A 130,960-nucleotide genomic window follows, 5' to 3' on the forward strand; every position below is an offset into this window, starting at 1 on the left:
CCCTGACTGCCAGAGCTGAAGGGGGGTAAAAGCAAGGACAGAACAGAGAGGCTCACATTGGGCACAGCAAAGCAGACTTGTCTGGAAAGCAGTGGCTTTCCTCCCTGTCTCTCCCTTGCTGCAGGCTGTGTCTCCTTTTCCCTCCGCATTTAGGTGAGGCTGCCAAGTGCAAGAGTGTGAGCCTGGGGCTGGCCTGGCTTGCCAGGGAGCCCAGCTGAGATGGTATGTGGTCCTTGGGGAAAACACATCTGATTTTCTTCTTGCAGAGCGTGGCTGCAGTGTGGCTCTCAGTGTTACCATTGCACCCATCCTGTTCCATTAGATCCTGTTTATATTTTTAATACTGTATCTGTTGCTAATTACAGCCCAACAATACTAACTCAGTGTGCAAACAAGACCATCATCCAAATATTGTTTTGCATAACCAGAATGCTGGGGTTGCAAACATTTGCATAATGTTTAATTATTTAGGCAGAACATAAAATTTGTCTTCCTCTCAAAAGCATTTTGGTGAAATGTCTCAATGATTAAACACCACTATGTTTATTAAGAGCAGGGAACATTCATGAAATGTATTAGTCAGAAAAAAGCAAGTAGCTGCATCTACAGTAATCAAAATATGCCATTCCAAAGTGGCTCCCCAAGCAAGGCAACCACCAGCATGAAGACAATTGGGTGCAACCAAGCAGAAGACAATTAAAAGCGTAACAGTTCAGCAGCTGTAACTTGGAGGGGTCAGGGAGCCAGAATTCAATGGCTTAATTCACTCTTTAATCAATACATAACATTTTAAGAAGACTGGATCAATTCTATTGAGCCAGCTGAAGTGAGCCTTTTGTCCATGAAAGGTAAAATTTGGGGTCAGCTGGGGGCCTACACGTGGTGCTGCAGCCTTGGAGAGGCATCTGCAGGCTCCTGCTCCCACACACTGCCCATTGGAAGGTGCCTGGGCCCACCCACCAGGTGACAGGCACACATTTGTCCCACCCCAGTGGCACCTGGGATTTCTTCGGGGGGGTTCTTCGTAGGGTTCCTCTAGGCAGTTGCCTAACAGGCTGGAAGAAAGCAAAACAGGATCTAGTAAAGTAGCCAGAGGCACATAATAAAAAACATCTGCCTTGATGGCATAAGAAACGCTTCTGCAGCCTTTCTGCACCATTGCTTGCTGGTAGGGAAGAGTGACCAGTTTGGATCTCAGTCATTTTGGTGTGTAAGTTCAAACATTCCCCTGAAATGAATGGCCAGAGTAGACACTGAAGCTGACAAATGTGGCACAAGGCAAGATCCAGAGGTTCTTTCAAGCAAGTAAAATTTGCAGGCTGCAGAGTATTGGAATATGAATCCCAATATTACCAGTTAGATTGTGCCTGGGCCAGTCTGACCCTTGCTGCTGGGCCAAAGGCAGCAACTGTGGTGTAATCACCCCAGAGATACCTTGGCTTGCTGGAGATTGCAGCTGGGCACTGAACAAGTCCAGGTTTGTTAGGAACTCATTTTACCTCAGGAGGAGAGCTTCAGGCGATGGTGAAGAGAAAAAGAGATGGATTCTGCTGGAGGGTTTAAATCCAGAGGTTTATTCCATGGTTACAGAGGTCTCAACAGGAGCAACTGCTCCAACAGAATCCCGACCCATGGCCGGATCACCTTTTTAAGCTCAGGGACAGGGGAAGGGGAGGGAACAGGTGAGCCACCCAACCAGGTGAGAGGGGCAGGGTCTCAGGGGGGGATGACACCCAGACAGGCCAATGACCCCCAGGCCTGAGGGGCATCCTTTGAACTTGACCAACCACAGGACGCCTTGCTGGAATGTTAAACCTGATTGCCAGCCCTGCAGGGGGTGAGGGGGGAAGGGGAAGAGAGGTATTGGCACACCTGGGGAAGGAAGTTTACAACGCACTGCAACAGCAGAGGAAGAGACAGACCCTGGTTGTCACCTACTGGACTCTAATTTGATCAAAATAGTTTATTTTGCCCAAGTTTGAAAGCTCCAAATTGTATTAGGTTGCTTGAAAGGAAGGCCGAATTCAGAACCAGAGATTGTTTCTCAATTAAAGGAACAATTGCACACTGAATTAAGAGGAAGTATGTCTTATGTCCTGGAAACAAGTGCTCACCTCTAAAGTAAAAGATTTTAATAATTTGAAATTTGAAATTATGAGCTTGCACATAAGAGAAGCATAAAATTAAAAGGTTCTTTTGTTTCATTTTATTTGGGTAAGATTGAGGTTTTTATCCTCTCTTTTAAATTTAACTTTATACTTCTGTTGTATTTCAATAACATTATGCAAGAAATTAAGCTTGTGTCCTTCTGCCCTCTCTGAAACTCATCTGCTACTTGCTAACAGGAACTCTGCATTACTCAAACCAATTTCTGCAACATGCATATAGTTCAGAGGCTCCCTTTTTGTCCATCAATTACATAAAAGCAGCCAAGGAAACCACTTCTCCTGCTCCAATACTGTTTGTGTAACTTGCAGGGCTCAGTCTGAGCATTACTGTTTTGTGGCACGGTCCTGTCACCCAGGATGTGGTGAAGGGATGGCTGACTTTGGTAGGTGAATTTGGGGAATCTGGGAGGTGTTTGTGCAAAAGGATAAAGCAAGCAGGGAAACCAGCATATATCTATCTGCTGGAATAACCACCCTCTGCTTTCACCACGTGAAAACCTGGGCCCACATAAACCGGCTCTGACAGCAAACGCTGCATTCTTCCTCAGCCAAAGCAAAACCATCCTGCTTTAGGGCACTAGGTCACAGATCAAAATCTGCCTTCCCAATCTCTTCTCCATGACCCCAAGGTAAAATAAAATATATTCTCACTTTAACTGGGAAAGTTAGGGCATGAAAAGGCCATTCAAAGGCTCTCTGGTGAGCAGCTGACAGCACCATCCACCACTAAAAGTGCCCTGCACTCTGCTGCTAGACCAAGCTCAGTAGCTGGGTCTGATGCTGCAGAAGCACGAGGCACCCTTGGGTGGCAGGCAGCTCACTCTGGGCTGCTTCAGCACACGTGGAAAACAAACAGAAAATCCTAGAGGAGGAAGCAGCAAGGAATCCGGGCAGTTGGAATTCCCAGCTGAGGTAGGAATCTGTTATCTCTTGCTCAAACTTATTACTTTGTACGGCTTTTTTCCCTTCCAAGACTGTAGCAGCACCATAGCCAGGCTGTGCCCAACACGCTGCTGTGCTGCCCAAAAGCACAGGCAGCATATCAGGTGTTGGAGCACATCCTGTGAGCACTGCAGCTGCATTTACTGAAGCAGCTTTGCAGTGCCACAAAGTTGGGGGCCAGGGAGTGACTGGTGCCATGACTTGTCTTACTTGGGACTCTCATTGCTGTGGTTCAACAAAAAGGCATAAGCCAACCTGCAGGCTTCATTAAGCAAAAACAATCCCTTCTGTGTACTTGAGGTGAGTGCTGCAGGAAGAGGCAGAGTTAAAAGAAGGCAAGTCTTGTTTCAAGGAGTGGCTAGATGGGGAAGACAATGTCTGTTTTGCCTGGACAGGCTCAGGACCTTATTCTACTGCCTTGTCTGCAGGCAGCCTGCCCATCAAAATTATCTCCAGTGCTGAGTGCAGAGAGGATGAGCCAACAGCTTATTAAATAGGAGTCTCTGTTATTTCTGCTGAGAAAGGTGGCTTTTATTTTCCTGAAGGGTTATTAACTGAATTCTTCTCTTGTCATAACTCTGGTTGTTTTCCTCTGCTTTTTCCAGACAGTTCTCCTTGGTTCTTCAGTGGAGGCAAGGACTTGGAGGGATTTACTGGTAGTCTTGTTAAATTTGGGGCAGGGGGAATAAAAAGAATATGGAAATAGGATTTCTTTGGGAGACACAATGACCAGAGTCTCTGACTTTGGGACAAACTTGGCTCTGCAGTTCAGCAATTGCTTATTTCTGATGGAGTGTTGAAATCTTCGCAGCACCTTGGGCTGCCACCTGCACAAGCAGTCCCATGACTGGAGAGGGACCCCAGAGGTGTGTAAATGTTGGCATTGCCTCAGCATGTTCTGGTACCAGCTGCTGGCTGGGGAGGGCAGCACAGATCGTGGTGGGCAAGAGGAGGGTCTTGCCAGATTCCTCTGCCTCCTCCCCGTCTCTGATGGGGCCATGGTTTGCTGCTGCTTGGCCCAAGAGCAGCATGGATGGCCCATTTGCCATGTCCCAGAGGTGCCAGCATGGGTGACAAGTGCCAGTGTAAAAGCCATGTGCTGGTAATTCTTGCAGACCCATTGGTGCAAAGTGTCATTTTTTAGTAGACAGTGAACAGAGAATTCTTTCTTTTTCCTTTTTTTTAATTAGAGGTTTCTCAGGAAGAACTGACTTTCAAAGGCAGGGTAATAATTTACATGTCAATTCTAAACTTGAGAAATCAAGCCATATTTGGGAAAAAGTGGAGACTACTGGTTACAATGAGTTAAGATATCACAGTACTTTGCTCAGCAACCTTGAATCCAATTCAATGGAATTATGAACCTGCAAAATACATAATTTTATACTTATTTGCATAGGTAAATGAACAAAGCAAAAAGAAATCAACAGTGAAAGTATTCAGTGTGATGGTGAGTGAGATGGAAGGAAGGAAAATTGTCCTCAATCACTTTGCTTCAGTAATATTTATATGCTCTTACCTGCATTCCTAACAATTCTTAAAAGAGAGATTTGGAATCCTGGAGAGGGAGATAGTTCAGCATTTCCCAGAATGATCTCCATTTAAGTTGCCTTAAGTAAGCTAGAGTGGTTTTCTTCTGGGAATACAGCCAGTGTACACAGAGAGTTAGAATCTGCAGCAAAGGTGCTGCAAGATACTGCAAAGGAAGAAGATCTGAATCCTCTGTGAGTACATGTCCCATCAGTCCCCAGCTTCAAAGTGAAACATGATGCAGAGCATTATCTGGGAGTAATAATCAATTAAAAAAATCAATATGTGGTTTTTATTTTGTGAAGTCAGACAATAAAAGATCCCATGCTACAAAAACTCAGTGTTTTCTGTCACTTGTTGAGCATCTTGTCAAACATTGGGAGTATGTGAGCCTGAGTGAGACGTGTGCCCCGCTGGAGCTGAAATGCCTTCTCCTGCAAGAGTTAATCCAGGCAGCCCCATGGTGCAGGATCACACAGGGTTACCTTCCCCCGTGGGGTTTTTGCAGACACACAGCACTGCCCAGTGCTCTCATTGGGGTTGGTTTTTTTTGGACTTTATAACAGTACAAAAGTTATCTTCTAACCACAAACACAAAATCCTATAATTAAACCTTTGTTACCCACAGCAAAGGGCTCATCATGTATACAAAGCAAACATTTTGGCAAGTTTATTGTGCTCCTTGAGACTAAGACAGAATTAATGGCATTGCAAAATTACAGCAAGCTGCTTGCTACATTGCTGCTGGATTTTTTCACTGGAACAGGATTTTATGTTCCTCTTCATCTTGAAAACAAATGCAACAGTTTTTATTGTCAAAGGCAGCACAGTGCAAAACACCATATCAAAATAAAGACTGAGGGGATATTTTGACCTTAAAACATTGCACTTCACAGTCCATTTAAAATCATTTAGGTGCATTTTTTAATATAAAATTACTAAACACTGGGAGGTAGCTGATTAGCGTAATCCAACTAGTAAACTGCATAAATCATCAAATTTAGGGCTTTTGTGCTGAAAGACGCCTGATAGATGATTTCATCTGCATTATGTGAAGCCTTTCACTGCTGGGAAGGCACCTTGCTCATTAAACAGAAAGCCAAAGATGGCTCATGCAGCACTTCTGGAAGAGGAAATTTCTATTGTTCAAGTCCATTTTGTTGTTGTTCTTTGACTGTAATTCCGACTCTGTTAGCTTATGCGTGTGAGTTGTGAACAAAAGGTGAATTTTTATATTTAATTTCTCTGTTAGATGTTATATTCCAGCAATATATATTGCAGCTGCCTGAGCAAAATGGATCAGCCTTAGTCAGTCATATTGCCTCTCAGCTGGAAAAGTATAATGATGTCCTCATGAAAACTGATCAGATCTGAATGGCTTTTCTGGTGGCATCAAGCATGAAACATAACTCACTGTTCATACAGGGGAGTGAACTATATTTTTATTTGCATCTTTCTATTTCCAGAAATGAGCCATTTCACTAAAGAAAAATACATAAGTTTGACAACTATTTTCTGCCTACCGGCTGCAGGACACCTGTAGCAAGTCCTACTTGCATGACCCTTTGTCTTAGAGATCTGGAGACAGAACAACACTATGAGAAAATAAAAATTCCCCTGGCTGTCATATCAGAGGTTCAAGTAGCCAAGTGGCTTCTCTTGCAAAAAGGCCAAGGCCATTGCAGTGGTGGGAGAATATGAAGAAGACCACTGATTGCAAAAGTTCTTGCAGTTTTAATTGTTTCAAAAGAGAAGGAATTGTAAGAAGACAGAACGTACCTTTAACTGTATTTCCTGGGAACCTTTTCATGGGGTGGCAATAATTAGAGGGTACAAATTTGGCCTTTTTTTTATATGTTATATTCCTTAAATAGAGAAACTGCGGGTTTTTTTTCAAGATTGCTGCAAAAGGTAATACCATTACACTTTTTGCTAATTAGTTATTTATTTCAGAAAGAGTGTTTGAAAATAGAGGGTGTTAAGATGGTTTTAATGTATCTCAAAAATGTGTATATTTCTAGTGTAGGTCCTAGAATATTAATACCAAAACAAAAAAATATCACTTGAGATTAAGGACTGTGCATGCTTGCTCATGGGGGAGATGTGTGGAAGTTTTTTGCACAGCCAACCTTTGGGCAATTGAGCCCAAGGCTGCATGTCCTGTAATTAAGTTACCATTTCTGCTGTGGATCTGTTTGACAGAGAGCTGTCTTGCCACTGGTGATTTCAGCAGGTATCTCACACTGCCTCTTGCCATCTGCAGGAAGGAGAAAACGCTGGGACAGCAGCAGAACCCTGTTTGGGTCAGGGCTGCTGACAGCTCTGTGATGGGCTGCAGCAGGTCTGGGCCCATCCAGGACCCCAGCAGCCATGCAGGCTGACAGCAGTGCAGGCTCACTGGCTCTGTCCTAAGCTCTGCAAATATAAAACTAGCTCTTCCTCCTCCTGTTTTCAATGATGGAAGACACCTGACTGAAAGCCTTTAGCAGCATCTTGGATATTCATGTGCTCAACTTTCTATTTCTTTATTCATTACTAAATGCAGTTGTCATTACCAAGAGGGCTCAGGTTTTCCTTCCTGTCTCTGTAGAGAAGACAAGATTTCAAAACTGCAAACACAGGTGCTAGAAAATGCTATGTTTCCTAAAGTCTCCCCACATTTTTCCAAAGAGAATGTAATGTGATAATAAAAACAAAACCATTAATATAAACATAAATAAACCTAGGGATTGCAGTGCTAAGGTAGTACTTCACCCATGCATACACAAAATGAAATGCTTGTCTTAGCAGTTGGGCATCACAGGGTTTGTCCTTTGCTTCTGTAACTCATAGGGAAGTCTTAAAATATGTTCAGAGTAGTCTCAGTCAATCAGCAGTAAATGATTTATCTTGTCAATCTTGTTAAACAAGCGAAGGTGAAGAGCTGAGACTTCATGAGTGGGAGTCACAAACTGGTGGGGGAGGCTCAGGCCAATGAGCACGAGGATATTACATAAAGGTAGTCAAGTACAGACATGCCATCTGTATGTTACTGGTTTTTAATGAGAGGAATTAAGATTATGTGGGGGGTGATATATGAAGCTGGCACTGTGATGAAATTCACAGTTTTCCCCAGCATTCAGTTTGAACTTTAGCTCCAGTATTTTCTGTTCTTAATTTTTAATTAAATTCATATTGACCATTGTTGCTAATACCATCCTCCTGACTGGGCATGAGGTTCCACAGGAAGGAAAGCCAGTTGCAGCCAGATGAACCCAGGTAGGAAAGTAACTGTGAATATATTGATGAGCTTCCAACTGCAGTTCCATTTCCTTACTGTTTGCCTGCTTGAAAACACTGTGCAACCCAGGCTACTCACAGAAAGAAAGGAGAATTTTTTTCATGGTCACACATAAATGTGCATATTTGTGCCTCCCAAAATGCAACCTAACCCCAGAAACTGTACCAGTGGCTTAGCTAGGCAAACCTGAAGTTCAAGCAACACATTTTAATGGAGCACTCACTAGCAGCTATTCAGGAGTATCTCCATGGGCCTAACAGCTTTGGTAGAAAGTGTGTCCCGTGATTCCAGTGAAACACATCAAGAGAATCAGGATGTAAGGGCACAATTTATATCTGTAAACAGAGAAAACCGTAACAAATAGAATTTTCCAGCAACAACAGAAGTTCAGCAAAGTTTAGCAAAGATCCTGTTTGGATACAAACATCAGTAAAAGCAGAAAATGCAGGAAATATATAAGGCAAAAGTTTTATTTTCTGAAGTGTAAGTACATCCTTAGCATAATTTAAGTAATCCATTGCTATTGCAATTCTGATTGCTACAAAATTGAAGGTAAACTTTTTGACTGCACCTATTGCACACTTTCTCCACAGCTGCATAATAAAACCCTTCTGTATCAAGAGATTCTTTACTGTGATTTGCTGGTCTGTAGGAGTTCAGTCAAGTAGTTGTGAAAGATGCTCCTTGTTTGTGTGGTTCTATTTTATAATCCGCGGCATATCACTCCAAGCTTGAGACTTCTTTTTGGCCAGCTCCATCCAGGATGGCTGACTGGGAGCAGCATTACTGGCTTTCTTCAAGTGGCTCATTTCCTCCTTATCCACCAGTGCAGGTGATGGAGCTACTGGGAGCAAAGCACATGGGCATTTTACACTTACCTGCTGTGCAACTAAGCACTCTCTTTTATTAAATACTTCCCATGCCTTGCCCTGTAGTAGAAAATCTTTACATTTCACATGGAAACTTCTTGTGCAATAAGTTATTGAGAAAATTACCCATACTGTGCTCTAAATAATACAATGGTTTTCTCATCACTATTATATTTTGATCCCTAAATTTACCAAAACTCAACATGATGACCTGGATTCCTTGTCGTGCCCTATGTTAACACCCAGGCCAAAGAAGAGAGTCTTTTCATTAGCTAAAGTATTCACATGTGAATTCCTCCTTTACTCAGCCCCCAATTCACAGGAATTTTATTACTTCAAAACTTCTGCCCTTCTTTCAAATTTGAATTTACCAAAGAGATTTATAACAAACTCACTGTGGGAGGACTGATGGCCAGACAGTTTGTGATTGCACCACTCCTCAGCTTGCTGAGGCAGCCACATTTAAATTGAGTGCTATTGTAAATATTTTTGTTTACATTTTACACTGGGATAGTGCATTTGGGCCTCTGTCCTGTGAAAGGAACTGGAGCTCTTGATTCACATTTCTTTCAACACAAGCTTTTGGCTACCCCTTTTTACTCTTTTGCTTGTAGTCAAACTGGTCAGAAGAATATAAATAAATAAAACCTCAAATAAAATAATAAATAAATAAAACACCAAATAAAATCCCAGACATAAGTGCTGAGAAAACTCTTTGTCCTGGCTGATGTGGGGCTGAGGAAGAGATTAGGATCTAGCCCCTACTCCTTTTGCAGCACACTCAAGTAGGATTTCTTCTGACAAGGGTGAGAGGTAACAGCCTACATTTTAAGAATTTTGTTTCTTACCAGGGACACAATGTGACAATGAATTGGTTCTCAGCAGGGACTTTGTTTCAGACTTGGTGTCTTTCCTCTGCTCTTCAGAAGTGGTTTTAGGTGCCACGTGTGAAGGTTTACTCCATTGTTGTTTCACTGTCCCCTAGGCACAGAGAGGGATAAAATCCAAGTAATTCAGGGAGAATGAGTTCAGTTTGGAAGAACACAAGCAAAGCAGTGGATGGGGAGCCTGCCACAGTTCAGCAGACATTGGTCCCACTCCTCTCACTTGAGCCAACACCTGTTCAGAAAGTTAAAGTGTTTTCAGGTAATATCCATGGAACTCAATTTTACTAACTGAAACTATCCCTCAGTATCTCTTACCCATAATGGTATGAGTAGATAGTTATAGTCTTCACTGCAAAATGTATTCCTTTGCACATCTCTACAAGCATACACAGGATTTGGAAACAGCCTCATTCTCTCATGTTCTCCTTCCATCTCCCAAATTTTGAGGGCTATGGCACTGTATTTTTGGACAGTTGGTGGTAAATGGATTTTTCATAAAAAAGAAGTCAAACATATCCTCCAACAGATTTTCTTGCCCGTATCAAAAACTACCCTGAAGTGATAGTGCCTGGTGCCATGTGGGAGAAAGAGAAAGTGGGAGTAGTACAGTGGCACCAAGCTTCACATGCTGCAGTCAGAAGAATCTTGGCATGTTTCTCTGCTAGCTGCTACAGGGAAATAAAATGCATGGCATGAATTTCAAGGATCATTGCCAGCTAAAATCTGGAGTTTCCTGTTCTGACATAGAAACTGTATTTTGGGATTGTGTTGGGCATTACTGCAGTTCAGAAGTTGGCCTAGACATCTTATTAGGTATTATTTCTTGTTAATCTAACCACTGCTATTTTTCATCACCTAGAAAGCATCTCTTATTCCAGGATATAATACACCTGTCTGGGGTGCTAGCAGTGCCACCTGAAGCAAGAAAGTAGGTCATTTGCACTGGGTATGCCATACTGGTGTAGGGGACGCATGCTGCTGCATCAGAGCAGGGTTCTTATTTGTGCAGGATGCAAAAAAGGCAGCAGGTGAGTGTTCTGGATGCCAAGCACTTCCACTGGCACAGCTGTGTCATCTGGGAAGATCATTAGCTACAGGAATCACCCTGTTTTCCATGGCATCTCTGAAGAGGCAGTGTCAGCCCAGATTCCATGGCACCACATGGGCTTCTGAATTATCCACATACAGGGAACCAGAATTTGTATATCGGCAATCTCTGCAAATGCAAAAGTTATTTTTATCCTATTTCACTTCTCAGGGCTCTAAAAATTGTTACCTAGGAGCTTCTGGGACCAAGCTGCTCATTCAGAGTTAACTCAGTCAGGAGGTATAAGAGGTTCAATGAAAGGCTGTGCTTAGAAGGGTAGTTAAAAGAGAACACATTTCCTCTGCATTGAGGAGGATCAAAGACTACAATTTAGCACTTCCTTTTGGATATTTCAGCATGCAATACATGTGTTAGATCTGGTGGTATGCCAAGAAATTTTACACACTTCACATAGTTCCAGGATTTTGATTTCTTTGAGACACAAAATTACATATCTGAACAATCAGAAAACTTTGAATCTGTAACACATTTATGAGAACAGTGTCTTTTTCAGTTACAGTTACACTCATTAAGTATCTGTAATCATTATGGCATGACTGGTAACATAGCAGTAGATCCAAAGAATACCAAAGAATAGCAGGTGATACAAAAGCATCACAAATTTGTACTGCAAGTACCTCTGTTTGTTCCTTTCCTTTACTCTGTTTCTCTGTATTTGACTCATCATCTGGAGCCACGAGCTTTCCTCTGTCGAGTTCCTTCTCCTGGTGCATGCCCCTCTGTTTTTGCCTTGCAATGGAAATCCAGGCTGGCTCTGTAGGAGTGTCAGGATCTTTTCCAGGGTCTCCTGCAGCCATGGGGGAAGACACGCTTTTCTCTGTTGACAGATTATTTATGTACATGGTTAGAGGAAAAAGAGTTGTAATCAGCTTCAGTTCATACTTTCTCAATGTACTGATTGGCCCCAGAATATGAAACCAGCCTGGATAAATAGGAGCTCTGTTTAGTTTGGTCTCCAGAGAGCAATTTTCCTGTGCTCACAGGTTTAAGTTATCATTCTACTGGTGAGAAACGCTTTGCATCTTTGTTCAGCTGGAGTGGCAGTGTCACTGCCCTCATGTGAGGGAGACGCAGAAACATGAATGAAACTTCTCTAATCTACCCCTTTCCCAAGGTCTGCCCCTTCTGCTCCCTCTCCCACAGTACCTTTGAGACAAGCAGCAGACCATGCAAAGGTGGACACAGAGGGACTGGGGTGTTTCAAAGGCAAACTTCTCCCCACTGTGGCTGCTCTCAGCTCCCGCTCCTCTGATGCCCCTGCAGCAGCAGCCCATGCCTGAGTCTGCTTCCTGCTTTCCTTCCAAGCTGCTCCCCTTCAGGAGCACCTTCCCCACATGCAGCGGCAGTCCATGCCCTAACTGTTTCCTGCCTCCCTTCCACCCCTTTAGGAGCAGCCTCCTCCCCAGCTCTGTGGAGCTCACAGGTGCAGATTCAGTCATGGGTGCCTGTGCACAGCCGTCTGTGGTGACTGAGCACACAGAAGCACTGCTAAAACCACAGAGGGACTTTCTGGTCTTTTGATGTAAGGTCTACATTGACTTATCCCTGCTGATGCTGACCATGGTCATCATCTTCTGGTGCTCTACCAGAAATGAGACTTGAGTAACACAAAAAGAAAAAGGACAATTTCTGGAGAAGAAAGTCAAAACTACTACCCTGCTGACCTCACAACTGCTACCCAAGGGCATGCAGAAAGAGAAATACCCTGTATTCAAATATTCTGAGAAAGGAAACCCTGTCTAGTCACTGAACAGAACTTGGTCAAGAGAAGAGCCTCAGCAGCTCCATTGGCTCCATCCCCCTGGTTCTCCATTTTTTGACTCACACTGAACACAAAACTGAGTTTCCCAATGAATGGTAGAACTTCTGTGTAGTTTAAATGAGGAACAAGAATAACAACCTCAGACCCAAGGAGGCTGATTTCACCTTTCCCAGCCAGTTCTGGTCACTGATGTATCAAAATTTACAGAAGGCTCTTGCAGAGCAGAAGTTAAGCTTCTGATCCTCAAATGACGTGTGGTCTTGCTCTTTGGAAAAGTTTATTACTTAGCCAGCATCCTGTTCAGGGGCCTGGGAGGAGGCAGACCCAGCTAGAAAGGATTACTGCCCTAGGGTCTCTTGGGGGCTCAGCTGCTCTGCTGACAGTAGAGGCAGCCACAGGACCCTGTGGAGCTGTCAGACACGTTTCTGGAGCACTATGGTCTAGTTTGGTGGAGTTTGGCCCTGCTCAGGAAAGCAGGCAAATGTCTCTGAAGGCACATTTGAGATGCCTCATGAAGGCATGGAAGATAAAAGGGATGATGCACTCCCAAGAGCTGGAGTCTGCCAACACAGGCATATTATGAAAGCCCACAAACTTGCTTTGCTCAGGGATTTTCTCAAGTCATTTTTATACCTCACCAGAGAGAGAGTAGTTATTTGAACAAGAAAACATTGTAAAGCCTATGTCAGCTAAAAACTGAAAAAGAGAAAAACCCCCATGCTTTAATGCCAAAGCAAGATGTTTTGCCAGCTGATGCCTGCATCTCCCTTCACATTCACCTCATGTAATCTTGCAGGAAAACCTCTGGAAGAAACAACTCAGAAGTCCAGCTGTGCAAATGCAGCACAGATAAAGCAGGGTCCCTGAACACTGAGGGAGCTGCTCTCCCTCTTGCACAGCATGTTACTCTAGTTCTCTGCATCCCACCTAACCCCCATCTTTGCATGACAGCAGCTCTTCCTCCCATAATCTTTTTCCAATCTTTTTTTTTTTCCCAATCAGCCTTCTACTGGCTCTCCTTCCTTCCTTTAACAGGATGCTAAAGAATAAGGCTGGAAGAGATCTCAATATGTCATGTAGTCTATCTTTCAACTGCAAGGCAAGACCAGCTGAAAGATCAGTTTCATAGAAACTGTTTCCTCACAAATATATATCTAAGTCTCCTGAAACAGGACAGGTCTCAGAGTCCCAGAGTCTCCCTAAGCAACCTTTCCTATGGCATAGCTCTTTTTTTCTACTTTTTTTTTTTTGTGTGTGTGTGTGCCTGTTGGGTGAGTTAAATCTTCCTTGCTCTAATTTAAATCTGTAACTACTTCTCCTACACACTATGGACACGAGCAGATTACTCATAGTCTCCTTGCAACAGCCTGTTATGCATTTGAAGACTTAGACCACATTTTCCCTACTTTTTTAACTTTTCTGATTAATCTAATTCTCTAGATCACTCTTTCCTTTGCAGGAATTGTCCTAGAAATCTCCTTCAAATATGATGGTCAGAAGTGGCACTTGAGATGAAACAGTGTTAGCATCAGCTGACATGGAAGGACTACACCACTTCACCTGGAATGGTTTTCTGTACATGTCAGTCAGCGCCCCCTAACTCCCACAGCTCTCCAAGAGAACCACTAGCAAGTCAAATTCTGTGAGCCATCTTCTCCCAGTGTCTTAGGACAAACCCCACTGGGATCTTAAGTAAAGCCACACAGTTGAAATGATGTGATGTCTGCTAATGCATCTGCCATCACATTCCCTCCTTTGCTTGTAGCCGTGTCCTTAAGCCCATCTGCAGCCATCTGCACCTTTTCAGGTGGTGGGCACTTTGGGCATTGCCCAGTAAAACCAGGTGCATTGCCCAGTAAAACAGGTGCTGTGCTTCCTCAGCTCCCAAAGCTCTCCTGCGGCACTCCTGAGCCCTGACTGTAGGTGATGTCCCGTGCTCCTCAGAGCTGAGGAGCAGCTCTCTGGCTGTACAGCTCCAGACACACCACCACATGCAACCTCTTCCACCACCTCTTTACCTTCCTTCAATATCTGTAATGTCTTGGTGCTCAAAAACTCCAATGTCTTTGTACTGAAGGTCCTTTTCAAGCCACCCACACTATTTGATGAAACTGGGAACCTGGCTTCTGCCTTGATGCTGCTAGTGATATACATCTTATCTGCTGTGACTCCAAATCCCCCTTTGTGTTTTGTCCCATTTTCCCTGTCACACCTCAGGAGCTTTATGTAAACATGAAGGTTGTTCCTTCTTTGCTTCCACCACACAATCCACACTGACAAAATGAATGTTATGCCCAGGCTCTATTTACTGCACTACATGTAATGGTCTTATTGGTACCTGTGCTTCCATTTCTCTGTCCTCCTCATGAGCTTAGGATTCATCCTGCTGTTATTTCACTGTGCATTGCCTGAGATAACAGGTTCCCAGTTCCCTGGGTTCCCAGTCCTGCAGTGATATGTCTGGAGGCTGCTATTATAGCAATGTTTTTCATAAGGCAGACGCTCTAATGAGGGCATCAAGCACCCTTACTCTTCAGGCAGTTCTCCCTGATGAGATGCTAGGCATTCTAGTCATGCCAATTAGAAGGCAGCCAAATTAGAGCTAGGTATTATTCCATAGGAGATCCAAATGTCCCTTTGATAGTAGACAACAAAAGCTCTTCATTATAATCTTGAAGATTTTATATATATATATGTACAGGCCAACTTAGGACAGCAGAGTAGTATCATCTACAGAGGATCAAGAGCTGATCTGCTGCTGGGAGAGGCTTTCTTGTACCTTTAAGCAATTACATTCTGCCCTTGTCCTTTTGAGAGTCTTTGCTGCAGAAAGCCAGACAGGCAGACAAGGCAGGGGAAGTGCCTTATCTTCAGAAAAAACCCATCAGATGCAACCCACTGAGGATTTTCTACCTCATCCGTCAGCCAGAATTACTGTAAGAGGTAGAAGAGCATATTCACTATTTATTACCTATCCCATTGCCCAGAGGTCCTTTACATCCTCCCACCTCAAATTAGATAAGGTTTCTTGGCAGTATATATACACCATTGTTCCAGGCAGAAGGATGAAAGGTGGTGAAGTAATCCAGGAGATAGTGTGGTGAAGAGAGCTGGCAGTTTAAGGTGACCTGAGACTGTCCTATGAAGCTCTTGGTACCCCAAGGGACACAAAGAAGCAAAAAGCTTTCTCAGGAAGTGACTGTTCCCAAGGGAAGAGCTGCTCACACATCTTTCTGGGTTCATGACTGGATGATTGCCTTGAACAAGCTCTGTCTTATCTAGTCATGGGATAGTCCGTGTGCTTTTATGGTTCACCCCCTGGCAAGGCACAGCATTTAAGGAACTGGGTAGCCAGAGTGGAACCAAAAGTACTCAAAAGGATGATTTTAACTCCTGCTTCTGCTGCGTGTCACATGCACAATAACTGACACAGAAACTACCAGCTGGTAAATGCCACTCTTATGGAGATAACAAAGAAGTACAAAATGCAAGCAGTGGTATGCTCCATCCAAAGCTGAGTCAGTTTTGACAGGTCAGAGCCTCCACAAATGCCCTGTGTTTCATTTCTTTGTTGAAGCAGGGCTGAGCCTCTTCTTTCTGTGTTGCACTTGAGAGATTTTCAGAACAAAACAAAAATCTAAATAATATTCTTCATTTCATATTACAACATGTTGTTTTAAACAATGTGCTATTCAACTCATTCCTTAATAACTTCATAAGCTAATAAAGGATATTGCTGGCAGCAATTTGTCTCTCATTCATTCACAGCTTTAACCTCGTGATTGCCTCTCTCCCTGGTTTCCTTGGAGCTGGCTTGGCCTCAGGCTTTTTTGAAAGAGAGGAGCCCCTTTTTCCCCTTGGGATAAACCACCAACAATGGAAAGATACCAGGTCAGAACTTGTCAAGCCAGTCTGTGCATAATGTCACCATGTATTAAAGCCAGCAATTACTGTAAGCTGAGATCTGCTGCCTCTTGAAACCACACCCAGAGGCTGCTGAAGCCTTCCCTTCATGTCCTCCCCACAGCCAACAAACACACATGGGACAGTCACAAGGTCAGCTGTTCTTGCTGCATTCTTCACCACTTCCACAGCTTCCAGACCAACCACTGAGGATAGCTCTGAAGCCAAGTGAACAATAGCCACCTTCTCAATTCCCTCCTGCAGATCAGAATCCCCTGAGCTCTCCTCCACTGAGTCTGAAAGCATCAGGACTGGCTGCCTCAGTGGTCCTCTAGAGGGGGGATACTCCCCTTCTGCAACCCCATTTAATACAGGTATCTGTTTCTCTTAGTATCTTACTAAAACAACTTCCTTTTTTTCCTCAGACTAAAGCTCTGATCTTATAGATGAAATGTCTTCTGCCTAAATATTGTGGAAATAAATGTGTACACTTCTCACTGATATTTGGATATCATCCTGTAACATGTGTCAGACTGGTTGTATGAACAATAAGAGGAAGATAATACATTAATGTACAAAAGGAACTATGATTGACTTGTTATTGTGCATGGGTTTATACACACATAGGAAGTGAAAGAAAAATACCTACTTCTGTCTATTGACAGACAGACATACTTCATGTATTCAAATGCACCTCCCTGTGTGTGCTGCTTATATGGATAAACACAGCAAAGACATATTTAATCATTACCCTGAGATTTAGGGATTAACTTTGTCTTTTATAGAGATGGCCTCAGATTTCTTTAAATCTGAGACCTGCTTTCTTTACATCTAAAAGCCTCTGTGCACACAAATTGTAGAAGAGGTTCTTTATGACATATAATTCTTATACTTGGAAAAGAACATCTTATGCCTGCAAGGACTGCAAAGTGGTTATTCTTACCCTACATTTGTGCAGGTGAAAGGTCAGAGTCAGAATTTAGAGTCTTTTGAAAGTCAAACCACTAACAGCCAGCAAAGATAGCTTGTGGATTCCCTGAGTGTTTTAAAAGCAAACATACTCCAAACTAATCTAAACAACTTTACACAGGGAGATAACACTCTCTGTATGTAAGTGTCATTGTTTTATAACACTGCTTATGCATGCATATTTAATTCCACACTGTTGTATCTTTGCTCATTTATAAAACTCCAGTTATTTTAAGAAGGGCTGTACAAATGCATATAGCATTTAGAATATCCTGGCCTACATACTTCCCTTTGTTTATTAAAGTACTACATGCATTCATGTCAGTGTTCACACCCAATTCCTTAATTTCAGACAAAGCTGTTCTAAAGATTTGGTTAAGAATTTCTGACATTTCTTTCTTCCCTAAGCTGCTCTGAGAGGTATTTGACTTTTGGTAGGATCTATACCACCGATGCCAGAAGAGTCTTTTTTACAAAAGAAACTGCTGTTTGCATCAAAGTCTATTTCACTGCTGGAAAACAGCCATGTTGCAAAATAGCCTGACACAACAGAGAAAGCAACTTCTTTTGGGGGAAAAAAGCCAGACAGCTTGTTTTTCAGCTGTAGCCTGGACAGCATTAAAGCAATGTCTTTTTGATGTAGAGAAAAACACTTCTCTTGTCATTTCAGAGCCTCTATTTTCCAGGCAATGCACACCAATTTCATTCACCATAACATCCATCGTTCTTCCCTGAGCTCTTTTGCTCTTTTCAGAGGATGTCTGCCCACTACAGCTCCTCAGCTGCTGATTTTTGTTTATCCTAATATGCAGATTCAGACAAGTATTGCCTATGGTTTCGCTGTTGTAATAACCTGTTAACATATGGTAATTGTTTCTGCCCTTTACAGGATTTATAGCAAAGTATCAACTCCAAACAACACAGCTTAACCTTTTAAATCTTGCAAGGACTTGTGCCTTTAGCTCCAGACACTTAAAAAAGACTCCTCCTGGGGTGACTAATTTCACACAGACATTAAAGGGTTTCCTTGCAGCCTGAGAGAGGTAAAGCAATCCCTCAGAAGTTCCCCAGAAAGCCCTGGGGAGCAGGTGTGATGCTTTCACCTGGAGTGGTAAGCCAGCATCCATCAGCTCTCCTGTTTCTTTGGTACCAAAAGTGCTGAAAAGCTTAAATGTGAACTGAATGAACCACATTGCTCCTGCTGACCTCAATGACACAGCAAAATGACTTTTTTGAAATGAGTGTGCATGAGAAGGGAACTGCATCCCCTTGTATCACCATTTTACAGCTTGTCTTGTTCAGCACACAGATTTCCTAACATGCAGAGGAAACTCCCTGACAGCTTAAATAAACAGCATCTCTTGATGGTGACCACAGCTCTTTGAAAAGGCTGATGAACTCCAGGGCCAGGATACAGCTGGGTGGGTGTAAAGTAAAAAAAAGAAGTGAGTGTCCAAGCAGATCCAGAGCCCAGAGATGCCTGATAAGACACATGTGATCCATGAGGGGCTGTGTTGATTGTGTTTGTCGGATTTCTCCTGTTTGCAGTTGCAAAGACACACTCCTGACTCACTGAGCTGAGGGAAACTTTTCAAGGAGCTTAAAATTATGTTTGAGCTGGGCTATTTCCCTGCCAAGGCCTCATTGCATCCCATGACTCTCCTATGCCTCACAGAGGGACATAATTTTGGGAGTTACTGTGCAACTTTTCCAGGGCACTCAGAGGAGGTGGGCACACCTCACTCAGCCATGACTTCAGGTGGCCAGGTCAGGCTGAAGTGGCAACAGCACAGGGAGATGCTTGGTCAGGTGTCTAAAGAAGGCAGTAGATAAGGAAGAAAACTAATTGCCATCACAGACCAATCTGAAGCATCAATTTAAACAACATCAGATCATACAGATTTGGTGTAATACTCTCAGGGGGAGGGGAACACAGCAGGACTTCTCAACCCTGTTTCAAACTCCAGGTGCATGCATCTCTATCAGGGAGACCAAGGCACAACTCCCACCTACAGATCTGTTTTGCAGCGGGCAGTTCTGCATCTCAGGGCAGAGGCTCCTTCATCCTAGGGCTGAGGAGCCACAGGAGAAGCCTGGAGGAGAAATGTGCTCCCTGGCTTCATTTCTTCCCCTTCTTCTTTCTCCAGCACTCATTGTCTTTCACTGCAGGAAGACATTCCAGTCCACCTTCAGGCACTCTGGGACTCAGCAAGAGAGATGTGATACAGGGCTGTGAGAGGGAGCACTGGCACTCCTACTGCTCTCCTCCATACCCTGCCACAACAATCCTGCTATGCTAGGTCTCCTCCTCTCTTTTCCCAGTATGACCCTCCCCAAAATCTCACTCCATCAGAGATGTGGGCATCACAACAAATAATCAACTGCTCAGGGCAGCACAGAAGGGAAAATGCCTTTAAAGGGAGTATTGGGATTATATGAACATGGCCAAAGTCCTGCAAAAATGTCTGTAATGCTGCAGCAGAAGACAACTGAAATCAGGTGTCAGTCAGGTAAGTTGCCTCTGGGACCAGCAAGAGACTTTTGTCACCCTAGAGGACAAGGGGCATCCTGTGCTCTGAGATCTTCTTCTGTTTTGGTGTTTGCCTTCTCCAAAGCTCAGAGACAGACCCCAATCAGGGAAGAGCAACCAGATGGGGGGCAGCTCTGCAATGGCACAGAGACAGCCTATTATTTACTTGGCCAGCATCTTTTCACATTCATAACATCAAACCCATGCCCATACAGGTCCAGGACAAGGAAGACTTTTCTTCCACATATCAGAAGACCTAAAGATTTACTTTTTCCCCTCTCAGCTGTTCTCTGAAGTGAAGAGCAGAGGTCTCCTGCTAGAACTGCTTGAGTGTGCTTCACCTAACGTGTTTATTGTCATTGCAAAGACCCCAGACAGTAGTGCCTCTTCCAGTCTTTTCTGTTCTCTGCCTGCAGTCCACAGTGTATAATTAGTCTCCAGAGGTCTGATTTTTTTTAATCTCTAACCCAATTATATAATACAGACAACAGGGTAAAATATAACAATCTGCAGTACACACGATCTTATGGTCTCTCCTGCCTTTGAACTCCAGGAAGCTGCAGGGTTGTTAATTTTGGTTTTAAACAAGGAATGAGTAATGAAAAGATAGATAAATGAATAAGAAAACCTCACAGGAGGCAACAAGTAAGTGGTGTGTTTACCATGGCAGGCAGTGGTGGAACCTCATTGCATTTCTGCCTCAATGCTATGGTGAAAAGGAGGTCTAGAGGTCTGAGTCACTTGCCCCACAAAGGGCACTACACTTAATTTGGGCTCTTGGATTTTGAATTGCCATGCAGCACCTCTAAATGGGGACACTTAGTAGCTTGCTATTCCTGTTCTCCAATATGTGCTAGCGTACTTTATTTTTTAAGTGACACTTTGAACATCCTTTAAAGAATAACCTGAAATTCAAAATTCAGAGGTAAAAACATCTCATTCTGTCTGTTGTTTCTTCCCTGCTGTCTTTTTTATAATCTTTTCAGCAAGGGAAGATAAGGGAGCAACATCACTGAAGGCAGAGCCATCAGCTCGTGCTCACCAGGCAGACACAACAGTGCTGCCTCGTGCTCTCCACAGGTAAGATCATTCTTTGCAAGTGAAGGTAACTTCATAAAGTTTTGGGAGTCTTACCAGGCACTTTACAAGCAGTTGGCTGTTTCTCCAGGTCTCTGTCTTCATTTCTGGATTCAGGAGAGTGAATAGCTTTGTCCTGTTTCTCCTTGCTTGCAGCAGTGTTTGGAATGGTTATGCTTTGCAACACTGGCTTTTTAGGCAATGGTGGTTTGCAACTAAGCTGCTCAGAGGACTTTGCTTTGGGTTTGATCTTCTCATTTAAAGAATCACCAGTATTTATATTGGCTGTTTTTCTGATCTCTAGCTTATCACCTCTTAGAAAAGAAGGTAATCCCTCATTTTCTAAATTAAATTCTGCACTGTATCTTTTAATCCCTTTTGATTCTGGTGGTGAGTTGTCTTCATATTTCAAGGACAGTGAGGTGGATCTAAGTTTAACTTGAAAAGGACTTTTATCTTTAAAACTTGGCTGATTCTGAGATACTGCTGAAGAATTGTTTGGCATTGGTACTTCATCAACAGCTGGGGAAATATAACCAGCCAAACTTTCTGTAGATTGGCCTGTGTTCTCAGAGTAGGATTCTGGCAGCAAAGTCTCCTTTTTGCTGCTACTTTTTTCCTTGTCCAGATCTGATCCCTTCTGGAAGTCATCTTGCCACTTCTCATTTCTTGAGGAGACCTTTGCTTTGGACAGGAAGAATCCAGTATTTAATGAGCTTTCCAACTCTGATCTTTCTGGGAAATACAGGCTTCTGGTGCTTGGTCTCTCCCGTGCAGAGGAAACAGAAAACTTTTTGAAGGCATTGAGTTCATTAACTGCTTTTTCAGCTTTCTTCCCCAGCTGTTCCTCCTTGTTCTCCTTCTCAGAAGCAGCTGCCTCCTGTGCAGTCTTTATTTTCTCTAGAGAGCAGAAAGTAGGTGATCCCATCTGCATTGAGGAAGCAGGATGGGAAACATGCAATGAGTCTGCAGGCTGGGAAGAACCCATGAAACACTCCTTGCTGGATTCTGACAATAGAGTAATGTCTTTGTCTGTCCCTTTATTACAGGGCATTTCCACATGTACCTGATCATCCTTCTGCTTATTTTCTTCTGACCTTCCCAAGCATACAATACTATTCTTACTAATTGAAATATTTTCTTCAGACGGTAATTTGTTTAATGGAAACACAGTAGGAAGCTCCTTATTTTCTTGATTTACAATATTGATTGACCCATCCCCAGACAACAGAACCAGTGTTTCTGAGGAATCTTCTTGCTTTTGTACTCCTCTGTCTGAACTGGAATAGGAAGAGCTTGCAAAGTCTTTGCCTTCTGATGGCAGTGAGGACTCAGGCTCCTCACACGTCATTTCCAGGGCTGGTGGGCAGTCCTCTGGCTGATTCTCTGCTAGCAGGGTTTCCTGTCCATCAGCAGGCTCGGAAGCAGGCTGAGTCACCACTCGTCTCAGAGCAGGGGGGTGGTCCTCAGGCATTTTGGGCTTTGGCCAGAAAGCCACACCCTGTGTTGCAGCTGTGCAGGGCAGTTCTTGATTGCTGGGCTTGAATACAGCATCATCCTCTTCGTCTTCCTCTGGGGTACAGCTCAAATCAGTCAGAGATTCAGACTGGGTCCTCTGTAAAAAAGAAATACAAAAAGCCCTGTAACCATGTACAGCTTCACCTTTTTTCTTATTCATCATTACATTTACAGCTGAGATCTTAGAGGAAGGCAATACTTGCCTCCAGTGCTGAGCTTGCAGTTTTCTTAACCTACAGACTGGATGCTTTTTTAATTAAGCAGATTCTGGAATAATGCATTTAACCAATATAAAAGCAACGTGTGACATTTCCTTCTGCACAACTAGTGCTTTCATGCCCTTGTAGATGGGAAGTCCATCAGAACAATGGCCATTGGACTGTCCTTGGCAATTGATTCTCCAGAGCATACTGCCTATGGTTGTGCTGCCCTTGGGCAAAAAGCAACACTTGAAAGAGAAAAATCTGTCTCTGTATTTAGCTACTCCATACTAGCATTAAAAATAAAACAACCCATTCTTCCTTAAACATGGCTCTGAAGAGGAAAGGGTACATAGAAGCAAGAGCAAAAGCCTAAAAAAACCATCCTGTTATGACACTCCATTCCAGCTGAGTATCTGCCCCATATGGCAGTCTTGTTTCTAATCCCACTGTCATACAGCATTACAGCCTTGCTTCCTTTGTGTAAAAGTTTTCTTTTTTTTTCAAGAGTTAAATATTTGATAAAAGTTTATAAATTCATATTTAGTTTAAAAGTTAACAAATTCATATGTAGTTATCTGTGAAGTCTTGTGATTAAACTTGATGTGAGGACTGGCTAAGTACACAGGATTATTTGAAAGCACAGTAGTGAGCTGCTGAATATGCCTTTTCATATGGTGCCTGTATTAGCTCACTGTTTCCCCATAGTTTGTTGGGTAAATATATACTTTGGATGTAGGCCCTAACACTAAGAACACAAAACCTACACTTTGAAGATATTTTAGGGTGCATATGACTTCTCGTTCTGCAAATGCAATAGCAAAAAATCTCCAGTTGCAAAGCCACCTGCATCCACAATCCATATACACAAGAACATAAATGCACAAGGTATCAGCCAGAAGCAAGGAGCACAGGCAGAGTTGGGCAAGAAAATATGAAAAATTGTTTTATCAAAACACGTGAACACTCTCTGTGGGAATCCAGAAGGGCTCAGTCAGCTGGCAGTTATGGGCAGTCTGGACAAAGCAATCATATTTTAGTAACAATGTTAGAATGGAAAAGAAGGATTGATTGCTGAATTATTGCTTTATGTGTTTTTCTAAATAACTGGCCTCATCATTGTGCTGCTCACAGCGGTGCTCTACCAAGCTGGAAGGTCACTCACAGATTTGGGGAATACAGACTATCAGCTAGTAATATTTTGAGACAGGGAGAATAATATTTCTGGTAGTAAGCAAGCCAAATTAATGGTTTTACTGTATTTAAAACATTGGAAAAAACCTATGAACAATAAAGTCTAAGTACTATAGTAAAAGTTGAAAGCTTCAGTGCTAAAAGAGAGGAAGGAAAGAAAGCAAGAAGAAAAACTAAGCTATGCCCTTCACAAAATATGACAAGGGACCAGATAAATTGTATTTAGGATGGTTTAGAAAAAAATATGTGGTTTTAAAAAAATATTATACACTTTTTAATAGCCTTTTTAAAAATAGTATGCACTTTCATTTATCATATCTGAGTTTGAAGTAAAAAGTCCAGTAAGAACTTTCTGGGTTTTTGTCAAAAGTTACACTGTTTATTTTCACGTGTACCTGAGAAAATTTTCTCATTCTGCTGGATCTCTGGTTCCGGGGTTTTATTAAAAGCTTATGCTTAGCAGCAGAATTATCCAAGAAAGCAGAAAGCTCAGGTGGAGTGTCAAAATTGGCTGTAGGGGAGATGGTGCTGTCAGATGTCCGGGGAGAGCCAGCTTTGCTACTTCCGTGCCTAAGGAACAGCTGGCCGTCTGTGGAGCGAGATCTAGAAGAACCCAATGCAACCTGAAAAAAGAAAAAAATCTCCAAATGGAGAATCAAACAAAGAAACAAAGACACAAAAATAACAATTCTACAAATAAGTAGCCATATTTATTACCATTTTAAGTTTGTCTCTTTTTCTTTTTGACTTTTCTTTAAAATGCATTGCATTTCCTAAAGTTGCATGTGATGTACTGGTGTTAGCAATTCTGCATTTTTAGCTGCTAGAGTATTATGATATACTGTCCAGGGGAAAGGAGCAAATCCCATCTAACTGGAAGATCTAAAGCACACAAATACATGGCCAGCATGTTTTAGAAGACAGATTTATGAAGAGTACTCAGTTACAGAACCTAAAGGGCCATTTTCCTTTCTGGGTCTGTCCTCTAGCATCTTTATCTATGCTCCTATCCACAGCTGTTTTGTGCTGAGCATCTTTAGCTTCTTATATGTCAACAGGTCCTTTTCAACTCTACAATACCCTCCCACAGAAAAAAAAATTAAGAATTCGTGGCATTGACACTTAACTCAGCTTGTGTTTTTACCTCATGTATTTATATCTGCATTTACTGGAAATGTAAAGTTTCATTAGTAAACTATTCTGGGGAAGGAAGCAATGGATAATTCCTACTAGAGGCCAATAGCCCATCCAGAAACAGCTCCTGAATGCTGCTGTCACACTTTCACAAAGCTGGAATTCAGCTTGCCTGTGATCTTCGCCAAAAACTACCCTAGTTCCAGGGATGATGCAAGAAGAACACTGGAAATTTTATTTAAAATAAACTCTAAAAAGAGTTCCTCCTTCCTCTCAGATTCAGTTTGGCAAATAGGCAAAATGGTATTTCCAAACTATCTGTCACAGCATTAATATCACCTCTGGCAACTCATTAAAGCACTCCCTTTGTAGGCTTGAAATTCTGGTTCACTCCTTTGGAGATTTCTTTCTTTGTCACACTTTCTTTTGTGGGCATTCTTCTTTCTTCTTTCTTTTTTTCTGGAAGTGGTATTTTACTAAGGACGTTGGATGGGAGAAGGGCAGGGCAGGTTGTGTTCATCTTATTTTGGAAGAGAAAAAGCATCAGCAATATCTGCAAGTAGAATTTGGCAATATGCACTGCAGCCCAAAGAAGCTCTGTAGTGTAGTGAGGGCCTGCTACAGCTTGCTCAATGGCCAGGGGAAAACTCCCATTGATTTTAGCAGAGGCTGGATCCACACCTTCTAATCATACTTTCTACTTAACAAAAAGAAGGTAGCTCAGACATGCTGAATAATGGATAATGGATGCTCTCATTAATTTTAACTCTACGATATCTGCAGTCTAGTAGTCAGACATGACTAATGTACAACAAACGATAGGTGGCTGCATTATACATTAGTAGCTAACAGTGAATACATTGACATTTCAGCTCCATGATAAAAACACAGCACATGTTCTCTTTCAAAGCACGTCATTATTTGCCTGCCTTTCTTCTGGCTCCTGCTTTTCCTCGAGAACTTTGCATGTCTTCTCCTTGGCAGTGCTCAGTGTTGGCCATTACACCGGAAAATCCAAAATCTGCTTTCTTGCTTAAATTTCAGCAGCCTTAGTGAATGCCAGCTCTGAGCCGGCTGCAGAAGTTGTTTGTCCCATGAAGTTTGGCTTTGACAAACCCTGCTGGAGAAGGAAAGAGCTGGCAGACCCTTTCTCCAAATGTCATGTGCACATGGCTCAGTCATCCTTCAGCTGGTAGTGCTGGGTGGCACAAGGTGGGGGGCCAGGAGGAAACCCCATCCCCAAAACCAGACAGGAGAGCTCTGATTCCTTTCTTCAATCCAGAAAAGCTGCCAAGACACAGCAAGGTGTCACTGCTGCCCAAAACCTCAGGACTGGGTTGTGCAAAATTCCTCAGCCATGTGAACTGTTCTCCTCTGGCTCCCAGAAGCAGGGATAATTTCTCTGAAGTGTCAGGTAGTAGATCCTGTGGTTTGGGAGGAAAGCCTTTAGATGGAGCTGCATTCTGGCTGCACTCTCAAACTGGCATGGGTTGAAGAGAACTCTGAGCTAAATGATAGGGCATGTGGAAAAAGCTAAACAGCTGTGTAGTCATCGCCACGACTCAGGAGTCAGCAAGTGAGTCAGAAAGTAATGTTAATGGATCAACAGGGAGACATAAATCCTCTTTCAGCAAACATGCACCTGGACTGGGCAAAATTGCAGTGAGCCCATAACAGCTTTCAAGAAATACTTCCTTCATGAGTTCTGTTGTTTTTATTTTAAGAATAATAATTTTGCACTGCATATAAGCAGTTTTTTCAAACAGCTTCATGTGGAATCTAAGAAGTAAGGCCAGAAATCTTTGCTGAGCCCTGCTGCAGCTGGTCCTGAAATACATTTTGCATAATTACCAAGAAATGGTCAGCTCAGGACTATTTCTCTATTTCATTTCTGCAATTTCCTTCTACTCCTCCTCCTATTCCTAGAAAATGCTCTTCCCTTTACCCCCTGTGTTGTTTCCACCAGGACTCCAGCTGCGGGCAGCTAAAAGGGACTCTTCAGAGCTTTGCAAAACAGCTCTTTAATCAGCCAGAAGGGCTGGCTTCTGATTGAAGAAAGCCAAGCATGCGCCTATACTTGAGCTCTGAAAAACACCACTTCAGCAAAATTCACAGCCAGAATCTGACTGAAGGCTGAACTCAGACTCCTGAGCAACAATGTCAGCCACTGTCATCAGGCAAACACTTTCTGTGTCAGTGTGAGGTAACTTTGTACTTAAAGCAGGGTCTGGGCAGATTTCAGAGGATCCAGAGCTGCTCCTGTCTCTTCAATAAGCTTTCTCCCTTATCCAGTGCATGTAACTCAAACAGCCTTTACTGCAATTGCCATCTTTGAAAAAATGGACACTCTTCAGTGTCTAAATCTGGTTGGTTGTGCTTGGAGATTAAAGTTTGCTAAAGGATATGAGCTTTTCTAGAGACATTAATTGTCATCAATGGGATAATAATGGGATGACTTTGCATCAGAATTATGTTGATAAATAATCATAGTTTTTTATGTTAGACAGACAGACATTAAAACAGCAAACAGACAGGCAGGCAATTACATGCATACAAAGATGTTTCTTGTAGCAGACAGGCAACAAAATAATATTTTTTTTATATTTCTTTTAAAAACCACTATGGGTAATTACTTGTCCCTTAATACATTTGGCAGAAGTTACCTGTTCTTCTTCTTCACTGCCTGTTCCAGCTAAACTCAAAGAGCTAAGGTGCCTGTGAGAGTCAGAGAACTGTGGGATGGAATGAGGAAGAGATTCAGTAAAAGATGACAAACAAGGTGGATATAATCACAGAAATCATCTACACAAAGTGCACAAAGGTACTGACAATGTAAGTTGTTTTTTTCTACAGTCTTAAGGATTAGCAAGGACACTGCAAACATAAAGTGTAAGACATGCAGATAAAGAATGAAATAATGTCTAACAAAACTATAATTTAAAAAAAATCAGATTATTTTATGTTTCTTTTTCCAATGACAACCTAAAAGAACATTAGAGAGTTCTCTTATCAACACACTCAAGGGGGAATACAGATTTTTAAGCCTTATTTTTTTATGCCTAGAAGCTCTTTGTAGTCTCTATAAAAAACACAACATTCCCATGCGTGTACACAATCACATACTCTTCTTCCTAGTTCTGCATTTTCTGGTGTGATATTTATGTTTTAATAGGAATACAGATTCTAAGTAGCTGTTTACAGAGAGTGTTTTCCCAATTTGAGTAAGGTATTTCTGAATTGCTCAGAGGTAAAAGAGGGTTATGTAAAACCAAATACTTTATTCTACCATCCGCATATAGGTAAAACAAGTCATTAAACACCTATTTGCCAACACTGGAACTACTCACTCTCGGTCTCATGCCTGAGCTTAGGCTTTCATGAAGCAAAGACATTTCTGGAGGGCTCCTGGGTAATCCATCATCTTCAGAACTGGTCCCAGCATCCTCTGTTCTCTTTGCATGAAGTCCAAATGGAGGCGGAGGTCCCAATTTCATGGTAGGCTGGAGTTTCACCTTCAGTGTGGCATAAAATACATTAGCTTATGATAGTGATGGAGGTTTCCCCAGAACATTTGTTAGCTGAGGTCAATGAGTTACCATTATTTTAACTTCACAGCTGAATGATCCAGGGCACAGGACATCTGACTTGACACATTATCTTAGGGAGCCAAATAAACTACCCATATTTCAGCTATAATTTATGTAGAACTAAGATGGGATACTGCTGTCTAATTAGCATATGCATAATTTGATGTAAACTGCAGCCAGATATTACTTACTAATCAAACATTCAACTACAAATACTATCCAAAAAAAAAAAAAAAATCAAGCCCGGAAAGACATTCCATCTCTTGCATTTGAAAAAAAATTATATTGTCTAAGTTACCTGTAAAGCTCTAATCCGATCAGAAATGTTTTCTTGAGAAAACACTCTTACTGGCCTTGCAGGCTCTTGCCCAGTCTCCAGGATGAAAATGCTATCATGTGACAAAGCTCTGCTTCCCATAATGCCTTTATGTGTCCTACAATAATATAAAAAATGAGTGAAAACATGCAAACTTTTTTGCCATTTCTCTTAACTCAAGGGGTCTATTGAAGGTGGAATGGAATACAGGGATGTGCAACATCACAAACAAGATTCCATATTCCCCCATGAATATAGCCATTCAGGGTAATCTAAGTAACATCTTTAAAAACAACAAAAGAATGGAAATGCTGTTATCTTCCATGTTAACAAAATGAATCAAGGTTAAAGACAGTTTAAGCCCAGAAGATGAGTTATGTCTTATGAAAAAAGCTACTGGCCCTTGGGTGGAAGCCAGCAGCTGGGTGGTGGCACAGTGCCACAGGCAAGCCCAGGTGCAAAATGGACTTCACATAAATGAGTCTGTACTGAGACTTCTAGCTAATGCAAGACCGTGTCTTGCAAATGACTGACCATAGAAAGAACAAGTACCTTTTACTATCTAAATGTGGTACAGCATTTAATATATCTCTGCCATACAGATCATAAATAAAAGCATTTCAGGCAATATAGTCCTACATGGAATCCTTTGCATAAATCCTTAAAAGGTGCTGTGCTCTATATCAAGGTCCCTCAGATTTTCTCTTATGAGCCTGTGGGACTTATTTTTTCACTGACAATGTTTGTGGCCTAGCTGGGGGAAGTAGGAGATGCTCTGTGGGCAGTTTCTCTCATATTCTGTTTCCTACTTCTGATGCATGTGTTACGTAACTTCTTTTGCAAAATGGTGCATGTGGGGTATGAGCACCATGCTCCTTTATGGGAATGGTAGAGGAGGCCCACAGACAGACAGTAGCTGCTAGGAGGTTCCTTATGCTCATTTTCCTCAGCTTAGCTCATACCCTGACTGAGAAGGGACAAGAAATGTGCGCACACAGCATTTTTTAAGAGTACCTTTTTCTAATTTTTTAAATCAGGGAGCCATGAAATGGTAAATGAGTGCAGAATAGAAAATTGTTTGGGTTTATGTAACTATCAAGTGAATTGAGCAGAAAAGAAAAAAGAGCTGTATTTCTGGATCCTAGATACTGTCATAGGAACCTTGAAGACAAACATAAACAATCATGGCAGACAGTAACATTTTCCCCATAGTGGCTGTTATAAATATGTTTGATAAAACAATGGCAGGAAAGGGTTGATCTACATTCTTGCTGCAGAAGGAAGGAAAGCCTGCTACGTCTGCTTAATGCATTAGAGACATTAGAAGAACAATTTATCTGAGTGCAAATGTGATCTGTGCAAAGCATCCAAGGTCAGACAGATCTATAGCAATTTGCAGAGTAGGTGCCAGCCAGGGCTGCAGTGGTGCCCCCTGCACCAGCACTCAACAAGGGTGAGTGTCACTCACAGGCAGTGTCACTGCGTGGGCACATTTATCCCACCATTCCATCCTCATTTCCTCTTTCCAGCAGGTGCATCCCTCCCCGATACATTATGGAAGTACCCTTCATGTCTCCTCAGATTAAGAGTGTTCAAATTAATTTTCCTTCCTTTCAAATAATTTCCTGGTCTTTGTCTGTCTACATAAATATTAAGAAACAATCATGTACCAACGCTTCAGGTTACAGCACAGGAATATGGCCAGAACAGCCAGAGATGGCACCCACCCAGACATGACCTTGTTAAGGCACACATGGGGGAAAGAAAATCTCACCATCCACGTCTTACAGGACTTAGTAAGTTGACAAACAACAGAACTTCACACCACCTGGTCTGCCAGCCCAGAACTCTGAGGGCTTCAAGCTGTACTAACTAACATTACTACTGCCAATGCCATGAAAGCAAAAAGAAAAAAACAAAACCAAACCATCAAAGAGAGAGAGAGAGAGAAAAAAAAAAAAAAAAAAAAAAAAAAAAAAAAAAAAAAAAAAAGATTGTTAATAATTTCTTTTGGTTGTTTGGCGCTGCCTGGTGGCCACATCGAATAATGTCGTTTTAAATGGCCGGGATGGTTTCCTTTCCCATTTCCCATTCCTGGGCACAGCAGCACCCCTTGCTTGAGGACCAGGAGAATTGTTCTGAGGGGCACAACATCCACCAAGGCAAAGACTTGCTCTTTGGTTATCGAAGGGGCTCTTCAGTCCACCTGTCTGTCCAGAGACATATCTGAATGTTTGGATTGGGCTTCTCATGGTCGCTTTCCATAGTGGGTAACATGAAGACAGGGTTTTCAGAGGCAGAGGTACACAGGATGGGACTCATCTGGTCTAACTTCAGACATCAAATTGCAGCTATTTACATTGGAGGTGGCTATCCCAGGCTCCTGTTTACATTCAGTGGGAAGATGTAGGCACTTCCAGAGCCTATTTCATGCATAAGGATGAATAATATTTGTTATATTATGATAATCTTTGTTAGTAATGCTGACTTCTCTCTGATTAGAAAAGGCAGCTAGTAACTAACTATGCCTGTCCATGGCAGAGAGGCTGGAACTGGATAATCTCTAAAGACCCTTCCAACTCATACCATTCTGTGGATCTGTGGTAGAACTCAAATGCAGACATTTTTACTTTGGTCAGATGAATCCCATGTACACAGAGGAAAAGAAGGCTTCAGAGCCTCTGGATCCTGCTGATTTCAGTTGCATTACTCCCATTACTCCTTCCTTGCTTTCAAACCCTGGCATAAATGGTTAGTCAACCTTCTCTAACAATCCTTAGTAGCTACATTTTAGGGGACTAAGGTTTATATCCTGGTAGGATATAAACCGATTATCTAATTCATTTTTGAAGATGGGAATTACATTCTTTTAAAATTATAACCCAAGGCTTATTTATGATTAAATGAAAGCTTTTTACATTAATATTTCTTGCTACACCCCACTCAATTCCCTTCTGATTTGCCTTGCATCAACCATTTTAATTTGTATTTTCCTGGGAAAAGCAACTATTTCAAAATACAGCACTATGAACAAGGGGAGGAGGCAATTTTGGGGTGTCTTTAATCTACAGACATTGTAGCAATTTTGTGTTTGTTTACCAAACAGAGCCCAAAGACTTACTCAAGCTCATCTTCAGAATCATAACTAGTGCGCGTGTCATGAGAGGCCGCGACATCATTTGTTGACTGGCACAGCTTCAGACTGCTGCTCACAGAAGATGACGACTCTTTCCTTTTCTTTTTACCAAAAAACTTTTTGAAAGATTTGAACTTTGATTTTTTCTTTCCTAAGTGAAGAAACATAAAGAAGATGCAACCAGCAGCATGTGCAAATTTTTGAACAATAACATTTCTTTATAATTTTTTGCATAAGTGGATTTTTCCTGGAAAATGTAACACAGTCCACTGTTGCATTAATGTCTTTCAAGACTGTACTGATAGTATGAAATTACTGTTATCTTGGAGAATGGATTACAATGTTTATGAGACATAAGAAATAACCAATGGTGTAGAATCATTCCTAATAGAGTTTCTACTTGCCTCTTGAGGTAATTAAACTGTGAAGGAGAAATTTTGTCTAAACTGCCTGGGATATGAAAAAGAAATTATTACTTGGAAACCCAATGCCTTTGTTCAGCAAGCTAAATAGTGATGATAAGAGCAAGGCTACCAAAACCAATTTAAATGTAGAAAAGGCAAACATAGGTGAATGCACAGTGTTGGGAGGCTAATGCTGTTAAAATGTTGGGTTTACAATATATCAAGAGTATTTTTAATGCTGATTACAAGATTCAGTGGATCACAAAGTATTAATCTAGGAATTAAGCAATAACCTTGAAAAGCAATTTTAGTCTGCTCAGTGAGGAAAGACCTAAATTAGGATCAGTTGCAGCTCTGTGAATGAAACTATTTCAAATTAAATCAGTGTTTTCCACAAGAATTCCAACAACTTGTGCCTGGCCTGTTTAAGTTGACATGACAGTACTGTGAGGCATCCCTGTCAGCATTTCATTCCCTCCTGGATCTTGTTGCGTAAAAAAGTTAGCTTGGTCACAAGATGCTATAAAAATCTTATTTCAAGCCTCTGAAAATGCTGAAAACATGTAACAGCTCTTGGAAAAAGGTGAAGAGAAAGGCAGAAAGCGTTCTCTAAACAAACAAATTCACTTTGAGAGAGCTAAGGCATAGAAGCTCCAGAAGCCACAGCACTTTTCCTTCACCAGGGAAGAGTGAAATTATACCTGAACTGTCCTCTCCATCTCCTTCAGCCTCTCTCATCTTAGGGTCCATTGTCCTTGAGGAACTCATGTGGCAATCACTAAAGGAGGAACAAAAACTGTTAGTTGTATCAACAAAGTAACAGTACTTCACTATATATGTGTACACATACATAAGGCAAGTTGCTAAAATATAAAGAATAGAACAGAATATTATGTGTATGCTTACATAATACATCTCTATACATGTCTAAATATATGTGTGTGTATATTATATATAAATATACATAATATATAAAAATATCCCATATGGTACTTATTAGGCTATAGAGAGGTATAAGAGATTACACAGACTGTTTCCACTTTAAGAAGACAATAGTACATGACAGTTTAGTCCACCAGCCCCTCCTGTCTCACGACTGACTTTGGTGAATTCTTGAATGCTTCTGAAAAGATGTGTTAGGGGAGATGGGCTTCTTTGATTCTCCCTTTCTCAGCCCATTCAGGTCCAGAGACAAAATGACAGCATTGGAGCAAGTATACAAGTAACAATAGTAGAGAACCCCACATATTTTTCCTTTATTTATGTCCAATTTTAAGTATTCTGTAGATTATGGTTTTTATTCTTTCTAAAGAAACTTGAGGAAAGGTAGTGATTCTTTCTATTCCTTTCTTTTTGGATAGATAACAGATTTAGGGAGAATTAGTAACAGAGAAATACAAGAGAAAATAAAAAAACCTGATTGTCTTATTTTCTTCTCTCTGTTTTTCAGAGTGAAATATTACTTTGCTTATGAAGGTTCCTAAACTAAAAAATAATTGCAAAACTGCACATATCCAAACTCTGAAGACAATTTATTTGTAATTTAAATTATATTTCTGGTGCAGTAGTCTGTTTGTGCTCTCTTTTCTTCATCTGGAGAGCCATAATTTCATGGTCAAGAGATAAGAAAATCATGGATGCCATTGACTGGATAGTGAATTAAATGCTGTACAGTCACTCTTTGGGCTGGAACAGAGGCAGAAGTTCATGCCACAACCTGCAGGGGAGGGTGAGTAGACCGTGGCTGTTTTGATCCTCTGAAGTACCAGGAGACTTAAGAAATAAGGCTTGTGAATCCAACAAGGTAGTGAAATGGAAATGAAACCTTTATTACTCAAATCTAAAACACAACAACACTTCACCTGAGCCATCTGCAGCCACCTGGGCTGGGCCACAGTGCAGGGCTGCAGGACAGTGACAGCCACAGCAAAGGCATCTCTGCTGGCTGGCAGCTCCAGGGCTGCTGCACCACAGACCCACAGCTTGGGTGTGAAACATCCCCTGCCACCACACACCAGGTACCAAATCAGAATTAACACAAACATGAGGGTGAGCAACTTTCAGTCAAGGGCACCTGCCCAAAGTATGGAGAATTAATAAGGAACTTACCCTAGAAAAAAACCAAATGGAGGAGGGTGGTGAGGCACTGGAACAGGTTGCCCAGAGAAGCTGTGGATGCCCCACCCCTGGAAGTATTCAAGGTCAGGCTGGATGGGGCTTTGAGCAACCCATTCTAGTAGAAGATGTCCCTGCCCCTGGCAGGGAGGTTGGAACGAGATGTTCTTTAAGGTCCATTTCAACACAAACAATTCTGTGATCTAGGATACCTTTATTTTTAAAGTAAATGTCCACTGGGAGGTGGCAGATAAATATGTATTGTGGGCTGTGGCATACCCAGTCAATTGTTAAACAGGGTGTCTCAGATTCCTGCTGTCACGTTGCAGTAGCAATGGCAGGAATGTGAATCACTATCTTTAAAGCTTCAGCTTTATATGCGTGCCCTGTAGCATCTATAAGCTGCACACATCCAGAAGTGGGATTCTACAGTCTCTGTATAAATTGTGGATGACATAACTCACATCCCCATCTGTGGTTCATTGGCATCAGCCTGCTGCATTCAGCTGCACTCAGGTAAGGGTATATTATTTTTTGTCCAAATGTTTGTATGCCATACTTCACTAGTTCTCAATAGCAAAGCCACTGGGAGATAAACTCCCACACAGTGACAATGTTTGTTGGAAACATGCAGGCAAGTATAAACATGCTCCCTCTGGCAAAATTCAATCAGATAGTATATTATACTCCTGACAAACCAGAACTATGTTCCTGTCTCAAACCTTGGCAGCCAAATTTCTAGAGAATAAAACCAATTTTAAAAAAAGTTAGCTCCACCATAATGCATGCGAAGATTAGTGTGATTTATTTTGTGACATCTGAGGTCACAAAAAGTGTTTCCTCTGGATGCTTCAAACATTGAGGGACACTAATATGTGACCAGGGGTGCAGCACAAATCTCCTCACTTAGAGGAAACAGAAGGACATTGAACCTTGAATGGGCTCTCTTCTTGCCAGTCTAGCATTTTGAAGCAAGATTCTCACTCTCTTTCTTTCCTCATGCAGAAATTCTTTGGCCCCACCATGTTTTTGCTGGTTTCTAACATTATTTCAGAATGTGTGTCTTACCCAGAGGAAGGCAGCCCTCCACTACTGTGACTCTTGCAGGAGTACAGGGCTGGAGCCCTGGCTTGTGAGAAGGAAGGAAGTGCTTGGCCACTACCTGTGCATATGTATGTGGTCCTCATATTCCATCACCCCTGGAATCCTGGGGATTCAGTTATGTGGGGAAATTGAATTCCTAGGTTAAGGGAAGATGCAAGTCAATGTGCATCATTATTTTATATTATTTGCTCTGGATATGACCCACCCTGGGCCAATGCTGGCCTGTTGCTGAAGGAGTTGTTCCATCCTAAAGAGCAAGATAAAACAATTCAAAAAAACATGTGGAGTTGACCTACTGGCAAGGGAAAGTTAGGTTCTCTGGCCTCACATTGATCCTAGTTGGGATTGTTATAATCAGAGAGAGATAACTCCCAAAGTATGATTAGAGCATGTGAGGAGATGAGTAAATTGAACTAAAGTACAGGAATGTAGACAGAGACCAGAGCAGCATACAATAAATACTAGAAAAGATTGTAATGGGTATTGTTGAGATACAGGGGAATGACTCTCCAGAATCTTAACAATATTTTATTATTATTTATTATAATAAAATACAGTAGCAAGTGTATTTGTGGCCCCAGATGCCTCTGACATCTGCAACTATTTTAAGGATCACATGTCAAAGAGAAAGGATCACGTGACAAAGAGAAAATCAGAAAGATATTATATTACCTGGGGGGGTTCTAAATTTGTCCAATATGTAAAGGATCTGTTACTTGCCAGCAAAACACACAAAGATTGTTTGAAATATACTGTTTCTCCATGTACTGCTTTATCCAGGGATTTCCTTGTTTAAGGATCCTCTTGAGAGATGTCCAACTCAGGCTGTAATGCTACTAATAAAAAGTACTTTTAAAATACTTTTACAGAGGAATCTGGCTTTCAGCTTATTGATTGAGCAGAAGCCTAATTGAACCCAGTTATTGTGCTGGCATGTGTAATTTCCATAACACCAGGGCCCACCACTGCTGCCAGAGTCATCCCTAGACAGCTCAGTGTCACCTGGGGAAAAATGTGGCTGCCTTGCTGTGGGAGGGCTGCCCAAGAGACCCGGGCTGTGTGCAGGGAGGAAGGTTGTCCAGGTGAGATAAGTTTGGAGTGAGGCAGAAAGCAACCCAAGGTGTGGGTCAGAGGCAACCTGAGTGCAGGAGACACCAGGCACAAATACCAGTGGCCTCAACCTCCTGTGCAGGAGCCCAGAGACTCCTTTAGCCTCAGCAAGGAAATGAATATTTTAAATTATGGTAAATAAATCCTGTAAGTTTGAGTTGGGTAAGCAGTACTGGCTTTGCAGTGGGGTGTCACTAAGGCTTTTAATAAAAACTGCCTCTCAACTCATCATGCCATTCTAAGGATTTGGTTTTCAGTTCAAAAGACAAGTTTGCAGCCTGAACCCAGGGTTGGGTGTGACTGTCCCAGGCCAGTGGTGGCTGACACAGAGGAGGAGGTGACAGCAGCCCTTGCAGCAGTCACTCTGCTGTTCAAACACACACCATGACAAGGGGAGCGAGGTGCAGCCACCTGCCCCATACCAAGGATGCAGGAAGAGTTTTGTGCCTTCTGTTACCAAAGGGAGATTTGTTTGTTTGCATCTAAGGATGAATGGACACATGCTTCCTCAACTGAGAAGGGCATGGGGTAGGGGGGAATCAGCAGGCAACAGAGAGGACTGCAGGAACTCACAAAATGCTTCTGGGCACTGTACTGGTGTTCAGCTTTTCAGAAAAATACTCAAAAGTCAACAGATTCATTTTAGTGTTTGCTCAAAACCCTGGTTTTGAGCAAACACTGAAGCTGACACTTGAGTACTTTGCCAGGTGATGGTTTGCATTGGAGCAGTGTCCCAACAGAGTGTGAAGCAATACTGGTCCTTGCTGAGCATCCAGCAGCTGCCAGAGATCCCTCTGTGATGCTCTGCAAGCCAAGCACTGCCTGCCTTGGTGTCCCACCAAGCCCAGCTGAAGGCAATCACATTCATTTCTACCTTAAAGTTCACTGTGTTGTTTTTATTAACATGGGGGAAACTGGGCTTCCTTTTAAATGCTTCCTTTGGTGAAAACACTGGTTTCCAACACCAGGAGATAATCCTATTTTTTCCCAAATATAGAAACTCAGAGAAGCATACTATCTATATCTTCCCTTTTTCTTTCAGTATAATGTATTTTAACGGTATCTTTGGGCAGATTTTCAATCTTTCAAGCCTTTTCCTCAGCATCTGCAATAAGCTTTCCAGTATTAATGTATTCATCATAGGAAAGATTTGATTAAAACATGATACTTAAGAGGAGAAACAAAAAAATTCCAGAGTTTACCCCTGATATTACTGTAACTGCTTGTCATTTCCCTGATGTAAACAGAGATTGCAGTTTTTGCTCTGGAGCCAAGTTTTTCCACTCTCAAAGCTTTGTTTAAAATCTACAATGGTCTACAAGCTTAAGAGCTGTGCAGAGAAATACTGACAAAATCCAGCAGCTTTGAATTTGGCACCCACTGGGATGGGTGGCATTCATTGTGCACTTATGCTTGGATCTAGAGGCTTGGCTGCTGAGCTTTCTCATTTCCAGTTTCCCTAAGGATTTACTGAAGTCCATCACTTAATTTAATCATCCTAAATCATCCTGTGATCTGAAAACTCAGCAGGATTTTCATCCTAAAGAAGCAATCGGCATTGCTTCTCCCTTGTTAGCAAGGGCAAGATTTACCACACCACTGGCAGTCACACCCTTTTCCTTTTTTTTTTCCCACATTGTATGTGTGGTTCTTTTCACAGTGGAATACTAGAGATACTTGGTTTATCAATTTATTATGCGCTTTTGTAAGCAAAATATAATGTCTGATGACAAACTGCTAAATATTACCTGTTTATAACAGTATTTTTGCTGTATTTCCCAGCAGAGACTTTTTTTCACTTTCCTTCCTTCCTAGGTCCTTTCTAGATAAGCTGAGACACAAGAAACACATCTGAGACTATGCCACTGCAGAGAATAGAGATGGAATGTAGCATCACAGCAAGTTTTTATTTCCCTTCTTATCCATTCCAAATGCCAGTACACTCAAAAGTGGGTATTCAAAAACCAACAGCAATTTACAGCTTTCATTTCTCTTTTGTATAAGAATATCCCTTTTCTAGTAGAAACATGAGGAGTTAAAAAAATCTGAATTTGGGGAAATTATTTTACATGAGACAAAGAGCTGCCCTTTTCTCAGAACATCACTATATACACTAACATTCCCTCTGGTATTACCCAGCCTTGAAGATTTGGGATGGGAAAGAAAAAAGAAGATAAAGCAGGGATTCTGGGGATATAAAGAAAACCCAAATACTCAGAGATACTCCTCTAGCTGAGAGAGTAACCAACACAAAACCATCCTAAGTGCCTGGAGCAAAGACCGAGGCAGCCTTTTCTCATCCTCCCCCTCTCTGAGGACTCAGACCTGAGGTGAAGGCACCATCCAGAGGCCACACAGCCTCTTGTCCTGTCACTGGGACTGCAGAAACAGGACAGCTCACAGTCTCCAGAGGGAGCAAGCCCAGAGTACCTGCCATGGTCCTGTGCCAGCCCAGGCACATCAGCAGTGCTTTCACAACCCTGGAGGCACTCCAGCTGTCTGGCATGTGCATTGGCAAGGGCACCACCTGGACACTGCCCCGGGGTGCCCTGCCTTGGCATAGCACAGGTTCAAATAGTGTTGTGATCTCCTGCTTTGTCACACAGAGCTTTGTCTCTGCAGCCAGGGGAGACCTTGTGCTGAAAACATTGTGCAGGGTGTGGCAGAAGGAAGCGTAGGGCAGCAGGCAGGTATTCACACAGCCCAAGAAACCCTGCTGTTCATTCAGCACACCTCTCTGCTCAGACATGCTCCTGCTAGCAGAGATCATTGTCCCCTCCTTCCACACTCTCAAACAACTTTCAGCGCTCCCAGGTGACAAGGCTTGAGCCTAGCCAAAACTAAATCTCTCACAGTATATCCAATTATGAAATCATTTCCAAAGGGCAGCCATCATCTTGAGCTTTGCTTTCTAAGATAAAACACCTGCAAGAGAAGGTCTAAAAAGCATGGGGAATGCTCCCCCTCAGCTAGCACAGCACACACATATGAGCCCAGGTATTAGGAGTGTCCACATGAGTGAGGAGCAGGTCTCTGGGAATCTCATTAGTCTGTATAAACACATCCAAAAAGCTCATAAAAAAGACAGGAGAATTTCATAACAACTGCAACACCATTTCCAAAGCCATACATTTTTCTGCTTCAGACCTCTCATTAGGCCAGAGGAGTTTCACTTTTCGTTTTTTATTTGGCCACCAATTTCTAAATCAAGGGAATAAATGCACCTGAGTGCATGCTTACATACACACAGCCATCCTAGCTGCTTTATCCAGAGTGCCAGCACCTGGTCATTCTGCCTTTCTACCATATGTCAGCAACTCCACAGTATATATTCTAGCTGTGTCCTCATCATTTGTGAATTATTAAAAATAATTTAATGAGAGAAGACATTTTCTGAGACATTTTATGCACTGCTTGGTACTACCAAGTCTAAATAAAATATAAAAAATAATCTTCATGCCAAATCAGGAAAAAAAACCACCCTTTCACTTTTTGTATGCAACTTTGCCTTTTGTTTTCAAAATTGGGCAGACAATCATCTCCTTCCATTTTGTTCAAATAGTGTGTATCAGTAAACAAAAATTACTGCTTTGCAAAGTCTATGACTTCAAGTGTTCTTTGCTGTTAGCACTTTACACTGATGTCCATGAGAACACCAACAAAATGTGGTATTTGCACAAATGGTTGGCTGCCTAAATGGTAGTTTGCTATCCATTTTCATCTGTCTCTCACTGAAGCTGGTATACACTTTACCCATATCTTTTCTTATCTGCATTATTGGCGGATAAAAGGCTTTGTTTCCTTGCTTGTGGCTAACATTTACCTCCAGCTAATGCAATGTTTGCAGCGTTAAAAGACAATTTGCGTATTGCACAAGCACGGTGCGTGGTGGGAGCCTATGAGCCACTCCTCGTGCTCAGAGCAAGGCTGGCTCAACTGTCTGCTGCCAGCATCCTCTCCAGGGCTGCACGAGCCCTAGGCCAGCATCCAGGTGACAACATGCAGCCTGAACATAAGTCAATGTCCTTCTCTTTTAAAACTCTGGCAGTTCAGGATCCTCTAATCCTCCTCCCACTCTCTGTCATAACGAATAGAGCTAGCTGTGAGTGATTTGCCCTTTCTCTTAGAAATAACTAATGAAAGTCAGTTGCACCAGCACATATCTCTTCCAATGCTGTTCTTTGCACCAGAGTTTGCTCAGCATAGGTGGAGGTGGAAGAATACCAAGCTGTGCCACAAGGAGCAGCAATGTGTAACTATTGACACACTGCTGCCCCTTTGCATCTGCCCCTGCCTTTGCAGTTCTTGCATTTATCACTCAAATTCCTCCTGCACACGTTGTAAACATTCCTGTAATCACTGAGAAGAGACATCAAGGGCTGTCATGTAATAAAATACCTGCCTAAAGGAAGACTGGACAGGGGAGATAGGATAGAGTTTGCTGCATGGGCTTCAAGCCTGAGCCTTTGTGCAAACAGGGCAAGGCCTGCCATGAGCAACAGGTGAGGTTTTAGGGGCTACAACAGAGAGCTCTTCCCAGTCCTTGAAGGGTTTTCTGGGCATTCAGTCGTTTTCAGTCTTCCACTGCTGTTGGGCAGTGTGTATTTTCCTTTGTCTAACCAGCCCAAATTACCCTCTGATGCATCTACCCCTGCTATTCCAAAGGCCGTGCAGATTCTCATCAGAGCCTCATCAGCCCTTCTGCCATGCCCTGCCAAGAGCACATTCCTTTCTCTATTACAAGCACAGTGCATTTCCAAGAGATAGGAGGGAGAGGTAAAAACCTTCATTTTCTACCTCTTTTTTCCCCCCAAGAATTAATAGTCCTTCCCTCAGCATTTCTGAGAGGTGAGAAACTCCATAAAATAAACTTTCCTCCCAAGCAGTTTGTGAGGAGTGAGATTTTTATTTTTTAAAACAATTCATTGCTACAGAGCACACAAAAAAAGAGGTCAGAAGGCATTACTAGGACTGCCCAGTCTGATGTCCTGGATAGTGCAGGGAATTAGCTGTTCCAGAAGGGTGAGGGGAACTTCCTTCCCTGATAGAGTCCAGTAACTTGAAGGTATACATCTTCACAAAGGCCACACTTGTTCACTAAGGAAAAGCCTTAGTTTGACTTGCATGCTTTCTTTAAACAAAAAAAAAAAAAAAAAAAAACCAAAAAAAAAAAAAAAAACAAAAAAAAAACCAACAAACCAAAACCAAAGCAAAGCAAACAACCATATAAAAGAATTACAGGAAGGGGGGTGGGGGGAGGAGTCTGCATGGACAAAAGAATAAAGTAAACTCATGTGAAATGTCTTATTCCTATGCAGTAATCCTTCTTTCTTGCTTTTGGTCTTTAACTTTTTGTGATTTAATAGAGGGGCCAGGAGATTTATTCCAGCAACATGGAAAGCATGATTATAAAGAGAATTGTTGAAGTAAAAAAGGCCACATTGGCTCTCCTTCCTCAGCATTTAGGGATAATAAAGGCATAGCTGTTCTATACAAAGACACAAGATCTCCCCTAGCTAGCTGCCTACCAGAGATCCTCTGCTATATTTATGAGCACAAACAGCTCAGTACACTACCACACTTTTAGGTTTGTATCAGCCATTTTTACTGATAGAAGCACAATCTGTATTTTTAAGTTAAACAATATTGAGTGTTCACATAGAGTATTTTGCTAATAATGTTGTGAAGAAGGTCATACTTTTTTACAATAGCAGGCTAACATCACTCAGAGTCAAGTGTCAGTGAAGTATTAAAAATTCACTGTGCCTTTCCTTGAAAAGAAAAAGAGAAAATAAAGTAAAAGGCCTTTCTTTAGTTAGAACAAAATTACATTTGATTCTACATATTGCAATTGCAATTACTGTAGAATTCAGCACCAGGAACATTCCTGAAGCTATTTCACAAAAATAATTATACCAGGTCTTTTGGTATTCAGAGTGAGTAGAAATATCAACAGTGTTGTAAGGTCTCAGTGCCTTTAAATTCATGGAAAATATAACAGGGCTTTCATTGATCCTTCCTTGGTTTTTGGAACCATAAATACAATAAATTATCTATTCACCTGCATACACACATACACACAGACACACACATACACTTTCTTTGTGGTGAAGGAAGAGTAAATCTCCCCTGTAAGCACAGCAAGCCCTGAGCAATGGCTCACTGACACCTGCTGCTCCATCAATTAGCCTGATGTAAGGGTGTTCTTGTACAGTGCAGAGGTTAATGGGAGTTTAAGATGCAGAAAGTGTTTAGCAGTACCTGGAATGAGATCCTTATTAAGCTTTATCTGCTGTTCTGAAGGAGACTCAGTGGGCCAAGTTAACCAGTCAACATCTAGAGCTGAATTTGGCCCAAACTTCACAGGTCCATAAGGTGTGGTATAGTCAACATTGTAATTTCAACAGTTTTATGAAGTTTCTTTAAAAGTTAATGAAAAATCTTTAAAAATGTTGTGTTCAGCTGAATACAGAATATAGTTATATCCTAGGCCTACTTCCAAATATTTTGCCATTAGTGCAATGAAAATTAGGCAAACTTCAGTAAGAAGGAAAGTGAATGAAACAAAGAGACTAAGCTGGGTTTTACCAGCTTCCTTGGGAATTCCTGTGCTGGAAGGATGAAGTAATTACTGAAATCATCCATGAACCATGTGCAGAATAGTATAAATACTGGACATTTAAAATAGAGAGGGGAAAAAAAGAAAGTTGGAAATGCAAAGAGAACCAAATAGATATTTCTAGGAGAAGCCTGAGTCCTTCCAGGCAGAGATACACCAGCCTACAAGCTGAGACTAGGCAGAACATAAGCAGGCTGCTTTCAGGACCTGCTCATGCAAGGTGCCATCAGGGGCTCTCCATCCCCAGCTCTACCTCACGCTGCTGAACCGGCTGGGGCCGCGCGCTAACCTGGAGTCCCCTCGGATGCAGGGGTAACAAGAAGCCATGTCTCCAGCACAAGGACCAGGGCACACTCCTGGGTCATCCTAGCACGGAGGAGCAGCAGGAATGGAGTGAGATCCAGCTGAAGGTGGGGAGGGGGAGCATCACACCCTGCATTCCCTCTGTAGATTGCAGACTCTGGGGCCAGTTTCCTCCCCAGCATCCACGCAGTCCGTCCAAGAGGTACAGCCACTGTCAGCACAGTCACAATCCTCTGAAATTTCCCCAGGCAACAGCATTCACATATTTCAGCAATAACTGCTACCTTGTAAACACATTCCACATTCCTGTTGCATTAAACCCCACAGGTCAAATGCAAAGCTGAACAGCCTCTTGTTTAACTGTTGTATGAGGCTTGCTCTGAGGTAGTACATGTGGCAGGCTTTCATTTAGAAAGGACCTTATTTAGCCTCTTTTGACCCTTCCTAATTTAGGCCCTCTCAGCCCTCAAAATATAATTATTTTCTTAAGCCCTGCTGGGAGACAGATGAGCCACAGGCTCTTTTATCTTTCCTCCACACCAGTAACATTCAGATCACTTCTAGAAGAAAGAGCATGAGATTTTTAAGACAAGGGTATCGTAATACATGACTTCCTCAGAGGTTTCAGGTAGGAGTCCAGTTAAGTTGGACTTCATAATCCAAATAACTTCCTACACAAAAAGACTGGAACGTTGCTTTCTGTCCATGCCACAATAAACATGGCTGAGTCTTTTCATCTTTATTTGGAACATTTCTCCACAGTCTATAAGAAAAACAATCAGGATTTCACCAATGTAAGAGCCATAATTATTTATCATTTCCTCCCCTCATGACACGAACTTGCAAACTTTTCATACTTACTACCTATTCAGGACATAATTGCTCTTTATATTTGAAAGAGAGGAAATGTTTTCTGTAGCTCTTATCTCATTTACTTGCAGGTCCATGCTCCAAACCACACTGTGCTCCAAAGCAAAGATATGAGCAAATGGAAATAACTGCCACTAGCTCAGATTCTTGTTTTCTTGTTCACTCCTTCCCTGCAGCAATAATCTCAGCAAATATAACCTCTGGTGAGCCATTCTATATGTATCACCTCCAGCTGCTGCTTCAGACTTGCAGACTTTTGAAAGTCAAAACCCTGAATGCAGCCTAATAGTTTTTACTGCCAGCTTGTCAGAAATCCAGAGGCAAGTCTCTAGTGTGCCACCTGCCCAAGCCCACTCATTCCCTTGGACTGGGAAGTAGAAAGCATAGCAGAATCACAGAATTGTTAGGGTTGTAAGGGAGCCCTGGAGATCATCTGGCCCAAGCCCCCTGCCAAGGTAGGGTCACCTGGAGCAGGTGACAGAGGAATATGTGCAGTGGGTTTTTAAATGTCTCCAGAGAGAGAAATTCCACAGCCTCCCTGGGCAACCTGTTCCATTGCACTGTCAGCCTCATACATAAAGAAGTTCTTCATATTGAGGTAAAACTTCTTGTGTTTTAGTTTATAGCCTTTGTTCTCATCCTGTCACTGGGCACCACTGGAAAGAGTCTGGCACCATCCTCCTGACACCTGCCTTTGAGACATTTATATCCATTAATAAGATCTCCTCTCAGTCCTTTCTTCTCTAGACTAAACAGGCCCAGCCCCTGCAGCCTCTCCTCACAAGAGAGGTTCCATGCTTCTCCTGATGTTTTTCAAGTCGTTCCTCCCAGAGCAGGGACCAGAGCAAGCCTGTCATGCAGAAATGATGCTCAGCTCCAGGCCGGTCCCTTGGTCCAGAGCAGCATAGACTGAGGTGCCCTCTCTGGCCTAGGGCCCAGATCCCCCTGGCACCTTGTGGGGTACTGGAACTCAGGAGGCAAAGGGAATGTGATCGTGCTCCCCAGGTCCCCACTGGAAGGGGTTCCATGAACCACAGATGGGGAATACTCTGTGAGAAATGTCTCCCTTTTCCCACTTGTCCCCAGCCTCTTCTCCTTTCTGCCACTGGGACAGAAGTTCTTCCCATCCCCCTCTGACATGATAAACACCTTCCTTGTTAAACTCCTCACTGCTTAAGATCTCTGTCAGAAATCTCTTGCGTGCACACTTGCCTCTGGCAGCACCTCGCTCTCAGCAATGGAGAGAGGAAGACATTTCAGGAATGAATAAATCTAAATCACTTCACCTGAAAGAGACACTCCTCTGCAGAGGAGATCTCTTCCTTTCTGCCCCTTCTAAACCTAATTTTCAGGTTCCTGTATAGCCTTTGGGGCTTACTTGGCAAGGGCAATAAGATGGTGGGGACAGGAATGTAAAGCCATTTGGAGACATCCCATTTATCCCCAGGCTCCCTTTTCTGAATGTACCACAAATGTTTTACTTCAATTCTCAAAAGCCCAGTGAGACACAGGTTATTAATTCATGACTATGACAAGATTATTATGGTTAATTTAACATGTGCAGGCACTTAAGTAACTACTGTTGGGAAATATTTGTCATTAATTCAAAAATTTCCTGCCTGTAATTTGGCAAATATAAATGCAAGTGTGCAGCAGAAATCCAGCATGACATAAAGAGCACTCATCTGCCATCACCTTGTGATGTGACTGTACAATGCTTGATCTCTGCCTTATTTAAATAAGCACAACAAAATATACTGCAGCATTCATAAATGAAATGCCATTGACATTCATATGCTAGAAAGAACCCAGATGTAGAAAGAGAAAAAGAGAAGCAGACAATATCCCCATGGGCAGCAAAAGGGACACCATTGGGAGAGAGTGTGGCAGAGTAATATTCCTAATCAAAACTCAAAAAGCAAATCTGTGCATAGGAAACCCTCCTTGTGTGGGTTTCTCTCCCACCTCCTGTGGGTCTGCAATAATTCCTACCAAGGCAGGTGATGCAGAGGGAAGCCACCAAAGTGGTTTCAGTCAGGAGCAACTTGTCTCTCGGGCATGGCACAGACCTCCAGGGTCACCCCTGAAGGTGTGTACCATGCCTAGGGAAGAAACTCCTTGGAAGGAACTCCCTGCTCAAACTGCTGTGTTTTGCTTGCTTTCCCAGGGAGGTAGGTGAAAATTCCATGTGTGTGGAGCTAGTTACAGTAACAAATCAGAAACTCAAGTCCAAAACAATCAATCCCACAACATCTTAGAAGGGTCCCAGCACTTCTTGGCCTTTGCTGGTCCCTTGGGTAGGTCCAAAGTCAGATGAGTCATTTTGCAAACAAAGGCTCTTTAGCTCTGTGGTTTTGCAAGACCTATCACTATCAGATGCATCCCACCTATCAGGTCCTTCTCATTGCAGGAGCTCCATGCATTGCCTGGACTTTTTCAGTTCTGTCACGTGGTGAAAACTCCTTAAGAAAATCCTGAGGAATGTTTTGATACACTTATATCTTTGAGCTTCATATAGGTGTTTCAGAATAAAATTTGGGAACATACTATCAGAGCAAATTTCCTGAGCATTCAGTGCAAGCAAACACTCAATATAAGCCCTTCACAGGTTGATTAAAGTCTTACTTTGAAAATTATTCAAATTCAAATGCTATTCCAGAACTTGGTAACTGATGGTTAGAAAATCCCAGACTAAATGACCAGTGTATACCTGTTTGGTTTTGTGCTAATGTAATACTTTCCTTGAAGGAGCCTTTTTCTTTTGCCACAGGTATTTAGAGAAGATGTCTATCTCCCCTTTCAGTCTTCAGCTGCAAAGCCAAATAAGTCATGGCATCCCAATTTCCTCACAGATAGAAGCTCTCCATTATCCTGACATTTTACTAACTCTTCCCTGCACCTGCCCTACTCCAAGCTCACCCCTTCTGGCAGCCAGATGCCCAGAACCAGACACTGGGTCCCAGGCAGCCTCTATAGTTAAATGACACAAAGATAACTCTTGGATTTAAGCTTCCCAGCTCCTAGTTAGGCTTGCATATGTTGACAGACAAATAGAGAGAAAGCATTCACTTGCCTCCTCTTGACTACTGAAGAGTCCAAGTACATGTTTGAGCTATTTGCTATCAAGAAATACTGTTCATGCAAGGCCAGTGTTGCAATAACCTTTCCAGACTTGGCTCTTTCCTAGGTCCAACCACTCAGATGCTGCTGCTGACTGCCAATACCAGACTACAGGACCCATTCCAGCTTCTTTTCAAACCCTGAAGTGCCAACATACGCTCCCTTGGCTGAATTTGCAAGGGCCCAGCCATCTGTGTATCTACAGAGTGTCTCTGGTGTAGGTATAATGGGAAAATATTTAGCCTTTTACATGCAGTTGGCAAATATACTAGCTCAAGCCTGAAGAAATTCTGATCCTCTTTGCTTAAGGGCCTGCTTTTTTTAAACATTTTAAAAATATTTGTGAGTTACAGCAATGGGTAGGGAATGAGATATCTAGCAGAGCTCCTAGCTCTGCCAGAAGAGCACTATTCAGAGGACACTACCAGGCCTTGTGAACAGAGAAGAGATCAGGAGGTGCTGGGTGACCTAATCTCTCAGGTCCCACGCTGTGCTCTGAGGGTGCTATTTTACTGAGAGCTAGATCTAAGCTACTGAAGAGGTTTGTGCTGTTAACTGCCTCCTGAAAGTTGTTGACCTAGAGACCAGAACAATTAAATGAAATGTGAAGCACCTCCTCAAACAGATATTTTTCCTACTCTGTCCTACATCCCCTAATCAGACAGTAGTATGAAGTTACACACTTGGGAGAGCTTTTTTGTAATAAAGGACATGGTGAACTGCATGAAGATACTGACCTGGTATATATTTTTTCACTCTTCTTATGTGGACACACAGCCTGCAAGTCCTAGGAATGAATGCATGAGCACTCCCAGAAGTATGATAGAGACAAAAAGTCTCAGATACCAAATTGGACATGCACACTTAAAAAGCAGCTGCTGTATCAGGTATGCAACATGAGACACCAGGAATTGTTTTTCTGAATACTAAATGTGGAAAATATCAATTGAAGCTGCACTTAGTCTCTCTGAAGAAATCAGCTTCTGAATGCCTTAGAGTCAGCACGCAAATTAAACAGCACCATATTAGAAATAATTAAAATATATTGCTTAAAAATAATCTGGTCTTTTATGTCCCTATTCAGAATCCACCACTACAACCTTCTGTGCAAAAATCATATAAACATGCTTAGAGTGCACCTGCCCCAGAGATGTGCAGCCAGATCTTTGGCTGATGTCACTAGACATGACTTTGCACAAGTCAATTTGATCTGTATCAATTCATATTTCTGAAGAGATGGAATATGCTGCTTATAGACTTCTGAAAAAGGCAAGTTAAACAGTTTGTATGTACCTGGAAACATTAATTTCCATGTTTTTCAAAACATGAAAACTGTATTTTCTGTTAAGAGTGGTCCTTCAGAAAACTACCGTGCCAGCCCTGTACCAGCACTAGATATGAACATACTCTGGTTTGATTCCACCATCTCTACTATTTGTGAGAAGAGAAGCTACAACACAAGGGACACTTTTTTTGTTTGTAATTATTTTTCTTAGAATGGCACATCGCTCTAATTTTTACATTTGACAAACGGTTTCTGCTTGTAATCTACCACAGGGAAACAAAATCCCATTGTGTTACTAACCAGAGGCAATGATTGCTGGCCTCTGCAAACAATACACAGCCAGAGGGACTTGCTGCTTTCTATTTTGCAAATATGCTACCAGCAGTGAGTTGCAGTGAGAGCATGGCAACCAATAACTCTTGATCGCTTAAAGATTTTTCATTAGCCAGTTCTACAATAAATTAACCAGAAAAGTTTAAAGGTTGTTTTCAGCAATTTATATATAAACACACACCACAAAGAACAAGGGAGGACAGTTCATCTTTCTACTTAACTTTTTTACTTACCACCCAATGAAACTTTAATAAGTACAAAGGCAGGTCAATAGTCCCAGAAGTGAATGTTGTGCACCTGTGTAACCAAGAAACACATTTCACCTGGAGGAAAACAATCCTTAAAGTACCTCAGACATAAACTTTCTTCAGGCTGCTTACCTGCGTAGGTTCCTGTTTGTCAGATTCAACACACCACAAAAGGCTACTGGTGTTTCAGAAGGGATCTGTCACCTTGCCAGACATTTAAGTGGTAGCAAAACCAGCAGAGGCACTTTCAAGTTTGTGCAGAGAATTCTGAAAGTCTCAATTCCGTTCAGCTTGGACAGTGCATCCTATGCCTCGTCAGAGAGCCAGCATGGGGCTACCCTGCCTTCCCAGAGCATGAGTTATGAGCACTGCCCTGATCCTTCCCCAAGTGATCCCTGGATCTCACACGGAAGGAGTCGGTCAGAGCAAAAAGCACCAGTATCCCCCAGTTGCTAGGTAACAAGCAGGGAGATCCTGACCTGAATTCTTAGCAGAGGCTGATGTTACTCAGGAAGCTTAGCTGGGTCCTTCCTGGAAAGGGAGGGCCATGCCAAAAGTTACTCCTGGCTTTGTAAAGGCCACTGCGTGGCACCCAGGACAAAAGAACAGGTGCTGAGCTATTTTTATGATAAAAAGGCACCTGTTGTGAAAATAGGAAATACACACACAAAAATGGAGGGTAACATTTTCTGCTCTTCATGCCAATGAAACCAGAAAGTTTTTAACCTTAAAATAAGATCTATTTCAAATCTGGTCATTAAATAAAGCGGAAGAAACCACCTACCATAGGCACAGCTTCAACATTAACAAATGCAATGAGAAAATATTAAGCATATAAAAACAAAAAAAAAAATGTTATCCCATACACAACACTATGAAGCATAATCTAAAGCCAAAAACTCAACATAGGAAACTGAAAGGAAGCAAATCAGAGAAGTTTATGATGACACAAGAACTCTGCATTTTCTGGCCATGTAAATATTTTAAGTTATTCCCATGTCATTGTATTATTTACTCTATTTAGCTGGCAAATTCCTCAGGATGTATTTTCTAAAAGATTAAAAGTAAATGCTGAGCCAGACCTGAAGAGCTAAAGTGCCTCTGAGTCCCTTGGATGGGGTATACCCAGCCCTATCATCCTGTAGAGCAAAAGGAATTAATGCCTCCTCATATGCAGCATAACACGAATGCCAAAGACCCAACTATCTGGAAAAGATGCCTGCTTGCTTTCTACTGGCTCCAAGGCACTTCTTGGCAAAAATGGCATGAAAACCGTGCTGTGCACCCCACATGTGGCAAGGCTCCCACAGGCTGGAGGGGCCCATGAGGCTGGGAGGGCTGAGGGGTATCAGTGCAGAAACAAGTCCTTTCACTCCAGCCAGCTGCTTCTCCGTCACATCTGAGCACATTCTCACACGTGGGCAGCTCCCTCGTTGCTCAAGTAGATTCTGCCAGTCCCAGACAGGAATATCTGTGAGGATATTCAGCTCATACTCCAGCTCAGCCAGGGCAGTAGCTTCCATATCTCTACATGAGTTTGCAGTGGGTGTACCTATCTCTGTTTGCAGCGGGTGTCCTTACCACACAGCCACCATGCAGGCAACTGCTCTCCTAAAGAAGGGTCTCAGGGCACAGGGGAACTGGCCTGTCATGTCTAGAGAAGTCCAGCTATGACCTTGGAAGGAATTACTCCACAATAGCCTTCTAGCTGGCAGAAACAAAGCAATGCTTTAATGGAAGGGAAGGGCACACAAGTGCCATTGCAGAACGCCAGCCCTGCTCAGATGTGCAATGGTACACCTGGTGCTTACTCCTCATGCATGCAGTGTGTCCCCAAAAAGGCTCTCCTTTCACTGCAGCCAGCTCCAGTGGCCCTATAAATCTCTGTTCAGCACAGGCCTGAGGTCAGGAAGCAGTCTCTTAGCCATGCTTCAGACCTCTCCCACCCCATAAACGTGCCTATTTATCCAGGGAATCAGTCTATCCCTGCAGCAAATATAACTGCCCAAAAGATGAGTATTATGGTGCTTCAAGTACCTTTCTGAACAGGAGCCAAAGCTCATCATATTAATAGGAAAATTAAAGTTATTTTGTTCATTTCCCTTTCTTATTTTATTGTAGAAACAGGAAGATGTCAGAGTTAAGTCCTATCCCATAAGCACTTAAATTTCCAAACATAATACTTACGAATTCCACAGTCTGAATTCAGCAGGGTTAAATTAATCCAGGTTTTAAATAGACTCAAAACATAAAAATCCCTGTGGATAACCAATAGGCATTTGGAGGAAACATACTGAAAATTTAAGATATTAAATATATGCTCATCTGCTGCCAAAGAAAAACTGATTGTGTAACAACACAGCACGAATCAGAAATCACAGCTTTGTGCAGTGCAACTGATTTTTAAGCAGTGCAGATACTCTGAAACAATCTTCTGATGAAAGGCCATCTTACAGATACCATCACCAGGAGGCAAAACAGTGCAGAGAATTTACTCATATAAATATTAGTGTTTTAGATAGCTCTAGACTAATATTTTATTATCGATTCAGCTTTTGCAAGCCAAGTCAAGTGCATGGCACTTCAGTGCATTTTTTCCTACAGATTTTTCCAAATGGTCTTAATGTTCAGCCATGCAACAAGCTGCATTAAATAGCAGATATTAGAGAAAACTTGGCAAGATCAAAGGTGTGGCAAATATAAGCTTTTACTAGTGAGGTCCTTAGTGGAGGCAAAGAGAAATAAAAAGACACAAGCATGGTAGATTTGAGAAGAAATGGAGAACTGCTGAGCCCAAAAGAGAGAGGAAGAAGAAAATAATTTCAGAATTCATGTAAAAGTTAGAAAAAATATGTAGATGGAAACAATGCTGTGGGAAAGGCTGATTCCATGGAAAGCACAAACTGAGGACCTCTCCTCTCTTCTAACATTTCCTCCAGTCATGTCTTGAACAGCAAGAACAGGTAAGTAGTAAAATGGATTTAAGTGGGGTAGAGAAAATTCACTCCATGGTGTTAAAAATAACCTGTCACATCTTGCTATTGTCTAAACTGGCATAACTCCACCAGCTTCATTTTATGCCAGGTTAAGACTTGGTCAAATGCAATAAGAGGAAGGTAGCAGTTCCTCTTACATGTTTCACTTTGCCTGCAGGCAGGCTTCAGCAAATGGCATGTCTATTCCAGAGGAACATACTTAATGAAGGATTTAATCTCCTTGATGAATACAGAAGGATGCCAAAGTACCAAACTTGTCAAACACACCTTGCAACAAAACACACTGTTAAAAATTCGCTTTACTTGGCTATATACTTGTAAAGCCATGTAAAACAGACAGCTCCACATTGCCTGACTTCAACCCCTGAAAGTCAAACACAGCTGTCCAAATCCCTCTGCAAAGGTGTAGTGTCACAGTAATTGAGATGGTCCCTAATCTGCTCACATCTCCCTGACATCAGTGACACAGTGCCGAGAAGTCTCCGTGTTGTTGGGCGCAGAAGGAGCTGCGTGGAGCGCTGATTCACGCTGCTGAATTGTAACCAAGCAACACTGCCAGCATCTCTCCAGCCCATTGTTCAGCTGAGCTGGGGGGAATAGCAGCAGAACAGCACTGAAAAAACCTGCCAAACTCCAACTTCAATTAAAGGATACCATCCCTCTAACACTCTGCATAGTAAATTCTTTAACCAAAATTTAACAGAAATAAACTGCTACTTCCCTCTCAGCAAAGATAATGACATGCCAGAAGGCAGCAATTAATTTCTGTGTGTCCAGGACCTCTCATAAACCATCTTTACAAAAGCAAGAGTTGAAATTTACTTGACACAAGAAAATGCAGGGCAATGAATTATTCATCTGAGCAGAGGGACAGAAATACTGCCTTTTTGTTAGTCTGGCTATTAGACACTGAGAGAAACTAAAGAAAACTTTCTCAGATACGGCAACCAATCAGTAACAACACAGATGAAATGGAAAGAAAATAGCTATTTGAAAATTTTGTTCAGTGAGAGTTGGCAACTTTTTCCCATGTAAAGTCTGAAAACAACAGTTAATGCACAAAACACTCCTACAACATCATCATTCATGTGAACCTTATTATCAACAGAGGCATTAAAAACTTAGGTTACAATACTGAAATATTTTTCCTTTACTGCAGTTAAGTGGTGGGATTATTTGTTCTGTTTAATGCCACGGGCCTGGATATCAAGGACAAAATTCACTGCACAATTATCCACTGTTGCCCTTCATGGAAATAAGACAACACAGTCTGCTAACAAAACTGTTGGCTACTAGATGTTTTTGCAATGTTCAACAGTATCCCCATTTTACCAGAAAAAGAAAAAATCATGTACAAATTAAGAATACAATACTGAATTGACTTGGTTTTATAACATAAAAGACAGGCTAGCAGCTGTAGGCATTTCTCAGAGCATAAAAACCAAAAGCACTGACCTGTAAAATAGAAATAGTAATAACATCTGCTAGACTTCTGGGCTCTGAAATCACATTCCCTGAGAGCAAGTTTCCAAAAGAAAGGCTGGGCACTTATGTAAGATACCAATTCCCTTTTCAAGGGACAATGTTTCTCTTTTGAAATTTTACATAAAAGCCTAACAAAAAAAAACCATAAAAGTGCAAAGCCACAAACATCTTTCTTCTCTGGGAATTAATGTAGTAGGTCCAAGTAACAAAATGCCACGGCATTGGCATAGATTTATCAGTGTCTTTCAGAATTTGTGATATCATAGAATCATAGAATGGTTTGGGTTGGAAGGGACTGTAAAGATCATCTAGTTCCAACCCCCCTGCCATGGGCAGGGGCACCTTCCGCTAGATCAGGCTGCTCAAAGCCCCACCCAACTTGGCCTTGAACACTTCCAAGGATGGGACTTCCACAACTAATATTAGATCACCCTCTTTGCTTACTTCCATGCTTATCTTTCTAGTCTCTTTCTACAAATGAGTTTCCTAGGTGTGGTCTTTTCAATCCCATCATGGGGGATCAAGCAGTTCTGTATTCACTGTTCTGTGGTATCCCCAGGACCTTAGGCAGGAATGCTGCTGCTTAGGCTTGATAGTTTAGGATCCTTATAAATCCTCAACAGTGCCACAGGCATTGACACTACACAGGACTCCTTATAGGCTCAAAGCCTGCTCTCTCATGGAATGAGTTCCCACCAACTTCCTCTCAACGTGAGCAGATATTTAAAGCAGAACTTTGTCTCATCATCTTCTCTCCCTTCATATGTTTGCCAGATGGTTTTATTTAATGTCTGTTCTCTGAATTGGCTCTTAGATTGATTTTTTTTTTCCTTTACATTTGCCATCTGCTGGTCCAAACAGCTGAATGATACACTTCCTTTTCAATCTCATGGCATAAATTCATTCTTGCTGTCAACTTGGCATCCAAAATAGTATGGCAGGCAGACTGGCAGATCTGGGTAATGCCTTGCTCCACCAACAGGAATTTTCTCCTTGCCCCTTTGAGAGCCATTAGCTAGGAGCAAAGTTTTTAAGAGGGAACAAAGTACAAAGCCAGAGCAAAGACAGGTACCAAGAAGAACTGTGAACTATGTACAGTGATGGAAAGTGGTCTGTGTTGCAGCTATTTCTTGGAAGCAGGATTTGCAGCCCCAGCAGCTGGCTGTGCGTGTTCTGGTACAAAGAGAAGACATCAAGTTGTGCAGCAGCTAAGTGCAGAGAATTGCATGTGGACTTCCAAAAGAAACAAATGCTGCAGGGGAAAAGCTTGACTTGGAACTTCAAATAATTTTCCAGAGTCTTCAGCAACTGTCTCGCTCTTTTCAGTGAAAATGTATGAGGACTCTTGAAATAACTGATTTGGATATGGGACCATGCCTGCACCCTGCAGGTTGCCCACCCTGGGCCCGCTACAGGGGCAGTGCCAGAGCAAGAGCTTGCAAAACTGCAATAGCAGCTGGCTGGGAAGGGTGTCAGGAGCAGGACAGAAGCTGCATAGGAGGAGGAGGAAGGGCAAGGTGACAAAAAGTCTTGTTATGACCCCACCTAAATGCCTAGCAGCAAGGTATTATGGAGCTGCCTGAATGCGCATGTTTTACCTGTCTTGTTGCATTAAACTCAGAATTTTTTAGAGACTATTCTGTCTTGAGTGTTTGCACAGTTCCAAGCACAATAGCTTCTTGTGCTGGTTGAGTCCTTTGAATACTGTAAGAATACAATTAAATAATAAGAGCAGTAAAAACCTTGATACTATTCATACTTGAGAAGATCTCACATGGCTCTGGAAAAATCACAGCCACAGCAACACTCTCAACACACACATTTTCTAATTCTCTCATTACTATTGTGGCCTTCTTTTATAGGTAAAGACAGAAAAAACGTCATGAAAAGATATTAACTGTATTTCACGTCTGAATGCCACAAAAGACCAACAGCTTATCCAAACAATCTAAGTGAACAAAAACTTGAGAACTCCTACTTAAATGCTTCTCTGTATATTTAAATTTGCAAACACACTTGTCTTTTTCTGTTTCCCCTGTGGCTCAGCTGACAGCCAGCAGCCTGTCTACTCTCCCTGCATTACATGGTCAGTAAGTGGGAACAGTGTCACGTTTGCAGTGTCTTTATCTCTTAATGTTTAGATAAATGCTCATACTACAGAGCTGGTCCTAGTTTTCCAGAGCTTCCTACCAAGTTATGAAGGTAATAAACCTAACCAGGTGGTTCAGTGCCCTTGGTCTCAGCAGCTCTGACCCAATGTCCATTGAAGCCTAAAGAAAGATTCCTTAATTAGCCAGTTAATGTCAAATCAAGTGCAATTAGGCTTGAGTGCCACTGAAGAATAAGATGCATAAATTCTTTTGCAATGCAAATTCCTTTGCTGCTGAACTGTATGGAATTGACCCACCTGCTCCAGGTCTCCATGTAACCTCATACTTTGTACACCACCCAATGTTCAAGGGAGGGGTGCTGAGAAACAGATTTCTTGAAATTCCCAAGCTGCTTTATATGCTTCACATTGGTGGTTCACAATCAGATTTATGGTTGTCACCATCATGAATGGAAGGATAAAAATTCAGTGACAAGTTATGAAATGTTACATCTGCTCAAAAAGGTAGAACGACCAGCCAAAACCAATGTGTCAAAGAAATGTGTAAAACAGCTCCAGATTTAGCCAGATCCAGCACAAGCCAGGCCTATATTTGAAAGCTGCACTGGTGCAGATGTTAGTAGGTGTATGAATAAAGGATGGGAAGACTGTACCACCAGTTTACATATCCATGGTAACTAAGAGAGGATCTCCTGAGAAAAGGAGCTGTGAGATGGGGAACAAAGAATTCTTTTCCCCTTTGAGGGCTAAACAGCTCACACCATCTAGTGAGATTATTTAGGCTGAGGACATGTGCACCTCTGTATTGTAAGAGCAACAAGGAAAAGAGAACAACACAGCACCTTCAGTCCTCAGAGGGCTTGTCTAGCCTGCACTGCAGTCCATGTCTCTGCATGCTCACAGCTCTTGTTCCACCTAGGCTGCAGTTGATGCAAGCACACCCAGTGGCCCTTGAAACAGCCCATTATAATACACATAATACAGTACAGTACCCAAGGCATACACAGACTGGTTGGGATGTGAAGACTACAGAAAGAAACAATGGCCTTCTATGCAGCTCTCAGCATCCACCATTTAGGCACCAATCACAGAACCATTTAGGCTGGAGAACATCTTAGAGACCATCAAGTCCAACTGCTAATCTAGCACTGCCAAGCACCAGTGTAGCTCATTTCCCTGTGTGTATGAGTACGCTCTGAATACATTTATGATGACACAACTGCATCAGCTCTAGGCTGGGTTTTACAATTTTTACTGATTCATGACTAGCCATAAAAGTTCTACTACTATTGAAGGACAATGTCCAGAGGAAGCATGAGCAATTTCAGAAGAATTAAAAAGCCAAAACTCCATGCAACACAAAGTGATATCAGTGTTCTCACACATGTACCATGATTCAAATAATTCAAAGGGCAATCACTTGAGTTCCCAAGCGCCCTGTGTTCCTCAAACAACACTCACAGAACTGCCATCTATCTCCATTTCCTTACAGCCATCATTGGAGCAGGAGGGCAGTACTACCACTAGCACTGAGCTGAGCCCATCTGGCCTGGATTCTGGGTGCCTGCATGCAGAACTGCCAGGCAGAAATCAGACAGAAGAGAAGAAATTGGCACCCTCTTTCATGCTACTGTACATAACTCTGAAGCAAAAGGATGAAAAATTTCTACAAATACAGTTTCTTTTAATAATCTCCTTTTCTTATTCTCCTGCCCCTGCGACAATTTTTAGTTTAAGATATGTGATTCCAATTCTCCAGCTTATTTCGTGCCCAGGTTTTTCTTGGATTTTACTAGAGGCAAGAGAGACTGATATCAAAAAGAAAGGGGAAATAGAAAGAAAATTGAGGAAAACAAAGCCTTTACATACCCAGAAAGTCATCTGAACATCCAAAGAGAAGCAGAAAAGTTCCTTCTTATTTTTAAATATATCTTCTCTTTCCAAGCTATACTAACTACATGGTATGTTTTTAAATAATCTGTTTTAAAATAAGTTGGGTGTGATCTAGTTACTAAATATTGCATGATTTGATTTGCTAACTACACAGCAGAGCAAATTACTTTCCTAATCTAGAATAAGATGTAAAATTCTACAATGCCTTTAAGAAAATGGGACTTAAGTAACTTTTATTTTTTCCAATGACACAAAAGCCCAGGAAAAAGTAATTTTCTATTTTAGTTGGTTTTCAAAGTCTTAGAATTGACAGTTGCATGTAAACAATTTACATCTTCATTTTTACAGTTACATGAAATCAGCATTGATTTATGCAGCACACAATGTCTTTATTTCTTGATTAACTTCCCTTTAGGTTTTCACTGTAAGCCAGTGATATTTTATTAGAGACAACAGCGATACTTGTATTAATTGTATTAATTTCCTTCATTATATTCAGTCACTCATAGCTTTGGCAGGTGGTGTAACTTTTAGGTCCTTCAAGTGAGGGGACAAAAGGATGAATAACTTGGAATGGTGTAACTGGAGTCCACCCCACACACAAGAGGCAGGTTGGTTACAGCTCCCCAGTGAACTTTGGTTCTGACACACTCAGCCTTGTGCTTTGACTCAGCAAAGTAAATAATGCTCTTTGCAAGCAGTCTGCACAAAATTGCCAGGGCGTTATGGTTTAACAAACAGCATCTTATCAGGCATTACGCATCCAATATAATTAATTAAGACATTTAAAAACTGAAATGGTCTCACCCAGTATTTGGCAATTTCCTCTTCGTAAGCAAAGTGGCTGAGTAATAGGAAACATCACACAGGCTAGCTAAAAGTTGAGGATTATTTTGATAATGAACCTTCTCATGTAAGTAGATCATTTGCATGTTCCTATCACAGTAGCACTCTTACCTTCACTAGCAAATGGCTTTCGCTTCCTTACCCTAAATTTTTAAGGCAGATATTGTCTCCAGATCACTACAAACTTTACAGACTGTTGGGGAGTAAAAAGTTTTAATAACATCACAGCAGACTCTTGGGCTGAGCTAGTATAAGCACTCAGCTTCAGTCTAATTCTAACAGCCAAATAAACAGTTAGGATGATGCTCAATGCTATTGGAAATTCCAGCCACATTCCATACCAAAGACTGGACTGAGAAAACAAAATGGTGTAATCACTTATAAATACAATGAATAAAACTAGATTGGTCACTTTCATTTTGCCCCATGCTTCAGAAACAGAGGCTATTAAAATAACAACTAGTCAGATACAAAAAGCTAGGAGGAAATGAGACTCTATATGATGGAAATACAGCTGACAAGTGCAGTGCTGTGTAGGAACAGATGTGGTTGAAAAAACAATGAAATACTTTTCAGCAGAATTTGCAAGTTTGTTTTGTGGAGGTAGAACCAAGAAGCCCTTGCTGGAGGTTCTCACACCACCATCCACAGACCCAAAGTACCTAGGAGCTCAGCAGGAGGTTGAGATGCACCTATCTGCATACATGGTCCTCTTGTCTTGTGACTCAGCTACAGCTTGTGACTTTCATTCAGAATAAGAAGGCAAAGCAGCTGAGCTGGTTACTAAACCAGACTGTTGAAGCAATGTAAGTAAAAACTAAGAATCTGATTTAAAACTCTAATTGTCAGTATGTTGCTTTGACTAAGGAACTTGTGACACCAGGCTCATTGCAAGAGTTGCAGACAATATTTCAAGAAAACTGACCAAAAATTGTTGTGTATACATGACAATTTACTGTGCTCTCTGCTCACAGAATCATTTCATATCAGATTCACAGGATTAGCTATTGCTAAAAACATCCTCTCACTGTGAGAAAGGTCATGGAAACAACCTCTTTACTCTAGAGGAGGCAGCACTTCCTTAAAGTACTCCATCAGAGTCCAAATAAAAACACTCATACGCTTATGCTAACAGTGTTGAGTTACACAAGCACAGGTAACCAGTTTTAAAAGCATAATTTTGTCAAAACAGCAGGCTAGCTACTATTATCCTTCTGTATAGTGCAGACTCAATGCAAATGTCAGAGGAGCCAGACTGTTTACTCAGTTCAGGTATTTCTGAAATGGACTGACCTTCAGTGTCATAAAACTTTGCCTGTTCAAGGGTTGAAGCCCACTTGGGGACCCTGGATTATCAGATATGCACTGGTATATTATTACAAACCCATGATTTCAACTTGCTTCTAGGAAAGAAATATACTTCTTTTCCTCCTATCATCTTCTACTGTTAAATTTCAAGTTAATAACCCCTTGTTGCAACTGGTTTAAGCATTACTGAAGCAATTCAAAGCAAGAGTAAAATGCAACAGACCTTCCTTATCCAAGGACATAATGAAAGAAACAGAATCATTATATATATATATAAATATATATATATATGCATGGCAAGTCCAAAGGAGCAACTCATGTTCTGGGGCAGAGAGGTGTCCCTGAAGATTGCTATCACAAATGCAGGCATTGGTATGGCAGAGATGGTTCTCTGCAAAAGAAGAAAGCAAGGAAGGAGAAACTCTGCAGGGAAAACAGCAGCGAAGGCTGCAGAAAGTCTGAGTGAAAGCAAGAATAGTCATTGAAAAAAAATTCCTAAAAAGGGGTAATAATAGAGCACCACTTCACTGGGGGCAGAACAAAGTAGAGAGTGATGCTCAGAGAAGCCTCCCTTCTCTTCAATGAATTCTCCTTCATCCATGGAATCAAGGTTTTTTTGGGATTTCGTTTTTAATTACCAGGATTGTATCTGGCTTCATCATCAGAATAACATTAGCTAAAAGCCTGGTTTTGACCTAAGTTTTGACAGCCTCAGATCTCAAGTGAATCTAGGGACACAACCCAATTCTGACCTTGCAGCAGATCCTTGTTCTGTCTTGCCCACGTATGGCTTTTCACATACACTACACTGTGATCTCAAATGCCCGCGCAAAAGTGGGAGCAGCAGCAGATCGACTTTCAGGTGGCTTTTGTTGATTTCTTTCACAGCTGTGGGAAGAAATAACACTGGCACAGAAGAAAGAGAAGCAAGAGAGCCTGTTCTACAGCCAAGAGGCCACAGACAGGACAACAGCTCTGCAGCCCACCAAACCACAGGACCCTGTGCTCACAGGCTCCCTTCTCCTGTGCTGAACTCCAGCCAGTTTTCCCAGGAGCCATAATGCTCCTGACTGTACTCTGCACCCAGCTTACCAGACACGTTCCCTTCGCACCATCACGGCACCCAACACGACGCTCCTCCAGACACATTTGGGGGTGCCTCAGAAATTTTGTCCAGGACATAGAAGGAGCTGATTTCCTGAAGTCCTTTCAGCTTCTCTGCTGACTGCACTATGTGCCACAGTTTCTCAAAACTAATCTGCTGCTTCAGAGAAACACGAAACTTATGAGAACATGTCAATTCATCCACGATATATGCTCCTCTACAAATATGTAACACAGATTGGAACTGACATTCAAGATGACCCACACCCTATATAAGCCTCACAAAAACTGCCTAGTTATTCACTTTTCCAGCTTGGCAAACTAAGCCTCCATACTCAGTGTCAAGCTAAAACATTTGTTAAAATAATTCTTGGCTTCTTTCCACTCCAAACAAATTCATCAGACAGATATTTCAAGTCATTTTTGACTCAAGCAAGCAGAAGTAGGAAGGTACAAAAGTAGAAATGTAGGAGCCTTCATTCATTAGAATATGACTTTTTTTTTTGGTACACCTTTCTCTTCCACATAAGGATAATGGAAGGTTTTGGCTATTTTTGAGGTCACTGTCTCCAATTAAGAGAAATGCATGTGCTTTAAACAAATCAGACAACCGTGGAACAATTTTAATCCCTGAATGAATAAATCCCTTGGGGGACGTGGCTGCAGAGAAATCAATGGGTAATTCTATTAAGCCTTAATAGCAAATAAGGCACAATCTGGCTTCTACAATGAACCTCAAAGCCACAGATCCTGTCATAAGAATTTATCACATTTGTGTGATCAGTCATCAGTGTACAGAGTCCGATTATACCCAGAGTATCTTCTGCTTACAGCAGCTGTTGGAACAGTGTTGTACTAGACCATCTTTGAGTAATCTTACAGCAAAAGAAAAGACAGAAATAAGTGTTAGCTGGGTGAACACTCATTTGTTCCAGTGAACTCCTACTCTTGCCGGCACCCTGCTGCCCACTGACCTTACCTCCAGCCCCAGAGTGTAAAGAGAAGTGTGAGCTGTGACTCTGAGAAAATTGGCATTTGCTCCCACAGCCTTTCCCAGCAACACATAAATGACCTCCTTTGCCCTACAGACTGGAAGTGCTCTCTCTAGCTGTGGGATCAAACACGAATCATTCATACCATGCTATAAAAAGTCCACAGACTAGCACAGAAAATAGAACTGTGCTTTAAAAAAATCATCAAAACAGATGACACAATTTCCCCTCCCCTTCAATATACCTAAATGCTCACCTACTGACACCTGCCAGAGTAAGGACAAAATCACTTTGCTTGATGTGTTTGATGCAGCCTAGCCCATATCCAGGAGCCTCTGCCTCAGGCTGCCTCTGCTTTTGTAAGTGAAACACTCTCAGGACTGTCCTGTGGCACCGGGGACAATTCTTGAAACCAGACTGCTAAACTCCCAGGATCTTCAAAAGAGGTTGACTATATCCACTGTGCTTGCTGCAAACCATCGTCAGACTATCCAACCATGATTGTGTCCAGGGCTGTTCCAACAACCCAAGATCAATGGCAGCCTGACCCAGGAACATTTCCTGCACTCTTCAGTGGTTTAGATGCATATTCCCTGTCCACCTATCTGAATTGCTCAGGTCTGTAGCATGTCCAAGGCACAGGGCAGCTGCCTTCTCTGCTCAGAGAACCAAATTTACTTTCCTTGAAATCAGGGTATGTGAACAAGGAAAAAGGGTGAAAATGACACACATACAGCTACTACCCAGACATGTCTGCAGACATGGCACAGCCAGTGCTTACAAGTTCAGAAGTACTCCCTACAAGCACCCACTCTTCAGATAAATAGTTATTGAGGGTCAAGTTTTTACAGCCATTAAATACCTAAAAATAGAGATGGGAGCCATCACTTCTTGCAGTGAATAGGAATCATTATCCAATAAGATGCACAGCAAGAATTTGAGGTTAGGTGTCTCCTTCCTGTTGCAGTTGACTTGGATTTGTCCCTGAAGATGTTAAACGCTTCTGTTTTGTGATCCCTTTGTTATCTCTTTATATTAAAGTACAATGTCTCTAATTCATTACACTGGCTTATGAAAGAAAGAAATAATACAGGCAAGTGTTTTCCTCCCTCTGCTGGGTAAAAAAAAATAACATCTGTGTATTTCAGCTTTGCAACCTTGCTTCATGTCTATCTCTGAGCAAACAAATTGAAGTCCCGTGGAAGCTGCTCAGGTAAATTTCAACACTACCTGGTAGTGTGAGACACAAGACAGGCAGAAATAGTTAATTAGTTTAATTCACACTGGTTTCTCATTTGGTCAAAGAGGTTTTGTAGACATAATAAAAAAAAGGGAACCTTAAGTCATTAGAAAGAACAAATAATTTTCACAGTGACACTTGACTGTTTTCCCCCAGCATCCTTTCACTGATGCAAGTCACCCAGAACTCTGTAATCTGCACAGTCAGTTTGAAACACTGACGTACATCAAGCACCTCACTTTGAAAAAATAAACCAATATAGAAGCAAGGCACTCTTCACCAGTTGGTCCAGTAGCAATTAAACAAACTGAGTTTACAGTCTGCACCATACTTCATGTCACAATAAGATTTGAAAAAGAGCTAGGCTACAAGATTAAATAAAAACAAATCTATACTTGTGCTCCCATAATTTTGTATCAAATAACTTTTGAGAGAAGTACATATATAATTCAATATTTGAGACGGGATCTTATAAACCAGGCTGCTGAGGAGCAAGAAACCCATGGACCAGATACAGCCTATGACTTCACTTTGATAATTTTGGACTGAGTGATTGGAGGGGAATGCATTAGTACAAGAAAAAAAACTGAATCTGTGCCCTGCCAAATGGGTCTGACAGCTCTCCCTGGGCTGCAGGGGAAAAAAATTCTCATTTCTCCTATAAACCAATACTAGGAGAAAATTATGGCACACAGCTGATTGGCACAAGAAGCTGCTCCTCATTAACAGTTTCCATAAACCTTAATGGCAAGTAAGAGGGACAAAAGTAAAAAATGTTGTCCTCCTTATTTTAAAAACTGATTTCTTTTTCAAAGTTAACTTAGAAGTGTTCATGTTCGGAAACTACATCCAAAATACCTGAAATGGGCTCCATTTTCATAGACTGTTGAGTACTCCTCTCCATTAAAAAATCAACCTTTACTTCATCCACCTTCAATGTCTCAAAGACATTAGCCACCTAGGACAGGACACTTCATAAAGTACACTAACTTGTCTTTCTTCAAATACTCCTTTTTAAAATCCTCACACAACAGTCCTAATGAGAATAGCATTTTCTTTTTCTTGCTTGGATTACGTGCCCATGTGGCAAAATTTAGCTACCACTAAGAGCTTGAATGCACCAAGCAAGATATTGAGAAGGATCTCTGCAAGTCTGCATGTTCATTCATGTTTACAGAAGTGACATCACACAGATGATTGTGAGAGACTGAAACTGATTGGCACATTTTAACTGTTTGCTTAAATGATTATAAACTCCAGGTTTCTTATCTCCTCTTTTTGTTTCACACTGTCTTATATATTTGTTCTTGACATGCTGTTGAAGAAACTACGGGTTGATTTCTCTTTGACTAATGACATTAAATAAACTCTATTTTATTATGATGCTGCCACCTATAGTCTTTCTGAATGCCGCGTTACCTCTGCACAGGTTTGATTTTCATTTAAATTTCTAAAAATTACATTGTTTATCTTTTGCTAAAACTTTCAACATTACCCCACCCAGCAAGGAAAACAGCAAATAAAATGTTTGAGGGGACATGCTTTTGTCATCTTTCCTCTGGGATTTCTAGCCCCACTAAGTAATCTCCCCAGTTTTGGATACTCTGATGTTCTCTGATGAAGAGACTGCTTTCAGAAGGTCTGAGAACAGGTGACTCTGAGGTGAATATCTATTAAACCAGCATGAATGGTTCCTTTCAAACACCAGAGAGCATGCCTGAAAGCACTACACAACCAGCTTACAGTGCAGAAGATAGGGTGGAAACCAGATCTGAAGTTTCTGTGAGGCCTAAAAGAGAACTTTCCCCAGATACTCCCAAAAATACTCCATTAATGTTCTACTGTACTCTGATTAGGACCAGTAAGCAGAGACATTAATTCTCATCCTCTCCTGATGCTTTTCTGTCCCATAGTTTTCTGAACCTAACATCAGTAAGTGAAAATCAGACCTCAAACAGACCAGACATCCATGCCTTCCACTGCAGAGCAACACACAAAGTGATGTGGATCTGGAATCTCCCCATCCTGTAGCCCTACCAGTTGAGACCTAAGCCATGGGGATGTTTTGCACAGTGCTCCTACCTATGAAACTGTCAACTCTATGGTGATGCATTGAACACCACTACACCAACTCAAAAGGCCTGTAGCTGCAGAAATTTGTTCTTCTTCTAGGAATGGAATTAGAAGGACAGATACACAGATCATTCATCTGTCCCTCCTCAACCTCCAATTTGTCCAAGTACCTATGGAAACTCTTGGTGTCTCCATGGTCAGCTGATGCAATGCAAGCCCTGCATCTGCCAACCCCCAAATACCTTGAAAAAACCTTAGTGATACTGACTCCAGTATTAAGGAAAGAATGCCACAGCTGTTAGATTAAAAGAGCTACTAATTTTGATGGCATACAGTGCCCTGAGTCCTCTAAGTTCCACATTATATTGTATTTATAGCTTCTTTGTTCAGTTCTAGAATGTTTTCCATTTTAGGAAGGAAAGAAATCTACTCAAGAATCAAACAAACCCCATAATTCTAAAATACAGGCAGCTGATTGCATTGTATTAGACAATGAGTTAGAAGATGAAGCAGTTCCTTTGTTATATCCTACTTCTCTTTAAATAGCAGAATTGCTAAAGCTGTTGTGATAAAAGAAGAATGACATGGAGAATGAGAACTGTGTAATCTTCCCATCTCACTCACCACTTTAAGATACAAAGAAGTAAAAAAAAAAACTACCTGTCTCCATTGCCCAGAACTTTTATGTGCTGCAGATAAAAACAAACAAACCAAAACACACTGAGTTTTTAGCTTTTCAGGGATGCAATAATAAACAATTTCATTAAAAATAAATAGACTTTTTAAAAAATAAACTCCTTTTCTGTAAAAAAAAAAGAAAAAAAGAAAAAAAAAAAGGGAAAAAAAGCAGAGCTATTGTATATTTTTATCCACAGAATAAACAAACCATTTATGGGTACTGTATCTTAGCAGTGCAATCTGAAGCACTCCCTATAACTGTGTACTCTCAGGCGTGTCTTGCCTGTAAACTCAGACATTATCCCTAAAATCATTTAGTGTTTCCATAAAAGAAAAAGTTGTGCTGTCAAGTACTGTCAAGAAATTTTCCTTGAAGGACTCTGTTCAAAGCTACTTCTGTCTTAACTTAGCAACAAACTTCAGCAGAGAAGCAGCTGGCAGAGGACAGCACTGAAGGTGTGTGCCAGCTTATACACATGAAGGTTTCCACACTCCTGGAGCTGACTGATGAAGGCTGCTCTGCTGGGAGCATGGAGAACCACAGGCCTGAGAGTTCTGAGAAACAAAATGCAGTGGAAAAAACACCAAAGAAATCAGTGTGCTGTTTTATCTCATTCTCTTTGAACATCAACAGGCTGGCTAAAAAACCATTTACTCTAAGTAAATAGTCTAGTAATTGCAGTTCACTAGACTCATTCAAGGTCATGAAGAGTCAATGGTGATAAACTGCTAAAAAGTCCCACTTCATCTCTTAGACCTGTCTTGATGCATATTTCTCTGAGTCCTTGATTTAGTCTTCCTCTTGATTATTTCAAAATGTGTCAGAATTTAAGGCATCACCCATGTCTACAGTGAAATTTGCTCCCAAGGTGCATTTCAAAAGTGCTGCACAAAAGCAGATACACCATCTGCTGTTTAAAGTGTTCCAAGACAATTTTCTGTTCCATTCCTGCAACTACTGGATAAGCCACTACTGCCAAGAGGAATTCTGTTGACTCCCTTTGAGGCTATATAGAGTACAGGCATCAGGAGTAATAGGACTTGCAAGAGGTATGAAAACAGTAAAATGGTACCCTTGAAATTAAGACAATGATTATTTAAGTCTGAGCTTCACTAGAAGCATCACTGCTGATAGTTTTCACAGAAACATCTATTAATACATTTACACTCTGCTCCCAGACTGCTGTCTGCATTTTCCCAGAGGCCAGCAGACCCAGTTGCTTGGCTCTGAGCTGCCAAGACTTTTAGTTTCATCCTGTTATAACTCATCAAACAGATGTAGGCATTTGACACTCACAGTTCTACAACCCACTATGTGCACTCTTTATAGACACCAAAAAATTGAGTACTCCAGAATTCCTGTACTGATTGCATTGTTTACTTTTATGTTTAATTTCAAAACTTTCCATTTTAAATGTATTTCAGAGCAACTAGACTCTTATATTGCACTGTTACATTGCACTGTTTTACCCGCATCTACCTCCAAAAAGTTAATCAAATTTGATACTGTACCAGGAAGACCTTTCCATTAATGAATTTATGAGATGACACAGATTTAATGAGCCTGTCTTAGCTTAACCCTCTTCATGTGTAGTGTGGAAGGAGAGAGGCTGCAGTACCACACTGAGAAGACACTGGGGAGGGATTTGTGCTCCAAGCTTATCAAACCCAAATAATTCTGAGGGAGTTCTGCTGACTTGAGGATGAGCAGCAATGCACAGAAATGCTTTGGCACAGATAAAGCCATCTTCCTTAAGGGACAACATCCATGAATGGATATTTCACTGCAATAAAATAGGCAGGTAAATGGTCTCCTTTCCTGACATTTTTGCACAGACTGTCCCTTTAATAATACAGAACCATAAATCTTGCAGTAAGAGAAGACTGTATATTTAATATCTTGGATAAATTACATTTTATGACTGAACTTCATCTCTCTTGTGATTGTTAACTTTCTTCCAGTATATGGACAGCTGAGAAATGAAGCAGCTTTTTCTAAGAATATCTTACAATCTTGGCATGTACAGCCTTCATTCTATTGCCTTCCAACAAAGATTTCCATGTTCAAATGGATGGCCTTTATTATTGTGGACTTCAACAAATAAGACATATTCAGTTCATCAGCACCTACAATTGCAGAAAGGCACTTGTAGGCTTCTGTAACAAAAAGATAAATGAACTGTGCATTGCCCCTGAGCTTGCTGTTATGAAGCAGGACCACAGAGAAGAAAACTGATGGATTCCAGCTGTGCAGGGCACTGCACAAGAGGTCTGTGACATAGTGACAACAGACTTCAGAGTCACCTTCACTTTCTGCACAGTGAGTGCTCTCCAGGTCCCTCTCCACAATGTGTGTTGGTTACACTCTCCAGTCAAAGACCAGTTGTGCTTGCAACACACATCTGAAATCAAGAGTGGAACAGATGGTCTGTGAGACAATGACCATTTATTAAACCTTCACACAAAACAGGGAGAATTTATCTACGTATTGTTAGACATTGATGATTTCACTGTTGTCCTGGTGAATCTGAAATGCAGCTTTGCTACTGCAATAAATATTTGCCTGAGACATTTCCATAATTCAATCCTATTTGCAGTTTCTCAGTAACAGTTCAGTGCCAGTCCTTCTTATTTAGGAGTTTTTTCCTCCTTTCTCTTCTCTTTTCTCATGACTATAAACTCTGAGGCTACCAGCCAAGTACTGTACAGCTGTTAATGTCCTGCACAACAGAGAGGACAGCAGAGGCTGTCAGCACCACCACAGGCTGAGTGGGAGCAGAACCTTTTCTTCTGTAGAGCTCAATGGCAGCCAGCACACACTCACATTCCAATCCACTGCCTTAGAAGCACCACTTCCAGCTTGGCTGGGTTTTTTCCAAGAGAAGAATTAGACCCTATACACCCAGAAGCACATGCTAAATAAAACACTTTTTAATTAAAAACACAGCAGAATTTAAGTTCACAAGGTCTCTGTGAAAGCAAAGAAACATGACCTTCTACTTTCTCTAAACTCTGACGTCTGTACATAGACAAACTAATTACCCATCACTATAAACAACCACAGACAGTTCCTACCTCATCACTGGATAAGCTTAAATGCACCTGCTCCGTTTCCTTTAATGATAAGCCAACTCCTACCCTGAAAACGCCTTCTTTCAATGATTAAAGAGCTACAAGGCAAGTGCCAGCAATAAAGTTACATTTTTTTTTTTCTTCTGTAATCTAATCTTTGCCCTGTAGAAACTGCTGATGAGAGCTCAGTTCCACTTAAAATTTACATAAAAACAATCCATATCATGTTGCATGGAAAAGGACTGTTGCCCCCGTGTTTATTGGCATGGTGATACCAAGACTGAGAAATTACTCTGAGGCAAAAAATGATGTACAGCCTTGTATCAGCATCAAACAGGCTTTGATGCATGGTTGCTATTTTTGGAAGGTAATGATCTGTGAGTGGTAAAGCAAATGAACTTCTTAATGATGACAAATACAGAGAATGTACAGTACTGAGTAGAGAACATGATGTCCAACCAAAGAAAGATTTATGGGAGATAGTTATGGTACCTAAGATTTATAATGGCAAAATAAGAGAACAGGAAAAGCTTCTGGAAGATCTTGTGTGTCTACCTGGAATAACAATTTACTTTCAGACAAAGGATGGAATGTACAGCATGCTTCTAGCTGATACTACCATTGCTTAGGTACTTATACACATATAAAGTGTAAGACATGCATTACTTTATCCAATTTAAATACAATTTTAAAAGCTATAGAGAAAAAATTAGGTTTTTAACTAGCATGAAAATATGCATAGCAATTAGTGTTTATATTGTTGGGGTGTTCCTAAAAACTTCTCTTTATATATGGGGTGGTTTTCAGCTAATGGTATAGCAAAACTGGCAAGGTGATGTTTTCATAACTAAACTTTCATTGTGCTCTTAAATGGCTTTGAATTGAAGAGATTACTGCACAGTAACCTAAGATCCATTAGTGGCAAATAAAATTCAATACATTAAATATACTATGGACAGTAAAGTTTGTCAACAGAGGCTAGCATAATAATGAAAACAATGCATTTGTGGTATTTCAGGTTTCACGTCTGAAAATACATTAATGAGATGGAAAAGTCATACAATTTTTGGCTAATTTCAGGGTAGAGGATCAGTCAGCATTTTGAGAGATATTTGAGGAATGGGAGAGGAAAAGCCACAGCCTTTACGGCAAGAAAGCACTGCCTACTGAGCTCGGCCTTGCTGCGGGGAGCCGGGCTGGTGGGAGCACAAGGCTGCTCACCTTAACGCAATTCACACCTTCGGGAAAGCCGGACCCGCAGGTACTGTGTACACGGAAACCCGTGTCCCGCTAGGTACGGGTGGCCTCTAAATTAAGCGCCTGTTTTGCTTCAGGTTCAGGGTCTCCCGTCGCTGTGCTCGCAAACAAACAGCCTCCGGACGAGGCGCGGGGAAGGGAGCGAAGCCCGCCCAGCCTCCCCCGACGGCAGCGCCCGCGGCTCGGCCCGAGGAGCCGCTCGCTGCCCGCGGGTCCCGCTCTGCCTCACTCACCTGCAGCCCGTGAGGGGCGGCGCGGCCCTCGGCGGCCCGGGGCGGCGGCACGGCGGTGCCGGCAGCGAGGAGCGGCGGTGTCGGGCGGCGCGGAGCCATGCGAGCCGCGGACCTGCCGCCACCTGCCCGCCGGCCTGCCCGCTCCGCCCCGGGCCCGCCGCCACCTGCGGCCCAGGGCCCGCCCGCGGCCGCGGGGCCAAAGGCGAGGCGGGCCCGCGGCGCTGCCCGGGCAGGGCGGGGTGCGGCGCTCAGGTGGTGCCACCTCGGCAAGACATTGACCGGGCCACGCGGGGGTGAGGAGGAGCAGGAGCGGCCAGGCGCTGAGAAAGGGCGATTTCAACATTGCAACTTTCCGCCTCGGCTTTTCTTTCCCCCTTCGCCTACCCTAAGTGGCTTAAGGTAGCGACGAGCCATCTCCGGGTTTTGTTCTCGAGCCAGTGTTGGAGGTGGCGGGGCAATCGCAGCACGTAGCTGCAGTCAGGATCCTTGCGGTGGTGTCTGGTGAGAGGCTTCGGCTGAAGCTGCTTGCATCTATGAACTGTAGTGCCCTTGGGTCTTCAAATGGGACGTTTCAAGCTCAGCTTCTATGCTAGAGGTGAGAAAGGAAGGCTGGGCCAACTGACTGCAAGAACTGACCGAAATAATACTGGGTAGTTGGTTCCCCACTTCAGCATCTTATGTATTTTAATAAACTTCTCTCAAACTTGTGAGTTCTGGTTTCAACATGAGCACTTATTTTTACTTTTTTTTCCCTAAGGAGTGTCTCCCGTATAGTCAGTGAGTCTGAGGACAGCACTTTTGCATAGAAAACACAGGTGTTACCTGATAAATGAATGAACACCACACCACACTGACTTGCAGTCCAAGGTAAAAGCATTAGAGTGAAAAATGCTGTGGAGGTTGCTTGTTTCTTAGGGCACTGATAAGGGAGCCAGAAATGAAAATGAAAAGCTGATGCACACTGACTCAGTCTTAAAGTGAAAAATCATTTCAGCACTACTTCTAGAGCAGTCACTGTGGGTCAAAAAAGAAATTCAATTATAGGTTTTATTTCTGCCCAAGTAGCATTGTTTTAAAAATATTCATGCTATACTGGCAGAAGTGATTTTATAAAATATTTCTATGTGTAGGAAAGACATACCCTCATGTAAAGCAAATCTGAGAAGAACATTGTTCACTTGCTGGGTTGCACTGCAACTCTGACAACAAAGACGTTTTCTGCTTTGTGTACTCTATATAATTGCTTGGGTGTAGGCTGCATTCAAGATAAAAAATGTTTGTTCTTCTCCCACCTCAGGAAATAAAAGCACCAAAAATACAACATAGATGAGAAGCACAAGATAGGAAACTTAAAACTAAGCTTAGACTTTTTCATCTGCTGAAATAAATTATTAAACTGCTTCATGGATTTTAATAAAAATCAAATGTGGGACAGCGTAAAGAAATTCAAATTATAGTATATTAGAAAGTCAGGTTAAAAAAAAATCCATTGGAAGGGAACATCATTTCAGGCCATAGCTTTATATATAATGTTTTAATTACAAACCAATATTGTTTTTTCAAAGTTTATTAATAAAAAATCTGATCCTTGTCATGAAATAAGATTATGTTTTGATACATTCAGTTCAAGTGGAGTCATAAGAAAATTTTATCCATCTTATCAAGCTCTTTTTCTTCTGTTTGGAAAGTGTCCAAAATGTAAAACTAAATGAAATATCTTTCCATGTGTTCAGATAACAGTGCATGTTAATACCACAAATCTATGTATGATTCATTCATCTTCATTTCACTTACTCCCTCTGCTGGGAATTAGCATGAAAGTTCAGTGGATCAGAGCAAAGATCATTAAGAGTGCAACATACATTAAAAAGTCTCTTTTGCTTCTTTTAAAGATCACACTTCTTTACAGACTCTCCAGTCTGTACCAGTAAATCAATTTGCATTTCTTGTTGCAGGGCTATTCATTCCAAAATGATAAGGAAGGAGAAGCAAATTAACTACTTAAATATGGAATATATACTAAGTTTTTATGGGTTCTACTGTATCATTGTAACTGCCAGTATCAGAGATTAAATAAATATAGAAAAACAACTGAGTAACAGAACAGCTAAAACATACCTGATGCTGATAGCCATGTTGCTAAAAGCCCACTGCCTACACTGACAGGATTAGTTGGTCTGAGAAGAAAGGGGGTAGAACAAAAAATTCAGTTGTAGTATTAGCAAAGACTACCACATACCATGAACATTTTTTCTGCTCAAAGACTAAAACCACTTGCTTTAACACTGACAGCAGAATCTTAACTCCAATTACATGTTGCTAAAGTTCAAGCTTTATTAGTGACTGGAAAGAGGAAAAAGAAAAGATGGAATGATGGCAGTGGTCAACAAAGGGTGAACAACAGATGTCATATTGTAATGGAGATACCGCTCTGTGTCCATAGATCCTGCTTCTTCTAAAATGCAGAAAAGATAATAAGGAGAATGACACCAGACATACTGAATTCTTTCTTCAACAAACCCTGTAAACCAGTTATGCTTGAATGAAATACCTTCTAGTGAGAAGTGGGGACAGTTTCCACTGCCACAGGTAAGAAAACTTAGTGAGAAACAACTCTGTAACCAGTGGTTAAAAATTATCATGAATACTTTTACAAATACTATAGGTTTCTTTGTTATGCAAACCACATGATTTTAGGTCCTAACAGCATAGCTGAATTTAAAATACTCTTATTTTTTATAAAACCACAAATTGTTTTTCCAGGTTTGCCTATGTAAAAATATTGTGGTAAGAGGCAATTTAAATATATGTATAAAAATCAAGTACAGCATTGCTCACAGTTGCAAATAAGTGCCACAAATGCAAACAGATGATACATAGATTTTTTTGTGTGTGTGTGTAGGTCTGTTTCCACTCAAAATATTGCAACTAAGCAACAACAAGAAAATGACAAGTAACCCACATCATGAGGAAATAGATACTATCACAAAGTGAGTAACACACTTCAGGCTGGGCATATACAACTCCTGGGTATTGAAAAAATTAAGAAGTACTACAGATTAGAGCATTTACAACCAAAAGTAAAGAACTGTAAAAACTCTGAGCTTATTGGCCTATAATATTCAGTCATGGTCTGAAGGTTTTTAGAATATACTATTGGGGCAGTGTGTACAATTCCCAACCAACAAACACTGTTCCAGTCCTCTTGGGCTATTACTACAGACATTGCCAACAAGCAAATTTATTGTCAAATAAAACATATTGTTTGCAAACTTCAGCAAATTCAATTATTTTTTTCAATTTTTTTCTTTCTTTCAGTTTCTGATTTAGATCAGACACAGGGCAATTGCCACTACAGTGATCCTGCTCTCTGAATATACTCACTTGAATGGGGTTTTTTCTTAATCATCAAAAATTATGCAGCAATTAATTGCTGTCAGAAGTCACTTGAAGTCTGTATGTCATCACCATGGACAAAAGTTCCTTTGGCTCCAATCCATGATATTGTAATCCCCTTGCAATTTTCCTGCAAAAAATTGAGGTTTTCATTTCCGAAACATTTTTTAAGGAAAGGCTAACCCTAATAAAAAGGCTATTACTTTACCAGAGTACTCAAGAAAAAGCAGGTTTATTACATCTTGATATTTATAATCTCATATTCCTTTACTCCTTTTTGCATAAGAGAAGAGTTTTAAAGTTCAGATTGCTAAAGAATCTTCTGCTTTTACTTTTCAGATGAGCACCTAGCCCCTCTTTACTGACTTCTTCATTATGTTACATGGAAAAGCATCATCATTGCAACTAAAGAATTACATCTTAGGACATGGCCTCTGCACAGCATATCCACTCCCAAAAAGAACTCTTTTTATCTGTAGTAAGTTTATCTAATATGAGCTTCTCACCTTCTAGATGATAGGGTATTAGTTTTATAGACCAAGATCACATATCTCAAACTGTTTTGTGATCACCTTCTTGAAAAAAAAAAAAATCAGTATGACAATATGATTGCAAAACAACAAATTTCTTTCTCATCTTCCAGGATAATGAAATGATCATCTCTCATCTGGGAAAAGTGTACAATATGCCTTTTAATAACTGCATAATGAGGCAATGGTTAATATCATTATGTCTGCTCCTACAGTCTTTATTTATTACTTGCAAGCAGTCTCATTAACACTGCTGATTGCTGATAGGACTTCTGTGGCTGTCTGCCAAATAAGAAATTAAAATCAGCTCACCTGTACTGAAAAATATTGTTACTCTTGTGGAAGATAATCCAAAATTTATGTTGCACATATATATCTATAATGTAATTTTTTAAAAAAACATTATTCATTATTCAATCCTCTATTTTTAGAGGATTTTAAAAGCCACCTGTTCCCAAAAAGCTACACAGTTGCTTTATTTCAGTATTAGAAGCATTCATATGGGTTATGCTGTCCTTAATTATTACTCAGACATGTATGTTAAAGTTGAACATTCAGCTTATCACAAAAAAACTCTAAGGAATATAAAGGAATATATATGCAAGTTTATGCTTAAGCCATTATTGTGACCAACATGCATTGCAAAAATAAACCAGAGACGTAATCAATTATTTTATGAAGATAGCAAAAAGGATTCAGGTGTGGATTCTGAAAGCACTTTGAGGAAACTTCCAAGACTCTTTAACAGTCCATCCAGATCATTTGACAGACTAGATTTTATTGTATAAAAATGTCATAGCACATTTGATGTGTAAGGCAAGCTTTGGACTCCTATCACCTAAGAAAATCAAGCAGAAAAGGTCTTTCCCACCAGGTCTGCAACACAAACTGCAGGGCACATCCTTTGCACTTTACTGGAGCAAGGACTCTGGTACAACAAATACAAAGAGAAAGATGGAATAATAAGAAAAAGTTACTGTCCAACTTACTTCTGATATCACATCCTCCATAGAACGAAAAGGTGACTGCCTGCCTCATCTCCCATCACAGAGTGTCTGCTGAAATAGCAGCTGGAAAGAAGGAAGGGCATTAATTGTGATTCCAACACCACTATCTCATTATACTTCTTGTATGATGCAGAGTCACACATTAGCTGTGGAAGAAGCCTCTCCAGTTTCTAGCAGTTGTTTCTACAGTACCTTTTTCAATCCCTGGTGACTTATCTTAAAGTGGCTGGAAAATGAGATGTCCTCTCCAGGAAGACCCTCCTGGAATGGTAGTACTCTACCTAACAGGAACTTACACCTAAATCATATTTCATCGATTCCCCAAATATCTATTTTTAAAGTCTTAATTCTATAATTCTGATGATTATTACAACCAGATATTTGCATTAATATTCTTGCTTTTACTCTCAGTCAATATTCTACATTTGTTTTTATTTTGTTATGGTCTCAATGAATTTTCTAACTCTTTCTAGACTTAGCCGAGAGGGAAATCATCATTCATAGATACTTCATACATTTCTACTACTCCATCTCATTCTTCATTGACATTCTTAAGTTCTTGACATAAAATTAATCAAGAACTTTAGTTCTGTGGACATTAAAGCAAATATGTAGATCAAATGTAAATCACTTATACAAAGCAGACATTTCCAGGTTCAGATCTCTGCTCTATTTTAGGACAGCCTTTTCTAACAGGCTATTTCATTCATCCCTGTATCACTAGACTACACAAACCTGATAAATTCTTTCAATTTAAGCTTTTAAAATGTAGCACAGACAGCTAATGTTTCAGTTATTATTGCATTTTTTTAAAATGAAAACAATCCCAAACCATTTAGCATAAACAAGTAACTAAGTAGTGCTCAAGGGAATTGAGCAACCTGGTTTAGTGGAAAGCTAGAACTAGATAGTCTTTAATGTCCCTTCCAACTCAAACCATTCTAGAATTCCAGGATTCTGTAAGTCTGAAACAACTTTAGTTCCTCCCATGTAGCAAAAAATAAAAGTATAACAAGGACTTGGATGAGGAAAAAAGTTATGAATTATGTTATTTATTACATATTCATTATATATCTTGAATTCTCAAAAATGGAAAACAACCAAACAGAAAAAATGAGTTCATTGCCATGCAAAAGCTACCTAGATTTAATTAAGAAAAACTTAGCTTAAAACAGTATGAAAATTTTAAACCTGGCTCACTTACTTCATTTTTAGTCTTTAAACTCAGTGTACCCTAGGCATGTGCAAAAGTCACATAAGGCCAACCAGGATAAAAAAGCCCAAATCAAACGAAAACAGAACACCAAAATCCCCCACAAAACCAGGGGGAAAAGGGAACATTAAGCAAGATAGGAATTTAATTCCTAATCTAGCTTGTAGAAGATTAGTCTTCATTTGCTATTTAGCCCGGAGTTTACTTCTTAGAATGGAATTTTATCACCCTGGAAAGGGAGTAACGCAAATAGAAAAAACACCATAATTGTTAGTAACAGCGAGGCAACTGCATGGATTGTTTCCTCTTTGTAAGTATCAAAATAGAAGAAACTGTTATGGTAGTTAAAAGTAAATGAAACTGTTCCAAATGACACAATGTTTCTTTCAACATATTTAAGAGCTACACTGTACTCAGATGAAGGAGGAGCAGACACAATTCTATCAGAGGAATGAAGACTCCCTGTACTTTTATCAAGGATTGGCAGTAGCTAAAAAATAATTGTCCTGCACAGCTGTGTTTTCTTCCTAAGGGCACCAGAACCAGCTCACTGACCCGAGGAAACTTGTCTCTTATTATTGGGAGCCATTTTTAATACTTAGAGAAGCCTTTGATAGCAAAGATTAGTCAAGTGCCAAAGGAAATAATCTCAGTGAACGAATTAAACTTGGAAGTACATAATCATCTCAAAAGCAAGTCATGAACTGAGACTTCTTCCCCCTCCACTGGCAATATTTTTTTATGCATGCTGTCAGCTTCTAAACATTTTAAAAGGCAATGTAGTTTTCATCAAATATTTCTCCGAAAGACAGATTAGCGAGTCTCTTTGTATCTCTCTTACTGAGATTTATTTCTATGCATCTATTGTCTCATTTTTCACTGAAAGACAGAAGATATCCATGGTAACTGCAGGTTTAAAATGAAAAAGTGTAAACATCTCCTGGGAGGAAGAGCTTAATTTTAAGGTTATTCAAAAGTAAGAACAGTGCTGCTTGCAGTATTCCTGTGCTGTTTGAGTTGGCAAGGCCAGTGGAGTAGAGTCTGCTGAAGCACCATGAAACTGATGGATATTTAAGAGATGCTGGAATCCCCAAAGGGAAAGTTGCAAGATGGAAGTCCAGTCATTTTGAGTGCAAGAGATGGGGCCTGGATATTAGTTCAATCCATAACTCCTGCATCTGGCTGTATGGGAAGGAAGTATGTGGGATTGGATAATCCATTGGAAAGTTTTGAAGGTACATGCTTTTCTGGGATCCTGGTTTCAGTCTGTCAGATGTTTACACTAAAGAAAATCTAGTCTGTGTTGGATTGGGTGAATACACAGATAGGGTGACTACAACAACCCCTGGGTTTCAGTGTGGCTCAGCCATTACCACAGACCTACCTGTAGAGTGGACCACTGAAACAGGTCACTAAACCCTGCTGGGGAATGATCACATTCAGACTGGCTCAGGGAGCTGGATCTAGGGACAACAAAAGCACTTGCTCTAGCACAGCAAGCCCAACAGTCCCTGTGCTTGGTCACCACAGCCAGGGCAGGACAATAATTAAATCCTGCTGTTTCCACAGGAGTCCAAACTGCTTCTGCAGTCAGAGAGATGGGAGGGATGGGCAGGTGCTTTTCCTGCCTGGTAAAGAAAAAGCCAGACTGATGGATGAAGCTTCCTGGTATCATTGTTTTGGTGCCTATTCAAGGTCTGACAATGTTGGCACTTCCACCTCCTAATTTCAGGCATTATTTCATTCTGCACCAAGGCAGTGAATAAGTAGGACTAGTCCAGCCACTGTTATAAAAAGGATAGATCATTCCCTCTTCAAACTAACAACAAACCATTCACTACTCACAGCTGTTGCTTCCATTATCTACTAACATGATAATATTAATGATAGTATTTTTCTTATATGGCAAATTTTCTGGTTTTCACTTGCCAGTGGCCAAAACATACTTTGGCTCTGAGAAGCTGCTTAATTTCTTCCCATGAAGAAGATGATCTTCCCAGAGATGTCTTCTTCAGACCCTTCATCCTTGCTTATGAGAGAACAGAATATCAACAATTTACTAGTTAAATGAGATACCCCATTCTCAGACCTGTGCTATAATCACATCACTCTTCTTCTTTTAGCTCGCTGTTTTACATATCCAAAATAATACCCCAAACTGTAATATTTTATCCTCAATACATCCATGAAATAGAGAAGTATTGTTTTTTCAAAGATAAGAAGACTATCTTATCTTGGTAAGACACCAAGACTACACGGATAAATTAATGCATGAAGCAGGACAGGGACTATGCTGCTGTGGCCAAGTCTTGTGAAATAGTTCCTACATGTTGTTAAACTCTCTTCTTGCAAAATTAAAATATATATATATATATAATTGTCATACTGATATATATATATATATATATAATTGTCATACTGTCATTTGGGAATCACCCATATTCAAGTAGTACCTGGGAAAATGGGGTTGGTACAGGCAAAAATCATTCCAGAGGTGCAGAGAACTAGTAGGATATAGAGCACCTGTATAAATGACTATTCACCTGGATTTTCACTATAAATCAAGGCAGGCATCAGTATATATGAGTGAAGAGAAATGGAAAGTGACCTGCCTCATCCTAAACCAGGCTATTCCAGAGGGTAATCTCACTGTCTCATTCTGTTGGCTACACATGCAACCTACATAACTAATTTAGACAGCATGTGTAACAGCTTAACAGACTAATTTTAGTGACATGAATAGTCTCTGAACACATAGGAGATGTAGAGCAGTGTAAACCAAAACTTTGTTGTTTATCTGACTAATTAGCCTAAGTCTGAGTACTATACTGCATTTCACCCCAATTAGCTGCAGGAAGCACAATACAAAAACATATACTTGCCTATCAGAGTGCTCAGTCCCCAGCTGTGTTTTGGTGATATCCAGCTCTGACTCTAACTGAGCTGCTCTGTTTCTGAGGTGAGTAAAATCTTGATTCTGCACAGCACTCTGAAGCCCATACACATTAATTAGATAGCATCTGTAATTCTCCAAGCATGTAGCCACATGCAATTATTCAAAATCAAAAGGGCAGCTATACTATGCAAATGAGATTAGGAACATTTTTTTGGAGCAAAATATAAAACTATGAAGAAGAGTTTATTAGGGTTTAACTGAGGAAATCCAAAGGAGGTTCTTGGTATCTTCTGCTATTAATATAGTCAAGGCACATTGGCCATTTGAAAATGCAGCTAGACATAAAACTACCTCTGTTTAAATACGCTTGGAAGTTATGAGAAAAACTGCAATACTCTCCTGGTCATTTACTCATAGATTATTTTCTACTAAAGCAAGCTGTTCCTTGTGAACCTGAATTTCAGAGACTTTCCCTTGGTTTGCTCTCTGTGACTGAAATTCCTTCTCACAATTGGACACAAGAGAAGATTCCAGGTTTTTCATAGATGCTTTTTCATTTCCCAGTTGTTTTCTCAGCAGTTCTGTTTCAGAATGGTTTGATTCACACTTGCTCTGCAGAAAAACAAAGATTTTAAAGTTTCAGCAGTATGTCTATCAAGCTTACTGGCATTCTAGTGGGGTAATCTTTAAAAAAAAGATAATAATTAAACGAGGAACTCTGGGATCAATGACAAAATTCATTTTCACTGCAAGATGGGTGGTTAGTTTTATATTTTATATTTTCCCAGTCAAAATCTTCTGTGAGATTTATAAAATAATCCAATGTACATACCTTAATATAAATATACTTGATACAAATGAGAAAACACTATAAAATAGACAGATCAATGGATTCTGTAGACAGAATCATTAATGAAGAGGAAGGAAGTTTCACATTTTGTTGAGGCAAGAAGCTATTGATTAACTGTTTGCACACAGGAAATAACATGTGATACTACAAACTGGTACCAGCATCACCAGCAGTGTGAGATTACACTTATTTTACTTACAGGAGCATCAAGAATAAACTGGGAGAAAAGGGAAAATGAATAAAATCAAATCAAAGAGATTAAATATCTATATATCTTTGAGGAACCTAAAAAAGAATACCCAAAAAACCTAGTATATTTTACTGTAGAGGGAACAATGGACATACCTGAGACATAGCTACAAACACATATTAAAAAATAATTCCAGAGGCTGAGAATCAGGAAAATCAGTATTGGGTCAGCTATAGAGACAAAGAAAAGTGCCTGTTTCAATCTTAGTATAAGTAAACTGGATGGTATTTTCTCTTCATCTTTTCGTGTATGCATTATAGTCTGACTAACTGAGTCTGGGGTGCTGCAACACTTTTATCTGTATTTTACTCAAGCCTAGTTTACATTAAGCACAATAATGCTCAGCCAAAGGCCATGGGAAATCTATGAACTGGGACATCTTAACAAACTCTCCACCTCTGCAGCACATTTCTCAGAAATTTCAGAAGATAATCATTTGTGTGTTCAAAGGAGGAAGAACTAAGATCATAGGCCAACAGAAGGGAGGAAAAAAAGAAATAAGAAAGATAAAGGCAAGAAAAAAGCATTTGTCACTTATCAAAACAAAAGTATTTTTTTTTTACCAAACTAAACTGAAAGGTTTCTTCATTCTGAAAGATCCCATTTTCTATGTCACTCAAAAATCTACTTCCTTTGCAGAGAAACAGTTTTGATATTCTACATTTGCATTTCAGAAAATAAGAACACTGAAAAATGTAGACAGAAGAAGATACAGGAAAATAAACAGTATTAGAAACATTGAGAGAACAACATTATTCAGAATCAGGTTTAGTTTCCACTTCTGAATATAAATATGTTGAAATCTAATAATGTAGATTTTCTGCTGGAATACTGTGTAAAGCAAGAGCCTTATCTGAAGGTTATACATGGCTAATGAAAGACTACTGGTTGAAGATACAGAAAAATTACTGAAAATTTCCCAACTTCTGACTTTTCTCCAACTCTCCAACTGCATTTCTGCAGTTTTCTTTCCTGAAACTGCTGCTGTTCTCCACAGTCCCAGCAATCCCCTTCACAGAAGGATTCAGGGAGGCTTAGCCATATTAGATCTCATAAAGTTTCAGATAAATGTCTTATGCTGGATCTCTTTCATATCAAGAGAATCATAGAGGATTTCACAAGGATACAAAAAACATCAGACACATTTGGCTGGAATGCATAACCAACTGCAAACAGCAGCTTTACCCACTCTGCTTCCAAAAGGCAAAAGGTTTAAAGAGACTGCTGGAAGTCTATAAAGAACAAGAAATTATCTCAGCTGGAGCAGAGGATGGACAGGTCAGCAATAGCATCATACTGAAAATACTTGAATAATCTGAGTGTGTATGAACAACTTTTCAAAGTTTATCCAAACTGAATTTTAAAAAATGTATCACATAATAATTTTGTAGTTTCTGTAAAAATCAAGGTCAGCAAAAATTGATTTTCAAGGGAAATTAAGAAAATATTAAAAGATATTGGTACTGCCTAAATTAGTCAATCATTTCAAACTCCACACCTAGTTTCATTGCTAACAAACAGCTTCAGCTATTCTGCTTCCCTAGTAACTAGATGTAAAATCCAAGATATCTTTCTTGAAAACAACAGTAATTTTTAGCCCTGACTTTTGAGTGTTCATAGTAAAACTCTGCAAAGCAGGGAAGCAGTGTCCCTATCAAAAAGTGTTCAACTCATACCCTTTGAGGAGTAAGCCCCTGAGAAATGCCAAATTAAACATTGAAAAAATTGCAAAAGTGATCATTCATAATCCTAAAGTATATTTGGATTCGTTTAAGTGTAATATTAACATAAACTTATTTTTCTAATATATTTCACATACCCTTTCTACCTTCTCTGCTGTGGAAATTAAATCCGAATTTAATCATTCTTTGATTGCATCTACTTTAATGCAAAGTTCTGGTGTAGATGTGGCATTTTCAAGTACAGAGACACTCTCCTAATGTATATTTTGAGGCCCTCTGCCCATTTTCACAAAAGAGTTGCTTAAGGCAAAAATAGGAGAATTGTATGCTGCTTCTGTTGTTAAAATGATAAAACAATGCAATATAAAACTCTACTAAAAAAATTAATTAAAACAGCTTCCAAAATCCTACAAAATATCTCCATGTAATTGTGGCAAATTTTAAGAGGCTGCAGTAATTTATTCTAGAGTAAACTTTAAAGTTATTTCTTTAAATACCTCCTGTATACAAAAATTAGAAGAGTTCTTGCTTCTGACATCAAAATTATCTTCTGGCATTTTAAACTATTCTTAGAATTCTACTCCTTTTGCAGAGTTAATAAGGTTGAAAATTCTGCTATGGACTGCATTTTATTTTCAGATGAGACCCTCTCATTTTAGCAATAAAATCTGGCTTTGTGTGTAGATGATCTGTGGATGCTGAGATTCTGTCAGTCATATTTATACTGCTGTCACCTGTAAATTCAGGCATGACTAAGAGATGAGAGAGTCACATTAAAGTGAAGTGCACAAGGCAGCAGCAGCAGGTCTGACTAAAAGCATTAAGAATTTTGTACATTTCAAATTAACATAACCTTGGCTTTTCCTTTTTGAAAAATGCCTGTACTTTGCCCAGTGACATTCCTGGTCAGCCACTTTCAACTCCTTAAGTTTCAGTGGCTGGCAGAATGTGTGTGGGAGGTTAACAGAGCAAAGTGAGAGGTAAGGTGCTGTGATTTGCTTGAAGGATTTACTAGAAATGACATCCAAAGAGATTATTTTATGGGAGCACATCACATTAATTCTAGCTCTGTCTCATCACATAAAAAAAAGCACAAGGAACACAGAGCACTGCTGAGCACATTAAGATTTTTGAATAAAAACTTCTGTAGATACTTGCCTTGCATGTAACTGTATGAACTGGAATATGACATTTGGAATTGACCCAGTAGGTTGACATAGTGCTCATGAAGAGGCCTATTTATTTCTACACTTAATAGCAGGCATGTGGGAGGGATTAGAATGATAAAATGTCTGCTGGTGTCAGGCTTGTTGGACAAACTAGAACCATGTACCAGTTTTATTATATCTTCAAGGAATTCTAAAATCTGCCACACCACCCTCCTGTGCTGTTTTGCTCTTGCTGTGTTCTCATCCACTTTATGCACAGCAACAGTTTGGTTCCTCTAGAGTATCTAATATTCTTGAGTAGCCTTCTGTGGGATTCACATTCTCTGAACCTAAGAGAAGCAGAGAAAAGAATGATCAAAACAATTCCTATCTCATTTACTGCTCCTGTGTTGTTCACAAGTGGAATACATTGTGGAAGATTGCTTACCTGAAGGGAATTGATGATTGGATTCTGGTGAGTGTTTTGATTCACTGACCAATTGAATCTGTGTGTGTTGGGACTGTCAGCTGACAGTCACAAGATGCTGTGCAGTAGAGTGCAGTTGAGTGCTTGGCAGATTCAGTTTAGATGGAATGTAATATAATACAGAATAAGATAGTATAATAAATTAATTAATTAGCCTGCTGATAAGATTGAGTCCTCTTCATCATTCCTCCAGGATGCTGGACAAAAATTATCACCGATAGCCCTCAGCAGCTCATGTGATGTTCAGTAAGCACAGATGATCTGCAACAAAAACTGGAGAGCCCCCAAACCATGTTTATATGCTCACAATGTATTTCCAAAGCCAAGCTATGAGTTTTTCTTAAAATTCTTCAGATCTTCAAGTGGGAAGAGGCTCTTTGGGACATCTAAAGCAGTGGAAAGAAGGCTAAGGAGCTCAAAGCAAAAAGAGCAGGGACAGGAACGTGACAGATGACAAAGTACTCCATATGATTCAGGTATGCTGAGTGGAGTTGTGTATGACTTTATGCCTTCAGTGATTCCAAACCACAAGAGCATTTAATTTTTTTATTTTCCTTGAATTTTTTTTATAATTTTTTTTCCCAAATGTGACTAGTGGAATTCTAATCATATAATTATATAAAGTAAAATGCATACATTCATGGTGGAAAACCTCCCTGAAATAGAAGTGGCATTAAACATAATTTTTAAATATTACCAGACCATTTCAAAGGTGAACTATGGAAAGAATGATTTCAACTCACTTGCTCCATCTGTGTTTCAAGGGACTCTATTTTCCCTTTCCAACTGTGGCTCTCAGACTGCACTGATCACTGCCAGTCTAACAGGAAAAGCCTGTTTCTGCTTCATGGCATTTTGCTTCCCAACTTTCTCCTTGATCACAGGCTTTGTGATAAGAGCTCACAGTTCTCTCTCCAAACACATAAAGCTTATTTATTTAATAATTTACAGTAAGCTCTAAAAAATAGGGATATTTATAGACCTACAGATATGGTATCGGATATACTCTTTCCACTGAAAATTCTGCCATTTGGTGAAAATATTGAGAGACTCCTCATAAACTAGAGTTTTGTCCAAGATGAGCACATTTTAATGATCAATAGACATCTGTTAAGAATGGTTAGGTTAACATTAGACATACAAGGTACAGCAATATACTGCAGTAATATTTTTATTATTTTATAGGATTAAAATAAAGAGTTCCAAGTTTATCTATTATTTCCTGTCTGATTTTTTAAGCTCAATACACACACACATGTGTGTGCTTTATATATATATATATATATATATATATATATATATATATATATGTATAAAACCACAATGAAATATTCTACATCAATTTTGCACTGCAAAAGCAATCATGAAAATGTGTCCAAACTACTAAAACCAAATTAAGGGAATGCAAATGAGTTTTGGTTTGGAAGCTAATTCTTCTATAGAGATATCTAAAAATTTAATTTTTTGGTAAAAACAGTTTTAATTTGTATACTCATTTTAGGCTTCAGCACATGCTTCATCCTGAAAATATCTCTGTTTGAACTCTGGGCTTTCAACTTCATATTATCAAGCTCAGTTTGGTACTTTGCTAGTTTTTTATATAGTACCTATGAAGAAAAGTTTTTTCCATAAGTATTAGGTATACTGCTTGTACCTTAAAAAATAATAATTAGTGTGTATCTAAGGTCTATGGCTTTATTAACTGGTGTTTAAAGGCTATATGAAATGTAAATTATGTGTATTTTTATAAACCAAATTTTTCATTTGTGAAAAATATTTTTTAATTATAAATAACGCTAAATCTTCTTATAAAGAAGAAAAATGTCTGTAAAGGAATGTAACTGTTGAAAATAAAAAAAATCAGATGGTTTATTTAGCATCTAGATTGTCATTAAAAGACAGTCTGTCCCATTTAACAAGTAGAGCTCAATCAATTCAATTTCTTTTTACATTACAGTTTTTTAAAAGCCTATATTTTTAAAAGTAGAAGACAGATAAAAATTAAGTAATTTATTTATTATGTAATTGCTGACACAGTAATTAATCAAGTGGTTATCTCCCAATCAGGAGAAATAAAGCCACAAGTATTGGGAGAACAGACACAGAACTTCTGAGAACTATTGCTTGAGAAAGTGAACAGAAGAAGGGAAAAGAGCTGCAGAAAAGCTGTCTTCAACTGCAGAGTTCAGAAATTTCTTCTGTGCAAAATTGCTAGGAGAATTCAGCTGTAAGAACTGGGGGAAGGTGTGGTAGTGTAGGGAAGGCCCTATGGAGAAACTCCCATTCCTGTTGCAAAAATGCTGTGAGTTACCGAGAAAGGTGTTCTGGAAACTTTCCAGTAAACCCCAGCAAAGAATAATACTTTAAATATTTGGAGTATCACTTCAATTAAGGAAGGGCCTGGAGGAATCAATACATATTCCAGAGACAATTCTACTAAAAAGTACTTCATCCTATGATACCAAGATTTTTTTGTTTCCCACTGCTTCAACAAGTATCCAAGTATTGCAAAGAAAACCATGAACCTTTCAGGAGCAGCTGGGAGCACAGGAAGCTGCATTTTGTACCAGCTGACAGCATCCTTATTAAGTGTGATTCCAAGAGAAGGTGAAGTTGCGATTCCCTGATGAACCTTTGGCAGTCAAACCCACTACCAACCTCACCTTTTCCAGGAGGGCACTTAAGACAAAAAATTAGTATGTTTGGGAGAAAAGTTATTTAGAATGCAAGTGGTCTCACCTAAACTTTGGTCTCACCTAAGAATTAAACACTTGATCTAAATCCATTAGCTATACTACCTCTATAATGAAGGGACAGAGGTAAAATTAATCGCTTTAAAAACTGGGGTGGGATCTCCTGGAGGACTTTTCTTCACTTAAAAGTGACCCTTAATGACTTAGAAGTTCTACACACCTGACATCAGGTACAGGTAATTTGCTCCTCTAAAACTGAGTAGCATTTCTAGAGGAAGAGAAAGTCAAGTGAGCAGTAGAGCAAGTGCACAGATCAAGTACCAAAAAACCCAAATGAAGGCAAGAAGCCGAAGAAAAAGAAGAAAACTCACATCACCTAGAGAAGTGATGAACTCCTACAGGTATTAAGATACATTTCTTGCTGCCTGGAAAACACATCAGTGCAGGAGTATTGTGTGTGCATGAGATGACACTAGAAATATTTTAACTACTTTCACCAGGAACTGCACAGAGATAAATAACACAGTAGATAATGTAAGGCTGTATTATAAACCACTATTTCAAGTATCTTCTATCCAAAAGTAACTCTTGAAGAAACATAAATACACGTTGTCACTGAAACTTACACTTGCCAGAGCTCTGTCACACAATTTTAAAACACAAAAAGCTTTCAATAATGAAAGAAAACAAGAGTTTTGCATTCAAAATGTTAAAACTTTCAGTGTATATTTATTTATTTGCATTCAATGCCTTTTCTTTCAACCCATAAAATAATGACTGTAGAATATGAAAATTAGCCTATTGAATTTTATTATAAAAATTGGATCTGTCACTCACCAGTTTTTTAATCTAAATGCATCATTTTCTCTTGGCTAAGTTGCATTTCAATTTTTTTCTTCACAAGTCTTCACTGAATCTCTTAAACACTAAGTTCTGTCTTTTCATTCAATAAACTGGAAAAGCAGAAGCATTAAACAGGAGAATTCAGACACTGATGTACTATTTTTTTTTCTTTTAGAAAGGTCACTAAAATTGCAAAAGATAGGAAAAAAATGAGATTTTTCTGTCTATTTCAGACTGTTTGGAATATTTTATTAATGTTAAGTTTAATCTCAGTGTATTAAATTGTGTAAGTGAATAATTGTCTAAAGGATTACAGAAAAGTAAGAAGAATTCTTTGCAACAGGTGATTATAAGAAAGTCACAAAAATAATTAAAATAAAAACCATCCCTGAGACATCCATTTGAATGCCTGACCTGTTTCAAGTTATAACCAAGTGATCTGTTCAAAGGTAGTAATAGTCATGATTCTTGCACTGTTCAACAAACTGAAAAGAATCATCAGTTTGGTTTGGGGATGTAAAGAAAAAGATCTTTCAGTAGCAGCACCTAGTTTTCAACAATTCAACAGTGTTCAGAAATCTGACAATTTATTATAAAGCAGCACTCACTGACATATTTTTTATTCCCTAAAGAGTTTGATCGAGTCTAGGCCCATTATGCTTCTGAACGTGACTGGGAGCTCCAGTTGAGCAGCAGACAATAAGCCCTACACAAAGATTCAGTTTTACTTCCTCTCATGAAAAGGCTGCAAGAGAAAGAAATGGCTCTTTAAAACTAACAACACGACATTTGCTAGTTTATGCATGTTTACCTATTTTTATTTTTTTTTAATTTAAAAATTAAAACAAAATTATTCATATGATATTTACCAAAACCCATCAATTCTCATAGTTTCTAACAGAAAGCTCCTAACTCTAAATTAAATTAATCTTACTTTTTCACTGAAGATGGTTTCCACCATATCATGATATCAATAAGACAAGAACATTTACATATAAATAAGCAATGAAGAAAACAATTTCATTCCAAAATGAATAATGGCTCATAAGCAGCTTTCATAAATTTCTTTCCCTTATAAAAGTTACAGAAACCAGTGAACATAGGTGTGGCAGCAGCTCTCTGGCTACAGAAAGCAGCACACAAGTTTCCCAAGCCTTTCTGGGAAAGGCTGTGAAAAGAATGAGAAACAATTTTTACCTTCACTTGCTGCACCTGTTGTGAACACGTGGAATGTGTTATGGAGATTTCTTTATCAAAGGTGGTTTCTTAATAAGCCAATGGTGATGGTGTTTAGATTGGAGGACCAATTAGGTCCAGGTGTATTGTAACTGTCTATAAAAGCAATGGGTTTTTAACATAAATAGAATAATAAAGAAATTGATCAGCCTGCTGAGAATCATGGAGTCAATGCAAATTATTACCGGTCAGGGGCCTACTGTGGCAAGACACAGGCTGGTGTTACTAGTCAAATTAATGCAATTACATTCTTTTACTTACCTAAGAGAAGCATATTCAGCTTCCTGTCAACTCACTCAGTTTCAGAATCCAGTACTTTTCTTGTCAATCTTTTCATCTCGGTTCCCAGAGAATCAATGGTGTCTTTCATCAGTGCCACTTCAGGCATCTGTTCTAACTGTTCACTATCTAACTACAAATATAATCAAACACTAACAGCTGGCAAAAATAAAAAGACCTGATTTATAGAATTTATTTCAATTTTTACTGGTTTTAGCACAAATCTTTTGCTGAAGAAGAAATGTCCAAGTATCTCATTTACTCAACAATCAGTTTACTGAAAATAGTTGGCAAACACCTGAAATGTGACTTTCACATCCTTTGAAGGTAAATTGATTTCCCATCTTTTAGATCTCTGGAAGTATTTCATTTATTCATATACATTTTTGGTTGGTAACAATGCTCAAGGGCAAAAATGTTTGCCATTGATCAACATTAAAAGTTTTCAGTGCAAATTAACATGAAAGGAAACATTATGAGTGTATGAAGGGAGAAATCATGGTTTGGGACACAACATGACCAATAATGGCTTTAGGTCTCTATAAAGTTACATGCTTATGTCAATAACCAGGTAGAGAAATCACTGTAAAACACTTGCATGAAGCACCATGTAACCACCATGTAAAGCACCAGTTACCACCACGAGGCCTTCAGGTCTGTAGCTAAAACAAAGAACAGATCCAAAGCCTCCTTCACAGACTCCAACAAAGCCGGTTTGAAACCTTCAGTCTAAAGAAACCTCTATATTTTTATTAAAATGCTTACACTTAACATTATTGGATTCAATTCAAAGGATTGTCCTTTCTAAATTATTTGAAACACATATTTTAAAGTACAAAAATTCTCACCTCATCGCTCTCTTCCTTTACCAATTTTTTCAGTACTAATTTCTGTGTTACTACAATCAAAGGTCAGGCCTCTAAAGAGCAAGTCTGTAAGCCTCTGCTATACAGTAGCTTCTTCAGTACTAGTGCCATAAATTTCATGTTGATGTATTGCTCTCAAAGGGTACCAAAAGAACTGGAGAAATAAGATGATGTACCTAAAACAGGGCTCCCAATATCACTACACGTCACATGTAGGCGTGTGATTAAAGTTAATTTACTACTCAGAGCTATTTCAGCCTACAGTGTATTCTTCATATCAGATGCACTCTATTTAATATTATAAACTGTGGTATTATATTTATAAACTTGGCAGGATTTTAGAAGGCTGAGGTGGAAAAAGAAGATAAACCAGAATTTATAACCATAAGATCTAGAAGAAAGATATACTGCAGAAATCAATGTTAATTTATTTAAAAATCAAGTTCTACCAAGACTGTAAGTAAATTTAGGATTTATATTCATTATATTAATGTTTCCATTTTCTCTTTTAGTGCCATTTGTTAGCTAACAATTGCACACACAAGTAACTTAACCCCTATTAAATACTTGCCAGAAGAGTGCAATTACATTTAGCTTTGAAGCATCAGGTCTTAGTAATGCACAGTCATAAGATAATTCACATTTAAATAGACTCCAGGTCTCTAGTCTGAACCCCTGCTCAAAGCAGAGCCAGCTCTGAGGTCAGGCTGCTCAGCACTGTGTCCAGTCCACTGTTGAAAATCTCCAAGGCTGGGGACTGCTCAACTGCCCTCATGAGAAGCAAGTATTTCCTTGTATTCAGCCTGAACCCTCCTGGCTTCAGTGGATGCCCATTGTTGCTCATCTTTCCACCAAGCACTGCAGTAAAAAGCCTGTTTATGACTTCTTGATGTCATACCTACTGGCAGGTAGGACTTATGTCCCTCTTAAGCCCCTTCTACTCCAGGCGAAACAAGCCAATCCTCACCTGGATATAAGACCACTGTGGGTAAATCTGACAAAGCTTGGTACAGTCTTAAAATCACAGAATCACAGAATGGTTTTAGTTGGAAAGGACTTTAAAGACCATCTTGTTCCGCACCCCCTGCAATGGGCAGGGACACCTTCCATCCCATCAGGTTGCTGAGTGCTCCATCCAGACTGGTCTTGAACACCCCCAGGGATGGGGCATCCACAACTTCTCTGGGCAACCTGCTCCTCACCACCCTCACAGCCAAAAATTTCTAACGTATCTAATCTAAACCTGTTGTCTTCCAGTTTAAAATCATCCCCCTAGCCCTGTCACTACATGTTCTTGTGAAAACCCCTCCCCAGCTCTCTTGCTGGTCCCCTTTAGGTACAGGAAGGTGCCAAAAGATGTCCCTGAAGTCTTCCCTTCTCCAGGCTGCACAACCCCAACTCTCTCAGCCTGTCTTTGTAGGAGAGGTGCTCCAGCCCACTCTGATCACCTTGTCACCATTATATTGGAGACCCCAGAGCTGGAAACAGCTCTCCAGGTGGTGCCTTTCCAGAGCACAGTAGAGGGAAAAGAGTCTTGGTAAATAACATCCACTGCTCTCAGCCTGTTTCCTGACAGCAGTCTGGCTGGTGCTGCAGGATTAACCAATAACATCACCTGTATTATATTTACAATTCCATAAATAATTCTTTTCCCTTACATTGTGAATAGTAGTTTAAAGCTCTTCAATTCTCTGTTCCAAATGAGCCCTTTCATTAAAAGGAGTTTCTTGGGAAATCTTTATCAAATAACAGCAGCAACAAAATCCCTTATAAAACAAGTCTCAACTCACCACAGACTTGTAAAACAATTAATTTTCAGAACCAGAAGAGAAATCCTGAGCAACTTTAATTACACTGCTAGGTAGTTTTCATGTTTAAAAAACCTGTGGGGTGGGGCTGAGGTGGGATGGGACAGACTCAAACCTGTAACTGCTCCCTGAGGCTATCATGTTCTGTAGGCATCCTTTGGCAATCTGACAGGGCTGTATTCCTTTCTGGCTCCATGTGTCTTAATACAGCTTGAGATGTCACAGGAGTGATGCTTTTAGGAGTCCTGGGGGATTTTGTAACTTCCTGACAAAGCTGGGAAATCTCCTCCTGTGCCTGTTTTTGAAATCAGTAGAATAACAGAAACAGGAATAGATAATCAATATATTACTGGGTCCTGTGGCTGGCTAGAGCATCCCAGAACTGTGTAATATCGAAGATGAAGAAATCATTTGTGCACAGATTCTTTGATTCAGGAAAGCTTTTTTAACCCAAGACAGCACTTACAAACTTGTATTGAAGTGACAGATTCAAATCACAGAATTTCCATAACTTTTAAAAAAATATTTTTTTAAACAAATACTTAGCATTCTTTCTTTTTTTCTTTAATATGAAGACAAAAATATATAAATATTTTTTTTTGCACATTACCTTGTTATTTCAATGAATCACACAAATAGAAATAAAACGACCTGTTCATAAACACTGAGAATTTTGTCTCTCTCAGCTGTTAAAAGTTTAGCTACCATGAATTTCTGCCATGACATTCATTTATTTTCCATGTTGACTCAAGTTTTTCACATTCTCTCAATATTTTCAAGACTTCTGGATCAGAAACCACTCCCTTAAAGAATATGGTGATATAGTGTTAAAGCAGAGAAACAAAACTTGAAACACTTTCTTATTATATCTGGTTAGAAAACTTCTATTATTGGCCCATTCCCATTTTACATGTCCTTCTGTTCACAATCAACTAGTTTTTCTTCCTGGTAGTTGCAGCTTTAGTAGTTTAACATGAGATACATTCCAAAAAATATATTCCTCATCTTCCAGAGTGACTTCCCAAGCTCACCTGGATGGATGATTTTTTTTATGCTGCACAAGTAGAGATATACTTAGGACTTGAGAATGTGTTTCCTAATGCCTACAACAAATTCTCAGTCTCACATTTATGGCAGTCTCTGTCCTTTTCCAGTGACTAAATAAAGGCATCATGCCTCAAGGTGGTATCCTTGCTTTATTTCATATTCTCTTTGTGACATAACCTGCATTAGCATCAATGAGAGAGTGCATGCACAGAAATAAAACTTTTGGAATTATTGATACTTCAATGTAAAATGGATAAATATGCTCTTTAAAATGAAGATGAAGCAGATATCTAATTAAAATAAATATCCATATAATACTTTAAAGTAACTTTTGAATGTCTGTATTTTTCTTTCTTTGTTATATTGCAAATATGCCTGAATGTCCTTCTAATACGTATCTAACAGGAAAGAAAGGGACATAAAAGCAAAATGTTAATTATTTTGAAATATATCTGTTCAAAACCAAGGGTAGATTTCTACTGGAATATCTAATGAATTTTTAAATATGATAGAAAGTAGGCCACCATGTTTGTTTAAGGTCCATGAAAGGTGAATTTCTGCAATGGAAATAAAGTAGTGTGCAAGTAAGTACTGCTGAAATCCAGGAAGTCATGTAAGAGCCTAAGACAGATTCTGAAGATCAACTGCAATTCAGAAATCCAAAATTGCACATCAAATCCCATTTGTTTAAGAGCAAACTAATGTAATTTTGAGTCACTACAAAGAGTAATTTCTAGAAATTGATTCCTACATTTGATTTTGGCATTCATACTAAATAGTCACGTCCTAGGAGTACCTCTGATGATAAAGACAGCCTAGATATCTATTACAGTCATCACTGCTGACATATCCCGTAGATTAGGTGAATCCCATGCTAATATACTGTTCTCTCTGAAAGAGTCACTCAAGTTCTGCAGTTATGTGCATTTCCCTAGTCCTAGGGAAGGGAACAGATCACAGCAATCAGCAATTGGCACCTTCAGTACCTCACTGAGCATCGAGGACTCAAATTTACACACAGAGCTTACACACAGTATTTGCTCACTCACAACACCACCTTTACCAACTAGTGAAAGAGCACTTTTTGGAAAACATTATAATATTTATATATCCTAAAATATATACTTACACTACACTTGCCATTTGGTGGTAAGAATTTACTGCTGTGACACATTTCACCACTGATTTGAAAAGAAATATGGAAGACCCAGGGAAACACAGGCCAGTAACTCTTGCCTTGGTACCTGTCAAGATCATGGAGCAGATCCACCTGGTAATTTGTTGTGTTGTTGTTAGGGTCCCCAGGATGACATGAGAGATGAGAATTTGACTCCATGTTCTCAGAAGGCTGGATATGGTATGATATGATATGATATGCTATTATTCTAAAACTATACTAAAGAAAGAGAGGATACATCAGAAAGCTAGAAAGGAATGATCATAAAAACCCATGACCGACCACAGAGTCTGACACAGCTCGACTGGGATTGGTCATTAATTAAAAACAATTCACATGAGACCAAAGATGCACCTGTTGGTAAGCAACCTCCAGACCACATTCCAAGCAATCAGATAATTATTGTTTTCATTCTTTTCTGGGGCTTCTCAGGAGAAAAATCCTGGCAAAGGGATTTTTCATAAAATACCACAGTGACAGTAATTAGTGGCAGACAACATGATTTCACCATGGCAAATCATGCCTGACAAATTTGGTGGCCTTCTACAAGGGGGTTACAGCAGTGGTGTAAATAAGTGGTGAGGAAAAAGCAACTGCTATCATCTACCTGGGCTTGTGCAAGGCATTTGACACTGTCCTTGACAATGTCCTTGTCTCTAATCAGGAGAGACATGGAGTTCACAGATGGACCATTCTGTGCATAAAGAATTAGATGGATGGCTGCACTCAAACTGGCCAATGACTCAATGTCCAGGTGGAGACCAGTGGTGCTCTTCAGGGGCTGATATTGGGCTGGTGCTGTTTAACATCTGTCAGTGATATGGACACAAGCTGGGAGGAGAATGCATGGAGAACAGCAGTGGGGAGAAGACCCTAGAGGTGCTGGTGGACAAGAAGTCCAACATGAGCTGGCAATATGGCCTTGCAGAACAGAAGGTCAACCACACCCTGGGCTGCAGCAAAAGAGGCATGCCCAGCAGAGTGAAGGAGGTGATGCTCCCTCTCTACTCTGCCCTCATGAGACCCCACCTGGAGTGCTGCAGCCAGCTCTGGAGCCCCCAGCTCAAGAAAGACACTGATCTGTGGGGGTAAGTCCTCAGGAGGGCTGTGGTGGTGTTTGCAGGGGTCCCAGGACAAGGGAAGAGATCTTGACTCCATGCTTCAGAAGGCTGATTTGTATTGTTTTATGATATATATTATAATAAAAGAAAATTATATACTAAAACTATATTAAAGATTAGAAGAAAGGATTTCATCAGAAGGCTAGCAAGGAAGGGAATGGAATGATAATAAAATCTTGTGACTGACCAGAGTCTGGCACAGAGACTGACACAGCTGGACCTGTGATTGGTCATCAAGTAGAAACAATTCACATGGACCAATCAAAGATGCACCTCTTGCATTCCACAGCAGCAGATTATTGTTTTTCTTTTTCTCTGAGGCTTCTCAGCTTCTCAGGAGAAAAAATCCTGAAAATATGTCTGTGACAGTGGGCCACTAAGCTGATCAGAGGGCTGGAGCATCTCTCCTCTGAAGATGGGCTGAGAGAGCTGGGATTGTTCAGCCTGGAAAAAGAAGGCTCCAGGGAGACTCCAGCACCTAAATGGAGATTAAAGAAGGCTGGAGAGGGACTTTTCACAAGGGAAAGTAGTGATAGGACAAGGGGGAATGACCTTAACCTGAAGGAGGGAAGGTTTAAATTACACAATAGGGAGGAATTGTTTATTCTCAAGAAGAATTCACTTCTTTGGAGGGTGATGAGGAAGAGATCAACTAAAAAGGCTATGGAGTCTCCACATCTGGAGGTATTCAAAATTAGGCTGGATGGAGCTCTGAGCAACCTGGTCTAGTGAAAGGTGTCCCTGTCAATGAAAGGGGAGTTGGAACTAGGTGGTCTTAAAGGTCCCTTCCAACACAAACTATTCTATGACTCTGATTTCCTTGAGACAGGAGCTCTATAGGACAGAAACCAAGCAGCTGTGATTGACACAATGACTTCTGGCTCAGTACCAGCACAACAGCTTACCCAAACAGCTTTCCAGTAAGCATGACATCTCTGCACTTTTATTTTCTTTACTCTTGCTTTCCAAGATGATCATATTATTTCTACAGGTGTATATGACTGAAATTCTATAGGCAAAACAAAATGAGAGGTTAGAAATATTCCTAAAAATAATTTTTGAAAAGATGGATTGTAAAATCTTGTACAAAATTATCAGTAAACCCCTTTTCCCATTAATGCTGATATAAATATTTATGACCACTGCATTCATAGAAATTTTAATTATTTCTCTACTTGATTTCATCCTGGGAGGTTTTTGAATAAATCTTATCTATGAAAATTCAACCTTCTCTATCAGGTTTATGATGTAGAGCACAGTTTCTCAATAAACATTACCAAAGTTAAGGAAAGGTGCTCATATTTATTTCTGATTTTAAGTACAAATGAATACTCAGTGACTGGTTCCTGCTACAACTTTTTGAAGAGCTTTTCTGTTGGAGTTAAGCCAAGCTTCTCCTCAAGTGACACAACACTTTTTCCACATCTTGACAGATAAAAAGATGATTTCCTCAAATAATAATTAAAATTCTTCATAGTTATTTGGGGATGGAAACAGGAGGATGGATCATAAATTGGCACACTCAGACACATGCAATACCACCATTCACTGTTGCTTTGAGTGAAATTCTTTCAAAGAATTTCTTTAAAGCACCTTTAACCCAAAGCTCCTGGGCCCACACACGGAGCATGTGATTAATGCAAAAGCCTCACAAGAGGCAGGGAAAGGCAGCATGAGCAATGCTTACAGGTCACAGGATTTCAGAGACAAAGCCAAGCAGCCAAGTCTTGTCAGTCCCAGCCCCAGGAGAGAGATGGGTATTCTGAAACTGCCACAGCTGATCAGGCGGGACTGACAGTGAACTCAGGGAGCTCAGCTGAGCACCTCCACTCTAATTAGGTTCATCTCTTCCAGAAACTAATATCCAAGGAGACACTTGCACAGATGAAAACTCCAGCAATTGCCACACAATCTCTCAGGCCTGACAAGAACAAAGCAAGTGTTAGATAAGACTGACTTAATCTTGTGAAAATAGCTTCCTTTAATTAAACCTTATCTTCTATCCAAAACCCATCTAATTAATGTATCTATCTGTAAAACTATGTGCCGGTTGTATCATCCAGAATAAATATTATTCTTTGCACTATACTTGTTCCTTGACAGTGTCAAACATTAGCTTCACACATATGATAAACACCAGTCTGAACTCAATCCTGATTTTTAATGCCAGGATAATATATTACTGGTTTACAAACATCATGAAGTTAAAACATCAGAGTATTACAAGGCTAATTAAGCTTTTCTTTATCCCACCAACAAAATAATTTCAGAGAAATTACTTCTTATGTTTCCTTATATCCCAAGATAGGAGTTCTTATTTACAGTACCTTTGGCTGCACACATCTTCTTGGAATAGCACAGACAGGGACAAGCAGACTGGTGCCTTCAAAGAAAGTGATGCAAAAAGGGTAAGGAGGCCATGTGAACCCTGTGACTCCTACTGCCTGCTCATGGCAAGGATACAAACAGCCCTTGTAAGAGGCTGCTTTAGGTAGTTCCTAAGTCAAGCAGAGAAACCAGACAAAATGTCCTCTCTTTCCTGCTGGCCACTAGCACAGGTTTTATATTCTGGAGACAGTGCAGGGTGAGTTACAGGGTTCTTTGGCAAGCAGCCACTATTAAGCACTCATGGATACAGCTCGCCTTTTCAGACATCAGGAGTGAGAAACACCTCTGAAATAAAATCCCCACCTAAAGCCAGAAAAGAAATTGGAAGATTTTAATTTCCAGACACAGAGCTAGAAAAACAAGTATTTTTCTTTTCCCTTTCCCCATCCTAGATTTCTTGTAAATCTTACTTTCAAATTTTGGCACGGTGGAAGTGGAGGCTCTGTATTATCACATTTATCTCCAAAAGAGATGTGAAAATGGCATCTTATGTTTTCACAACTTTAACAAAATTATTCCTAATGAAAATTCATTTTAGGATTTATTCAATTTATTTTTAATTGATTTTATTCTGGTATGTCTAAGGTATCCTCTAAGGGACATAGGGTGAATTATTTTTCATATCTTAATGCTGGTTAACGTTGTGCAGAGCAGTTGCATTGCTTTTTGAATATCAAACAATGCTTCGTTGATCAAAAAAGAAATTAAATTCCTATACAGGATTGTTTTCAAAAGTGAAAATAATATTTGGTGTATTTTACAGATATGTGATTTATACAATAATAGTAGTTGGGACTTAAAAAAACTTAAATGCCCAATTCAGAAGAGATAAATAAATCATGGTGTGCATTTACAAATTCATACTTTTTGCTGATTGTCAGAATATTTCCATATTCTGACAATATAAATAAATCATGGTGTGCATTTACAAAATCATACTTTTTGCTTATTCTAAAAATATTTCTATCTTGCTGGATTTGTCTTCAACAATAGGAAGGCATTTATTGTTGCATGTGTATTTCATCCTTCAGCTTATCAGAAACAGACCCATGACATTTTTATCTGTCCACCCAGTATTCTGTTCACTTTACGTTTTTTAGAAAATTATAGTTCTAATTATGAAAACAGCTTTTGAGTAGAAAAACATAGATTGCAACATCTCTTGGTAGGTTTTTAGGGACACCCTGTGGCAAAATGACACACTGCAAACGTTCAAGAATCAAGTGCCAAAATGGAGACAAGTGGTCCCACATTTTTGGGGGTTTTAGTAGCATCAGTTGTCTCACAAGACATTTCCATACTTCTGACCAGTGCTAGAATGCACAGCTTTGTGTTTGCATTTTGTCAACTGCCTTCAACATTGATTTCCAGCACATTTTTATGGACAAACTCCACATGCTTTTTAACTTTTTTAACCTGTGCATTACAGAATAGCTCACCCCACTGAAAAATGATTACCAGTCTAATTCAGCAAAAAGCTCTGTCCACTTAAAATTGCTTTTAAAAATTCTCTTTTTTTTTTTAATGTGGCAGTACAACTTTAAAGGTACTGGCACACACATCTCACACATCTCATCAAGCTCCTTTTAGAGTCTGTTTCTCTCACTAATCACCACCAGCACACATGTTGTGATGGTTTCTTACTTGCCCTATTACACCCACACAGTTCTTTTAAGGCAGAATGGAAGACAAAGGTATGTAATGTACCTTTTAGAAATACACATCCATGAACAAGAGAAATACAGCACATATTTGCCCATAGGGATACTACTGTGCATAAAAAACTTCACCTAGCACTGAACATTCTCCCACGGTGTAAGCTTAAGCACAGACAATAGCTTCTGATGAAGAATTATAGCTAAGGTCAGGCAGACTTTAAGAATGGCTTAAATGCAAATCTGAAGACAATCTGCTGCAGGCAATACGTCTAGTCTTTGATCACTTTCCAGCTTGTTAATGAATTATGCTATTGACATTTAACTTCTGTATCTTCATGAGCACCATAGAGAGTATATTTCACAAGTCTCTGCAATTGCAGTAACTCTGTCTCCTTGTAAACTCATAAAAGCTTCTAGCATCCAGAATATCCTGCAGAGAGGAACTGCCCATCTGGGTCTTGCAAGAAAAATCATCCATTTTATGCATTGTACACTGGCCTCTTGTTGCCCTATAAATATTGTGGGAAATGCCCAAAAGTAGCAAAGGTGTGAAGAGGATGAAGTCCGGCTCTTCTTGGAGGTGCCAAACAATAGGATGAGAAACAACAGCCAGAAATTGCTGCATAGGAAGCTCTACCTGAACATGAGGAAGACCTTTCCTGCGCAGGTGACCGAGCACTGGAACAGGTTGCGCAGAGAGGGTGTGAAGTTTTCCTTACTGGGAATATTCAAGAACTGTCTGGACACAATCCTGTGCCATGTGCTCTGCGATGACCCTGCTTGAGCAGGAGGCTGGACCACATGTCCCGCTGTGGTCCCTTCCAACCCGACCGGCTCGGTGGTTCTGTGATCTGGTCATTCCCGCTCTCCCCAGCTCCATCCCCCGCCCGGTGCCGTGGCTGCGCTGGGACAGGCGGGACCCCGGCGCTCACCGAGCACCAGGCCGCGCTCGCAGCCGGCCCTCAGCCCTCACCGCCGCAGCCCCCGGCTCTCCCCGGCCACCGCCACCGCCCCCAGCCCTCCCCGGCGCACGGCAGGCGCAGCGCCCGCCCCCAGCACCTCTCACCCGGGAAGCGGAAGGCGCTCCCGGTGCCGCCGGTTCCAAGGAGTCCCCGGGAGCACGGACGGGCGCTGGAGCCCCTCCGCTCCCCGCCGTGAGTAGCGCAGGGCGCCCGGCGGGGCTGTACGGGCGGAGACGCGGCGTCGGGGGCTGAGGGCACGCCGCGCCGGGAACGCCGTGGAAAAGAAGGCAGAAAACCTTCACAAAGCTGGACAACGCAAAGTGAAATCGAATTAGCAAGGCTGCGTTGAGTGAGGAGATAATACACATTACATTCCGCTTTTTCCTTTGGTCTTTCAGGCACCAGGGAGTGCGAGGAGCAGCTGCTGTGACACCCCCGACGTCCTGCGAGGCTCCCGCCGGGTGTGAGCGGCATCAGCGGGGGAGCGCCGTGCCTGGGAGCTGGCGTGCTGCTGTGGGCAGAGCATGAGTGTCTCATGCCCGCCACCCGCCTTTCAGCTCTGTCACAGGGGGCGGCTGCGCTCCTGCCGCATTCAGCATTAGCAGAGCAGGCATTCCTTCTGTGCACTGTGCAGTTATTAAAAACATGGTGCTCCAGTCGGTAAAGAACTGCCTTTGGCTGCCCTGCGTCCTCAGGACTCCAAAAGCTTGCTTCTGGAGCACAGCTGGTGGAGGCCTCATTATCCAGTCTGTTTCTAATGATGTTTACCAAAATCTAGCTGTGGAAGATTGGATCCATGACCACATGGATTTAGAGAAGCAACAGGTCCTTTTCCTTTGGAGAAATTCCCCTGCCGTGGTAATAGGCAGACATCAGAATCCCTGGCAGGAATGCAACCTCAGGCTGTTGAGGCAAAAAAATATAAAACTAGCCAGGAGAAGAAGTGGAGGAGGAACAGTTTACCATGACATAGGCAATATCAATTTGACTTTCTTTACAACCAGAAAAAAATATGAACGAATGGAAAACCTGAAGCTTGTTGTGAAGGCTCTGAAAGCCTTGCGACCCCAGTTAGATGTACATGTCACTGACAGGTATGACATCTTGCTAGACAGGCAATACAAAATCTCAGGCACTGCTGCTAAGCTGGGAAGGACAAGTGCTTATCACCACTGTACCTTACTCTGTAATGCAGATAAGTTTGTTTTATCTTCTGTGCTAAAAAGTCCTTTTAAAGGGTTAAAGAGCAATGCCACTCCTAGTGTGCCTGCCTTGGTGAAAAATCTCTTAGAAGAGGATCCTAGTTTAACTTCTGAGATGCTCCTGGATGCCATTGCTAAAGAATATGCTATGCAGCACCAGATAGATCACCATATCACCTTAATAAATCCAGCTGATGAGATTCTGCTTCCTGGAATTAGTGACAAAACTAAAGAACTACAAACCTGGGAATGGGTGTATGGAAAGACACCAAAGTTCAGCATCAGCACATGTCTTAACATGGTCTATAAAGATTCTGTTCTTGACGTTAAAGTAAATATGGATGTAAAGCATGGAAGGATTGAAGTCTGTAACATTGATCTGCCAGAGCAGTGGCTGCCACCAGGACTGTACAGTGAACTGGTCAAGAGTCTTACTGGCAGTAAGTTTTGCCCAAACGAAATCACTGCACTAGTGACAACATTGCTAAGAGTGTGTCCACAGGATGATGAGTTGCACAGCAGGTGGAGTCTACTGTGTGAGAATATGATAAGATTAATGTGACTTGCATTTTGAAAATGTAAGTTAAATTTCTGCTGCTTTTTTATTTAATGTATTGAAAACAAAACTAAAACAATCACTAGTAAGAGAAAAATTCAGCTTGTAGAAAACAAACTGTTCAATCTTGTGCTTTTATTTTATATTACAATTAAATTTCACACTGCATGCACCTGATGTTCCTAAACTGTAGGATTGAAACCACTGCTGACAAGACATGGTTGCTGCTTGAACCAGGGAAAATGGTGGGGACATCCCAAACTGGCCCTGTAGCAGAGAAGGTACAAATGGCTGACACAGATGGAATGGGTAGGTGTAAAACTGGTGGTGTGCTGCTGCACTGGATGCCCCAGGCTGCATCCTGCTCCTTGTGGACAGTGGCCCAAAGGCTGTGTCACAGCCCCTGAGGTGTGTGGAGAGGGATGTTCCCTGGTTTCTGATTCAGAGTCCCTTCTTGCAGAGTGCTGTGCCTCTGCTGGACAAGCACTGCAGGGAGCTCAGCTCACTGCTGGGTAGGTGCAGCCTGGGTCAGGGCTTTTGTCCATGCACGTGTAAGAGCAGGGGAAAATAGCAAGTTCAGTGTGGGGGTTGTGTGATGTGGACAGAAGAGGCTAACTGGGAGGCCACACGTGCCTCCTCTGTTCCTGTGCCTGGCACAAAGCTGGGAGTCCCTGCTGCCATGGGTACTGCTATCAAAGCCAAACACTTGAAAATGCAAATACAGATCTAGGAGAGTTTCCTTATGTTACCACCTAGCAGATTTTCCCATAAAAGGTAACAATAAATAAATAAAAAAATAAAAACAAAGTTTTATTGTTAAATAATAGCTCTATATATAGTAAAATTGTGGAAAAAAGGCTCAAGATGTATTTCACTGTTGTTGAAGAAGAAGGGTAATGCAATTTTGATTAGGTCAGAAGAGATACCTGAAGGGAGGCTGTGGCCAGGTGAGGTTCAGGCTCTTCTCCCAGGTAGTCAGTGACAGGGCAAGAGGACACAACCTCAAGCAGCACCAGGGGAAGTTTAGGCTGGGCATTAGGAAATAACTGTTCACAGAAAGAGTGATTGGGCATTGGAATGGCTGCCTAGGGAGGGGGTGGAGTCACCTTCTCTGGAGGTGTTTAAGAAGACAGGATGTGGCACTCAGTGCCATGCTCTAGGTGACAAGGTGATGCTAGGTCACAAGTTGGACTGGATGATCTCAAAGGTCTTCTCCAGCCTAGTTAATTCTGTGATTCTCTATGTTTGAAATTGCCATACTAGGTTAAAAGACACAAAGCTTCACATATGGGAAATTACTGTATTTACAGTGAGACTTCTCCAGAATGTGGCTGGATCTCTGAGGCATTACACAGCTTGCTTGAATTTCATGATATTGTGAAGAAATCAAACAGATGACTGAAGCTACAAATAATAAAAAATAACATTTATTCCCATTAAAAATAGGCATATATTAGACACAACTGAATAAAATTCACAAGTGACTAGAAACTTCATATCACAGCAGCAAACCAGGAAGCTCCTATGGAATGTTTGGGGGATTGACTAATAGCACACAGCTCTGTGGCACATATATTATTAATTTTGCTGAGGCAACACTGCAAAGCTGAAACATTATTATGAGAAAGGATAAAGAAGGCAGACCACTGGCTAATTGTGACCCAGAAAACAAGGCAAAGACCAGCTCCATTTCCTATTGATTGCTGTGGAATAGATTTGTTATTAGAAACAAGAGGAAAAGAATAGCAGCATTAGATGACAGAAGATGAAATAATAAAGTACATTAAGGGGGGAAAAAAGATAATGGAATACACCAACCATCAAGAAAAATAAATACAGGAAACAAAAAAAAGTTCTAGCAATAAACATGCTACTAGAATATAAAGGCCTATTGTATTACAAGGCAGAAAGTGTAAGGCACGTGTCAGTCCTGAGGCTGAAAACATTTTGATGGGACCTGAAAAAGAGGCCACTGCCTGTTTTTTATGTCAGATTGTATGACTTAGGCAGATTCTTGCTAACAAAGAACTCTTGTATAAGGAAAAAAAAAAAAGGGAGCACCTCTGGTAATTCCTTCTGGTTTCCAAAGGCTGAAGGAATGACAAGGGAAGACTTTGTCTTTATTCTAAATATAGCATATTGCTAAGAATTGCAGAATATTTTGAGTTGAGGGACTTGTTATATTTTGAGGAACCCACAAGGATCAAGTCCAGCTCTTAAGTGACTGGCCCTTAGAGGGATAAAACACATGACCTTGGCATTATTCACACCATTCTCTGACCAACTGAGATACTCAGGGTACCCAACTTCTGAAAAAACTTAAATTTTCTTTTTAGGGGACTCCCTTAGAGGTAGCAAAATACTTACTGCAGTTGAGAGTGGCATGAAAAGCCAGTCATTGGGCTTTAGAGACAGAGAGTAAGACTGAGAGGATCACACATCCTTTCCACACTTAATGCAAAGGATGGATATCAGGTATTTGGTCATGTATCATGGAATAAAAGAACACACAGGGGTGCCAGGGAAGAGATTACAGCTGTTTGCAGCCTTCCCAGTCCAAAATCCATTATGCAGAGACACATAAGACAACCCTAAAATGACTGTGTACTGAACACTACCACATCCATAGGCAAAGGGCTTGGAAACTGGAATGTGAAAATTGGGATTACCAGTAAAGTCTGAGAAATAAAGTATTACAGGACTGACAAAAACCCTGCAAAATAATAGTCATGACTAGAATACAGGAATTAAAGGAAATAAATAATAATGCTTATAAAAGGGGACATGTGGGAGCCCAGCTTCCAATGACTGTTAGGTGGTCAGTTAAAGATATAAAATCCAAAACAGGCTCAAGAAAAAATCAACAGTAAAAATAGAAATGACAGTATAGAGGCTTTTGAAAGACATTATTGAGGGTCTGTTATGAAATCAAGATAAAATTTAGACATGGATGGTAATTAAGATTACAGAAGAAGTACAATGAAGGAATCACACAGTTTTGTTTCCTCAGACTGGAAAGTCTCAAACATTCTAAAACATATAAATTTTAAAAGCTGTGCTGCACTAAGTACTTAGAAGAGTTGCTTCTGTGGGCAACCAGCTGGACTCAAGCAGCATGTTTCAGTGTTACATTTTTATGCTTATGAAAACACTTATTAAAAGCAGTCATTTCTGATCACGTTTTCTTTGTGTGTTTAGTAAGAATGACATCCACTGTTGTTTCACGACAAGGTCTCAAGTCAAAGTCACAGTATCCAATGCTGAAAAGACCCTGCAGAAATGAACAGAATTGACATGGTGAGCATATACTCACCATGAAGAGCTCATTTTAACTTAATTAAAGAAGTCAAAGCATCCTTACCTTTGGTTTCTTAAAATAATCAAGACCCCTTCCTATCTTAATCATCCACCCATTGTTGAATCTGTTTGAAAAATGCACAATAAAAAGGTTACATCCACATGATGCACAAGCTCCTTGTTTCAATCACAATTATTTCCTAGTGTCACCTACACCTGTGTGAACCACAGAAGACACCGTTCTCTATAGAGACAACTATTCACAATTAAAAAATATAGAACTACAGAGGGCTGATTTCATCCAGTGAGGGCCAGTGCCTTTTATTTTGTTAACCACAGCCGTAATTATCTCAAAAGTTAACTATTTAACCTTTAGGGTCAAATAGTTTTGAGTTCAAACAATTGCCATTTGGTCATTTTTTTATATCACCCACCTGATTTCTCGATCATGTATTGAGGACGAAAAGTTAATATTCAGTGTTACTCCATAATTTCTCAATGACTGTTTTATTTCTTCCAAGGCACTCATCTGTTGACTCCTCCCACTACCCTATCAAAAGTAAAAATAATGTGATGGGGTTTCATTTTCATTTTTTTAACTATATATTCTATTTCTGGTCACCACTTCTTAAACTTATACACCTTTCAACTCAAAACATTTTCAGTATCAAAGTAAACCAAAAGAAAGTAACTTGGATGAAGGCAGATTTACAGTTTCAAAGACAGGATAAAAAGCAGACAATCTACAGTTATATTTGCTGAAGAATGTGGAGGATGAGCTCACTCTCAGCTCTTTGAAACTTGATATGTACTATTTGAGCCAAAGTAAGTGCAGTAATAGTTTAAATAAGTGCAGTGGTAGTTTGAGAGATTTCAGCTCATGAAAGCCTCTAAAATAACAAATACAGCTGTTGGAAGAGCAAAAAAAACCCTGTCTCAACAGATGCTTTGGTTTTTATGACATTTTCCACAACAAAACTTCCAGAGAAATTTCAATTTAAGATTCTGCTTACTCAGAATTTGTTAACCAGAAAACTCTGGACTTAAAAAATTACTTATGTTCAACTATCTAGAAACAAGTCTGTATTTTTATATCTTGTTTTGCATGTGGCATCATCTGAGTACAGAGAATAGAACTCAAAATCTAGACACTTACCTCATCATAGGAAGTGAGGAGGTGGATTGTTTTCACCTTGCACGGCCCCTTAACTAGCATCTCGCAGAATCGTAGAAAGTTATACAACTGAAAAAGTTTTGTTTAATTTAGTAGCTTGGAATTTCTCTAGTGGCTACATCTGTATGAGTTACATCAAATATCTACTTGCCTGATGAACCTGGCGAATGTACGGGTCCTCCACCCAAACTTCAGAAACATTCTCAGTGAGGTACTCGTGGAAAAGCTTTTCATAGCCAAAACCTGTTGCATTTTCTTCTATCCTGATTTGCTTATGGTATTTACTATCTGAAAGGAAAGTAAATCTCTGTTTAAGTAAAGGTCAGGACATAATTCTCATGTTAAACACCTTGCGCATCAAACATTCATGTAACAACAGACATTTAAAAGCAAACGGGTACCTCGGGTACATCCCAGCTCAGGGAATCACAGAATGGGTCAGGCTGGAAGGGACCACAGCAGGACATCTGGTCCAACCTCCTGCTCAAGCAGGGTCATCCAGAGCACATAGCACAGGATTGTGTCCAGACAGTTCTTGAATGTTATGAGTAGAAAAGTTGTCCATTTTTTTAACAGGTTGCAGAGTTGACAGGTTGGGCCAGTTGCTGCCAGGGTGGCGTTCTAACTGTTTGTTGTTATAATCACCTGTTGTTATTGTTTTTTCGTTAACTTCCTGATGTTGATGGTTGGGAATTCCCCTTTTTTGTTGAGTAACACCCTGCTGCTTCCTGGAGGATGGCACCCGGGATGGTGAAGAGGAGGAGACATCGGGGTTGGCATGCAAATGGAGAAGCCCCTCACCAAACCTAGCAAAAACCCCTAAAAACAACGAGCCAACACGGAATTGAGGGATCGAAGTGATGTCTAGACGTGAGGAACGGAATCCAGTGTCCCTTTTTACCCCTCAGCCTAACCTAAAAGAGGTTGGCAAGACAGAGGACCTCGAATGTTAAATTGAAAAACTGGGAATCTCCTGGTGCTCTCATGAGGACAGAAGCCCCAGCTCTGCCCACACACCAGCACACAAAGCTGCACTTTTCCATCCCTCCTCCTCCTCCGTGCCACTCCTGGAAGCAGCGGCGGCGTGAGAGCGACCCGTCGGTTCTTCCCACCCGAGCTGTTTTTTTAATAAAGGCATTAAAAAGGAGAAAGTTCTCCTGCCCTATTTATTTCATTGAGTATCTCCAGAGAGGGAAACTCCACACTCTCTGAACAATCTGTTCCAGTGCTCGGTGAAGAAGTTCTTCCTCATGCTCAGGCAGAACTTCCCGTGCATCAGTTTCTGCCCCATGTCCTGGTGATTGGCACCACCAGGAAGGGCCTGGCTCCCTCCTCTCGGTACCCCCCAGTTTAGGTATTCGTACCTTGTTTCTTAATGTGTTCTTTAATCTCCTCGGCTCTGGTCAGGTACTCGGATATCTTCTGCTGGTAGCGGTGCTTTTTTGCCTCATCAGTCGTGGCTGTGAATCACAGAAAGTCACGGGCCAGCTGAGCACAGGGGCCGGCCCTCCCGAGCCCTGCCCGGCCCGGCTCTCCCGGGAAGAGACCGCCAGGGCTCCAGCACTGCCCGTGTGTCCCCAGGGCCACCCCGAGCCCGGCGGCGGCGCCCGCCCGGTACCTTTCCTCGCCTGCAGCAGGAGGTCGATGCCCTCCTGGTAACACACCAGCGACTCCTGGAACCGGGACGCCTCGTCCAGCTGCACCGCCCGCTTCAGCGTTTCCGCCCCGGCCCGCTCCAGCGCGGTAATGCCATCGTTCCTCGCCCGCGACATGGACAGGGACAGGGACACGAACCGGAGGGCTCCCGACGGGAACGGGACGGGGAGCGGGGACTAGGCGGGGGAACGGAGGGGAGGTGCCGCGCCGTTGTCCTTCCGCCCGCCCGGAACTGAAGTGCCGCGGCACCGGTGTCCGGCCGGGACGAAGGGTGCGCACGGCGATGGCGGCGGCGGCGGGCCGGGCGGGCCTGGGGCTTGCGGGCACCGGGAAGGTGAGGGCCTGGGTTTGTGGGCACCGGGAAGGTGAGGCTCTGGGGCTTGCGGGCACCGGGAAGGTGAGGCTCTGGGGCTTGTGGGCACCGGGAAGGTGAGGACGTGGGGTGGGGTTGGGGGTGTGAGGGAATCCAGGGGGAACGGGAACCCAGCTGGGGATCTGGGCTGGGGCTGAGATTTGTAGCCTCTGGGACAGTGGGGATCCAGGTGGGGTTCCGGGAAAGGGACCCAAGGGGATCTCGTGGGGGTGGATCCAGCTGGGGATCCTGCTCGGGGCCCCGCTGGGAATTCAGCGGGGGATCCAGGTGGGGCTGGGACTCGTGGCTGTGTCATCTGTTCGCAGGTGTTCATAGCTGTAAGGAAAGTGCAGACAAGTTATGCCCTCCTCTCCTTGCAGGTGCTGGGGAACAGCATGGAGGGGATGGCGTTCCCGGTGTGGGTTCGTTGTCTCTTTACCAGGTCGAATATTCCAGACTCGGTATGTGCTTGACTTGCACCTTTTATTTTTTACATTTGTAGTTTCAGTTTATTTTTTAGTTTTATTTATTTTTAATTTTATCTGGTGCTAGTTGACTCTTTTTCCTAAAAGCATTCTTAAAGCCTGTGGAAAAACTTGCCATCCAGAGGCTGATCACAGGCTCCCTGATAAAATGCATGTGAATTAAGTGTTGTGCTGGTATAGGGTGTTGTCCGTGTATTTCTGTGCCATTCTGTGGCTGAACTCTAGAGTTACTATACTTATCAGCAAACCATTATAGCAATATGTTTGACTTCATGTTATAAAAGCTAAATATGAGGTCACTTTATTGGTGCTTTGACTGCCTGAAAAGAAAAAGATGTAAGATTTTTTACCAAGGTTGAAGTGTGTTTTGGGCAGTAGTGAACTGGAGTACTGATGACCGGATATTTAGGGATAAAACCTCTGGTTTTGTGAACTTTTTATTCTAGGTATTTCAGCCACGGCCTGGAGATCATGAAAAGTATGGAGGTAACCCTGAGGAGCCCCACAAAATCCATGTTATCACCAGAATAAAAAGTGTCATTGGTCGCCCATATTGGGAAAAGAAGATAATCCGTGATCTGGGGCTGGATAAAGTATGATTGTTGTTTTTTGTACTTGTGTATGTCAGAACTGTAGCACTAAGTTGGTGGGTTTTATAAAGACCTCCATTTTGCAGTCACAAACCAGAATTACATGTATAGCAGCCATAAAGCAATCTGAGAAGGTGATGATGTGTTTAAGAGCTGAGGGGAATGTTTGTGGCAAATGTGCTTTTAGTGGGAATTCAGAATATCTCTGTATGGTATTGTGCTGCATTGCCTGAGGAGAACTTTGCCCTGAGAATTCTTCTAAAATAATAGAAATAGGTTTGTAAATACTTTGAATTCAGGTCTCTGCAGGTCATATTATTCAGAAATTGTAGGAAGGCAAATAAAATTCATTTATCAGTGAAAAGGCTTCCAAATTCAGGATTCTAAGAGTTTGTGTCAAAGATGTGTTTATCTGAGTTTTTCAGACCAACTGCACATTATGCAAAGATTTGTCTAGTCAGTGTTATATTACAGAGAAAAAATGTGTGCTTGATCAATTTAAGATAAAACTGAAGAAAGCAGTTTTGCCCCTAAACTCTTGTATTTACATTTATGGTATTTTTAGCAGTTGGAAGGAAAATGCATTTATAGTGAAGTAGGAATAAAGATGGAATTGTTTTTTTACTGGAATCAAGTTTTGATTGCATATTTTTTATGTCTGATCTTGATGAATGGCACTTCTCTAAACCTTACATTTGCAAACGTGGTCTATTTTTGTACTGGTAGTGTGCAAAGTTCAGTGAACAAAGGTTTGGTATTTGGCAACACATTTGTAAAACTTGTTTTATCCCTTACGTAGGCACATCAGCCAAGACTGCACAAAAATATCCCTTCTGTGAATTCCAGACTGAAAGTTGTTAAACATCTGATAAGGTTTGTTAACTATTTATTTGTTTATTTGGAACATTTAATGTAACTCCCTTCTAGTCACAGGAGTTCACTAAGCAAATTCTTTTGCCTGTAGGATTCAGCCACTGAAGCTCCCCCACGGGCTGCCAACAGAAGAGGAATTGTCCAGCACCTTTCTGACAAGCAGAGGAGAGCTGATCATTAAAACGCGCCTGAAACCTGGGGAGCAGAAAAAAATTAAGGCATAAGGGGTGCTGGGTGGATTTAGATTTTATAAAATAAATATTTTAAATCCCCAGTTGAGAGTTTGTGTATGAAAAGTAAAAATTCTTACTCTGGTATGAATGGCAAAGGTGGTATTGATGCTTAAAGAAGGATTGCAGGTGTACAGATACAAAATTCAACGTTGTTAATAGTTACCTGAAATATTAAATAATTATAGGCTCTCTGTCTTTGTGTTTTAATTTTGTGGCTAGATTGCTGCAGTTTTTGGCTAACTGTAAGTTCTCTTATTAAAGTTTGATTTTATTGGTAAAGTCAAATAAGCAGAGAGGTGAGTAGAATAGTTCTAGCTAATGATGGTGAGGACATTTCACAGCTAGCAGGAAAGATTTACAGGAATACTGCAGGACTTTCACTGCACAGAGGAGGCGATTGGAATTGGAATTGGAATTGGAATTGAAAGCCCTCTGTTTAGTTGTCACATGAGAATTGGAGAGTGATTTACCATGGTTATCCAGATCTCACTCTGCTTGTTCCCTGTTACCGGGCTTGCAAGGGTTCCTCAGGGTGAGAGAGACAGACGAGAATCTTGACTTCATGATCAGAAGGCTGGATTTATTATTTTATTATATGTAGTACATTAAGACTATACTAAAAGGGATAGAGAGAGAAGTTCAGAAGCTGCTGTGCTAAGAATAGAAAAGGAATGAATAACAAAGGAGCTCTCTCTGATTCTGTCCCAGAGAGAGCTCGGTCTTTGACTGGCCCTTAATTGTAAACATGGAACATGGGCCAATCACAGGTGCACCTGTTGCATTCCACAGCAGCAGATAACCATTGTTTACATTCTCTTTCTGGGGCCTCAGCTTCCCAGAAGAGGGAAAAATCCTAAAGAAAGGATTTTTCACAAAAAAAAATGTCTGTGACAGTTCCCTAGCAAACAGTCTGTCCTCTGGCGGCTTCTGTAGTTTACAAAGCATGTGAACTCTCCATTTGGGAGTTATTCACCTCTTCATTGCTTACTAATTTGTCTTTCAGGAAACCTGCTGTGTTCATATGTATCCCCTGATCCTAAGTGTTCAGTAAGATTAGCCTGAGAGCTGCAGTCCATGTGAAAGTTAATGCTTTTCCTTTTCTAGAATGGCAGATGTTAGAAATGTGGAGACCCTGAAGAAAACCTCTGATGTGAGTTAGAATTATGGGCTGCAAGCTTATAAAATATTATTGTGTGTGTAATTTTATTTACAGTTTTAAGAGCTGTGGCCAAAGTTAGCAAGCTGCTGCTGTATCAAATGATAAAGTAGTTTGCATTCCAGTCAGGATAAATTCTGTAATTTAACACGCCGTGAGCCATTCCCACATTAGGCACACTGAAGAGGAGTTAATCTTAATGACTGCATGTTGTGAGAACATCAGAGGGATGCAGTCACTGAGAATTAGTGTTTATTCTTTCTGCCTGCTTGCAGAGAAGAGTAAACACCTGTAGGAGTTCAAAGGGGACAGGGATATAAGAGCTGGAGGCACTGTGCAAAGGGAAAAAGATAGGTGTGCTGGTGTTTGAGGGTTTTTAGGATGAGGGGAGAGATGACTATCTTGATTCTATGTGTCAGAGGCTTGATTTGTTATTTTATTATATACATTAAAAGAAAATTAGTACTAAAACTATACTAAAAGAATAGAGAGAGGATTTCATCAGAAGGTTAGAAAGGAATGAATAATAAAATCTTGTGACTGACTAGAGTCTTGACACAGCTGGACTTGTGATTGGTCATCAAATAGAAACAATTTACATGAGACCAATCAAAGATGCACCTGTTGGTAAATCATCTCTAGACTACATTCTACAGCTCTCAGATAGTTACTGTTTACATTTTTTTTCTGAAGCTTCTCAGGAGAAAAATCTTAGTGACAGGATTTTCTTAAAATATCATTAGTAACAGGCTGTGGTAGTGACACTGAGGAGTGCAATGACCCCTATGGCCAGGCTGAAGCCAGAAATGAGAATTTGAGCTGAAATAAAATAGCATGGGAGAACTGATAAATTAATAACTTTTCAGATAAATTAATCATTTTTCAAATAAATTAATGTTGCTTTTTTCACCTCCTGCCTTTCTTCCAGCATCTGCACAGCATCTTGTGCTGCAGTGTGTTATGACTGCAGTCTCTGCAAGGTGTTGATCATATTCCCACAGGGAGGTACAAGCTGGAGTTTGAGCCCTTTTAAAGGACATGTGTAGTGCATCCAAGGCACAAGGCGTTCTGAACTTAGAGAGATGGTGCAAGTACTAGGACACAGAAAATTAGGCAAATGGATCTTGCTGCTTGTGGATAGCAAATAATAAGACTTGTGGCTGGATCGGTGTCCCGGAGCACCAGGGCCAGTCTGGGTCAGCCTTGCCGGGCACGTTCGGGGTTCACGTCCGTGGCGCTGCAGCCTGGGGAGCTTCCAGCAGAGGGCTCTGCCAGCTCCATCCCACACGCTCTGTGTGCTCTGTGTATGGATGTGAGCGTGGATCTCTGGCTTTGCAGCCTGCAGAAGTGCTGCAGGGTATCCCGGAGGGCCTGTGTTAATGAAAAGGCTTGGTACCGTTCACAGCTGAAGAAGTGTCTGATAAACTATGGACACTGCAGGCTCCCACATGGAGAGAAGGCAAAATACATAGTAGCTGTTATTTCTGAGTAAGATGCAGCTGTAAGGGATCTTTACAGAGATGTTTAATTGACAAGCTGACAGTTTCAATGAAAAAGAATTTATTTTTTTTTAACTTTTTAATATATGTGTATGTTTGGGTGTTTCTGAAATGGTATTTCCCCTAAGGGCCCCCACTCTCCCACAGTTAGTCTGCTATCCCAAACCTTCTCTGTTTGAGCATAGATTTGCTCTCAAACCCTAAAACCTGAACCAGCAGCATGCACAAACACAGTGTGTGCCCACACCCTTTCAGTAATAGAGCTTTGTAATGCTCCATGTAGATCTTTGTGAAGCACAGGTAAGAAACTTTTTGTTCCCTTTTTGTGTAGAGAACAAACAGACTGACTTAGGATGATTGCAAAATTCAGATTGGAAAGTACTTTTCTGGTCCCTAGTCCAACCTACTGCTCAACACAGGGCCAGCACTGAGGCCAGATGAGGTTGCTCAGTGGGTGTTGAAAGCCTCTGACAGGGACAGCTCAGCCTCTCTCCAGAGCTGGCACTTCTGTTTTGTTCTGCTGTTAGACATGTGTATTGACAGATAAAACATAAGGTGGGTAAAATCTTGTTAAGTAGTGTTACAACTTCCTTGCAGCATTAATCTGCTGCTTGAGAAACTGCAGGCACAGATGAAAACTCTGGATATTCTCATGATGAAAGATAAAAATTAAAGGCAAAAGGCAAGTTACATTTTGGACTGTTAGCTGTGTTATCTTTTAAGTTTTTTTTTAGCCTTAGCTGGAAAAAAACCCATTGCAAGTTTGTTCTTGTTCCTGGCTTGTCCTGCCACATTCTTATTGTGTCTGGAGGAGAAATTCAGAATGTTTTAAATTAGAAGCACAGTATGCAATCAGGGCCTCTAATCAACACTCAGAGATCTCAATATCCATTTTTCCTATAAAACCTGGCTCTGACATCCCCATCATTGGCATAGTTGTGTGTTCTGCCAATACCCATTTTGTCGTAGGTCTGGACAGTGTTAACTCCTGCATTACAAGATGAGATCCCACCCAGAAAGAAGGTGAAAGAAACATAAAAACAGAGGTGCTACTTCATCAGTAAATAATACTTCAGGGTTGCCAGGATAGGCAACCAGGAAAGGTTACTTTTTGTAGATGGGTATAGAACCATAAAACAAATGGGATGGAGAGAGAAGGAGTAGAGCCCATCTATTGCCAGGCTTGCGAGGGTTCCTCAGGGGTGAAGAGATAGATGAGAATCTTGACTCCATGATCAAAAGGCTGGATTTATTATTTTATTATATATATTACATTAAGACTATACTAAGAGGAATAGAGAGAGAAGTTCAGAAGCTGCTATGCTAAGAATAGAAAAGGAATGAAATAATCAAAGGAGCTCTCTCTGATTCTGTCCCAGAGAGAGCTCGGTTTTTGACTGGCCCTTAATTGTAAACATGGAACATGGGCCAATCACAGGTGCACCTGTTGCATTCCACAGCAGCAGATAACCATTGTTTACATTTTGTTGCTGAGGGCACAGCTTCCCAGAAGAGGGAAAAATCCTAAAGAAAGGATTTTTCACAAAAGATGTCTGTGACAGCCACCCTTACTCCTTGCAACTGAAAAATGTCATGGTATTTGCCAGGTTTCAAGAAAAACCTGCTAGAAGGCTAATCTTATTCTTCTGTTCCTTTTAGTGCATGCTAAGGAATATTATTCCACATGAACACAGGGACTGGGATGTGTTTAGCTTTCTGTAGTGCTTACAGCATTATCATGCTTGACTTTATATGTGTGAAGTGTTTCAAAGCTGACAAAACTCAACCTCTGAGGTGCTGTTCCTCTGTCCAAGATGGAGATTTTTTCTGGATTTATCATCCTGTATAAAATCTCTGTGTCTTGTCCTAGGTGCTCTTCAGTGTCCCATGGCTTGCCAAAGTTATGGTACGGTTGCCAGCCTGAAAGTGAGACAGCAACATCACCACACCAGATACCCCACTACTTATCCAGAGCTCTTTGTTGCTTACAGGCTGCTGGTGTTCATTTTGGTCCTCAGTCTCAGGATTTACCTCTTTTGTTACTCTATGGAGAGGACACAAGCACTTCTCATGGCTCAGGCAAAGCCAGCAGATGTCTGAGGTCCCTTTGGACACAGAAGAGGAATGCCAACCCTACTTCCTTGTCTGTCAGAGTCTTAAAAAAACAGCACAGCTGCTCTTGAAAAGGTGACAGTATGCAGAAAGCAGGATTACTGCTGCTTTACTGTTTCCAGGTGCAAGGTGACTGCCCCTCTCCTCCCTAGCTGAATCAAGGGTGGGAAAATCCATTTCCTATAGGGATCTCCCCTTAATCCATGAGGTAGTAAAGCACAAGTCTGAGGGGGCTGGAGCTGTTAGAAAAACAGATCCCATGCATGCAGCAAATGTTTAGGGGTTTTACAGATAAGGCTACAACTTGGCAAACAAGCTAAGCACAAATGTAGGCATGAATAATGAAGCAAGATCCCCCACAACCGAGTCCCCTGTGGTGCATAAAGTATATTTAACCTGATGGTAGTAATTGCAGCCTACAGCATGCTCAGTTTAAAAAGGTGCTTTTTGAAAAAAAAGACTTATTATCTAAATGTGAAATAAGAACAATTAATCTCTTCAATCCCACAGGAGTGCTGGGAAGCAATCATCAGTGTCACAGTGTAAAAGCGGTCTGCTCATGCACTGATGCTCACCCAGGTCCTTCCCTGGTGCTGGGAGCTGACAGCCTGGTCAGCATGGGCTTTAGCCTGGCCAAAGATTTGGTTGAAAAGGCTTAGGGGGTTGCCTTTCAACAGGGTTCCTGCCACTCTTCTGACTCTGCTTCAAAGGAAGAATGAGATTTATGTTTTTAAGAAGGTTGACCATACCTGTGTTAAGCCAAATGCATTCCCATGGTCACTCAGGCTGTCCTTTAGTTCTGTCCCAGCCCTTGAAAGATCACACCAGCAATCAATCACAGCTGGAGCAAGACCCTCACCATTGCCAGCTTTTACCATCTTGGCCTGGTATTTCTCCATGTTCTTCTGCTGTCTTCTCTAAGGCAGGAACTTCTACAACATGACATGCATGACTTTGCCTTTCATTTTAGAATCCAAACCCAGATTTTCTAAAGGTCATTATGGCTGAGCTGACATTTTGAATCCTTCTGAATCTGTTTAGAGTGAAACAAAGACAGATTTAACTAATTTTACTGAAGGATACCTTAGAAATCAATACATGGATGATATAAAAGACTTTTTTCTTCAGATTCAGAGGGCATTTCTCTAGCATGCAGATTGAAAGTGAGGTGAGTCTTGTTTTAAATCTAAGCCTTTGTGTGGATTAGTCCCAGATTTAGTCCCTTTGAATTTATGACTATAGTGGAGAAATGTTCAGAAGTTGATTTTCAGGGAAACTCTCAGTGGAGAGAGAAAAGTAGGTTCAGAGGTTGGATGCACCCAGAAGACTTTTGTTTTTTCTGTGATGGTCTTAAATGTCATCTCAAAGTCAACCCTATTCTCAACATAAACTTATGTGCCCAAGTAGGGTCTTATTTGATTGATTGTGAAAATATCTGCTTGCTTGGCACTGACTGACAGTCAGAGACCAGGATCCATAGGAGGCATGAGCCTGTGCATGGGTGTAAGGGGGGAATGAACAACTGAATTAGTACACAGCTCACACCATCTGCTTTCGCAGTTGTCCCCAAAGCACCAGTTGTGTCAACATTCAGTATGTTCCCATAACACTCTGAACAGCCTAAGAACACGTGCTGGTTTCAGCTGAAACCAGCACAGAGCAGTCTTTACAAGCAGATGTCAGGCCAGTGCAATGTGTGACTCATGCTGTTAAAACGCTTTCAGATCCCTGACTGAAACCCATGGCATCCTTTTGATACTAGTGCAGGTGTTTGTGCTAGCAGATGCAGTCATGGTGTGTATGGCCTGCTCTGGAGGGGATTACCTCTTAGTCATGCTAGCTCATGTGCCTTATGAACTGGTGCTTTGTGCCCAATTCATCTCCCCTAATTACCTAAAACTTAGCTGTCCTGGTCTAAGCTTGTGACTTGGGCTGCCTGCATGGCCAGTGGAGGAAGGCATCTCAAAAAGGCAGGTTTTCTATTCCAAAATTTTTTAAAAGTAAAGAAAAAAAACATGAGAGTCAATTGAAATCCTACACTATTTATTGGCTCCAGCTTGCTTTTCCATAGCTACAAGAAAATAAAACAGAAACATCCTTCAATTACACCCATTAGAATTTATCTGACTTGCAGATTGTTTGACTTGCAATTTATCTGCATTTATCTGTTGTCTTAACACAACATTGCAGAAGGGAAAACACACAAACATCAACTGAGAGGAACATTTCATCTAATGGAATACAGACTTTGGTACAGTGAATCATTTACAAGAATATTAGACAAAGATCACAGACCTGACATGTTTGCTGCAGGATGTCTCCCCACATTCTCAATGCACTTCCTGGAGACAAATGGGCTGTGTATCTGCTGGCAGTGTTCTGGAACAGCTGGCTCAGAGCTCTTCCCACCCCCACTGGTCTTACAAGAAACAGAAACACCTAACAACTTGTGCATCCTCCCAAACACAGCAGGGATTCTGTTCTACAGCAAAAACACAATTATAATTGTAAAAATGAAATAGCTTTTAATTTAATTTTAAGTCCCATTGCTCGGAGCCATGGAGGAGCCTTGTCTGAAAACGGCTGCTCCCCTTCAGTTCTTGGAAGCAGTAACATGCTGACAATGGGAAAATGGGCTTCTGGATTTAATGACATTTTTGCAGGCAAAGATCCAGGAACAATAACACGACCAGAGCTGCAACTGCTCAGCATTCGGATATGCAGAGACTACACCAGGCCCCTGTTGTTATCCCCTCTTGCACAGGAACAACAAAGGTCGGCAGCCCCAAATTAGCAGGCGGTGTTGTTTCCAAGCTGCTGTAGCTGTGCAGCAGTAAGGAAACAGCCGCTGGATGGCAGAGCTCCCGCGGCAGAATCCATCCTGACCCGCTTCTCCCCCACGGCAGATTTTCAGGGTGTGAAATGCCGTTTTGCTCTTTCAGCAGCTCTTTTACATTTTTAGCGGGGGAATTCGTCCCGTATCATGGCACTGAGAGATTCTGTAAGTTTTTGCTGTGCTGTTGATACTTCCCATAGAGAATCAGCTGCACGAAGTCACAGCAGCTCATGCATGGGGCTCTTCAAGTTCACAATTATGACTGAGTGTAAAGAAGGTTGAAAAAGGAAAGTGCATCTGACAGGAAGAAGAATAGAACAGATGTGGCTCAAAACAAGTGACATTTAAAAAAATTCAAAAAGCACTAAAGGTGATTCACAAACCAGTAATCTCCAAATGGCCTGTGCTACTATTCCCTTATTTCTGGGGCAGAAATATAAAGGATGTACTAGTTTGCTTCTTCTGCATCACAGTAATTGAGGCACTCCCACCATGACCAACTTTACTCCCTGCCCCTATTCTCTATACAAACCTCTTTTGCCACACCTGGACAGTTTCACCTGAATTCCCTGGGTCTTTATTTACACTCAGCTAGCTCTTCAGCCTCCATCTAGAGCAACCTGACAGCTCTACTACTGAAATATTTTGTGCCTGTGGTAAGTGTAGGACATCCACCTGTAGTATTTATAACAAGGGTCACAGTGATCCATTCAATATCAGTATTCATGATCCATTAGCAAGCTCTTTATTGATCACAAGAGTCTCAGGGCAGGGACAATTTGGTTTACCCAGAAGCCAGGCTGCAGGGCACTGGGCCAGATCTAGTACCAGCTACTCTTCACTCTTCTCTCATGTGTCTGGCAGGAAGGAAAAATTGCCTCTGGCAATTAAATGGTTCAGGGAAAACATCTGTGGGATAATCTGGTCCTCTATTATGTCATTTATGGCTCAGACATGCAGCTGTGCCTTTTTAGAGTTTGTCTTCATTTCTAGAGGAAAGGTACAAAAATATGCTACCAGGATTTTTATTATTATGACAGGAATCTATAAACCTGGTTTCTGTAACTATGCACACACCCAAACCCCTTTAAAAACTTTGTTAGTTTCTTATCTGAATCAGCTAAGGGGTGGCTGAATAAGCAGGGAATTAAGAAAATAAAACCTGATTTAAGGGACAAAAATGAGTCAAATTTCTCCTTGCCTGCTTTGGAACAAGAAACCTTTCCAGTTCTTGGAAATTGAGTGTTTGTGGAAGACTGAGGGCTGCAGCAGTAGAGTCTCAGGTCAGCTACATTCTCCCTATGTGGGTTTTTTCATGTTCTTGAACATTTCTTCTAATTGCCAATTACCTGAATAAGAAGTGGGTAAGAAATGAGTGATCCTAGTTATGCTTTCAGGGGAGAAACCAGGCTAACACAAGCTTCCCAAGGCAATCAAGCCCATTTGAGCTGGGGGAGGTTACCCAGCCCGTGTTAGGAAGGCACAGTGTGCTGGGACAAGGTCTGTGTCCTGAGGCTGCAAGATGGCCTCATGGGGAAATGCAGGGATTTATAGATGAGTGAGACATGTGAGGAGCTGGCAAAACATGGATGAGACGTGCAGCATGGAAGGGGCAGGCTGCACCTGAGCTGTAACATAGACAACCAGCGTCACTGGAAATTGAAGGGCTTTTACAGGAACATTTCCACTAGAAGCAGGTGAAAACTGACAAATACAGAGGAGTATCTAGTTTGAACTCACGTGATCTGCAAGGTGAACAAGGCTGATGTTCAGTTTACCTCTGAAAAAAACATGAGGGGAATAAACAGCACAATCACAATATGTGAGAAAGACAAAATAAACAGAATACAGTGGCAAGCGCAATATTAAGCAACAAAGCAAAGACAAACTTGCAGGTGTTTTTGTACAGTTGCTAGAGACTTCAAAATCAAGCCAGAACACAAATGCCTGGACCAAATGACAACCCTGACACAGAAGGTGTCTCGGAGTCTCGGTGGAGGCTAGAAAACCAATGAGATACAGCACTGCCAGCCTCAGAGGAACCACTGAGGAGGATGTGGAGGTGTGATGCTGTATGTAGAGGGATGCTCTATGTGAAGGATAAAAATGTTACAGCACAAAAATACAGGAAAAGAAAAGCACCCTAAAAACCTGTGGGTGGAAATCCCAGTTGCTATTGATAAAAATGCTGTAGTAGGACTGTACTATTCTTTTTCAGTTCTGTGACAGCGGTCAGTGAGGCCAGAGGAGCAGTAAATGTGGGATGGTGGCATGAGTGGGAGCCTGCACACTGGCTGGATCAGTGCCTCATCACGAGGAGGTGCAGAAGCAGAATTTTTGGTTGCAATAAATCCTGGCTTCTAGGAGGAGCTGGTTAAGGAACTGACAGAAACAAATGGTAGAGAGAGGCACAAGGATTTTGTGGAGGCATAGAATGTAAGAAAATAAAGATTGTGCAGAAGGCAGTCTCACACCTGAGGAGTTGCAGCTGTACTAATCACCAAAGATTAGGAACAGGCCTGCCCTTAATAGGTCACAGCTGTGTCCAATAAGATGAGTGCTACAAAAGAGTGGGTTAGTTGGGTGAGAGGAGATCTGGGGTTTTGTTGGTTGTGCTGTGAAGGAGTCAGGGCTGCAATGAGATGCCCATGAGAAATCACCAAGAAGGTATGGGAGCTTCACAATAAGATGACAATAGGATTTTGTTTGAGGGATGTTGGTGGGAAACTACTCTGAGGTTGCAATCCTACAATGTGATCTCTTTTAACACTGAAATAGGAAAAAGCAGGCCATGTGCATCCAATCTGGGAGTATTCAGTTTCCAGGAAGGCAATTAAATAACCTAAGGCAAGCATTAGAAACAGTCACCCCTGGCTGCAGCACTGGCTCCATGGGGATCCCTAGGACCACAGGCTGGTGCCTGTCCTGGGCAGTGGAAGAGGCTCTGTCCTGGCTAGGAAATCCCAGCACAGTTTTGGAATGAGTAACAAAGCAGAACAAACACAGTTATTCAGCACTGCCTTCATGTGCTGGTGTTTCCCTTTGTTTTCTGCATATCTTGGAGATAGGCACGGGCACGTGGCTCAAACAGATCCAGCTGCAGCATTTGGAATCAGCCATCAGAACAATCTGCTCTCCCACGTAGCTTAGGGCTCTGACACAACAGGGACTTTGATTTGACAGTGTTTTCCTGCTGCTTCAGTTACTGCTGAAAGAGGGGATTTAATTGGTCCCTCTGCCTGGTTTCTATGAAAACCAGTCACTGCAGCTCCATTCTCCAGGCAGATCCCTGCCTGAGCCACGGAGGGATCAGCCCATGCCACCTGCAGCTTAACTAGTTGATGAGAGAAAAAAACTCCACCTCACACTTGCTCTTTACTGTAGGAAGCGCATTTAAATAAATTTCCCAGTAGTAACATCAGTTGTAAAACCAAATCACAGGTTCCCGACAAAGAAGGTTTTTCTTCCCAGTCTGCAATTTGTTTTCCATTTGCTGACTGCTGATTCTGATTCAGCAGTGTTAACTTGGAAAGGTCCTTAAACAACACCTATTGCATTTTCCCTCTCTGCAAAACATGACTGCAAAGAGAGCAGGTTTAGATTAGCTATTAGGAAGAAATTCTTTACTGTGAGTGTGGTGAGGCCCTGGAATAAGTTGTCTAGAGAAGCTGTGGATGCCCCATCTTTGGAAGTGTTCAAGACCAGATTGGATGGAGCCCTGAGCAACCTGCTCTAATGGGAAGTGTTCCTACCTATGGAAGGGGAGTTGGAACTTGGTGATCTTTAAGGTCCTTTCAAACTCAAACCATTTTGTGATTATACATGATGTACAGCAACTTTTACATGTTGGTCTTGAATGTTGTTTAAAACACCCAGGAAGTGTTTACATTACTTCATTATCCTGAAAGTTTTTTTAAGTATCCAACAAATCTGCTGCTAAACTCACTGCTATTTGTCTTACCCTCAAGGGGAATGGAAGCTGCTAGGTCCTTGCCCTTGTTTCTTTTGTATATTAGAAAATCATAACTATGTACTTTCTCTCTCTCTCTTTTTTTTTTTTTTTTTGGGGGGGGTTGAGGGGAAGATCTAATTCCTTATTTCCACAGGCTGTACTTTCCATCAGGGTTTTGATTGTCCTGAGCATATTTTTGTTGGTGCAACAGCCTCAAGCACTGTTGCCCAGCCTCACTGACTGACAGCTGAATAGCTGAGAGAAGAGTTACCCCAGGTGCTTCACACACAGTGCTGTAACAAAGATAACCTCACAAATGAGATATTCCTTCTTTTTGATTTCTTCTGCGTTTGGCTTCAACTTTGCTTCCCACCAGGATCCCCAGCCCTTTCTGTGGGATGGTTGCTCACCTCCTACACTGCTGCTTGACCTCATCGAGTGTTTTGCACCTGTGTTTATGGATTCCTGTGTTTGGTTCCTAACAGGTTTTCACAGTTTCTAACCACAATGGAACACTCCTGTTCCCTTTCCATGTAGCCCATGGTTAGATAGCTCACGTCCTCCATTCATTTTCTGACTGCAAATTTCAGAGACACTGCTGTAGGACAGACTTGTGTATCTCCACTTGGAAATCTCATGAGTTTGGCCAGAAGCTGCTGCTAACCAGTGCTTTTTCCACTTATTTTAAAGCCCTTCACATATGAGGGCAATTCATATTTCTGCTGAAAGCATTATTGACCTCATGATATGGCACAACCATGGTTTCTCTCTTGGCCATTTACCCAGTTAAACATTTTAATTGATCTGAGATGGTTTTTCCCTGCCAAGCCAGGCTGCCAGCACCCTCCTGACAGCTTCTTGCTGCTGTTGTCCCACAGGATCTCTTGAAGGAACCATTCAATCCTTTAGTCTAGCACCTTCTCCATTGTTTCAGGCAGGTGTCTTGGTCTTTGATTCCCTGGACCTTTTATTCCCCCTCTGATTTGGTTTTTCTCTTTCCTTTCCTGTGCTTCTGCTTTTTCTGAAATGTTACTTGGTAATTTGCTTTGCAAGATGTCTGTTGTTTTGGGGTTTTATTTCAATAGGCCATGGGTCAAAAGCGTGACCAAGAGTGCGACTGCAGCTGCTCTGTCTACATCAGGCAGAAAAGGAGCTTCCAGCAACATGGACAGAGGTTACCAGAAATGATCAGAGAGGAGCAACAATCTGAACTCATGATTTGTCAGGAAACCTTTTGTTAAATCTTAAGGCATCATGCTACTGTTAATCTTTCATTGTTTATTTGCTCCTTCCTACCATTTTATCAAGCTTCACCTAATTTTCTGCAGAGATTTCCTGTATTTTCTGCAAAGTGCTGATACCCTAAAACAAAATTTGGACCAAAATATGGAATTTCCATAACTTGGAATTTTAAATAGACTTTAAAATCTAAATAATCCTTTGTGGTGATGCTGCACTACTCAGCAGGCAGGTCTGCAGGCCCTTGGGTGTTGCTACCACAATGTGAAGCAGCAGCTTCATAGCTTCAAATTGGACTCCTGAGGAGCTCAGAGATCTGCAGGGTTGGCAGCACCAATAGTGGTGACAAGGAGCTTCTGGCAGCAACTGGGGATGATGTGAAGGCAACCAAAGAAAGCTCCACTCTTGTTCACCCTTGGAACTCAAGCCCCAGCTTTGTACACAAAGTCAGCAATGAGATTCCCTGCCCCATGTGAAATTTATACTGATCTACCAAAAATTCATTCTTAGGCTTTACATAAGAGGTTTATGTAACATAGGTTTACATAACATAATGCACCAAAGGCTTCATCCTGTGAATTTTACATAGGTAATGTTAAGTAGACAACAATGTGATACATGTCATAAGTTTGTGTTACAAAGTAATTATTTTAGTAAAATTATATTAATATAGTGCAGATTTCATTAAGGACTAATTTCAATATCTGTGTTGCTCAACACTGAACTGTTTATGGTAGTCTTAAAAAAGAAATCAGTGACATTTGCGACAACATAGGGTTCCCTCTGGTCTCCAGAGGTGATAAAATTAATTTGCTTGTAATGTATGTTAATCATGCAGAGTCCTTGCCTTGGTGGTAAGCAGATGAGGGACTGGCAAGACAAGGGGCACAGTGTTAAAAGTGCTCTGCTGGCAAAAGCTGCCTCCAGTCCAGCTCTCATGCTGCCAGTGTTGACCCTGCCTGGCAGCCCAGGCACAGGCACAGCACTGCCCCTTGCTGCCAGACAAGGGCTGCCAGGAACATCACTGCTGCATCAGCAATGGTGGCAGCTGGAAGAAAAGTACTCTGACGCCTTCAAAATGGTTATTTGAAAGGCTAAATGTGAACATTCCTATTACCATGTTCACAAGTTTGGGTCAGCAGCCAGACTCAAGCCCAGCTCTTCTGACCTATCCAGTCTGCAGCACCATTATCCTCTCTCTGTTCTCAAACTGAGTTTTAGACCCCTTCCAAGAGCAGTGAATGGGGTTATTTACTCAAGCTGTACCCACAGCTACCCACTGAGTCCCATGAAACTGAAAAAAATAAACATTGGGATTTAACATTTATCTTTATTTCTGTCTTATTCTCATTATTATTATCTAATTAATAAGTTGGCACCAAGAGACCCATCCACTTTCAAACAGACCAGAGCTCATTCACTTCTATTAGAAACTGGGATTCCTGGCACAGGGACAGATGCTGAAATGCTTTTAAATTTGGAGGAACCTCAGCATAAATATGCCAAAGTTAAAACAGGAAAGGCTGTGGAGTTTTTTACCAAAACTATTGCTGTGATATGGCTCCTGGTGTGGGTACGTATGGGGCTGACTCCTGCTCCAAGGGCTGCTCACTGATGGAAAGCTGCTCATTTTGCCTGCTCTGGCATTTGCAGTATTTTCCATATAGATGCCACGATGAGGTCCCCAGCTGCACCATGGCCATGGATTCAGGAGACCAACCAAAGATGTTTAATATTGTTCCCCTGAAGGTTGGCTACAGGAACACTCAGCTACTGCAGAGAAGTCTCTTCATTGCTCCTTAGCCAGCAGCACCAAGGCAAGGAACACAGGATATTCATGCCCTGCTTTGGCCATGGAGAGGAAAGAAGGTGGATGCAGATGGGAGGAGCGCAGCTGATGCCCAAGGAGACCTGTTTGTGTCCACGTCTGGGAGATGCACAAACAGCCCTGGGGTGCAGCTTTAGCAGGAAGAGTCACCTTCCTCACTCAAAATTTAAACATTGCTGATGTGTCCCCATCTGCCTTTCAAAGGCCCTGAGCTGGTGGAATCTCATCCCTGGGGATGTCCTGCAAGTCAGTTCTGAGCTTGCCCATCAGTGAGCAGGGGGCTGGGATTTGCTGAAGCGAGCAAGGTGACATTGGCAATGCCACCAGCATCGGTCCTGCCAGGAGACCTGAGGAACTGCTCTGGGTACTACAGCACTGGGCTGTAGTGGGTACTACATCACTGCTGGGCCAGTCTGCAGAGGGGAGGCTCCGTGGTGGGGTGGGTTTGAGACCTAGAACCCATTTCTTTTAAAGTACTGGGCTCTCCTAATCACGCTGTTGACGTAGTTGTAGTCGCTGCTGCATGGGTCTGCCTCGTAGACCTGGACGTTGCCCATTCTGGCATGGTAGGTGCAGATTCCCCCTGGAAAGAGTTAAGAAGAAGTTGTTATGGGCTTGTAAGTAAGAAATAGGGATTTAAGAGCAAAAATTTGTAGCAAAAAACCACCATGCATCTCATCAAACAGGAACTGCTTGACAAAGTGCCAATTGTGCATTATTGTTGAAAAGTGACTGATTTTGTAAAATCTTTATTGCTGTAGTGAAGGAGGCCATGACTCTCTCCAAATGCAGGTGGAAATGGAACACTGTTACCAGGAAAGGGTGTAATCAGAGGAAAGGAAGGGCAGTAGCAGAGCAAGGAAGGGAGAGTAAGAAATAGCATAGGGTGAACAAACCAGCACACAGCACAGACTACAAGGAAACCTGGATGCAATCTTCCTGGACACAACAGGTTGCCACAATAACTCTGTTGTGTTGTGATGCCTCAGTTTCTGCATTCTCCAGTGACTTTTCTTTAGTTGCTTTCTATCTTATTTATCCATCTAACAGCCATTTCTCATTGCCAGATTGCCAGTCTGCTGGTCTGGTACTGCTTCTGTTGAACTAGAAAACTTTGGTTCTGGTTGTTATTTTGGGGCTTTGGGGTTTTTTTTTTTTTTTTTTTTTTTTGTAAGAGATGCTGTAAAATCTGCCAGATTGATGCTCCTTTTCCCTTAAAAGTGACACCAACAAGCACACAGCACTCCCATCAGTCGGTCTGTCCCTCCCTAGTACAAAGCCCATTCCGTACCTCTCAGCTGCCGGTCCCAGGACCAGGTAGGATGTCTTGCCCGTACTTCATTAATGGAAAGAACCAGGATATTTGAGCACTGATTTATGTGTTCTTCACTATCCCACGTCACAGAAGGTTGCACTTGCTGCCTGCTGATCTAGGAAAGACAAGCAAGAAAACGGGTTTCCCTCTGAATGCCTCCCCCTCTTCGTTGCCCTCCCAGGCTTTGACTCATTGAATGACCTTATTCAGGACAGCCTTGGATACAGAGGGATGGCAATAAAGTGCTCTTTCAAACACAGAACGGTGATTTGCTGAGATAAAGCCCTGGGGTGTGCACTACATTGCTATTGCTCATGCTTGTCGCCCTGCAGTACCTGCATCAGGCCGTACTTCTGGCGCGCGCGGTCCCAGCCGTTGTCCAGGAGCAGGCCCACGCGGCTCTCCTGGGACATGATGGCACCGATGAGTGCTGGATCCAAGCACAGGTTTCTGGCTACTCTCTTAATTGGGATCTCGTATCTCCTCAGGCGTGGCAGGTCTGCCTCAGCCGTCCTCCGTATCATGGCATATCCTGCTGCATAGGAAAAGGCAGACTTACACACAGCCCTGCCCAAACCCCTGGCTTCCCCGTGAGCAGGTGTGTCAAAGGAGTACTCAAGTGTTCAAGAAATCGCATCTACATCAAGTTGGGCAGTAGGGTTTGAGGAACAAGCACAGCTCTATTGGCTCTAACTATGGCCAGGGAGCTGCTGTTCCACTACCCAAGGATGGCCAGGAAAACAGGGAGGCTTCTTAGGAGGTGGAATGCATGGTCCTCTTCTTCTGCTGCACCTCTGTTTTGCAGTGTGATGTCATGGTTTGCCTCAGATACCCCAGGTTCCTCCCTGATAATTCCCTGCCAGGTGTGTCAATCATCCCTCCTTTCCACACCCTGACCCCTGCTGAGCGCTGTCTGTCAGTCCTGGCATTCCAGAAGGGCATCAAATGATTGGCAGAATTAAAAAGATGCCTTTCACCCCTGGAGAGACATTGGGCCATCCAGGTGTCATTCATCTCCTGAGACTTCCCCCCTACCTGGCTGGTGGTCCCTCGTGCCCCTTCCCTCCCACTCTCCCCGGGTTAAAAGGAAAAGCAACCACACAGTTCAGAGTCCTGTTGGAGCTGTTATTGCATTCAGAGGCCTGTGTGCCAGGAATAAAGCTCTGGATCGAAACCCTCCATCAGAACCAACTCCTTTCCTTCATCCTCGCCTTAAAGTTCTCTGCCAAGGTAAACCTGAGCTCCTGCATGCCTGGACTTGTCCTAAGCGCCCAGCTGCAGCATCCAGCTAGCCAAAGGTGTCTCTGAGGTGAAACCACCACAGTTGCTGCCTTTTGGTCAAGCAGCAAGGGTCAGACGAGCCCAGGCACATTCCATCTGGCTATATTGGTATTATTCCAATACCTCTGGAGTCAGAGAAGTGAAGTTTCAAAATGGATTTGAAAAAATTGAAGGGTGTGTTACTACAGATTGTCCACATTGCAGTAACAGCTATGTTCTATCTCTAGAAAGTGGGGGCTTTTTAAAAGAAAATTTGGAACAGTTTGGAAACAAGCAAGCAGGTTCATATCTATGCTTGAACTCTCACAGTCAGGTGTCTTCCCTGGAAAAGCCTACATCCAAGAAACATGGAGATATCAGCAGTAGGAATGTGACACAGTCAGCTCTGTGCTCACACCAGGCAGTAACTGCAGGCAAGAAAGAGAGAAACGTGAAGCACTGGCCAGCTCAGCCAACATGCCAGCACTCAGGACATGCTCTGTGTATCCTACCCTGGGAGCAGACAAGCCCTGGGGCTTAGTGAGGAGGCTGATGCTAAAGTCCTGGCTGATGAAGAGGCTGTTTTAACTGAAAAGAGGTGGTACTATTTCCTTTTGCTTTGAGGCCAAAGATCTTGATTTGGGACATGAAGTTTGTCCTTCCACTTCCCATCAGGTCTGGAGGCTTCACCTGCTCTTTTGGGAGAGGAAGTGTTGCTTTCTCCCTTTTGGCAGTTTGAATAGCTGCACCACATTTAGTTTGGCAATGGCAGGAGGTAAGGCATCTCTCTGTCAGGTACAAACAAGTTGACAAATCAAGCAGTGAATGATACATACCACAGTCAGAGGCTCTTACAGGTGTACAGGAGATCGTGGGGGCTTGAAGAGCACTTATATCACCATAGCAACTGTAACTCAGGGATGGAGCTGAAATATGAAACAGAAGTGTTTGAACACAGAAGGTCTCAGAGCAGTATTGTTCAAGTCAAGCATGAGAGAGCCCAGGCCTGCAACCCACATCCCCTTGTGCTGGCCCTGCTTGTGTGGGGTCCACTGGTCTCCATCAGTAATGTTATCAAAGAAAGGTGGAGAACAGAAATTGGCTCTTTTCTAGTTGAATATTGAAGCAAATGGATGTAATGACTGTTTAGGTGAACATGCACCTGCCCTGTTAGGTCTAGAGGCTGGTGTGGGAGAGGAGAACCAGAGCCTCTGCATTTATTTCAGAGGGCAGTTCTCATCCAATGCCCCTCAGCCACTCAGATGATGGCTGGTGGTCACTGAGCACCCTGGCTGGGATTGTCTGCTGTGTCCCTTGATAACCTGGTGAAGAATTAATTCAGGAGAATGCTTGCCTCAGTCTGGGAAAATTTCTCTATTTCCCTAGTAGCTGAGGGACAAATAGCCACCATGAAACAGATTGCCACTTTTGTGAGACCATTTCTGAGAAGGCAGAGAGATTGGATAAGGTTAGCTGGGGAAACCAAGAGGAGACATGGCTGTGACTCCCTTGGCTTCAGTCTCATCCTGCAGATGGTCTGCTTTAAAAGGCACATGTGGGCAGCAAGCAGCCTCATACAGCAGCTGAGGACCTTCAGCCACACCAGATCTTACAGGGCCATGCAGGAAGGGAACCTCAGGCCTACTGCACTTCCGCTCCAAGGCCCTTCCACAAACAATTCCCAGTCTGCTTTTGACAGCAACCCAAACCTGTCTTACCAACAAGGGCTGAAAGACCCAGCAACAGCAGTGCAGGGATCATGGTGATGGCTCTCCTCAGCTGTCCCAGGAGACCTGGAAACACATGGTTTGCAAAACATGAAGAAATGACTGATGATTTTCAGCAGCACTCTAGCAAAGTTGGCATACCAAAAGCTTCCACCCTGAGGCACCAGACAGGGATGGCATTAGCTGAAGAGGAGTTGGGCAGCAGAGGAACTTTTTCCATTTAGGGAGGTTGGGACCAGGGTTGGTTCCCTGGACTAGCAGGGGCCTTTTTTAGCCCCTGTCATTTGTCATTGCTTGCTCATACAGCCCCTCCTGAAGGCCTATAGTGTGTCTTTATGATGAGCACATCCACTAACTTTGCTTTAATTTTATAGGTGTTTGAAGTCTAATGTGCTATACAGTGCACACAACCCCTGCCTCCCTGTTCAAAAAGGATTTTTTCTTGGCTCTTGGAAAAACTTGTTATCAAAAATCAAGAACTATGATCCTTAATACTCTGCTAAGAACATGCAAGGCAACTCCAACATTTATCTGGTGAAATAATAATTCTCTGTGTGATACTGGCAGATAACCACTTTACTAATAAATGTGTATATTGTGCCTATTAATAAAATTCCAAAATATCATCAGATGATAGCTATCAAATGCAAAAAAAAATTGACTGCATTTGCCTTGCTGATGAACACATTTAAACTGAGCACCTTTTATGGCTTACACATATTTGGGGTTTTTTTTCCCAAGAAGATTTCACAAAATACACCACGAATCTTGTAGGCAATTCACACTAATCCTGTTTGGCATTATCAGTTAAATATTAAAACATTAAAACATTATTAGTTTTAATAGCATGTGACCATTTCTCTAGAGTGCATTTCTACTGCAAACCAGATTATATGGATGCAGAAAAACAAATAATCCACCAGTACCATTGGAAAGACTCTCTTGTCCTGACTAAGCTTTTTCAGGCCAGCAATGCCCATGGCCAGATCAGGGTACACCCAGTAGCTCTGTTTGAGCTCTAACACTAAGGCTAAGTATTCACAAGCCCAGATAAATACAGTTTGATACAACACCTATGAAATCCATCTGTGTCCCCATTGAAAGCTACAGGATGTAGCTGTTTCCACACGCAGGAATTTTTTTCACTCCACTCCCATCACAAAAACCTCACAG

The 130,960-nt window shown here is 41.3% G+C and overlaps 7 protein-coding genes across 12 annotated transcripts; 2 read left to right on the plus strand and 5 right to left on the minus strand.

Annotated features, from left to right (window-relative positions):
• Window positions 1-5,295: 5,295 nt before the first annotated feature.
• On the minus strand, window positions 5,296-70,947 carry CRACDL (CRACD like). Of its 5 annotated transcripts, none has more exons than XM_063149768.1 (12): window positions 70,909-70,947; window positions 49,607-49,670; window positions 33,216-33,292; window positions 32,096-32,261; window positions 28,957-29,092; window positions 28,419-28,583; window positions 27,735-27,803; window positions 24,333-24,560; window positions 21,083-22,640; window positions 11,402-11,601; window positions 9,638-9,770; window positions 5,296-8,764 (listed from the first exon to the last, which is right to left on the minus strand). In XM_063149768.1, exons 3-12 carry the CDS (start codon window positions 33,280-33,282, stop codon window positions 8,619-8,621), a joined length of 2,868 nt encoding a protein of 955 aa, XP_063005838.1. In that variant the 5' UTR covers window positions 33,283-33,292; window positions 49,607-49,670; window positions 70,909-70,947; the 3' UTR covers window positions 5,296-8,618. The 5 variants fall into 5 exon arrangements, with proteins under 5 accessions (XP_063005838.1, XP_063005841.1, XP_063005837.1 ...); XM_063149771.1 differs by lacking the exon at window positions 70,909-70,947 and adding an exon at window positions 49,754-50,028 and having other exon boundaries at window positions 5,296-8,761; XM_063149767.1 differs by lacking the exon at window positions 70,909-70,947 and adding an exon at window positions 49,754-50,028.
• Window positions 70,948-79,536: 8,589 nt separating this feature from the next.
• Window positions 79,537-94,989, minus strand: TSGA10 (testis specific 10). Its single transcript, XM_063150343.1, is given in 11 exon segments — window positions 79,537-80,043; window positions 80,362-80,562; window positions 87,914-88,013; window positions 89,401-89,434; window positions 89,437-89,551; window positions 91,943-92,020; window positions 92,208-92,387; window positions 92,744-92,796; window positions 92,799-92,895; window positions 93,124-93,282; window positions 94,924-94,989. Coding segments are annotated over 11 exon segments (1,359 nt in total). The 3' UTR covers window positions 79,537-79,767.
• Window positions 94,990-100,579: 5,590 nt separating this feature from the next.
• LIPT1 (lipoyltransferase 1) lies at window positions 100,580-105,381 on the plus strand. Its single transcript, XM_063149772.1, has 2 exons — window positions 100,580-100,637; window positions 100,844-105,381. Exon 2 carries the CDS (start codon window positions 101,091-101,093, stop codon window positions 102,207-102,209), a length of 1,119 nt encoding a protein of 372 aa, XP_063005842.1. The 5' UTR covers window positions 100,580-100,637; window positions 100,844-101,090; the 3' UTR covers window positions 102,210-105,381.
• On the minus strand, window positions 103,609-108,531 carry MITD1 (microtubule interacting and trafficking domain containing 1). Its single transcript, XM_063149774.1, has 7 exons — window positions 108,293-108,531; window positions 108,039-108,134; window positions 106,826-106,962; window positions 106,657-106,743; window positions 105,935-106,050; window positions 105,565-105,625; window positions 103,609-105,474 (listed from the first exon to the last, which is right to left on the minus strand). The coding sequence occupies exons 1-7, from the start codon at window positions 108,444-108,446 to the stop codon at window positions 105,379-105,381; spliced, it is 747 nt and encodes a 248-aa protein (XP_063005844.1). The 5' UTR covers window positions 108,447-108,531; the 3' UTR covers window positions 103,609-105,378.
• Window positions 108,532-108,610: 79 nt separating this feature from the next.
• On the plus strand, window positions 108,611-111,070 carry MRPL30 (mitochondrial ribosomal protein L30). Of its 2 annotated transcripts, none has more exons than XM_063149775.1 (5): window positions 108,611-108,664; window positions 109,063-109,143; window positions 109,614-109,760; window positions 110,557-110,630; window positions 110,722-111,070. In XM_063149775.1, the coding sequence occupies exons 1-5, from the start codon at window positions 108,614-108,616 to the stop codon at window positions 110,852-110,854; spliced, it is 486 nt and encodes a 161-aa protein (XP_063005845.1). In that variant the 5' UTR covers window positions 108,611-108,613; the 3' UTR covers window positions 110,855-111,070. The 2 variants fall into 2 exon arrangements, with proteins under 2 accessions (XP_063005845.1, XP_063005846.1); XM_063149776.1 differs by lacking the exon at window positions 108,611-108,664 and adding an exon at window positions 108,673-108,727.
• A 3,329-nt stretch (window positions 111,071-114,399) lies between these two features.
• Window positions 114,400-117,970, minus strand: LYG2 (lysozyme g2). Its single transcript, XM_063150345.1, is given in 6 exon segments — window positions 114,400-114,532; window positions 115,308-115,352; window positions 115,354-115,438; window positions 115,550-115,562; window positions 116,380-116,663; window positions 117,926-117,970. Coding segments are annotated over 5 exon segments (426 nt in total). The 5' UTR covers window positions 116,530-116,663; window positions 117,926-117,970.
• Window positions 117,971-124,967: 6,997 nt separating this feature from the next.
• Window positions 124,968-129,850, minus strand: LOC134415228 (lysozyme g-like). The gene is made up of 5 exons (XM_063150520.1): window positions 129,779-129,850; window positions 128,897-128,986; window positions 127,136-127,335; window positions 126,777-126,915; window positions 124,968-126,068 (listed from the first exon to the last, which is right to left on the minus strand). The coding sequence occupies exons 1-5, from the start codon at window positions 129,819-129,821 to the stop codon at window positions 125,938-125,940; spliced, it is 603 nt and encodes a 200-aa protein (XP_063006590.1). The 5' UTR covers window positions 129,822-129,850; the 3' UTR covers window positions 124,968-125,937.
• Window positions 129,851-130,960: the final 1,110 nt, after the last annotated feature.

This window comes from Melospiza melodia, chromosome 2 (genome assembly GCF_035770615.1).
Source record: "Melospiza melodia melodia isolate bMelMel2 chromosome 2, bMelMel2.pri, whole genome shotgun sequence".
In the NCBI taxonomy this organism is placed as follows: Eukaryota; Metazoa; Chordata; class Aves; order Passeriformes; family Passerellidae; genus Melospiza; species Melospiza melodia.

Coding starts and splice junctions, on each gene's coding strand:
- CRACDL (XM_063149768.1), bottom strand. CDS start 33,282: ATGAGTTCCTCAAGGACAATGGACCCTAAGATGAGAGAGGCTGAAGGA. Junction 29,093..32,095: donor GATTCTGAAGATGAGCTTGA/GTAAGTCTTTGG, acceptor ATATTATTGTAG/GACACATAAAGGCATTATGG. Junction 9,771..11,401: donor AAGGAAAGGAACAAACAGAG/GTACTTGCAGTA, acceptor CTCTGTGCCTAG/GGGACAGTGAAACAACAATG.
- LIPT1 (XM_063149772.1), top strand. CDS start 101,091: ATGGTGCTCCAGTCGGTAAAGAACTGCCTTTGGCTGCCCTGCGTCCTC.
- MITD1 (XM_063149774.1), bottom strand. CDS start 108,446: ATGTCGCGGGCGAGGAACGATGGCATTACCGCGCTGGAGCGGGCCGGG. Junction 108,135..108,292: donor CCTGCTGCAGGCGAGGAAAG/GTACCGGGCGGG, acceptor TGTGATTCACAG/CCACGACTGATGAGGCAAAA. Junction 105,626..105,934: donor ATACATGATCGAGAAATCAG/GTGGGTGATATA, acceptor TTTTTCAAACAG/ATTCAACAATGGGTGGATGA.
- MRPL30 (XM_063149775.1), top strand. CDS start 108,614: ATGGCGGCGGCGGCGGGCCGGGCGGGCCTGGGGCTTGCGGGCACCGGG. Junction 108,665..109,062: donor GGCTTGCGGGCACCGGGAAG/GTGAGGGCCTGG, acceptor CTCTCCTTGCAG/GTGCTGGGGAACAGCATGGA. Junction 110,631..110,721: donor GTTGTTAAACATCTGATAAG/GTTTGTTAACTA, acceptor TTTTGCCTGTAG/GATTCAGCCACTGAAGCTCC.
- LOC134415228 (XM_063150520.1), bottom strand. CDS start 129,821: ATGATCCCTGCACTGCTGTTGCTGGGTCTTTCAGCCCTTGTTG. Junction 128,987..129,778: donor GGGTCTTTCAGCCCTTGTTG/GTAAGACAGGTT, acceptor TTCATATTTCAG/CTCCATCCCTGAGTTACAGT. Junction 126,069..126,776: donor CTGGGACCGGCAGCTGAGAG/GTACGGAATGGG, acceptor AACTCTTTCCAG/GGGGAATCTGCACCTACCAT.